The following is a 144,179-nucleotide window of genomic DNA, read 5'->3' as shown; positions in this document are numbered from 1 at the left end:
AGTCGCTCCCTCTCAGCCCTGTCGATTCAAACACTATAGGCACTTAAAGCAACATGATTTTACATGTAGTCCCCATCCTTTCAAACTCTTTCATTTTTTAGAAACAAATATAAGAAAAATAGCATGAAAATTTGATCTGAGTCAGTTTGTTAGTTTTAAAGCAACATTATGGTGAATGGTGTGTCTGTCCCTTGTTCCTGCAGGATCACAGTGTGTAGCACTCTACAGCAGTAAATAATAATAATAATACATTTTATTTGGAAGGCGCCTTTCTAGACACTCAAGGACACCGTACACAAATGAGATAAAAGAATACATCAAGAATAAACATCAATATCAATAAATGAAAAAAATAAAAATAAATAAAAAACACAAAATAAGAACAATTATAATAGATTAAGGGATGGGACAGGGCAAGTGGCATCAGAGGGAATAGGCAGTTTTAAACAGGTGTGTTTTGAGTTGTAATTTGAAGTGGGGGAGTGATTCAATGTTTCTGAGTTGGGGTGGAAGTGAGTTCCAGAGGCGGGGGGCAGAGCGGCTGAATGCTCTGCTCCCCATGGTGGTGAGACGGGCGGAGGGGACAGACAGGTGTATGGAGGAGGAGGATCTGAGGGAGTGGGAGGGAGTGGGGACATGGAGGAGGTCTGACAGATATGGGGGGGCGAGGTTGTGAATGGCCTTGAATGTTACGAGGAGGACTTTGTATTGGATACGGAAATGAACCGGGAGCCAGTGGAGCCGCTGAAGGACAGGGGTGATGTGGTGGATAGAGGGGGTTCTTGTTATGATGCGGGCAGCTGAATTCTGGACCAGTTGAAGTTTATGGAGTGATTTGTGAGGGAGGCCAAAGAGTAGAGAGTTGCAGTAGTCCAGGCGGGAGGTGACAAGGATGGCGGCAGTGTGGGGGGTGAGGGAGGGGCGGAGGCGGTTGATGTTTCGTAGGTGGAAGTAGGCAGACCGGGTAATGTTATTGATATGGGATTGAAAGGATAGTGTACTGTCAAGGATGACACCCAGACTCTTAACCTGGGGGGAGGGTGAAACGGAGGAGCTGTCAATAGTGAGTGAAAAGCTGTCGGTTTTGGATAGAGTGGATTTAGTGCCAATGAGGAGAACCTCTGTTTTGTTGCTGTTTAGTTTAAGGAAGTTTTGGGTGAACCAGGTATTTATTTCAGAGATGCAGTCGGTGAGGGAGGTGGGCGGGAGAGAGGATGAAGTACATCACACACAGCACCAACCATCAGTGATTTGGTTGAAGCTGGGTCATATTTTTTGATTATCTCTGGCTGCTTGGACTCAACTCTTTGATTTACAGTTTCCTGAAAGCAGCCTGTAACTGCTGCAGCTACATGTTGTTAACAGCTGTTAGCTGACTCTGCTCAGACCAGAGTGTTCACACTGCTGTCACAGCAGCTTTTCACCACTGAGAGGAGGCTTTCACGTCTGGGGGCGGGATGGGCACCACCATCCACAATCTGCTATCCAGTAAACTGTTTCAATCATTGTTTGAATGTCTTTAAAGCAGCATGCAGAACCCTCAGTTTCACCCCCGCTGTACTTGAGATTTTTTTATTTATTGGAATAAGCCTTCACTGCACACTAAATTATGGGTTTTTTATCCACACTCTGTTCCTGGGGTGAGGCAAGTACTCAACATCAAAACAAAAAAGGAGAAGTAACTCCACTTTCCTTTCCCTCTGTTGGCTGGCTTTCTTCCCAGTGAAGTCGCCGAAGAGGGAAGTGAACAAATTCCCACCCTTTCCACAAGCCACTCCTTCAGTCTTATCTGGGTGTAAACACATTCCTTCTGCTGCAGATCACACTGCTGGTAAGAACTAACTGCATGAATTTACTTTGCAAAGTGTTTCACGTGGCTTCCTTATTTATGACTGCTGTCTGTTTGTGTGTGTCAAAAATACAAGCTGGCACACTTTTGTGTATTTAAGTGAACGGCTCATCTGCAGGGTTGGCTGCATGTTTCTGTGGTGTGCAGTTGTCAGTGGAGTGGACCAGGATCCAGGTGCAAAGTTCAGTTTAGTTGTCTTTTTCTTTGTATGTTGGCATGAAGTTAAAGTCTCAGCCTGACTGACCGACTGATCTCAGTACATGTATGGAACGTATGGTATATTAGAATGAGAACTTATAATAATGCCGAGTGGCTGCTAGTTTAAGTTTGCTTTTGGTTTTACTTCTGCTTTTGTCTTTCAGCGAGCTGCAGGGACAGTATGTTCCAGCTGTTAAACATCAGACGTGTTTGTTGTTGATCCAGTCTGACCTGCATACGTGCTGCACTTGTCATTAGTTGTTACATTGTTTTTTTAATAGTTATAAAAAGAACCAATATTTTTAAAGAATTCGTCACAAATTCTACAGTAAAAGTCTGAATCTTTTATATATTTAAACTTTTTTAGAGCCTAAAGATGTAAAGATTTCTTTGTGGCTGGCAGCTCTTTGAGTGATCATGACTAAGAAAGTTCTGAAGAAAAATAGATCATGTGAGAAAAAGTTTCAAACTTCTGTTCTGTGGTCAGAGAGGAACCTTCATCGCATTAGAGCTGGAGGTCAACATGACCAAATGACGCGGAGAATAACTTGCACCTCTTCACCACCAGATGGCGCCATTGTTTCAACTTTATACTGAATCATGGCCCCTCACTTCTACAGATTAAATGATGTTCATATTTTAGTGGAAACTTGAGAATATCTATATGTTATGAATGATGGTCTGCACTCAGAAAATAAAACTAAAATAAACTGGCAGACATTTTTATTGTTTTAACTGCTATCATTAGACTCATTAGACTATAATGACACCATCAGCGTTTAGATCAGTTCCCTATAAACGTCACTTTCACTGTGAAACCAGACATGAAATCTCAAAAAAAATTAAGGCTGACTGGAGATTGAGTCAGGCTGGCAGCCTGCTTCATATTAATGAATGAATGAATGAATTGTTTCAAATGAATGAATGAGTTTTTGTTCTGAGATCTGGTTGTCAACAATAATGCCACTTGGAAACACTACGGGTGGAGGAAGTTGTCTGTTTCCACTTGAAATAAACACTGTCTTTTAATGTCAGTGAACATGTCTCTCAGCAAATAGCTGGTGCCATTGCTTTAAACCAAGTCTTGAGGTGCTTTCTCACCTGAACACTTCAGTTATATTAATTCTGGTGTTTGCTTGATTAGTTGTTGTTTATTCTGGTGTGAAAGCTTTCAATGGACCTCTGCTGGACTGTAAAGGAGGGTCTTGTTGCCTCCATGAGGACTCTAGTGCGGTTTGTTTGTAGTGTGAAAGGAAAGCAGACCAATCACAGGACTGTATGAGATGTGATTTGAGCTAATTTACTATTAAATCCATCTGCTGATCTGTGGCCTTCTGTGGCTCAGTTCGGTTTGGTGGCACCTGAAAGTTGCTTGATGTCCTCACAGATCCATATTCTTTATATATGTTGACAATCTATCATTCATTTTGTCATTCTGATTGTCCATACTTTAAACTTACAACGTTGGTCTACTCTGCACACACATCCTCTATTGCATGTCTGTCCTGGGAGAGGAATCCCTCTTCTGTTGCTCTTCCTCAGGTTTCCTCCATTTTCTCAACGAATCGAGGCTTTAGGGACAGAGGGTGTCATATGCTGTATGTTAGGTAATATAAATCAAATTGTTCTTGACTTGCTGATTATAAACAGTCCTGATCTTTACGAGCAATGCAGAGCCCTAAATTTAATACTGCTTTATGTCCATGGTAACACTGATGTGCATCACTGTGTGAGTGCTGGTGTTTTTCCCTGATGCATCAGAGAAGTCAAAGAGAGTGAAAACAGGAGTTTGTTGAGCTTGTGTCCAACTTTGTATTTTAACGGTTCCCCAATAAAAAGTGAATGAAACAAATGAATTGTAACAACCACACAGTAGTTGTCCCCATCAATATTATGGTACAACATGCATCTTTTTTTCGTCCCATTTCTGTTTGTCACAATTTGTGAGGTCCAGTTGTTCTGAACAGAGGATTTATTTCTCTGTCCTCTATTTGTGACACCAAACTGACTTTGAAACCCCCACATGGCTCCATGTAGCGCTTAAGATGCAGGATGAGATTACCAGAACTGAAAAAAGTAAAATATAAAGTGTAAATGAGGCTCAGCCTTTCAAAGCTGAAACAACATGCTAATCATCTTAAAGCAGGGCTCTCAAACTCAGATTAACTTGGGGCCACTGCTGGTATTGTCATCTCGTAGGAGGGCCACTACAGCTTTCAGGTACTACAAGAAATATCATTTTTATTTCTATTATTAACATAAAATACAAAAATGCAAACAGGAGTTTGTATATATTTTTATATGATTTGTTTGTAACAGGTAGTGCAAATCTTTTCTCCTACTCTTAAATAACTTATTGAAACTTTGAGCTGAACTAACAAATGAAATACAATTGTACTTAATTTCTTGCCGGACACCTGGCAGCATTTCTGCTCATATTTCTTCATATTTTAAAAAAAAACAAACAAAACAAAAAGAAAAAGAAAACAAAAAAACTGTTTTTTTTTCAGCCTCTGCAAACCCCTTTTCAGAACACATAAACGGCACATTAGGCCCAAAGCAAAGAAAAATACCACACACAAAGTCCAAATCAACACAGAGGACCTTTGAATGTTTGTACAGTGTACTGTGCCAACCTCTGCTCCTTTGGATAGTTTTTGTTGAGGGCAAAAGACGACCAATCACCTTGGCAAGTTCCTCTGCAAACTGCCTGCAGTCACAGTCTGCTCATTTAGAAATGGACAACAGAAACAGAACAATGAGAATCTGCAAATAATGTGTAAAAACAGAAAGCAAACTTAAATATCAGTAACAGCTTTAATTCTTTGGCATCAGATCCCCTTTTGCTGTAGGTAATACACTAAAAACCTATGCTCACCTACTATGATATATCCCTTTAAGGTTTAAAATGGCACAACAGCTTATATCGTCACCTTATATACAATGTACATACATACATACATACATACATACACACATATTTTGTACAACTAAAAATAAAAGCACTAAGGAAAGTACTCTGCCTGCATGTTTGTACAAACAGACAGATAAACAATACACATTTTGTTCTAATCTCATGAAAATACAGGCATTGGTAGGTAAATATAATTTTCAACATCTTATATATATCATTTTAATGAAAATGTTCATCTATTTTTCTTTGCCTGATGCAAGGTAGCTTAACTTTGTTTCAGGACAGTCACCCACCGTTATATAGTTACTATATATACTTTCTATCAAATTCAACATGGTCATAGTAAAGTTTATTGAAGTATATTGTTAAACAATTTTTTCCTATGAAATGTTACTTCCTGTTGCTTAATTTGTTTGATGTGTGTGTGCGCATTACCCATGATGCACTTCGACAACAGTCGAAAAAACGTACACGCACCCTCCTAACTGACAGCTGGACGTGGATTTTTAATATAATGTTTATTCTGTAGTTGACAACAAGTCACAAGTTCAGTATTTGTTTGTTATCCTGACAGAATAATATGCTAAAATAACAAACAGGCAAAATCCCATTTTACACTGTATGGTCTCTGTTTAATAAGTGATGAAATTATTAGGTACTTTTACTTTTTTGTAAACAACAGCAGTACTTGACTAGTACTTTGAGTATTTCCATTTTCTGCCACTCTATACTTCTATTCACTACACTATGGAGGCAAATATTGTAAATATTGTATGTACTGTACTTTTTACTTCATTAAATGTATTTGCAAACTTTAGTTACTACACTGAACAAAAATATAAGCGCAACATTTTTGTTTTTGCTCCCATTTTTCATGAGCTGAACTCAAAGATCTAAAACTTTTTCTATATACACAAAAGACCATTTCCCACAAATACTGTTCACAAATCTGTCTAAATCTGTGTTAGTGAGCACTTCTCCATCCCACCTCACAGGTGTGGCATATCAAGCTGCTGATTAGACAGCATGATTATTGCACAGGTGTGCCTTAGGCTGGCCACAATAAAAGGCCACTCTGGAATGTGCAGTTTTATCACACAGCATAATGCCACAGATGTCGCAAGTTTTGAGGGAGCGTGCAAAATGCACGCTGACTGCAGGAATGTCCACCAGCCGGCCTCACAATACAAACTATCGGAATCGGCGGAACTTGGCTCCGATAGTGGCCGATGGCTGCAGTTTTTTTCCACAGCGCCATAAACTGCTTCTTCCCTGCGTTGCTCTCTCTCTCTCTCTCTCTCTCTCTCTCTCTAAAAGAAAAAAAAAAAAAAAAGCTCCCTGTCGCTCTGATCCCTGAGGGGCGGGGCTGCTCTTCACACAGAGAGCATGGGAGAGAGAGAGATGGGCGTATGCAGCGGCAGCAGAGAGAGGAGAGAAGTGAACAAGATAACTCGAGACGACGACACCTGTTGTTGTAAGTGCAATAAAACCTTCAGGAGTTGAAAGTCAACAATCATAACTGAGGAGTACTCCTGGCCACTAGGGAGCAGTATCTTATTAGTGCTACACTGGCTCAGTTAGTAGTCGGCCATTTTGTGAGTATCTGTTTATTATGTTCCTGCTATGGTGGTTGGAGGTTCATCTCTGTTCATATTCCTGTAAGTCTTAGTATTTTATTTTCATTACTATCAAGCTTGGTTAAGCTCATACTGTTACCTTTGCTACACAGTATCACATATTAATTAGCTATTTGTTTTAGCTTATGTTGCTATTCTGTGTATTGCTGCAGGGCTCCTTCATCGTTGTCATTAAATACCTGACCTGACATCGAGGAGTGTGTTTCTTCATGAAGGAGCCATGGTGATCATTCAGTGCTCTGTTCCCAACTGCACGTTCAACACCGGTGACGTGTCTGAAGCACTCGCCATTGCTGTGTTGACAAATCATGGACTTGCCCATCAGAACCCACCGCCTGTCATGGCTGCGCTGGCCCAAGCCCCAGCTCCTCAAGGCCCGAAGCTCGATCGACCTAAAGTTGATGTTGGCGTATCGATAGAGGAATGGAACGTGTTCATCCGTCGCTGGGAGGTCTTTTGCACCGGCTCAGGCATAGGAGCGGCCCAGGCCCCTTTCCAGTTGTTTCAGTGCGCTGGGCCTACACTCGGAGATAACCTATTGAAAGCTAACCCCAACGCCACTTCTGGGACCTTGCCGGATTTGATCGCTGCCATGCGTTCACTAGCAGTCATTCCAGTCGCTACATGTGTCCTGCGCACCGAGCTGCTTCAGTTACACCAGGAACGCGACGAAGCATTCCGCGCCTTCACCGCCAGGGTGCGGGGTAAAGCAGAGACCTGCGCCTACAAGGCGGTATGCGAGTGTGGCAAGGATGTAGACTACACCGACCACATCATCCGTGACGTTTTGATCAACGGGATTTATGACTCGGACATACGCCGCGACATACTGGGGACGCCTGACATCCTGACAAAACCAGTGAACGAGGTGGTCGCACTCGTTGAAAACAAAGAAATGGCCCGCAATGCGCTCCCGTCGTCCACCCTATCAGCCATGTCGTCATTCCAGCGCCTGAAGAAAAATCCACAAACCAGCCCCGCCCCGACCCAAGCCCCTGCAGACAAGGCTAAGCGAGCCTCGTGCCCAGACTGCAAGAGCACCTTTAAGGTCTTCACGGAGGGGCCTCGTGGATGGAATACCAAGCCTCACCAAGTTTGTATCGACTGCTACAGAACCCGCAGACGAAAGAGGCGGGAACAGCCATCGACTGACAGTCAACAGGCCGCCATTGAGTCAGAGCCGATCTCCCAGATTTCTTCAGTCCAATCTGGAGCCCGCCCTGGCCCACACTACAGGAGTCATCGTCGATGCCGTACTCAAACGACACTCAGCAATGTCAACAAACCCACACCCGTCAGGCTCGAGCACCACATTTTCTCTAAGGGAGGATGGAGGCGGGCCAAGCTGAGGGACCACCCCCGTGTGTCGATCACCATCTCGATCGACGAGCCTGTTGGACCGGGAAGCCGACCCAACACCCGGGGCCCGGACCACGAGGCGAACATATCTGCCATTGCAGACACCGGGGCGCAGTCTGACCTTTGGTCTCTGGAGGAGTTCCTTGCCTGTGGGTTCTCGCACGATGACCTGTGTCCAGTGAAACTCAGCCTGTCAGCCGCCAACCGCTCCCCCATAGCAGTTGAAGGAGCGTTCTTTGCTAGGCTCTCTACAGCTCCCTGCAGCGGTGGCGTGAAATCCTGCCGCTCCATGGTCTACGTGAGCAGCTCGGTCCGTGCCATGTACCTTTCCTATGAGTCATTGCTCGACCTCGGCCTCTTGCCTAAGGACTTCCCGTCGAGTAACAGCGCAGGAGGACCCAGAGACGAGCACGGCCCTGGCGCTCCTGACTCAACAAACAAGCCCTCGTCTGTCAATGCTACAAGGTCCACCAACAGCGGCTGTAAGTACCCGAAGGATCTCCATGACGACCAGTGCTCATGTCCCCTGCGTGCAGTCCCCCCGCTTCGCCCAGTGACATTACCATTCCCTTGCACTCCAGAGAACAATGGCCAGATGAGGGATTGGCTACTTGAGAGATATGCTTCATCTACATTCAACACTTGCCCTCATCGAGCTTTGCCATGCATGGATGGGCCTCCCATTGAAATACATGTGGACTCTGGAGCCACACCCAAAGCATGCCACACCGCGGCCACCGTGCCTCTGCACTGGCAGCAGAGAGTCTATGACGACCTCCTCCGGGATGAAGCCCTTGGTGTCATCGAACGTGTCCCGTATGGTGAACCGGTGACATGGTGCCATCGTATGGTAGTCACTCGAAAGCACGATGGTTCCCCCCGTAGGACTGTGGACCTCTCACCTCTCAACAAGTTCTGCCTACGTGAGACTTTTGCCACCGAGTCCCCATTCCACCTCGCACGTCGCATCCCAAAGGACACCTGGAAAACCGTCACGGACGCCTGGAACGGCTATCACAGTGTGCCTCTCCGCGAATCGGATCGTCATCTGACCACCTTTATCACGCCCTTCGGCCGCTGGCGCTACACCAGGGCTCCGCAAGGTTTCCTATCGTCGGGTGATGGCTACAACCGCCGTTTTGATGCCATCCTCTCGGACTTTGAGTGTAAGGAACGTTGTGTGGATGACACTATCCACTATGACTCTGACCTGGAGCAACACTGGTGGAGGACCATCGACCTTCTGGCATGTGTTGGCCGGTCGGGCATCGTGTTAAACCCGGATAAGTTTCAGTTCGCGGAGAGGTGCGTCGATTTTGCTGGTTTCCGGGTATCAGACACTACCATCGAACCACTCCCGAAGTACTTGGACGCCATCCGTGACTTCCCCACCCCGGACTCTACGACGGATGTCAGAAGCTGGTTCGGCCTTGTCAACCAGGTGGCCAACTACGCCCAGTTGCGCGACACGATGGCACCATTCAAGCCGTTCCTGAGCCCACGCTGTAAATTCTCGTGGTCCCCTGACCTGGAGGAAGCCTTTCGGACGTCCAAACTAGCCATAGTTGAAGCCATCCGTGAGGGCGTGGAGATCTACGACATGCAGAGACGCACCTGCCTCCGCCCTGACTGGTCCAGGCGCGGCATTGGTTACTTCCTACTCCAACAACATTGTGGATGCACCTCTGGGGTGCCAGACTGCTGCACGGGTGGATGGAGGATCACCCTTGCAGGTTCACGTTTCCTGTCCTCGGCAGAGCAACGCTATGCGGCCATCGAGGGAGAGGCCCTGGCCGTGGCCTGGGGCCTGGAGCAGACTCGGTACTTCACACAGGGATGTGACAACCTCGTCATAGTCACTGACCATAAGCCTCTGGTGAAGATTTTCGGCGACCGTACGCTGGATGAGATAACAAACTCACGCCTGTTCAGACTTAAGCAGCGTACCCTCCCATGGCGCTTTGACATCGTGCACCTGCCCGGCAAGAGTAACCATGCCGCTGACGCGACTTCAAGACATCCCTCCCCCTCAGGCTCGGCGAATGGCCTCTCTCTGGGATCACCAAGCGTGCCCGACGCCGTAGAGTCAGCACTTATGGCTTCCATCCGTGATGATGCGCAGGACCTTGGGGCTATCTCGTGGTCCCTTCTCGCACAAGAGACGTCGGCTGATGCATGTCTTGGCCACCTTCTGCACCTGATTGAGCACGGGGGCGGGATCGACGCGAACGACCCTGCTCTGATGGGTCTGTCACCGGTATGCGAGTCCGTCTACGCGCAGGATGGCGTCCTACTATTCTGCGACCGTGTTGTGGTTCCGCCATCGCTGCGTGAAAGGGTCCTTCGCCACCTTCATGCCGCCCACCAAGGGATTTCTACGATGGAGCAGCAGGCTCGCGCCATAGTCTACTGGCCCGGGATGTCGAAGGACATCCAAGCCACCAGGCACGGATGTGCAGACTGTAACCGCAATGCTCCATCACAGGCAGCCACACCCCCCCTACCATCCTCGCCACCGTCGACCCCATTCGAGGCGGTGTTTGCTGACTTCTTCGACTACGGGGGCCGGCACTACCTGGTTGTTGGAGACCGACTCTCAGGCTGGGTAGAGGTCCTGAGCTCTACAGCGGGCACCGATCTGGGAGGCTCGGCTGGCCTGGTTCGCCACCTGCGCACGTTCTTCGCCACCTTTGGCGTACCGGAGGAACTTTCAAGCGACGGTGGCCCGGAGTTCAAGGCAAGCCATACAGAGGACTTCCTCCACCTGTGGCACATCAAGCATCGCATGTCCTCTGTTGGCTTCCCACAGTCGAATGGAAGGGCGGAAGTTGCAGTGAAGGCTGCTAAGCGCCTCCTGATGTCCAACACTGGCCCGACAGGCTGTCTTGATAATGACCGTTTCCTGCGTGCCATGTTGCGGTTGCGAAATACGCCTGACCCCGACTGCAACCTCTCACCAGCGCAGATCATCTTTGGTCGACCTCTTCGAGATTCATTATCCTTCATCAACAGACTCGAGAAGTTCTCAAACCCGCATGTCCGACCGCTCTGGCGCCAAGCATGGGCGGCGAAGGAAGATGCCCTTCGGACCCGGATGTCCCGCACCACGGAGTCTTTGAGAGGGTGAGAGGGTGTTCCTCCAGAATCAGCAAGGCCCGAGCCCTCGCAAGTGGGACAGGTCGGGCGTGGTGGTGGAGTCGCTGAGTCATGATCAGTATCGGATTAAGGTCGACGGGTCGGGGCGCCTGACTCTGCGCAACCGGCGATTCCTCCGCGGCTACACGCCAGCCTCCTCGTACACCCGACAGCAGCCAGCTGCGCCGTTGCCGCTGCCGCTGGCCCTGGAACACCAGTCCGTGCCTGTCCACCCTGGACCTGTTATGCCCCAGGGGGTCGTCCCACGGATATTGGATGGACCCTGCGACACCGCTTTGGACACCTCCCCGCTGGCGTCCCCTGATGAGACATCCCCTGGCCTCGGGACCCGAGGTGACCCCGTTCCTGCAGATGTCACCCCGCAGGCGTCTCCTACGGTGTCACAGTCCCCACCATCGCTGCCCCTGCTCGTGCAGCCGGGCCGCACGAGGAGGCCGCCCAGGCGCTACGAGCCTGAGACTGGTCATTGGATAAGTGACTGAGTCCGTTAACCTATTCCTGTTCATAGCTTTACGGACTGGGGGGGATGAGGAGTACTCCTGGCCACTAGGGAGCAGTATCTTATTAGTGCTACACTGGCTCAGTTAGTAGTCGGCCATTTTGTGAGTATCTGTTTATTATGTTCCTGCTATGGTGGTTGGAGGTTCATCTCTGTTCATATTCCTGTAAGTCTTAGTATTTTATTTTCATTACTATCAAGCTTGGTTAAGCTCATACTGTTACCTTTGCTACACAGTATCACATATTAATTAGCTATTTGTTTTAGCTTATGTTGCTATTCTGTGTATTGCTGCAGGGCTCCTTCATCGTTGTCATTAAATACCTGACCTGACATCGAGGAGTGTGTTTCTTCAATAACCTCCTTGGCAGAGGCAATAAGTACCACTTGTTCAACAAGCACAAACGTGCATCATATTTCAGCATAAACAGCAACATTTCCACCGGCATGTTTTAGCCTACATGACCGCAGTGCTTGTTTAAAAGCTAACAATTAACCGCTTGTTATGAACAGCTAAAATGAAAGCTGTCTGTGTGTAGTCTGTTCATCTTAGTTTGCCATGAATCCCCCCCCCCCCCCCCCCGATTTGTTTCCAGATATTACTGAGTTTATATAGTGACTTTGAGTGAGTGATATCGGCTGATTAATCGGCTATCGGCTTTTTCCTGCTTCAAACTATCGTTATTACATCGGCCTTTAAAAATCAATTATCGGTCGACCTCTACTCCACATCCAGCATGTTCACCTCCAAGATCGTCTGAGACCAGCCACCCGGACAGCTGCTGCAACAATTGGTTTGCATAACCAAAGAATTTCTGCACAAACTGTCAGAAACCGTCTCAGGGAAGCTCATCTGCATGCTCGTCGTCCTCATCGGGGGTCTGGACCTGACTGCAGTTCGTCGTCGTAACCGACTTGAGTGGACAAATGCTCACATTCGATGGTGTCTGGCACGTTGGAGAGGTGTTCTCTTCACGGATGAATCCCGGTTGTCACTGTTCAGGGCAGATGGCAGACAGCGTGTGTGGCGTCGTGTGGGTGAGCGGTTTGCTGATGTCAACGTTGTGGATCGAGCGTGGAGCGTGTTCCAGTTCCTGCCAATATCAAGCAACTTCTCACAGCCATTGAAGAGGAGTGGACCAACATTCCACAGGCCACAATCAACAACCTGATCAACTCTATGCAGCAAATGGTGGTGACACCAGATACTGACTGGTTTTCTGACCCCCCAATAAAGCAAAACTGCACATTTCAGAGTGGCCTTTGCTGATTCAGATTAAAATAGAATAAAAATCAACTCATGAATTGATGTACTATTATAGATTAAGGTATCCAGCAGTATAAAATAAATCAATATGAGCTCCCCGTAATATGCTGCAACATTAAAGCGATGAACACATGAATCCTTTTTATTACTAATTTTTTTATTGGTGAAATAGCATGTCAAAAAAGAGAGTGACATCGGGAGTTAACAAAAATAGACACAATAGACAGAGAAACAGACAATTACATAAAGCAGTTATAATGGTGTATGTAATGACATGATAAGAGTTCGAGAGTGAAGATTAGGGTGTGTGCGTGTGTGTGTGTCACAGCATGAGTAAGAGAAAAACAGTGTTGATGTTATAGTAGCCCCATTCACACTGCCGTTTGAGTGTATGAAGAGGGATAAAGTATTTGAGTATTGTGACCATACTTTCAATAATTAACTCTGAAATACAGGGCTAACATCAGAGTCATGGAGAATACATGACTTTTTTTTATTTTCAGTGGTGGATTGTATTGCTTACTCAGGTTTACTCAATGTTGGTAAGCACAGTGAGGCACTTCAGCTGCACACACACACGCACACACACACGCACACACAAAGGATCAGGTGATCAGGTTTCCTGTGTATAAGTGTGAGCATATCTGTTTGGAGCAGACAGGCTGTATTATTGTGCAATCCCCTGATACCTCACAGTGGTGAACACATTTATGTCATCGCAAACCCAAACCCAGGAAATGAAGAACGTTGGCTTCTTGCTGCTGCAATTTATCACACTTTTTTAAACTTACATGAGGAAGTTGTAAGTTACCACATCATTATTAACACTGACACTGTGGTCAGAACACAAGCCAGAAAGTTCAGCACAGTGTTTCAGTATGTGGCCCAGATAACATCTGTGGCCACATATCGAAACACTGATTAAACAGCTAGAATGGGTACTCAGTAACTATTCCAGCTCTTGAAAGCTGAAGGCACAGTCTGACAAAATATTTACTGTCACCCCCGAAAAGAGCAGCCCCAAGGTCCTGAATGACCTCAGACCTGTAGCCCTCACCTCCGTGGTTATAAAGGTCCTCAAGAGAATCATAAAAATTCAATTACCATTGTAACAGTAACACAGATGAACCCTCTCCAGTTTGCATATCATGCCAGAAGAGGGGTGGACTGGACGCCTAGAGGGCACAAATACATCTGCTCTGCTGCTGCTCATGAGCTTCTGCCTTTACCACCCTACAACCCCACATCATCTTGGCCGAAAAACATATAAACTGCCTCCACCTGGACCACCAGCTAATTCTGTGGATCACAGATTTCCTCACTCTTAGAGCACAGAAGGTGCTGCTGACAGAAGATGCACCGATAGCAATTTTCTTGACACATTCCAATTTCCGAATTTTTAAAAGTCTGGCCTTCATTTGCTCTGTTGGCGGATTGATCATTTTACACAAACAACATCCAACTTCATAACCTAATATACTGGAGATATACTGTTATTGTAGCCTTACTAAGTCTGCTATAGTGCATTCTGTACCACTTTGTTATTCACAGTGTATTTTTCTAAAAATAGCATAATTTCCAATTCATGCTGAATGGACTTGCATTTCTGTAGTGTTTATCCAGTCTACTGACTGCTCAAAGTGCTTTACAACACTTCACCCATTCACACACACATTCATACACTGATGGCAGACACCCACGCCCACCTGCTCAGCAGGAGCAATTTTGTGTTCAGTATCTTGTTCCAGGATACTTCAACATGCCAAATAAAGGACATAAGTAATAAGCAAATAAGTATACCTTCAAAACTATCATTTATTTTCACAAATATGAGGACATTGTCAAAGTGCACACCATGTGGCACTGCTTCTGACACTAAATCAGATCTAAAGTCAAGTCTTCTGTCCTTACAAAAGTCTTCTAATCATCTTTAAGTCAAGTCAGTTTTACTTATATAGCCCCAAACCATAGAGCTATCTCTGGGCACTTTCCTTATAGAGCAGGTCTAGACCTTACTCTTTATAATATTTACATTGACTGAGCAAACCTAACTGCCCGACCTGGAGCTATGGGCTCATGGCTGCTGCTGGGAACTGGCTCTTCTTCACTGTCACTGCCAGCAGCAGGCTGGTCTAGTGCTGCTGCTGCTGCTGAGGGGCGACAGGACAAATTGCCTTACACTTAGGTGGTGTCACAACATACCATTTGCCAAGCACTTTATCGTATTATATACGTTATATGCCATAATGCTGCAGAATTCATTGATTTGAGAACGGTGGTTTGCAGGCAGCGTTATATGTTACTATGTTGTTGCGCGCCTGGCATCTTGATGTTGCACTGCTAGCTTACCTGTCTCACCGTCTCCATCTGGCGCTTATTCTACGATGTTACTTTCACTCTCAAACTGCGAGCTTGTTTTAATTTCAAAGTTAATGAGTTTGGCATATTTACGCACATCAGCGTGTCGAGCTTTTCCTTTTGTTATTCAGGTCTTTTCAGCGCCCCCTTGCTCTCTCTATTATCCATCTTGTACTGTTTTATGTTCTAATTGCTTCTTTCACCACAATGCACCCCTCACACAGTGTGTAATTGAGGGTGGCGTGACTGACTGAAGACAAGAGTCAAACGAAATCGTGTCAACAATAAGGGGACCAATCGTAACCTCCTGGGCTCAAGTGCAGGCTGCATGATCTATTTCTCTTTACTGACCCTGTCACTGGACACAGGCCCTCACCGTCAAACAAAAAGCCTACTGCCCACTGGGAATCGTCCTGGTGCTCAGGGTTAGCCACTCCAGGCCTGAATTGCAGTATATCCCACTTTATTAAACGTGGTGTAAGCTATGCTATTCAGTGACCTGTGAATTTAAGTTAAGTTAAGCATTTATGCAGTGTATACTGGTATCTGGGACTCTCATTGTGAAAGGTAAAAACGGGAGGAGTCTGTCTCTGATGTGCTGCAGTAAAAGATTGGCCCTAGTTCAGACAACAGAGCCCCCATGTTGTTATTTGGCATTTATAACCCTCGACTACAATGTTTTACTTTCCCATAAGAAAACTGATGCAGCACAGATTCTCACTGAGCTGAAATGAGATCACATAAATGAGGTAAATAACACATATTCTCAATTAGTGAAATTAACTGTCTGATTCCGATCCCTGTCCAATTGATGTGCACATCTCTACAAAAGACTCTCCGACCTCTGGTACACATCCACTGGCTCCACCCAGGGTTATGTCCTCTCAGCCGTGCTGTTCATCCTGAGCACTAATGACAGCAGAAACATCCATCCAAATCACCATCAGCTGAAGTTTGCAAATAATTCTGTTCCCCCTTCTCCGTACTCCAACTGAAGATCACAGACCTGTCCTCAGTGAGTCTGTGGAATGATGTGACAGCTCTCACTTAGAGCCAGATGTTACCAAGACCAAAGAGATGTTTGTGGACTTCACCAAACACAATGTGTAGAGGACTCCAGCCTTAATTCATGGGGAATCTGTACATCAGTACAAATACCTGGGCATCATAGCTGGCTATGGCTCAGCACCAGGATGTAAAGTATTGGGAGCTGTTGTCCCAAATCCCTAATCCGGTCAGACAAACTAAACGAAAGCTGTCTGTATGCTGTGACTTGAGATTTAAAGGAAATAATGGAACTGGGAACTGCTGACTTGGTGACAGTAATATTGAACACATTGTGCATTTTGAAGTGGTACCAAGTTGTCATGAATGATGTTGCAATTAAAGGGGAATACTCTTTGATTCATTAATGGTGATTATCAATGTTCATTAATCATTACTGAAGCACCACCCTGGAATTAGGGATCAATAATCAAATAGTATGCTTCAGTCTCAAGAGCAAGAAATCCACCAAAAATTGTCAATATTCATAAAATACTTATATACAAAATACTTATTATTAAATGGGCAGAAGGCGTGAACCTGTGAATATTATTATAATATTGAATGTACAATAATCACAGAGGACTTTTCTGTTACAGTCAACAATGTTTATTTAAAGTAAACATTGATCGATAAATCAACCTGCTTGAATAAGCAAACAGCTTAACTAACAACACTACAAACAAAAGCAAACACGAGCAAGTACAGAAATGTTGTTTGTGTGGGCAAGATGGCCGATATGGACAAGATGGATGGTATGTGTGTGTGTGTGTGCGTGCGCATGTGCGTGCGTGCATGCATGCGTGTGTGCGTGTAGGCAGAGAGAGAGAGAAAGGGGAAGAGGGAGCAGGCATTCAAGGTAAAGCAACAAACAACAAACTACTAAACTAGCACACAATTTCCTGTCACTCAGAGGCCAGTGGGTGAACTTAGGCTTGTCTACCGGCAGCTGGTCTTTGTTTCAGATAGCAATACAATCAATAGCTTTTAAAGTCTCTGAACCTGTGAAAATATTCTGATCAAATCCCTTCTCTGGAAAATGGTTCATGTGTCTTGTAAACACACACAGGACACTGTGTCTATTCATCCGTCACAGATTATCAGTCTGATGTGTCTCTAAATTAACCTATACATTTTAAAATGAATCAACCTATTTGAGTCACATTGGTTCAGTTGGTTCAACATGAACATGTGTGTGACTGCCATAAAATTAAACTGAACTAGATATCATTTACATTGTGAGGTACGTGAGTCAACCGAATAAAACAGTAAGGGTGATCTGACGCGTCATGCTGTGGAATAAGTAAGATGAAGTGAATCTGATGTAACGGATAATGATTCACACACAAAGCACAGTCATTGTTTTTCTGCCTATAACCCTATATTAAAGTTTAGTGATTTGAATGTATGTGCTGATATTGTAAACAACCATAATAACATGAGTTCAAGTAAAATTAAATTATAATATATGACCAATCATTCTACCCTCCAGTAAGAATACAAGGTGGCTGTTATGGGGGGCTGGTTAAAATCATTGTGCCCAGCAGCCATGTCACCATCTTGATTCTGCTCAAGTCATTTTTTCCAGCACAGCCCCACATATTTTAGGTGTATGTTTGAGGACACTTTATAATGTAATCTATAATTATGTTAATAAATAAATAAATGAATAAATAAAGGGTTTGGATCCCCCCCACCATAGTTTCACAAAATAGGAGCCCCCAAGAAGAAAGAAACTTGACTGTCAGTGATGACAAGCTGTGTTTTGAAGCCAATACAGAGGTGATCATCAGTCAGTACGCCCGGGGGAAGCTAAACTCCTTTGGCGTAAGCAGAAATATCCTTATGATAATTCAGTGCATTATCAGCAAACGCTCCAGAAAACCCACTCCATCCTTCAGGACACCACCTGTATTCTCTGGCAAATTTGACATATAGGCACTTAAAGACTCTAAATTAAATGTTTATTACTGCTGCTGACTGACACTTGAGTCTACCTTTTGCTACATGGTCACTGTTTGTCATGTGTATTACTGTTTGTCTGTTAGCTATTGTCTTGTACAGTATGTACTGTGTGTATTTTCTTCCTTTTACTATGCATGCCTCAGGAATGACTTGGAGGTTAAATGTTGACAGGCTGACTATAGTTTAACAAACAAGGTGTGGGATTCATTTCCTGAATGTCACTGCCCTGCTTTGTTTCATACCACAGACACCAGATACCGTCCTTACCCTAATATTCAAGTTTGGAGTAGGCTTGCCACAAGTATGGTCTTAGTGACCTTGACACCATCTATATATAGTGACAGCCACTAAAGACACTGTGATCATGAAAGCAGTTTGTTTCAAAAAGACCTGGAAGTGGTAGATTTCATGTCAGAGGGTGTAATAACTGAAACACCTGCAAACACACACTGTGGTGTTATGACCATAAAAATGTTGGCAGTGTTCTGAATGAGTGTTGAGTCTAATTTAAATATTGAGGTAAATAGAAAAAGGAGACAAACATGTCAGGGTGTGGTCAGTGTGGGGAACTCCACAATGAAAGCTGCCTGTCAGAAAATCACTCACACTAGTGAACGAGAGTGTTTGATCTGTGTAACCCGTGAAACAATCAACTGATAACTCAGGTGAATGTTTAAGAAGTTTGAAAAGCCCAGCCTCTTTAGCCTGCAGTGTTCACCATAAATTGCTTTATTGCAGCTTTCATAAGTAAGTGCTTTTACTGAACTTTTTCTTTTTTTAAATTGAGTCGATCCTCTCATAGATCCTTGAATAGTTTGATCACAGAGGGTTTGCTTTCATAGGTTAGATGGTAAAAGCTCCATCTTGAGTCATTTAGTGTCATCTTCTGATTTAGGACTGAGGTGCTGATGTGATGAGAGTTCATTGAGTTTACACAAGGCAGAAAAAGACAGATTACTACAGTAGCAGCAAATAGTGTACTACACACACAATGCTACTGTGGCTGCAACCTGTGAATGACACTCAATCAACTGATGAGTTATCCTTCTCCAGAACCGCTGACACCCACAAGTGTCCTGAACACAGCAAAATACTGAGAGAAGAAGAAAATACAGGTAGAGGGCAGAGTCTGTGCAGATACAGACACAGCTGCACACTTTGAGTGGGCCATATGTGATGACCCAGAGGGATTACTTTGCATTAGTCACTGCATTGTTTTTGTTGTTATCGTTGTTTTTTTTAACCCTACATAGTATACCTTGAACTTAACCTCATAGTCCCTCTGAATCATTTGGGTTAAAACTGTGGTTCTAATTTAATTTGCTCCATTAAAGTCCTGTGATGGTGTAATCTGAACCTTTAGCACAGCAGTTTGGTGGAGCCGCACGACACTGGAATAAAATGACATTGCGATATTTTGGATTTAGTGCGTTATACTGTATACGCAGCTGCAGGAATGGTGTGTTTCTTGAGGCGAACCCAGAAGTTAGCATTGCCCTGGCTCCACCAAAAGCCTATTGGATTTTTTAACTGGATTTTGGATTATTGCAGAAAATAATCTCTGTGACAGCACAAATTTAAATTTTGTTTATCAAGATAATCTTCACAGATGAACGCCACTTTATGATTTTTGAAGTGTAAATTAAATGTGTAGCAGTAAAAAGCTAATGTTAGGCTACAGACAGGCTACATCACGGTCACATTAAACGACACCACCTCTAAGCGTCTTACTACACAACTACTATACAGGTTTTCTATAAAATGATCAATGTACAAATTGTAAAGTTAGAGTAAGAATAGTTTGTAACTAGAGTCGGCCTGTAAAGACGGAGATCTGGGTGATTTTGGGAGTGCTATCAAAGAACCGAATGAGGCCCTGCTTTGTTTGATTAACTGGCCAAGAATGATTATGATTGGTGGTTCACTGTGCATGCAGAGCATGAATGTCACAGTCCTACTGCATCATTTCAAAATAACACACTGCAAAACATCACATCAACCTAATGATTAATATAAAAAGTCTTATGCAGTCTTACAGCTTCAAGCATCATGTTATTCCTGTGCACTTTTCTTGTGTGGCCAACGTGTCTCCTCCATGGCTGAAAATGTCTCAGCCTGTCTGTACAACCCTGTCCACACAGACACATTCTCACTCACATAAGATCTGCAGATATGGCATGAGCTGAAAACAAATGATAAACCTACACAGTAGCCAATGTAACATCTCAGCTGATCAGCTGCTCCTGAGTGTGCCTAACACCAAGCGGAAGCTCAGAGGAGACCGGGCCTTTGCTGTGTCGGCTCCTAAACTATGGAACGATCTGCCTCAGCATGTTAAACAGGCCTCTTCTCTGTCTGTTTTTAAATCACTTCTTAAAACCCATCTCTTCTCCTTGGCCTTCGACACCCAGTAAGACGTCGATTTTATCTCCTTGTTTTTATTGCTTTGTATTGCGTGGCTTTTATTATTTTTTACTCATGTTTTTGTTGTCTTTTAATTTATTTTTGTATTTTATATGTAATTTTATTCTTCTGTACAGCACTTTGGTCAACTTTGGTTGTGTTAAAGTGCTTAACAAATAAAGTTGGATTGGATTGGATTGGATAATAACATCGTCGATCTATTATAGATTCATTTATTCCACTGAACTCCTTGGCATATTTTATTTTTATTTCAATTTCATTTACTTTATTGTTTTTGTATCTACATGTTACTGTATGATTTAATCTGTGTGCAAGGCAAGTTGTTGCCCCTGGTGGGACTGATAAGCTTGTCTGAATATGAATCTGAATGTAATGGAAACAGATTTTTCTTCCACCCAGAGGTGTTGTTTCTAAGGTCAGCTCCATGACTAACATGACTGCTTGAGCTATGATGTTTCTTCAAATCTATTTATATCATGGTGGATGACCTCAAGATAGATATGTCCATTATTTATCTGTAGTCTGACCTGACATATTGGAAAAGCCCTGGTGTTTTGTATGTCTGGGGTTCCTCTCAAGAGAGCTATGTATGTTGCACATACCAGTGTACACAGACACATCTTTTGTATCAAGTGTTGTACTTTGATACAGTCCAAGTTCAATCCAGTACAGAGTACAAACAAAAGTGAGATCAGACCAAATTACCAACAGTTGTTTAGTGACTAACATCTGGAACTGATGGTGTCACTTCTGTGACAGCCGAGGGAGACATATGATGAATAGACAGCTTCTGGATCTTCTGGATCTCACCAAAATTTCCTCATATTTTTTTTCCTGTCCAGCACAAATGTCACTGCATATAATCAGAAAATGATCATGTAAAAAACACTTAGGCACCATGAATTTATTCATTTTTTAAAAACTTCAACGGATGGCAAGCGCTTGACAATGTGCACTTTGATGTGTCAAACATGATATCTGAGGTAATACTGGCCATGTTTTCAGTCATCCTGCTGTACTTATCACACAACATAAAGGAGCCCACTTCCTCCCTGAAACCAGATATGTATGAAACAAACATTTGTGGTTTATTTCTTTTTCCACTCAGTCTGTCTTTTCTAATGTTTCTCACTAACAAACTAACAAACCTGTGTACCTTAAAAACTGAAGTTGATGATAATATAACTCAGTTTAATGTTTAAGAAGTTTGAATAGCCCACCTATTAACAGTCAGTATGACATTCAGTTCAAATCAGCTTTTTGACCAGACTAACAACCCGACAAGCTGAACTGCTGACCCAGAGCTCTGAAAACAGTGGTTACATACAGACATGATAACCTCCATGATGATAATAATTTATTAAGCCTTTTCAAGGCTTCTGGTTGGTCAAACCAGAAGAAACCTCAGAGCAGAGGAATATGCCTGTCCTGTATGTGTCATCTGCTGACTCCACCCACACCCCCACCCCCTCCACACACAAGCAGCACAGGCTGGCAGCAGCTCAGTCGCTTCTTTCTGTCAGTGAAGGAGCAGTCAGCCTCTTTGTCCTGCAGTGTTCACCATGAATTGCCTTATTGCAGCTTTCATATGTAAGTACTTTTACTGAACTTTTTCTTCTTTTAAATTGAGTTGATCCTCTTATAGTTTGATCACAGAGAGTCTGACAAACTCACACAGCTACTAAAGCCTGTTTCAGTCTTCACATTTTTTTTCAGTTTGCTTTCTTAGGTAAGATGGTCAAAGCTCCATCTTGAGTCATTTTGTGTCATCTTCTGATTTAGGACTGAGGAAAAAGCTCTGCTGATGTGATGAGAGTTCAGTGAGTTTACACAAGGCAGAAAAAGACAGATTACTACAGTAGCAGCAAGAAACTTGAATGTCAAACTTTATAGATATAAGTTGATTTGTATCGGAAATAGTGTACCACACACACACTGCTGCTGTGGCTGCAAGGTGTGTGAATAAGACTGTGTGTGTAAAACCTGTTATACACACAGTCTTATTCACACACCTTTCACTCTTTCATTCACTCTGACTGCCTTGGAAGACTATCGCGGCATCGACCTGGTAATAAGTTTTTCAAATAAGAGTTCATTCCATCTGAATGCCTTGTTATGGAACTCTTTCCACTTAGGATGCTCTGAGACCTTAACACATTTAATTTTACCATAAGTGCTGCAATGTCTTCATCCAGTTTGAGCTGCTCCTTTTTCCTTTTCAGGCATTCCTCCTGTTCCTCCAGCTCATGTTTGTCCTTTAACAGTTTCTGTCTTGCCATTAATGCTGCCAAGTCAGCCCGTTTTCAGACGTGCAGTAGAAACAGCAGACCTTCTTCCAGTAGCAGAGTTTTTGTTCCCACATTTGACGCACTGTCACTTGGTGTTATGTCATCTTGCATATCCTCTGTACAGAGTATTGATGCAGCTTTAGTTGAAACTTGAGGTTCATCTTCTGTTGGACATTGAAGCATTTCCTCATTTATTGCAGTTGGATCATATTGGGGCAAACTGAGGCTGTTATTTTGTTGTGATTCCTCCAATTCACTCAGCCACCTTTTAACATTCTCTTTAAATGTGTTGCTGTATTTATGATGCTGGAAAACCATTCATTTTGTCTATTTTGTTCATCCTCCACGAGTAAAGGAAACCTCATGTGACATAGTAGCATTTTCACAAAGTTGATTTAATTTCTCAAAATGAGATTGAACATGTGAAACATTTTCCTTTGTTTTCACGAGAGCTTTCATTTCTGGTATGAGTGCTTTCATTTTATCCACAGTGATTTTGCGTTCATGTTGAAGCTTTTGGATTGTATTTGCCCGTGCCTTGGCTGTGAGTGTGGTTTGTCTTTTCCCACGCTCCATATCAACGTCATTTCTTTCACTCATTTTCCTCCTTTAATTTCCTTTTGATTTTTTCCTCAACATAGTGTTTGTGCATTTGAAACACATCCACGGAAATAAACGAAATTCATCCAACAAATATCATCCATATTACAAACAGCAGCGGAGCAGCAGCAACTTCAGAGACAGAGCGTTGATTCATATTTCACAGCATGAAGTAAATTCAGCATCGGAATGCATTGCGCCGAGGAACCCAATCCTCAGTCGACCAGGCAATTGTTCCCAATGAACAAACAGCAGTCAATATGCAAGCCGCAATCCTTCCATTAATATACAGCTTCGATGCGCACATCCACAGGTGAGCTCACCTGGCTGTAGTTCGCGAACGAAGGAGTCCCTGAGAGACTGAGGTTGGGCCTGATTGTCTGACGCGCTTCCTAAAAGAAGTCACTGATATTCGAAAATGAGTTTAACTTTTTAACGATGATCAACTCATGATAAAGTGCATCAAAGTAATTACAGTGATCAACGAAAAATAGCGGTCAACAAAAAATACGGCAACCCAGCTCGCCCTCTCTCTCACTCTGACAATGAGAAATGAACAGGTGCCTATATTAACTAATAACCCCACCCACATCATGTGACCCGCTATCCCCCTACTCAATATAACCACATAATAAAATATCATAACCAAAGCAAACACCAAAAGATAACAATATCCCTCCACCTTATTACTAATAGAAAAAACACCTACTAATTCATTCATGGCTCCTACAGAAACTGATAAATGATGAGTTTGACTCACCAATTGCAGGGACAACGTACAGGAAGCCAGCCTGTCACAGCCCCCCCCCCCCACACACACACACACACACAAGCAGCACAGGCTCGCAGCAGCTCAGTCGGTTCTTTCTGTCAGTGAAGGAGCAGTCAGCCTCTTTAGCCTACAGTGTTCATCATGAATTGCCTTATTGCAGCTTTCATATGTAAGTACTTTTACTGAACTTTTTCTTCTTTTAAATTGAGTTGATCCTCTTATAGTTTGATCACAGAGAGTCTGACAAACTCACACAGCTACTAAAGCCTGTTTCAGTCTTCACATTTTTTTTCAGTTTGCTTTCTTAGGTTAGATGGTCAAAGCTCCATCTTGAGTCATTTAGTGTCATCTTCTGATTTAGGACTGAGGAAAAAGCTCTGCTGATGTGATGAGAGTTCAGTGAGTTTACACAAGGCAGAAAAAGACAGATTACTACAGTAGCAGCAGAAAATTGAATGTCAAACTTTATAGATATAAGTTGATTTGTATCAGAAATAGTGTACCACACACACACTGCTGCTGTGGCTGCAAGGTGTGTGAAAAAGACTGTGTGTGTAAATACACACACAGTCTTATTCACACACCTCTCATTCTTTCATTCACTCTGACTGTCTTGGAAGACTATCACGGCATCGAACTGATCCAGTACTGATGAGTTAGAAGTGTTAATGTGTGTCTGTGGTTCGTTGTATGAGGTAGTGCCTGTCTGTCCCCATGTCTGTCAAGGTCTGCTCTGGGTACTCTGGCTTTTCCCCCTTGACCTTGAGTGTGAATTCTACATTAGCATGCTGATGTTTAGCAGGTATAATGTTTTCCATGTTCCCCATCTTAGATTGGCACATTAGCATGATAACATATGTTAATAGCGCTAAAAAGAAAGTATAGCCGAGGCTGAGGGGCATGTTATTAGTTTAACAGGAATTTGGTCAGAAAAACTACGGAAACCAAGAACTCTTGTGCTTACAATAATTGTTCTTTAATGGCATTATTTTGAGTGAGTGAAATTGTCATGATAACGGGTCTCATTATCTTGAGAAAACAAAAGGCAGATTTCGAGATAACAGGATCATTTGTCACAAGGAAATGACTTAATGAATAAGATTCACAAGAGTGGACCATGAAACACACACTGCTCTGTGGTTTGGACTCAGACATTTCAAAGCAAATGATTATTAAAATGAAATGATGAACTTTTTGATGTCAGAATCTTTTTCCTGGTGATTTGATTTGAGAGTGTTCATGTAATAGCTAATTATTGTAGGGATAGGCTAGAGCCATGATGCTAATGGGTGCTAGTAACTCAGTGACTGTTACGAACAAGTTTGCACATGTTCTGATGTCTGGTGGGGGCAAATGACCCTGTGTTGCTTATGCTTTTTCTTTTGAGTTGGGCAGACTAATAATTCACAGCTCAACAAACAAAGTCTCATACCAGTCATGATTATAAGGTGACCATGAAATCTTAGAGGCTGCCTCAAAAGAAGAAGAGGAAACACACACATGTGCTTTCACCGTTGAAGGAGAGGAGAGTGCTGGAAAATTTTACTGAGATGAAGTAAGGATAGACAACATGGGTAGGGTTGGGTGTGTGTGTGTGTGTGTGTGTGTGTGTGTGTGTGTGTGTGTGTGTGTGTGTGTGTGTGTGCAAACGGGGCAAACTCTCACAGGAGTTGGTATTCCCTGAGAGCTACAATGTCACACTTCTGTGCTCTTTGAATCACTTAATGCCACATTGTAACAGATTGCTCTCATTGTAAATAGCCTTGAACAGTTAGAGTGTGTGTGTGTGTGTGAGACCATGTCTGATATGTAGCAGATGGTTTATTTGTATTTCACTGCTGTATGTAGAGCAGTCTGCTCCTTTATCATTGGAAAATTATAAAAATATGTCACTTAACTGGTTTCCCTACCACATGCTCATGATTTCAAAAGTCAAAAGTTAATAACTACAGATGCTGTTTCTCCTGTATGTTGGGGACAGAAGGGGACTGTGGGATATTTTGACCCTGTTCCAAACCTGTGTATAATACCCAGTGTGGTACAAGGAGGAAACTGATAAGTGATGACTCATCAATTGCAGAGGCAAGCGTACAGAAGGCCAGCCTGTCACACTGCAAGATAACACTAAATATAGCCACATGTAGTGAATGTGGGTATGGAATAGATTCCTCCTTGAGCAGAAAGCTTCACCTCTACTTCCGACTCTCAGACCCACCCACACCCACACACACGCAGCCCAGGCTGGCGGCAGTTCAAGTCGCTTTATTTTGAAGTGAGGGAGCCGTCAGCCTCTTTGTCCTGCAGTGTTCACCATGAATTGCCTTATTGCAGCTTTCATATGTAAGTACTTTTACTGAACTTTTTCTTCTTTTAAATTGAGTTGATCCTCTTATAGTTTGATCACAGAGAGTCTGACAAACTCACACAGCTACTAAAGCCTGTTTCAGTCTTCACAATTTTTTTTCAGTTTGCTTTCTTAGGTTAGATGGTCAAAGCTCCATCTTGAGTCATTTGTGTCATCTTCTGATTTAGGACTGAGGAAAATGCTCTGCTGATGTGATGAAAGTTCAGTGAGTTTACACAAGGCAGAAAAAGACAGATTACTACAGTAGCAGCAAGAAACTTGAATGTCAAACTTTATAGATATAAGTTGATTTGTATCAGAAATAGTGTACCACACACACACTGCTGCTTTGGCTGCAAACGGGGCAAAGTCTTGCAGGAATTGGTAATCCCTGAGAGCTACAACGTCACACTTCTGTGCTGTTTGAATCACTTAATGCGGTATTGTGGTTTCCCTACCACATGCTCATGATTTCAAAAGTCTAGTTAATAACTACGGATGCTGTTTCTCCTGTATGTTGGGGACAGAAGGGGACTGTGGCATACTTTGACCCTGTTCCCTGATGACTCATCACAGGCAGCAACAACCGGTTCTATCGTGTTTCTGTCCAAAGACATGAGTTTAAGATGTGGCCCCTCTGTAAGACATAGTGATTTAAACACACAGTCAAAGGTAGAATAACTTTAGCTGCATGACGAGTGAAATTGTGTTGCCTCAATACTAACTGAGATCAGACTTTGATCAAACAAACCATCTACTGCAGGCTTTTCTATTGCCCTGCTAATGTACCACAGCAGAATCTACAGTATGTCTCTTGCAGGTACTTGTGAGTGTTTGCTGGATGAGTAGAGAGTGTTGTAGACTGACAGGCCAGTCTGTTCTACTGCTGACCAAATTAATGACACTAAATATGGCCACAACAGGAGAATGTGGATTCAGAGCATTTTTGCTCAACAGAATTCCTCCTGTTGAGCAGAGAGGGTGAAGGTGTCTGTAATTGGAGAATTGGAGTAGCGGCAGAACGGCCCCACTCCCCCTTCAGAGTCTTTGGCTCGTGCCCCACCCAAGTACACAAACACACACACAGGCAGCAGCTCAGTCTTCCTTGCACTCTTCCTGAAGTGAGGGGGCATCCAGCCTCAGTGTCCTGCAGTGTTCACCATGAAATGCTTTATTCCAGTGTTCATATGTAAGTACTTTTACGGAACTTTTTCTTTTTTTAGATTGAGTTGATCCTCTCATAGTTTGATCACAGAGTGACAGACTCACACAGCGGCTGGGAAGACTTTTTTTTTTTTAATCAGATTTGGCATCAAACTGATCCAGTACTGATGAGTTAGAAGTGTTTCATTGTTAATTGTGTGTTTGTGGTTAGGTGTATGAGGTAGTGCCTGTTCTCGGCACCATTACTGTTACTGTTTCTATTTCTGTGTCTGGGACCCAGAGCTACAACTGTATTCATATCTCTGTTGTATCTCTGATCCTGTGTCATTACAATCACCAACTTCAAGGTCCACTCAGCCTTATGCAAACAGTACTTTCTCACCATTTGTGTGTGTGTATGATTCTGTTATCTTACACATCAAGATTCCTCAAATTATTTACTTTTTCATACTTTTTCAGATGAATAGAAGGAGGACAGGCTGCACGCTGGTGCAGTTGTTAGCTGCTGTGGTTGTATGTCTCTCCTCTAGGGTTTTCTCTGGGTGCTCTGGCTTCCTTCTTTGACCTTGAGCATGAATGCTAGCATGTTGATGATCAGCATGTATGGTGTTACTATGTTCACCATCTAAGGTTAGCACTTTAGCATGATAACTTTTGATAAATAGCCCTAAACAGAAAGTAAAGTGGAGGCCGATGGGAATCTTATTAGTTTTTAAAACTCCAGCAACATCTGTAGTTTATGGAACAACTTTAATGTTTGATCCTAATGTTTTCTGCTTGTGGCCTTCATCAGGATGACTCTGACAAACCTGACACTAGTGAGGGCCTTTTGTGTTTTTAAATGTAGTGGGTGGGTGAAGAAGAAAAGTGAGTGGATGCTGTGTCCAGCAAAACAATTAGTATAGTGGGAAGTTTGAAACCACAATCTGATAAGGCAGTGGTTCCCAAACTTTTTCTGCAGGGCCCCCCTTTTGTAGATAAAAAAAAAATTCAAGCCCCCCATACACACACACCTACATGCACCCACATAAACACACTCTCAGATACATCCTTTGCTTGCACACTCCTATAGAATTTATTTAAAACTATTAATACAGAACTGCAACTTCAGTCTTTGGAAAGGTGGGGTGTAACCATTTTGTCTTGATTAAGGCAACTGCAGAAAAACCTATCTCACACAAGTAGGATGTGTCAAAAGGAAGGAAGGAATGTGGCCAGAGCTCTCCTGCCTAGCAGTGGGTAGTCCTTTTTCCACTCCAATCCAAAATGCAGCCAATGTCTTGGACTTAAACTGCAGCCTCATTGTTGAATCAGATGTGACGTCAATGAACTGTTCCTCTTCTGTGGTGCTAAAGTCAGCAGCTGGTGTTGCACTGAAGGGGTCTCTGATCCAGTCATATTTTGTGGGATCCTGCACTGGGAAATACCTCTGGAAATGCTTTTGTAGGGCAGACATAAAATGAGTATTGAATATTCTCAAATGAGTCTATATTCCCCTCTTTCACTCGCTGCTCCCACAGTTTTCTAGTGAATGATGTGTTTTATCTGCCAGCTGTGGAAAGTGTGTGCTGCTGCCCTGCATCTGCAGATTTAGTTCATTGAGTTTCTGAAACATGTCACTGAGGTATGCAAGTTTCATGAGGAAATTGTTGTTGTTGTTAAACCTGTGGGCAAGTTCATCACCCTCTTCCTCACAGAAGATTCTGCTCTCAACCAGCAGTTCAAACACTCTGGATTAAACCTTCCCATGTGACAGCCTTCTGGACTCGCTGTGAAACAAAACAGCTGTGTAGGCAGATCCCATTTCCTCAAACAGCGCAGAAAAAATCCGGGATTTGACAGGTCTTGTTTAGATGTAGTTTACAGTGGCAATGATGTCTGTCATTACATCATTCAGCTCGGGGCTCAGCTGTTTAGATGCTAGCGCCTCTCGGTGTATCATACAGTGTGTCCACTTGTACATTGGGGGAGACGTGCTTGATTAGCGCTTGCAGCCCTCTTCGTTTCCCGGCCATTGCCTGAGCCCCATCTGTGCAGATCCCCACACAGTCCTCCCATTTCAGATCAGCCTCTGTCAAGTGAGTGTGAATGATTTTGAACAACTCGTCAGCAGTGGCTCTGGCAGTTACACGTTTGCAGAAAAGCAAATCCTCCCTCAAATCTTTGCCATCAATGAATCTGACATATGCCATTAATAAACAGTCTTTGTTACTGTCAGTCGCTTCATCCATCTGCAGAGTAAAACAGTTGTGTCGTATCTTCTCATTAAGCTGCTCCTCTACGTCTTCTGACATGTCATAAGTGCGCCTCGCGATAGTATTGTCTGACAGTGGAACAGCCTTTAGTTTGCTGGCTGTTGCTTCATCAGTCATAGTTGAAACCATATCAATAGCGGAAGGTAGTATTAATATCTGCTATTGTGTGCGGCTTTTCACACTGAGCAACTCTGTAGCTACTTTGTAGGAGGCGAGTTGAGCATTTGAAAGCACAGATGCTGCTTTAGTAAAGCAACTCTTTTCTTTTCTTTCTGAAGAAATCAATGGGCTTCTCTTTGTGCTCGGGATGTGAAGTCTCCAAGTGGCGTCTTAACTTGCTGGGCTTCATACTGTCAGAAGCTAACATTTTGAGACACACAACACACTGTGGTCTCTCCTCATTACCCACCGTTGTACTGATGAAGCTGAGGGCGAGATATGCCTCGTCATATTTTCTTCTCTTTGTTTTGGTAGTTGTGACATTTGGTGTAGATTCATCTTCTGCTTTACGTTTACCTGGCAGTCCTTTCACAAACTTGTCTATGATTTGCTAGCTAGCAGTGCAGAAGAACGATGCATCATCTATATTTAGCCTTGCCGCGCACCCCCTGTCATAACTCCCCCAGTTTGAAAACCACTGTGATAAGGGATGGATGATCATACTTATTTTGTACAAGAAAATCACAGGAAGGTGAAGAAAGAAAACTCCAAGACACTTAAAAGTGACAGCATTAATATGAATAAATATTGGAGTTCCCCCTTTCCAAGATGGAAACACAACCATGGGTGAAGTGCTGCCGGTTATCTCCCAGTGAGGAAATAAGTGTTCAGTTTGTATAATCTGGCTGAATGTTAAAAAAGTCAAAGTGATGAATTGATGAATCTACTTAGTTGTGTTGCATGTTTGAACAAAGGCTGCATCTTGTCATCATCAAAGCTGAACAGCTCTGTATGTTCAGCTTGTTACATGATGTGACCTGTAACACGTTTCTTTAACACGTTCAGTATCATCCTGTCAGTCACTCTGTGTGAGGGCCGAGGGGCTGAACTTCACGACCTACACACTCAACATAAGAAACTAAGAGTCACAGCACAGGAACAGAAGCAGCAGCTGTGTTTAGACCTGAGTCAACACATTATTAACATGTATTCATTTAAAACGTGACATGTCCTCTGATCACAGAGTCAGTCAGGAGTTTCTGCTCTGACATTTTCAGAGGTAAAAATATTCACTGTGTGAAAAACATGATGACAAAAGTTAGAGTGAACAGCAGCAGCTGTGAATAAAGTCTCAGCCTACCTGCTGCAGTCAGGCTGTCTGTTGTCAGCCACTCCTGGAGTGTCTGTGCCAGGCTTTACACCAGGTTCACAGTGATACATATGGAAGCCTGTTAGCGCCCATTAAAGAAAAGGATCAGGTGAAAACTAAGCTTGATGAATAAATAATCCCACGGTTAGTCATGTGTGTGTACGCATGCATGAGTGTGTCTTAGTTGCGCTCCAGTACTGAAACATATAGCTCCTCACCCCTGATTAAAACTGACTGTAGTATATATTTCCCCCTGCTGTTAATGGTACACAACCTTCATAATGCACCGTGTTTATTATCAGTATGTTAGTTTCACTGAAAAGATTATTATTAATTATTATCATTAATTTTTATCTGAATAAATGATGTATAAAAACTCACCCTCTTTGTCTCTCTCTCTCTCTCTCTCTCTCTCTCCCTCTCTCTCTCTCTCAGTGGGACTTGCTTTACAAGGTGTACTGAGTGAAACCAAAACAGTGACAGGCATAGTTGGTCAGAGCATCACTCTGAACACTAGAGTTACTGGACTACATGGTGACGATCAGATCCTCTGGTCTTATGGTCCAAAGCAACATGTCCTAGTCAACTACATGGATGGAGAACTGGTACGGATTGAATCAGAAAGATTCCAGCTGGACAGAGTTACTGTATGCCTCACCATTCTCTCTCTAAGCCCAGAAGACGCTGGTTCCTATAAGGGACAGATTATCAATGGGAATGGGTCTACGCACTACTTTCACCTGATTGTTGAGAGTGAGTAATTGGAGACATGTACGTGTGTGTGTGTGTGTGTGTGTCTCTGTTCTGTTCATCTTAGTTCCACAGCTGCTAAAGAAGTGTGTTGTCTCCTGTTGTTTCACAGAGCCTGCTGAACCGTCCACTGACACTGAAGGATCTTCCCCTGACAGTGCTGCTGACCAGAAGACTCACGTGGTGGCTGTCCTGGTTGTTGCTGTAGGCGTTGTGCTGTTTGCCTGAGCAGAAAAAGTTGAGGTCAGTTCTGGGCCAGTATGAATAAAGGCCTATATCTTATAGAAGCTTAATTCACAAGTGTAAAACATTTTTTAAAGAAAGCTTTATAATGTACATATTTATAACAGTAAAAATCTCTCTGAACTACTGTATGGCCTCTGTTTGATCATTATCAGGAAACTGGGCCTGAACTTTAAATCCAGCTATTGAAAGACCCTCACCACAATCTATCTGTTTGTTTTCCACATAATGCTTTCAACATGTGGTCCATAATGTGATCAGCAGTGAGAGTGTATGTTTTCTCTCTTCACAGGAAGTTGTTGCTTGTCTGCCTGCTTCGCAATCCTTTGACATGGAAGGTCATCTCCTCACCCCACCTCACCCAAGTGCTTCTGAGAACAGACAGACATATTTGAAAGAGTCCCCCTGTGTCTTATTGAAATATGACATTTGATGAGTTCACACGTTGGCACAACATTTGCACTACTTGAGGAGATTTGCCGTTCTGGTAAACTCCCTGTTTTACACTGTTCCTATGGTGCTTTCAGGGTCATTCCACTGCATTAATACTGGAATTAGTTGAAGCTGCTGTAAGTGTTATCTTTTTATTAAAATAAGTGTTAACAGCTCTACATTCCAACAGTAATCACTGTTACAGAGTGTTCATGTTTATACTGATACCATTGCTGATCAACATGCACTCCACTAGACCTTATAATGCAAATCATCAGAATGTTTCCAATTATTTCTTTACGGTACATTCATGTGGATATTATTTCAGAGGACCTCTGGGCTGAAATTTATACTAATGCACGATACTGAGTAACTGTTGGTCCAGAGGACTACAGCCTCTTTCTCTAAGAACTGAGCTCCTCAGAAATAAATCCACTGTGGGACACACTGAAATAAATCCTGAGAATATTCTGGGTTTTTCTCACTAATTCAGTCGTTTAGAGTTTAGGTTTGCACACCTGTGCTGGTGAAAACGTGCAGTATGGGACTTTTACATATAAATAAACATCATTATTCAAGTTACATTCAAGCCCTTGCCAAACTAATCCACACAATGCTAATAAAACTTAATACAGCCAGAAATCTGGAGTCACATGTAGTGATGTGCTTTATGAAAAGCTGAAACAGGTGTAGTGTCAGACTACGCTGCAGCAAATAAGAGTATGGTGTAATCTAGACTGTTAACGGCCCCTCCATAGTGTTTGTTTACTTACTCTCACTGCTGGGGAAGGATGGACTGAATCGTAAATGAATGTGTTTTTATGAAATTGTACAAATAGTTTTTTCCCCGATATTTGTCTCATCTTCATTAAATTTTTAGATTGACAAATAAATTGCTGCCTTCTTTACAACCCTTGAAGCCATGAAATGCTTTGTCCTCTTCCCTTTCTCTGATACCTTTCATTGTAACTTAAAACAATGACATTTTGAAATTTAAACTTTGACTGATAAAAAGTTATCATATGAAGTCAGAAATGAATAATAATAATAATAATAATAATAATAATAATAATTATTATTATTATTATTATTATTATTATTATTATTATTATTATTTATAGAAAGACTAAGAATAAGGATCTCGAACAAGTTACAATTGAGTTAAGGTTTAGCGTTTAGATGACCAAACATGAACCATGGCCCTGTTCATCATCTATTTCTCTCCTATAATGTTTTCAGAAACATAGCATAGTGGCCCGTTTAGCTGTAATACCATGTTGTTTGTCACCTGATGGGGAATAACACAGCCCCCTTTCTCTGTTTTCTCTGGTTATGTAGCAACAATTCAAAGATATTTGTGCCTTTTTACTGAATACAGGGTTAGAGTTATGTGGGAGCCAATGGGGGCTGAGATCCCATGATGTAGGATCTGAGCTTCAAAAGAAAGCAGTAAAATCACAAAGCTGTGGGGGTATTTTTACATTAATGATATAAATATGTTAAAAGAAACAGAGTAACTACGCAACATATTCTCTTGTGAATCACAGTGACAATGACCATGTCACTGTGATTCACTCTCTGTCTGGAGTGTGTGCTGTCATACCTTTTTTGCTGTGTGTGTGTGTGTTTGTGTGTTTGTGTTACATGCTCCCCCTCTGCTGGCCAGGATATGCAACTGTGGCTGACGCTCGGCCTCCTGCCATTCCAGGTGAAAGCGGTCTGGCTGATAATGAACCAATAAGAGGGGGGGCACCAGGCTCTGGCTCCCTCTCCATTCATCAGCCTGGAGGCTGTTGCAAAAAAGCCTTCATACTCAACACCAAGCCTTGTGTCTCTGCTTCTGGGTGTGCCCGCAACAAAAACTCCCTCACAAATTGCGTGATTTAAGACTTACAAGTTGCATTAGGGAAAATGTAACTTTTTTGAAACTGTTGCAGTAAATTCTAAGTCATTGGTGCCTTTTTGTGAATTTGGCATTAAATACAACACATTAAGATGTTTCTTTCCTTGTAAAACTGTCTGTTTTTCATGTTTAAAATGCATCCTGTCTGTTTTTCATGTTTAAAGTGCATCCTGTCTGCTTCCATATCTAAAGTATGTCCTACCTACCAGCAGCTGTTTGAACCCACTGTTACAACTGATTTAGCTATTTACACCAAATTTATGAAAAAATAGCATATTGACAATAAACAATGTCCAATTTTACAAATCCAGTAAACGGTAACTAATATAGGCTACTTACCTGGTCAAAGATGACTGTGGTGAGCATCAGCAGAAACCCTTACGAAAACGCTCAATTTTAAGACTTGTGTTAAGAGAAAATGTGTAAACTTTGTGAAACGTTGTACACAACACATTCTTAACTATTTGGGCCCACTTGTTAATTCTGCCAACGTTATACATGAATATATTTCTCTCTTTGAGTAATAAACGTATCCGTTTCTTCCAGTGATGTAGGTGTGTATTTGCATGTAGAGTGGGGAAGTCAGATCAGATCTCAAGTGGTCACGAGACGCATGTTGAGACGCGTTCAAGGTCAGGTGTGAATTTACCGGCATGAAGAAGTCCACATATGATCCGATCACTCAGGATGGATGGTAAAACCAAATGTGGCCAGTTTCCCTCTTTCAGGACGCACCTGTTCGGCTATCAACCTATTCTTAAGTCTCCGCCCTAAACATTAGTCAAGGTTAGGGGGTTAGTTAATTTAGAGACCCCCACAAAACTCAGAAGAGAACTCGAACTCTGACTGAATAGACAGCCCACTTATATGCAAGGACCATCTTTGTGGCGGTTAAGTACTTCTTTAAGTAGAAGTACCACAAAAGTAAAAGTGGGCCTACTCATTAAAAGAGCACTCTGTAGTTCTGAGGAAGACATTTTAATCAGAAGAGAAAGATCTTCATTGACTGATTTTCTATGCCTAAACAAATTATATAACCACACAGTTACTTTGTCTTCATGACTGAATAAACTGAATAAACAAATGGTCCATTTCAGAATAATAAATGTATAGTATATTCTCAAATTCTAACTATTGATGCATTAACGTGTTCATAACTTTAGGGCTGCAGCAGGTAAAGGATGAACTCATTTTCATAACTATATACTGCTGACAGCTCGACCTATAATAATATAACCTAGTTACAATTTAAGATTATTGATATAAATATAAATTAAGTAAGTAAAGTAATGAAACCAGTAGGTCTAATGCTAACTCACCTAACTAAAGCTTTAAAATAAATGAAGTGGAATAAAAGTGTAATATTTACCTCTGAGATGTAATGGAGTAGAAGAAAAAGGTTTAGGTTTCATGGGTATTTATCCTGTAGGCCTATATGTTTTTTGTGAGGGGGGCACCATCTCATGGTGACATCCCGCAATTGAATGAATGGTGTCTTCACAGTGGAATCTAGGCAAACCCCCAGGAGGTGGGGGAGGGGGTGTGGGGGGACTCCCGGTGGCTGGTAATTGAATGGGACCCTAAAGGTCTTTTGGTTGGGAGGTGAACATTGAGATGGCTGTAATTGTATGTGTACTCTTACCAATCACCAATCACTTTTTTCACTGGATTGGGTTGACATTTGTCCTGAACATCCAGGGACCCTTGGTTATTGCTGAATGGTTACAGGATTTTTTTTTTCTATTTATTTTCTATTTAACTTTATGTGTATTTGTCTGATTCTCCTGTACTTGTTGCATCTTGAGCTGTTGTAACAAGTGAATTTCCCTGTTGTGGGATAAATAAAGCCAATCTAATCTAATCTAATCTAATCTAATCTAATCTAATCTAATCTAATTAATAATCATAATCATACCTCCATTAGCTTTTACTTTCTTGCAACCACGTATTGGTTCTGTGTAGTTTTAACGTAGCTCTATCACATTTAGAAGTTATTTGCTCCTGCATAAAAAAGATAGAGTGACCCAGAGCTTGTTAAATATAGCTTCAGAGCTGAGGTTATTTTGACTGTTGATTTTCCTAAGAAGGATTATTTTGAATTTACTTGAAACTTTAGTGTGTGAAAGTGTGATATTCATTGCATATATGTCAAAACTTCAAAGATGTTATATCACTCGTTCATTGTTTATAACATTTTTTTAAATGAGCTAATTTTTAGTGCTTTTCACTGGCTGTAATATCACCTTCAGTGTATTCATTTCATCAGTAGATATTTGTACTGTGTTCATGTCAAGGTTTCTATCTGTCTGATATCTACTGAGCCTGTTTTTCATTGGGTTCTGGAAATTTGCAAGTTACAGTTTGTAATGGCTTGATTTGTTGAATAAAGGTGATGTGCTGTGTGTCAGGACAAAATAATAAAATTAGTTCCTTAGCTCAATACACATATATTATTTCACAATTTCAAACTCTGTGAGCTAAAAGTTAGGGTTAGGTTGAGGAAGTGGTTCTTAAATTGCCACATTTGTGGATCCAGTGCACTGGCAACAGAGGTCTGAATAAAGTCGCCATTACTCAAATGCCCCACCTGGGTATAGAGATCCTGCAAAGTATGTACGAGTGTAGCTGTGTAGTCAGATCCTGCAAGGCAGTTATCATAGTAACTGGCCAACAGTGACCCTTAAAGTCTGGAGTAAACAGCTGGGGGTAAACTATGACCCCTACAGGTCAGTGCTCCAGATGAGCGCTATTACATGCAAAATACAATAGTCATATAATCCACACACAATTTCCTCCTTTCACATACTGGAGAATGCACATATCTCCATATTTCATGCATATTATATATGGTTAATAGCACTCAAATGTAATACATAAAAATATCTGTAAATAATAGAATTAAATATTTGGATAAATGAATACATAATAAATAATTGAACAAACAAACAAAGATAATTTGTAGTTCTAACCCCATGTATATTACATGCAGACAATAAGGGGGTTGTATAAGTTAGAAGTGCTAAGGTTACAACCACAAGGGGGCACTGTTGAGTCGAAGTATTAAGTTTTAGTGTGTATAGTTCATCAGACTCAATAAATGACTTTGTAATGTTATTATAAACAATCATAAGAAACATTAACATTCTCAGCTGTCTGTCAGTTAATTTCATATAACTGCTTATAAATGTCAACAAACATGTTCAAACTGCTTTTATTAATACTTAAATAGTCTTATTAACGCATGGTAATGTTAATAGGCAACAAAGGACTTTAAGGGCCTAAATAAGACAGTATCTGTCATATTCTGACTGGTTTCTCATTGTGTTTTCAATAAATACCCTTCTAAATCACTCCCTGATCCGCTTCTGGGTCCTATAACAACCAACTACAAATCATCACAGTAAAATCAGAATTGTAGTGTGGAGGGGAGTGCATATTGACATGTGACATGCTTACTATGGACTCTGTATGGATTCATTGATTTACATTTGTAGAAATAGAAGGACGTGCTTTGTGAGGTTGGTAATTTTGACATAAAACAAAACAAACAAAAAACCCACTAATAAATGCTGGTAATGTGGTTTGACCTTCACTGTTAACATGGTCATCATACTGTATGATAAATGACTGTAATCTGTGTATTTCCTACCACTTGATATTGTGGATATTATTGATTTGTCAGAAGGTTTTAGGAGTACGTCAGGTACTATTAGTTGCTCATTAGTAGATTTTGGAGAGATGAAATGAAGAGTGGTAAAAGCTTATGACCGTATTAAATAAAATGACTCAATACAATTATTGATATTGCACATTTTCTCACAGCAAAGCCCCTATGTGTACAAAAGAATTACTCTGGTGAGTCCAAAAACTGGACAGCTGGGAAAGAGCAGTTGATGCGGCTTTTTTTCTTTTAAACAAAATAATTGTTAATTGCAGTAATCACATGGTATTTCTACACACATGGGTACAAATAACACAGTAGTAAAAAGCACTAATCAATGTCACACTTTGACACTTCAAATTTTCCATTCTGAAATGTACTTATGCTTCTCAAGTGCAATATTAAATACTATTTAAAGATGAAATAAAAACACCTCAGCATACTTTCTTTGCCCATGTCCTCTAAAATTCCCTCTGTGGAGTCAGCCTTGCATTGTGCTCCATCTGACTGACATGTAAAGGCAAAAAAAGAGAATACTTATGTAGTAACAAATCACTGGTCTTCATTGCTTCAACGCTCTCTTTTTTAGGGACGCCCTGATCACATTCACAGTTACACATTCACACCTGGAAGCCACTGGGCAGCTCCACTGGAGCAGTTGGGCTTATGGGCCTTGCTCAAGGGCACCTCAGTGGTGGCAGTGAGGGTGGAGCAAGCACTGGCTTTCTCTTTGACATTCACCTTGTAACCTTGTAATCCTGAGCTGAACTTTGACCTCTGAGAGAATGAACCTCAATGTCAGGAACCCAGATCTCTTCATAGGATACTCTAAGACATAGATTTAATCTATACCTTTGACTTTTAACTGGTTCAGTATGGGAATGAAGTGCTGTGGATGACGTGTGTTGGCCAGTGCCATTTCAAACCATAATTCCAGTGAGAATACAGTTCCAGTTCAGCCCCTGCTATAGATATTACACTGTATTATCATTTTTATTATATTCAGTAACCTGCAGCACCCAGTGGAAGAAAACAAACAGACAGTCTGAAGCTTTTAACTCTCTTTATGAAGTATTTCATACAGGTGTCATGTTATTCAGGCCACAATGAATGAGCGTTGTGCAAAGTAACACACATATATTGTAAGTACATAGTTCATTGTTACTCCCCTAAACCCTTTAATATAGCTGAAGCACTTATAGTTCCATTGAATCCCTGAATCAAAAGTAAATTTGACACCACAGATAGCTGAGATGCTGTAGACACAGAGCAGAGACTTACTGATCAACAGAATAAGACATCTGAGCTGAAAGGAACCTGGTGATCTGAAGGTAATCAGATTACTATGGTGAAAGAATTCACCAAGTGAAAGCATCTTAAGAAGATTCCTGTCATCCACACTGTGTGTGGATTTTATCAGTTCACTTTTCTCTTCATTCAGTCAACAGCTCAGAAACATCTCGAGCTTTATCCTGTAATATTTCCCATAATTACTTCCCTACAGTACATCATTTTGCAGAGTTAAATTATTCTCAGTTACAGATTTTCTACATTTTCTCTGCACCTTCTGTGATTTCTGTGAGCTTTTTCCACACACCAATAGAAAGGAAATTGAACTGGTAATACATAGAGATAAATAAATGATAAATGCAATCCAGTACTCTATTGACCATTCACCACAGATTGGAATTACAGTTAAAAATATACTATGGCAAGCACAGAAAGAGGTAAAGAATAAAGAAAAAATATTCACTCTATTATCTGATAATGATGGAATATTTTATCTTACATTTCATCCTGTTATATTTTATGACATCTAACAGCCTCTGCTTAATGTATGTGTATGAGAATAAAAGTGTTTCATATTAATGGATGTTGAATAAGGATACCAAACTCAGTTAAGTCGTGCACAGGAGAAATCTGTTGATAAAAACTAAATTAATGAAGCTGAATAAGCCTGGCTTTAAAAAGTGGTGCTTCAAATAAATTGGAAATCAATAATCAAAGATGACATGGAGAGACTTTTCCTAGTGATGCCTGAGTGATTAAAAGATTGCAATACACCATCCCCTCCATTGCCATTAAGAGTGAGAACACATCTGAATATCACTTATATATTATTTATATAATCACATTTCCATGTGAAGTTTCCTCATTTTGAATGTTGTCAATGAGTGTGTCCTCATCAAAAAACATCTTAAATCTGAAATCTCATTTAAGGTTAGACTGCATGTAGGACTTTTCTCATTACAGCTCAAGGTTTTCTAAATGCATTTACCTATTGGCATGGTTCAGATATTACTCCAGCATTCAAAATACTTCACATCCAAAATTTTCACATCTTAACTGTAAAACAGCACCAACCTGCATTAAATGCAAAGTTGAAATCAGCTGCCCAACTCTATCTATTTGGCATAATTGATAAAAGAGTGAAACATAAACATGCTGGGACAATTACTATGACTTTTCAAACATTACTTACAGCAATGGGTTTTTTTAAAAACATAATTTCCATTTAAAGTTACGTTCTATACTAACCATGTACCATTGAGAAATCAGCTATGTCATCACAAATGCACAGTCATGTAGTAGTACATTCCAACCACTCACAGAATGACATGGCCAATGGTCCAACTGTTATTATGTAAAAATAGGCACTTTAACAGTTATGTAGCTTATAAATAGTCTGCCAAGGACATAGCCCTTTTTTCAATATTAGAGTTCAAATGGGTGGAAAATGAGGATTTTCCCTGTCTATCACCTTTGTGATGAGATAGGACAAGCAGTTAGGATTTTGTTAACCAATAGGAAAAGTAATCTTCGTGATCCAGACAGTTTTCTTGATGATGATCAGGCAGGTGGAAGAAAATCACTGGTCAGTGTCGTCAATACACTGTAAAAAATCACAAATCCACTTTGATCAACTGCTCTCCATAATGCAAAGTGTACAGTGTAAAATGGTCTATTAATTTGTGTTCACTCAATATAAATATTCATATTATGTTTTGTTAAACTTAAACTAAAGTAGCTGCACACAACTGCACTGTGTCTATCAACATTTATGATTTTGGACAGTTCAAATAAGGCTCAGATCACATATTCCAATGATGTCAGAGATCATAAAACTGCAGGTGCCTGGCCAGCCAACAGTTTAACTATGCTAACACCATAAACACTCATATATGAATGATGTATACGTGCTTTGTTTTAAGGATCATATTAAATGTGATGTTACCTTTTCATTAGAGGAGGTTGGAGACTTGGTTCCTGAGTTGATCATTTTGATCATTGTAGCCCTTCTTATTGATCCATGCCGTAATAGTTTGAAGATCATTGTTTGTCATTACTCCTGGAAGCAGGTTGAACCATGTGTCTACCATCTTTTCACTGTGTAGCTGAAAACTGTTTTCAAAAGCTTGAAGCCTGGTTGGACTCATGTTGTCTGTCGGATTGGTCTGAAAGTCATAGAAGTTCTTGTTGCTGTTCAACCTGAATCTGGGCATTGCACCAATGATCGTCAGTTTGAAGGTGTCCACAACATTATTTTGGCTTATGGCTCCAGCTAATAATGATCTGAACCTTGGTGATATTGTACTTGGAAACTCACGATGTATTTCTTTAGGCACATAAACAATTGGAAGTTCACGGCCATGATATTTGTCCACTTTGCCAATCTTGTTCGGATCCAGAGGACGTGACTTTGTTGCCACTTCAAGCATGGCTTCTGCTAATCTGCTATTCTGGTTCAATTGTCTAGCCTCCAATATACTCTTCACTGGTGGCTGGTGATCTCCATTGATAAATTGTCCAAGTCGTCTTCTGTAGAAACTATCCTGCTTCCACTCTTTGTACAGTTTCATTGTCCCAACTTCTTGCCGAAGAACTTGCAGGTTTTCTGACATTTTTATTCTTTTTCTTCGTGCAGCTCCTTCTGCCATGTACCAGTCTCCTCCTCTGATTGATTCAGTCCACTCTTTGCGCTTGATGAAAGGCTCCCATTGGCCTGGGTTTCTGAGGAGAGTGTCGGCCTCCACAGATCGGAGACGTTGTGCTTCCAAAGTGATCTCTTCTTCACTGGCCTCAGGTTTCATGCCTCGTGCCAAAGCATGGAACAGGCAGTTCTTGTCCTCACTATTTATTTTCACTGTCTTGTTATTAATGTGCACATCATAATGTCCGTCTGGGTATTGGTCAGTCTTTGGTCTATAGATCAGTGTCACAGTTTGAATGGCAGGATCAGTGTTTGGGCTCAGCTCCTGCATTTTGGTAAGTCTACCATGGCTGTCTTGTGTTAGGAGGACAACCTTGGTGCCAGTGGCTTCTGAGAGGACTCTGATATCGAGGATGTTGCCTGCAGTCTCTGAATTCTTTATGTTTTCAGCATGTGACTGTGAGCGTTTACCTGCACCACTTGCATGTTTTGAGTCTGTGGGCATGTGTGTAATGTATCTGTTGTTCTGTCCAGCTCTGAGTTTTTCCTCTGTTCTGTCACTCTTTAAGCCACTTCTTACATGACGGCCAATGATGCCATTTACTCGGCCTTGAACATGTGAAACAAAGTGACTGGAGAACTTCTGGTGGAACACTTCTACTGAAGCATCAGCCACTAAAGCACTGATGGTGTTGGCTAAATCTTGCTTGAATTCCTTCAGCAACTCAATGTCTGAATCAGACAGCTCACTCACCTTCACTTTCTGTGAAGAAATTTTTTCTGTTTTAAATATATTTAGCTGTTCGTGAAGGTTTGAGAAAAACTTGCTGGATAGGGTGAGTGCTGCACTGATAGCGTCTGCTGCCAGCGCTCCCATGTGGACACCTTGGATCAGTGTCAGAATTAATTGTGCTCTTCCACTGGCCTCTGCTTTAGCTCTGTTAATCACTGCGGAGAAGGATGAGTTAAGCTTGTTCTGCCAGTCGAGGTCTTCATAGAAAGGTTGTACTGCAGTGCTGCTTAACTTTCTAAAGATGGCCAGAAGTTCACTCCTTCTCTTCTCATTCCTCAGGAGGTCATGAAGTTGTTTTTTATCTTCAAGATGTGAGAGGATGATGTCATCTACTAATGTAGACAAGGGCTCCTTTTCCATGTTGGACTTCACCTTCACAACAATTCCTCTTTCCACCTCATTTTTGATGCTGTTTAGTATTTGTTTCAGTATTTCCTTTTCTGCCTTCCCGAGTCCATAGGTAACGATTTCCTCGACCATTCTTTTAGCAGTGTGCTTCACTGCATTCTTCATATTTGTCTTTGTGACAACACTCAAACTGTCTTTAGCCTGTTTGGAGAGAAACTTTGGCATCAACTTTAGCTTTTTGCTGAATCCCTTAATTAACATTTTAGATGCTTTGAAGCCCTTTGCAATCAGCTTTCCAACTCCAAACCCAATGAGAGAAACACCTATGGAAATGGCTTTTTCTATAGCCCACTTCTTCCAGCTGAATTCTCCTGTCACCATGGACTCTATGCCATAGATACAGTCTGATATTCCCTCAGAGATAAGTCCCATGCCGACCTGAGCAAATGTACCAAACGTAAAAGCAGTGAGCAATGCTCCTCCAATAATCTGTAAAACTCCAAGAAAGAACACCAGCAGACCTTCCCATGAGAATCGAGGCTCCTCCTCTACAGAAAACACATATTTCAGACCTTGACTGTAGAGGTTGTAGGCTTCCACTTGGAGATCTTCATCAGCAGGTGATACCAGGGAGGAAATTGGTGATTTTTTGGCAATTGCATCTCTCCCTCTTTCTCTTATTTCATCGAGCCTTTGGATGGCCTCGCTAATGTTTTTGTCGAAGTAATTCAACATGCCGCACTTGGTTGTCAACTGTTTTTCGAGGCTGGTTGGGTCACTGTTGGCTGAGTTTGCAGAAGACATTTTTACAAACTGCAGGCAGACCATGGGTTCCTCACTGAGATACTTCAGAGACTCCTGTGCCTTCATTAGATCATCTCTGGCCTTAGCAAGGTAATCTGCCTTCTTCTGCTGTATAGTGCAGTATGCATGATTGTAAAAAGCTATGGCTGCCCAACTTTCATCTAGTTTCATGGCTTTTTCAAAGAGCCTGGTGCTGACGTCCCATTTTTTTTCACTCAGTGTGACATTTCCAAACTTGATGTAGTGATAAATGCTAGAACATGGTGAAGTCTGACTCTGAGACTGACTCGTTGCTAACGACAAATTATCTTTTAAACTCTTTTGCAAGTCATTTCTCTTCAGCTGGTCAATTTCCTCTGATTTTGTTTGCAACCAAATCCCCCAGAATTCATTCATGACGTCAACAACAACTCTTTTCTCATCTTCATCTGTCTCCTCATGAATGACTTGAAGAGTTTTGAGGTACTCTGAAAACAGATCCTCCAGCAGTTTCATCACAGTGACATCATTCATCATATAATTCATCTTCTCTGCTGCAAGTCTATCCCTTGTGCTCTTGGCTTCCTCCAGAGAAGACACCATCCTGAAGGACGGCTGCAGAGGTTCGGTGGACATGATTATCTGAGCAGATCCAGGTTTACCTTTGCGCCCGGTTCGACCAAAAGCCTGGAGCTCCACTCTTGTGTTCTCAGGAAGGAAAGAGATGATCACAAATAATCCTCCATTGTTGTTTACCTGTTTGGACACTTTTATGTCTGTGCCACGCCCGGCAAGGTTTGTGGCAACGATGACATCACCAGGAAGCAGTTCTTTATCTATTTTGCTCAAACTGTCTTTGTCACTGCGGCAGTAGAGAAGGATTTCACCTGGGATGCTGCTTTTCAGCTCTTCGTAGATCTCTTTGGCTTTGTTGATAGTTTCACAGATCACCAGGGCTGCTCTTCCATCTCTGTATGGATTTGGGGAAACCTGATCCAAAACCACATGTTTTATTTCTTTTTTCCACTCTTCAACTGAAGTCTTCAGAGTACCTTTTACCTCAAACAACTTCTTCCTGTTGAAAGTTGGCATTTTGCAGGCAGAAAGATTTGGATATAGGTCCTGCAAAAACTGAATGTCTCTTTTGCTCCCAAGTGTCCCAGTTGTTCCATATATTTTCCCATGGTACTTTTCAAAAAAGGAGATGTTAGAAACGTAGTTTGTCACTGTTGAAATTGTGCTCAGTTTGATTTGGTGTTTAATCTCAACAAATTGCTGCAGACCATCACCCCATTTCTTGTTCAGTTCTACAATACCAGTGGACCTGAAATCCACTGGACAGACATTGTCATTTTCAACAACATATTCCCGTCCTTCCCTCAGTTGCATAGCCAGAAAGGCATTCTGAACCCACACTGACACTTTCTTCTCCACCAGATTCTTCAGGAATCCAGGGATGCTGATTTTGTCTTTATTGTTTGGACATGGGGTGTACTGAATCTTCTCTGAGAGGAGCTGTGTAATAGGCATGATGAGAGTTTCTTCTGAATCATAGAGAGGACAACACAAGCCTTCCTCCAAGACAAGAAATGTAAGCTCTGGGATGTCCTGGTTGTTGTAGGGGCTGTGCTTTCTAGGACAGAGCATTCCCTTGTCGTCTAAAGTGTAAACAGTAAAGCCATAGGGGACATAGTCCTCAAGTTCTTGAAAAAAATCTATCACAGCATCCTGACTCACAGTTCTCAGTTTCATAAGAACTTCATCCTTTTCACTTTTGCAGATATCCTCTGTAAATCCTTTTGGCACAGTGTTGCATTCTTCAGCGATACGTAAAATATCTGTTGGATCTTTAATGTCAGTTTCTTCTGTGTTTATTGAGTCAAAGATGGCCTTGAAGAATGAAGCAAGAGGACTACGTACAAATGTCTGGTGCCCTGCAGACAGGAAGCCGTACTGGCTGACGTGACCCCAGATCATGGCCAGAATAATGTTCAGGTGCTGCATGGAGACCATGGGACTGGACAGGTACGTCATCTGCACACCTTGATCCAGCAGCAGTGAGTCCACTTCATCAATTATGATGCACTGATAGCTGCGATCGGGCCTCACATCCTTCATCTCAAATGTCTGTCGAAGGTGATCTGCAGCGAACGCTTCAATAGTTCCATAGATAATGTCCTTCTGGTAGCATTGTTTTCTACCTTCATCTGTGGTTTTATTTGTGTTTGTGTCAGCTGTTATGCCAAAGAACTTGTAGAAATTGTTCCATTCTTCTGCATCTCTTTGACATAACACAGAAGAACTGGACACCACATCCACTTTCTCACCTCTAAGCACTCGTAACGCTGCGAACATGGCTATAACACAAGATTTTCCTTCTCCAGTGCCCATCTCCAGGAGCTTCCCAGTGTCAGACAAGGCCAAGAGGCACCAGCTGATCATCTGAGTGGCTCTGGGCCACCACTTCCCTTCAGCCTTTTTCAGGTGTACAGCATTACATAGGACTGCCAGCAACTCCTGAAGGTCTTCTGTGCCCGTGCTGCGACTCAGTTTCCTTGCTAGGTGCACATCTGTGTGCTTCTTGATTTCATCTGTTTTGATCAGGTTTGTTACATGAGTGACTACACTGTATGATTTAGTCAGTGTTTGTTCATCAATGTCTTTCATCTGCCGGATTTCATCAAAAATAGTGTCAATGCTTTTTATGTTTTCATTGCTGAGACTCTTTTCTAAATGCATAATCAGATTCTCAGTTAAAAATGAATCTAAGAGCTTAAGGAGGGATTGGTTGTTCTCATCTGTCCAGTTGGAAGACACCTGATATGTTGCCAACAAAAGTAAAATCTTCATGATAGAAATACAGCCTTCATCGTGTTGGTGGTCAGTTAATGCTCCAAGGAGGTTTAAGGCCTCTACTGGTGACCAGAGTCTTTGTTCTCCAAGATTTGAAACCATCTGGAAGAGTTCTTTGGTTAGCTCATTTGAGGCTTGGAATTTCTCCACATAGGCAAATAAAACCTCCAAACACCATTTCCCTGCAGGGGATGTGTTTTTCTTACTTCCTGTTTCTTCAGTTACCACTCTCAAGAGAGTCTCAAGAAAGTTCAGCATGAAGACCTCATGAGAAGACAAAGCCTTTCCAGTGATTTTCGTTGAGATGGTGATGATTTTATTGTCAGTGTTTGTGTCTTTGTTTAGGTTGGTGTGGAGCACCTGAAAAAGAGCCTTAATAAACCTGTGTCTCAGTTCCCCTTCTTCACTGTAAAATTTACCTGTGAGGCTTTGCAGGACCTCTGCAGCAAACACCAGGGAGTCTTTGTCCTTGAGCCTTGAAAGTTCCAGACTATGGGAAGCACTGAGACATTGTTCTTCAATGATGAATCCGCGACTGAGCTGAGGGTTCCCTGTTTCCATCACCTCTACACCGTGTTGAATGTAATCAGACACAAAGTCGTCCATGGTACCATACACAATGTCTGCTTCATAGATGTTCCTGTATGATGCATCTGTTGTCTTCATGTTTGTGTTGACAGAAATTCCAAAGTGCTTGTAGAAGTTGGACCACTCCTTAGTTTGCTCCTCTGAGTGAATGTCAGAGCTCAGCACAATATCCAGTTTGTTTCCCATGCAGACTTGTCTGGCAGCAAACATAGCTGTGACACACGGATCTTCTTGCAGACCAACCAGCTGAGGCGCTTCACTCTTCTGAGTAAGCACCAACGCACACCATCGCAGCATCTGCTTCACTGTGGGCCACCAGCCTTTTGTGTCAAAAACTGCTTTGCATAGCTGAGACAGAGAGTTCTGCAAGTCAGCTGCATTCAATGTTTCACATTGAAAGGACTCATTCATTGATGGTGCATCTTTTGGTGCATTTTCTGAGTATTGTAGGACACCAGTGGTAATGTTCCTAATCACATCAATCACAGAATTATCAAAATTACGTGACAGTTTTAATTCTGTTAAAGCTGCAACTAGACTGCTCTCATCTTTCCTTCTGAGAGTCTTTTGGAGATCCTGATGGAATCTGTCAGGGCCAGCAGAGTCTAGAGCCTGGGAGAGAGAGCGTCCGGACTCATCCGTCCACTGTGGGGATATGTCATACACTTGTACCAATGTCAGGACTTCAGTTATTGAAACATCATCTGTATATTTCTGTGACAGAGCTTTGAGCAGAGTCACTGCCTCCATTGGGGTCCATTGTTTGGTTTGCACCAGTCTGAGGAGCATTTCAGTGGATTCTGAGTGGGTTGCATTTAGATGTGTGAGTGTGGATAAGAGAAGCTTCAAGCACTGAATCTCCATCTTTAAAATAAACACAGTGGCTCTTCCAACTGCACTCTGCAATGATGATGTTAGGGTGCCCAGGAAGACAATCAGAAAGAGTTGCTCAGTGGAAAGCTCGTCTTCAGCCCATTGCTTGGCGATGAGGACTGCATCAGTATCACTGCTGCCATAGTCAGTGAAAAAGTGCATTAGGTTCAGATACAGGGCTTGAGTCAGCAGGAAACTCTCAGAAACGTTACATGCTGATTCGCTGATGGACTCCACCAGGGACTGCACATGACTGGAGACGCTTTGTAGGGAAACTCCCTGAGATATCTGAGGACACAGAATACACAGCTCTGTGATGAACACCTGAGTGTGCTGCAGAGTGCTGAGGGATGGATGAGCACTAATCCATTCATCAAACAGAAGTTTGTCCAGGACGGACAGGATGTTCCCCAGCTGATCAGCTGTCAGTTGAGTCAGACTGAGATCTGGAACTGGGATACTGCATTTCACAGAGAGGATTTCTAGAAGTTCATCACTGTCACTACCTGGTTCATAGTCCGCCTCAAACTCCAGATGTGTTATCAGAACATCTCGTCTGGACTGTTCTTCTAAAACGTCGCTGCACTGTTGTTTCTCAAGCTGCTCCTCAGCTCGCTGATGGGATTCTGTCAGTCTTTGATTCAATTCTTCTCCTCTTCTCTCCTCCTCTCTCCTCTGTCTCTCCTCTTCTCTTCTCCTCTCCTCTTGTCTCCTCATTTCCTCTTGATCTCTGATTGGTTTATTAAAGCAGTATTCACACTCGTACAAATCATTGTGGCCAATTGGTCTGTAGTATTCACCTCCATTGAACACATGTACGCGCCGCCCATGAACAGTACTTTGGCGTAAGTCATTGAAAGATTTGCATGGAGGTAGGACCTTATTACACTTGCAGCATCTCAGGCTGTCGCCCATGTGACTTTCTTTCGGTACGTTGTTTCCCATTTTTGATGATTTATTCAGAAGCTAGCGATGATTTTCTTGTGCAAATTGTTTTCTGAAAGAAAAAAAAAGTTAAATTACCCACAAGATATACTACACATACTTCTTAAGCTACTAAAAAGTAAACATTTTACTTTTGTAACCAAATCTAGGACAGCAATTTTCTTCACTATTTAACCTTTTGGTGATTGAATTTGTCCTATGTGAAATGTCTTGTTTTGTAGTTAAAGATGCAGGGGACGTCCAGCAACGCTACGACATGTTGCTGAGGTACTTCAAAAAATGCAGAAGTTTGAAGTGGACTGCCAAGCACTACAACATTGACACAGCAACAATATCAAACACTGCAGTAATTGTTGAAGTAGCAATTGCTGCCCCAGATGTGATCCCACCACCACGGGGAGAGGAGCATACACTACTTGCCTATGCAAATACTATGAAGGCATTTATTAATGGACTGCCTGAGGTGGAGGACGCCATAAAATTTTTTTAAAAAGATAGACTGTTGCTCCATGTTTGAGGACTTCAAGTGTTGCTGTTGCAATATGTCATGTCAATATCACTGTTAAAGATATTGTGTGTGATTTGAGTTTATTTTATTTGTGTGACATGCTTGCAGTTTAGATGTGAAGTAAGAGTTAATAATAGTTGTATTTTACAGATTTTAAATGATAGTTTTCTGCCCTTCCTGTTTGTAGCATTTTTTGGGGGGTAAAATGGTTGTTTTTACAGTTTGTATGTGTGATTGCCCACACCAAAATAAAGTGCTGCAGGAGCTGTCGTGAAATGTTTGTTTTTTTATTTCAGAGGAAAATACATTTATTTGGTTTATTTTATTAAAATTGGTGATTAAGGCAGCTGTTGTGTTCACAGACTCTTGATATGGATGTTAATACTGCGCACTGTCAGTGTCGCTATGCTCCTCCACCAGTAGGTGTCTCCGTACTGTGTAGAGTAGAAAAGACTGCAGAATGATGTACAGAGAAGAAGAGTGTAACAGGTAGACCGCTAACGTTAGAGCTGAGCGAGTGCAGATGAAACCATGTAGCTATGCAATCAGCTAGCGGTTGCTGCGAGTAAATAAATTTCCACTGGAGGCCGTCCACAAGGGTCAGAAAAGCGACCCTCTAAGAAAGTCGAATAAGGGTCTAACAGTGAGAAGGAGTTCACTTTATTTTACAGTACAGTTCTGTTGTAATGTGCCACAAATTATCCTCTAAGTAAGTCTAATAAGGGTCTAACAGTGAGAAGGATCACTTTATTTTACAGTACAGTTCTGTTGTAATGTGTCACAAATTATCCTCTAAGTAAGTCTAATAAGACTGTAATAAGGGTCTAACAGTGAGAAGGACCACTTTATTTTACAGTACAGTTCTGTTGTAATGTGTCACAAATTATCCTCTAAGTAAGTTTAATAAGACTGTAATAAGGGTCTAACAGTGGGAAATAAAGATGCAATGTCCTGGCAGCTTCAATAGCTGGTCTAATGTTACTGGGGTTGAATAGTGACATGGCTTTAAATGGTCTGATGTCTTAACTATGGGAGTAGAGCGTCGAGGAAGCCACCTACAAACTCCACAAGACTCCAGAGAATCCATGTTACCAGGGACGTGTGTAGCGACCAGATGTGAACCGATGTGGTTTGACTTTAGTTAAGGTACCGTTTTCTTCTAATGATCAATAAATGACTCTGTAAGAAAGTGAAACTATGTTAAATAAAGCTCAAATAAATGTATTTTCCTCTGAACTCTGTGTGTTTTGTCTGACTATTATAAAGGCCATGCCCGATATAATATGGCAGTACATTCGTCTAATTAAGCTATAGGCTGATGTTGGTAGCATTAAATGCGTAATTTGGTAGTGAGGGTAGAATAGCGTCTAACTAGCATATTTTGGATCTGATATGGCATTGTGTGATTTCTAATTAGACTAAGATCTTGTAAAATGGTGTCTAATAGTGTATTAGGATCTCCGATTTGGTTTGTAATTACAGTATAATTTGGTATAATAGTGTCTCAGTATAGTAGCCTATATTTTAAGTAATAAGACTTTATATGCGGTTTCAGATTACAGCATAATTTGGGTAGGCTATATGGTGTCTAATTACAGTATAACTTTTCTTGTTTACTGTCTAATTAAGATTACATTATTTCTAGTTTTCTAATTTGATACAAAGTACGGTTTGTTACGTCTTATTAATGTACTGTAAAATGAAGTGCGACCGAAATATCTTTCTAGGGATTTCAAATAATTCACAACACCCATATACCAAGTTAAATAAAGTATTAACTATTTCAAGTCATTCTAAATCGATGCATGAATTGAATGGAAGTGTCATGTTCCGTCTATACTCATCATCAGGTTTTCCTCATCCTTTCAGTTCTGTTTCCTGTTTTATTTTGGGTTGTAACTCTCCTGTAATTTCAGATCTCCTTCCTACCCTTGTGTGTTTCCTGCCACTGTGATTGTCTACCCTTCCCTGATGTGTTTCACCTGTGTCCAATTATCCCCTCCTCCCTTGTGTATATAGTCGGTTTGCACCCTGCTCTTGCTGCCTGTTTGTTTCAGCCCTTCATTGCAAGTGTTGCAGAATTTGTCTCATGTTTGTTTCTTAGTGTTTTTTGACCCTGGTTTTGGACCTGAGTTTGCCTCTGCCAAAGTCCTTTTTGTGCATCAGATCTTTGTCAGCAATGGAATGTGTCAATATTTGATTGGCCAAATGCCATAGAAGATAAAGATAATCTCAAAATGTAACATAACGCCTACTGGGATGTTAGGATGGAATATAATAATTTAAAAAGATAACCAGCTATAAATGTTTTGCCTAAAACATTAACTTTCAGAACATGTTGGAACATTTTGCTAAACTCCTGGATGTCTATGGAATCATAATTATTTTATTTGGTCCCAGACACGGTCTAAAATTGAGCCTAATATTGTTGTTTCACATAACTTAAGGCAATAATATTAAATACATAAAAAAGGTCTGTCCAAAGTCCAGGGTCTGGGAAGTGTTGTTTTTTTTTTTCTTTTACTTCTATTTAGTCAACCTCCCCTAAAACTGTTCAGAGCCCCCTCAACAAGTGAATCTAAATCTATAGACCCTAAATCCACTTGTTTCATCACTATTAACTAGAGGGGATTTATATTTAGCACATTTTACTGCCTTTGCCATACTAAGAGGACACTGATGTGAATGATTTCTATTGTAATTTCTTAATATAAATACAGGTCAGATTGACGGACCCGTGGCTTATGAGTCAAGCCACACATCACTACAACTTTGATGTCATTTGTGCATTTTTACTATTTAAAGACACACACTTCTGAAAAATGTGGAAAGGCCTGAAAGGAATCGCCTCTTCAGAATGACCGATCGTAGCTACATCAATGTTGCTAACATATTGCACCGTCTAAGACTCGCCTGTAAACAAATACAAGCACATGAGGAGCAGTGGTTTGTCTGGATAAACAGCACTATAACCTTTGAATCTCTCAAGGGATTTCAATGAGTCTGTTAACTGTTATTAATATTATTTGTTGACGCCCTTACTCATTGTATTACGACACCGGCCATATTACTGTTTTGTTAAAGGCTTTAAGGCACATTCAGATGTGACGTTGTAAGGGTCGCCCAAGTCTACCGTGATGTGTGGTGATTGTAGTGATTAACATGTTTCGTGTTCAGTCTTGTGCCATAATTGTAGTTGCCATGATGGGTTCAAACTTATCAGGAGCCTATGGTCAGAACACGGATTATTAATACGGACTGGTATTATTATTATTATTTTTTACTCTGTTTATTTTGTGCCAAATGTGATAAATGGGGAAGAGGGGAACGGTTGCGAGAGAGGTGAGCGCGCGGCAGGTGGAGAACGTCGGAGTTTGGAGGACGTGGCCAGCAGGATTGTTTTGGTGAATCTCCACAGGAGAAATCCAACAGAAACCAAAAAAGAATTAAAAGACCAGCGGATTACTGCGTTCCCGCAATCCGGTTGCCAAACAGGCTGAGTGAGCTTTGCGTGGGTTCGCTTCTTTTTGCATTTTGCAAGAATTACGGCGGCTCGCCACGTTTCCACCTGTCAAAGGTAGTTTTATTTTGATACTTTTCTTTCAGGACTAATTCTCTCATGGACACTTTACGTTGGGATTTGGATGTTTGAACTGTGGGGATTTTCGGGGTTATTGTGGGGTTTTTTGGTGTGTGCGTCGGGTCAGACGTAGCCTAATTTAATTTATTTTCTGTTAATACATAGTGAGAAATCAAACCTTCTGTGTGTTTTCGTTTTCAATTTATTCCAACATTATCATAGGTGTAAGGGAGAGATTTGCTGTTTACTTTTGGGGGTTAAATTACTTTCGGTCAGCCGGCAGTGTCCTTTCGCGGCATTTATCAGGTCCGCCCGTTCCCTTAAAATTTGCGTTTGTACTTTTCCTTTGTTGAGTTAATAATTGAGGGAGATTGTTACAACGTCATCATGTTCTGTGTGTTATCTGTCTGTCTGAGCATATTGTAGAAAAGCAGAGTGCTGCAATGATGGTGATGAAACCTGCTGTAGGCTATTTGATTACATAAATATGCCTAAAGGCTAAAGAGAGAGCCAAGTCAAGCTTTGCTTATCCTCCATAAGCAAGAAGTTGGCGCAACTCAGCTTTACAGTGTCATTTATATTCAACACCCTACATGTTAGAAAAAGAGACAACCTTGTTTAATACAATGTATGCTGTATGTAAGCTGATAATACTTTTACTGATACTTTATCTACATGAAGCAACACACGTGTGTGTACTTTCATTACATGAAGCTGATAATACTTATGTGTTTTTTGTTGCTAATCCTTTAACTTCATGAAGATAATAATACTTGTGTACATTGATTGCTGTGACTTTGACAAGCAAAAATGTTTCCTTTAATTAAACAGCCATCCATCAGGTTTATAGAATGTCTCTAGCAGAAATATCAAAAAAAAATATAAACATGTATTACTGCAGTCAAAGTACTGGTATCATACTGGAAACACTTCACCACAAGTACAAGTGCTGAATTCAGTATGAAAAGTAAGAGTACTCATTCTGCATTACAATGATTGCTGTGAGGGTTTTATATGTGATGGTGTTGGATTAATGTGTTGCATTAATGTTTAACATTTTACAGCTGTAGATGTTTAAGATTGAGCTCACTGTGACTAAGTTATAAACTGTTGGGTAGTTGCTAGCAATGCATCATGTTGTATAACATCATCATTCAAAGGATTTTATTATTATTATTGCCTACCATTTGCATACCTGTGGTATCAGGCTACCATGCAAAGTGCTGGCCAAGCATGTGCAGCAGTTTTGCTCTTCAACATTGTGCACAGGGTGACTTCAGGAGCCAGGAGCTGCCAATACTGCAAAGAGTGGACAACTCTTTCAGTTAAATCCATCCCAAAAAGAAGACTAAAAGCTGAAGTTTATCCAAAAAAAAAAAAAAAAAAAGGCGAAGTAACTACTTTTTGAGATAATTAAAAAAAAATACATTATTTCCCTGTTAGATGTTATAGTGTCAAACTATAAGTATATGTTGTTACATTATATCAGTACTGTGGCAGTCAGGTGGTTTTTCTGTTTTCTGTGTTCTGTTCTCCCTATCTGCCTTTCCCCCTCCTTTCTCCCTCACCTGCTCTTTTCCCTGTGTGTGTGTCTGTGGCTGCAGTAGCAGCAGCAGCAGCGAGGCACACCTGTCTCTGATCAACTCATCATCCTCCGGCAGCCGGAGGATAGCCCTAAGTCTTTCTTGTTTCTGTGATTGCTTTGGTGCTAATGCTTATATCCTTGTCGGCTCGTCTGCAGAAACCTCCAGCGCCGTTCTGCTCCTCCACGCCGGCTCCAGTCAACTCTGCCTGCCTGCAAACCTGGTCTTCTCATCCACTTCACCCTCCGGAGAGCACCGTTTGTAAAATAAACCCATTACTCACTAACTTCCTGTCTCTGATCTCTGCATTTGGGTCCTAAAAATTAACCTCACCGTAACAAATACTTTTAAATGGTGAACACTGCAATTGTATGATGTACTGAAATAAATTTGCATTGCACAATGTAAATATAGTTTCACTTCTGTAAGATGTGCTGTGAAGAAATACTCTGAAGGTAATACACATGGGGAGATTATGGCACCAGTCAAATGTAATTGGCAACATGGGGAGAAGGATTTAAATGCATATTTATTACTTTAGTTGTTTGTCACTACAAGTATGACTGAACATCTCCAGCTCCACATACTGCACACTGACTTTATTTTGTTGTTGAAATGTACATAATTACCTATAGTTGATTTCTTTGATGTACCATATTAAGTGTTTGTATGGGTTACCTGCCTTTAACCCTAAGCCTCAGTAGCTGATAATAGTTGTGTACTTTTACTGATAATTCAACTACATGAAGCTTATAATGTTTGTGTACTTTTACTACTGATACTTTCATTACATGAAGCTGATGATACTTGTGTACTTTTACTACTAATCCTTGAACTACATGATGCTATTAATACTTGTGTGCTTTTGTTGCTGATAGTTGAACTACATGAAGCTGATCATACTTGTGTAAATTGATTGCTGAGACTCTGACAACCAAAAATGTTTAGTTAAATTAAACACTTGTCCCTCAGGTTTATATAAGGTTTACAGTAGAAATATTAAAAACAATAGAACATGACTTAATGGATGAAGAGGCTATTTGTTGAAAGAAAATAACATAAAATATACCTACAACAAAGTCCATTGTAGCACCAGTTCAGTTGTAGAGAAGAAGTCCAATGACCAGCCAGGATTCACGTTTTAGGTTGATTTATTTCCGGGTAAGAACAAACACACTTCCAGCATGCTGCCTCTCTCTAGCTCTGGTAAAAAACATTTCCCTTCCTTGGTACATCACTGACACACACTGTGTTTTATATGTGATGGCGTTGGATTAATATGTGTTGCATTAATGTTTTGCATTTTACAGCTGTAGATGTATAAGATTGAGCTCACTGTAACTAAGTTATAAACTGTTGGATAGTTGCTAGCAATGCATCATGTTGTATAACATCATCATCCAAAGGATTTTATTATTTTGTTGCCTACCATTTACATACCTGTGGTATCAGGCTACCATGCAAAGTGCTGGCCAAGCATGTGCAGCAGTTTTGCTCTTCAACATTGTGCACAGGGTGACTTCAACATCTACAGTAGATAAGAGGAGCCAGGACTTCAGCTGCCAATACTGCAAAGAGTGGATAACTCTTTCAGTGAAATACATCCCAAAAAGAAGACAAAGAAGACCTCACTCTATATCTATCTGTCTATCTATATATATATACAGTGTGTATGTGTGTGTATGTATATGTGTATATATATGTATATATATGTGTATGTATATATATATATATATATATATATGTATATGTATATATATACATACACACATACATATATTAGTTTTATATATATATGTTGACCCCGTCTGCTGTGAAGAGTGCACACTGCAGTTGCATAAAAGAGAAAACTAGATGGCAGGTACCCTCTATTCTCTTATTTTGTTTACAGTTAGTTTCCATTGACCAGTGAAACAAGCTATTGTTACATTTATATTGTTAATTATTTAAACTTGACAATAAGGCCTTAGTATGGTACATTGCAAACAAATAATGGAGATTATATCACTAATGACACCATGTCGACCATCTTTTGAAATAAGAATTAAAAAGTAAAATGAGTTCCCATGGCTTAAATCCAATGATCCTAGACTAAATTAGTCTAGAAATGGCGTAGCTACCTCTGCTAAAACACAAAAACAAAGAAAAGATCAAATCATGACCCTGAAATCGAAACATTTAATTCAAGTCGAGGATTTGGAGAATTGTGACATCCATATATATATATATATATATATATATAATTCCCCAGATAATTCCCCAGATCCCAATCTGATCGAGCATCTGTAAAACGTGCTGCAGGTCTGATCCATGGAGGCCCCAACCCCCAACATACAGGACCCAGAGGATCCACTATAAAACGCCCTGGTGCCAGACACCACAGGATGCCCTCAGAGGTATGAAGTCCATGTCTTGACAGGTCAGAGCTGTTTTGGCTGTCCAAGGGGAACCTTCGCAATATTAGGCAGGTGGTCATAATGTTATGCCTGATTGGTGTACACATGATAGCAATACAATAGTGATATACAATAAGTAGATGTTGTTATATTATATGTAATATTAATATTCAGCTCACTGTAACTAGGTTATAAACTGTTGGATATTTGCTAGCAATGCATCATGTTGTATAGCATTATCATCCAAAGGATTTTATTATTTTTTTGCCTACCATTTGCATACCTGTGGTATCAGGCTACCATGCAAAGTGCTGGCCAAGAATGTGCAGCAGTTTTGCTCTTCAACATTGTGCAAAGGGTGACGTCAACATCTAGACAAGAGGAGCCAAGACTTCAGCTGCCAATTCTGCAAAGAGTGGATAACTCTTTCAGTGAAATCCATCCCAAAAAGAAGACCAAAAGCTGAAGTTTCTCTCTCTCTCTCTCTCTCTCTCTACACACAGTACTGTGCAAAAGTTTAAGGCAGGTGTATAAAATGTTGTAAACTAACAATGCTTTGTTTTTTTGTTTTTTAACAATGCTTTGTTTTTTGTTTTTTTTATAAATTTAAAAAATGCAAAGTGAGTGAACAACAGAAAAATCTAAATCAAATCAATATTTGGTGTTACTACCCTTTGCCTTCAAACCAGCATCAACTTTCATAGGTACACTTGCACAAAGTCGGGGATTTTGTAGGATTGTAGTCAGGTGTATGATCAACCAATTATACCAAACAGGTGCTAATGATCATCAATGTCACATGTAGGTTGAAACACAGTCATTAACTTTAACAGAAACAGCTGTGTAGGAGGCTTAAAACTGGGTGAGGAACAGCCAAACTCTGCTACCAAGGTGAGTGTCAGGGACCAAACAGAAAAGGCTCAAGAACACAAGGTGTAACTGTCAAAAAAAAAATTAATTTATTTGCAACTCAATTCAAAAGGAACAATATCAAAAGGTATATTGGTACAAATACAAAAAAATAGGAAAATAACTCTAAACAAGGGCCCTAATTACTTAAACTGAGGTCAACCTAAACAAACGGCTACTTAACTCAACATACCTGACCTTCCAAATGAAACAATAGGTGTGGGTTATATAGACACAGGCTAGCCAACAAATGAGACAATAGGGGGGACAGACAAACCATTACTTCCACAATGCAGATTAAACATAATATGAACAGAGACTACAATGAAAACCTATACCTACTCAACATAAACACTCAAATCATGAAGCAAACTTAAAGATCTTAATAATCTCAAATTAAATAAATCTCAAAGAAAAGACAGCCTCCCCTCTGGCACCTCCAAGGTGGCCTCCTCCATTTCCTGTTCTGTTTCCAACAGAGGCCATCTTGGAAGGCGCCGCCTCCTTTCCAGAGCTGGGGAGAGCTGCAAACAATTAGAGACACAAGGTGAGTTTCAACTCAAACAAAAGGAAATGTTATTGAACAGCCTGTTAACCAAAATGCGTGCACTCAAATTAATCAACAACTGTCAATAAACGATGATAAATAAATGATGTATGAAAAGAAAAGACTGTGTGTCATCATGTAAAATAAAAGAATAACAAAAATACTCAACTTAAAGGTGGTCACTATGTGTGGCCACCACAGTGAGGTTGTGGAAGACAGTTTCATGTCACAGGTCATACGCCATGGCAAGACTGAGCACAGCAACAAGACACAAGGTAGTTATACTAGTACATCATTTCCCTCTTACACGTTATAGTGTAAAACTATAAGTATATGTTGTTACATTATATCAGTATGTTTAAGCAGTGAACACCAATTGTATGATGTACTGAAATAAATTTGCATTGCACAATGTAAATATAGTTTCACTTCTGTAAGATGTGCTGTGAAGAAATACTCTGAAGGTAATACACATGGGGAGATTATGGCACCAGTCAAATGTAATTGGCAACATGGGGAGAAGGATTTAAATGCATATTTATTACTTTAGTTGTTTGTCACTACAAGTATGACTGAACATCTCCCACTCCACATACTGCACACTGACTTTATTTTGTTGTTGAAATGTACATAATTACCTATTGTTGATTTCTTTGATGTTCCATATTAAGTGTGTTCATTTGGGTGACCTACCCAAGCCTTTTAGTTAAAAGTAATGATTTTGTCTTTGAGGCATCATCACAGAGATGACTTATGTTCTCACAGCCTAACTACACATTTTGGTTGTATCTTATGTAGGTTGAGTGGAGTAACTGAAGTGACATGCATAGTAATTTCTCAATTTACAGAGATTGTGGTACTCAATGGTAATGGACAAATTACCTGTTAGCCATCACTGTTTTGGAAAGGTGTACCTCTTTCAATAATTAACATTTTATCAATAAATTGAGAGGCAATGAAAACATTATTTTACTGGCATTTTTTTAGAGGCTTTTACATGTTAACTGGTCTTTCAGTACAACATTTTTAAGACAGTGTAGTGTAATATAACCATATAACCATAAATAAGTAGTTAATGGTTAATGACAACTGGTAACAAGTACTGAGATATTAAAGAATCTAATAAAAATGTGAATGAATCATAAATGAATGGTTAAAACATGTATTGCTCTGCACTAGTTGATTGAACATGCACCTATTGATTGAATTGATGATTAAACTACTGAATTGTGTTAAATTGGAGTGAAATATAACCACAAATGTAAGAGTGAAATCACGTGACTAAATATACCACACTTTTTATTATTGTTGTTAAAAGAGATGTAGTCGGTAGGTCAATAGAGCATATTATGGAGGATAGAAAAAGTGTTTCACAGTTGCTGCACAGGGGAGGCAAGGTCACGACGTAGATAAGACATGCTTAAGGGTTAGTGTTAACCATGCCCAGCCTCTCAAAGTACCTCTGAAAACACACAAGCACATAGCCTGTCCTCTGGCACCATTACTGTTACTGTTTCTATTTCTGTGTCTGGGACCCAGAGTTACAGCTGTACTCATATCTCTGTTGTATCTCCGATCCTGTGTCATTACAATTCACCAACTTCAAGGTCCACTAAGCCTTATGCAAACTGTACTTTCTCACCATTTTTGTATGTGTATGATTCTGTTATCTTACTTACTTCACAATGCCTCAAATTATTGATTACTTATTGATTGATCGATGAGACTGATTCAAACCTATAAGGGAAATTTGCCCCATCAACTTTATATTGGTAACGCTTCCTTTTACAGTACGGTAATAACCAGCTAATTACCTGGTAATAAGATGTATTTACTAGGTAATAACCAGGTAATTAAATGCAATTACCAAGTACTTACCAGGTAATTACCAAGTACTTACCAGGTTATTACCAGGTAATTACACAGTATTTACAAGATATTTTCCTGACTACTACCAGGCATTTACCCAATAATTACCTGGTAGATACACAGTAATTGTAGATTGTAGATTTTAAACCCGGTAGTTAAAAATATTTACCTGATATTTATCTGGTAAATACCAACAAGTTACCTGGTATTTACCCAATAATTACCAGGTAGATATCCTGCAATTGCATATTGTAGACTATAAACCCACTGAATGTGTCTATATGTGACTTTGTTAGGGTGATAATAACTTAGATATTTACCTGGTAATTACCAGGTATTTACTCAAAATGATCACATATTTACCTGGTAACTACCACTTATTTACGTGGTAGTTACCTGATACTTACCTGGTAAATACCAACTAGTTATCTAGTATTTACTAGAAATATACTGAAAACTACCAGGTATTTATCCGGGAGTTATAGATTATGTATTACCAGTCAACCTGTGTGGTGACTGTGAGGGTATAACTTGCAACTATTTACCAAGTAATTACTTTCTAATTACCCAGTAGTTACAATTTACATTATCAGGTAAAACCTTGTGAATTACCCTGTAAGGAAGGTGGAACTGTACTGTAAAAGGAAGCGTGGTTTGTTTCAATGATATTACCATGTACTTTCTTGGTAACTGTAGATTATAATCCTGTGTAGTTTTGAACATGCTACCTGGCAAAAACTCCCATATCTCCCTGATAATTATCAGGTAAATATCGGGGTGATATCAGAGTTTTACAGAGTAGTTACCCTGTAAGGAAGGTGGAATTGTACTGTAAAAGGAAGCGTGGTTTGTTTCAATGATATTACCATGTACTTTCCTGGTAACTGTAGATTATAATCCTGTGTAGTTTTGAACATGGTACTTGGCAAAAACTCCCATATCTCCCTGATAATTATCAGGTAAATATCGGGGTGATATCAGAGTTTTACAGAGTAGTTACCCTGTAAGGAAGGTGGAATTGTACTGTAAAAGGAAGCGTGGTTTGTTTCAATGATATTACCATGTACTTTCCTTTACATAAAGATACAATGCATTTTGTTACACTCCTTCACACAACCTGTGACAAAAAAAGAGTTTAATTTTAATCTTAATCTGCAAAAACACAAGACAAGAGTAACTTCAATACATAAAGTACAACACAGTGGCGTAGCTTTCAAGTGTATTTCAAAACAAGTAGGACATGTTATAAACAAGTGCAAAAAGTTCAAAGTGCAGTTGCATCTTGTATGAAATGTAAAATAAAATGAGTAAGGCTGACAACATCCTTGTGGAAATTATTGAACAATATCAATTTACTGCACTATAGAGCTTGACCCATCACTTGGGAATTTTGTATTTGATGGGGAGCAGCTCTGTGGCCTTCCTCATTTTTTCGATTTTTTCTTGCAGGGGTTTGTTGGCATCTACAAATTCCTTGCATAATTTTGCGTAGTTGGCTAATGTCTGTTTCTCTTTGAAGAGGGGCAGCTCCCCAAAGTCTTCGCCCTCTGTGGCCATGATGACATCTGCGATGACCGCAGTCCCCGCAATTGTGTTCCTGTCCACTCCGAGTTGTTCACAGGTGTTGGTCATGCTGCGGTTTCGCCTGAACACTTTCAGGACCGCTTTGTAGCGGTGGACAACGTCCTCTGGGCTCAGAACTACAAAACAGATCATCAAAACAAAATATAGATTAAGACTGTGTAATAATTCCAAATATATTTATAATCCTGACATGACATGAAGATCAGGGGTTAAACCAGTCATCTTGTGTCTGCAGTGCACTACTCTTCTTCACTCCATGGTTTAATTGATACAGCTGTGGATACTCTCTACATAGCTGTTTGGTAATAGGGCCAGCCTTGACTCTGGTAAATATAGCCTATATAAAATTGTGTTTGGGTGGAGGGGAGAGTGTTACCTTAGCATTATGCCACATCAAAAAAAATCAATACATGAGCATGCTACACTGAAATTATGATTTAAATGTGACTGCAGTGTCACAATAAAAGATGCTTCCACTAACATGAACATCTTCGGTAGACCTTGATAGGTCCATGTGACAGGAGTCTGAAAGCTCTATGCAAAAAGCCATTAGCATACCAGGTCATCTAGCTTCAATGTATAGTAATAAAAATAAAAAAAACAAATTAAACGTTTGCCTTCAATGTATAAAATGGGGTGCATTTACCAACTCTTGGGGGCATTTAAAAAAATTAATTAAGAAATAAATGGTTAATAATATTGCTGAAGTGTAATGTAAACAACAGTGTAGTCCAGAAGCAATAGAAATGTGAGCCATCTTTTTCCAGATGATGGGTTACCTCTCTTTCCAAAGGATGAGGGTTTTTTGGATTTGCTCTTCTTCCAGTCGTCATCAGAGGAGTCTGAAGACCCATGTTTTTTGTGTTTCTTCTTCTTCTTCCTCTTCCGATCCTTATAAGAGTCATCTGAGTCATCTGAGTCAGAAGAGTCAGAGGAATCCCCATTCCTCATTTTGCGTTGCCCTTAAATTTAGAAAAAATAAAATGTTAGAAGTAAAATGAAATTAAAATTGTGTGGGCGTGGGGTTGCACACAGACGTGTGTAGCTATGTTGTTGTGGCTATAGTGTTTTGATTATCCCTGTATACTGTTTTATCTGTCCTGTTATTGTGTTGTATTTTTAATGTGACCTGTAATTTGACCTGCAAATTAGCTTAAAGCTATAATCTGGTGTAGTGCATCAAATGGCAACATTTATGTTTGAACTGTACACTGTCCCTTTTAAATAAATTGAAATTGAAAAACATTTTGTGGTCAACCTTGGTCCCCACAGTCTAAAAAATGGTTCTCTCTCCTGTAGTGCTGCATGCAGGGCGGACGTATTACGGCAACCGGACCTCGTAGAGACTCGCGGATGGTGTGGTGGATTCGGGTGAAAAGATACAATGGTTGCAGTTGCAGAGATATGTCAGCCGTGCATCCAGGACTACAGAAGAGAGATAGCGGATAGCGAGGGTTTGGAGATTTCAAGTCACTGACTAAACACTCTTTCAGTGATTGCTGTCAGAATATAGAGCCATTTAAAACTTATTTTAACACAAAAACATTGTTCCATAGACTCCTTTAGATTGTATTTACAGCCTTCCATGTTGGTTTCGGGAGGAACAGTATAGATACCTTTTGAAGTTGTGTGGCCGACCTCTGTGTGGAGAGCCTTCTCTCGGTTGAAGTCACGCTGCTCTTTCAGGAATCGGTTCTCCTCTTTCAAGAGACGGATTTCTTCCTTCAGTAGATGGTTCTCCCCTTTTAATTTTTGAAAGTCACCCTTTAACTTTGCCATGGTTGGTGCCTTTGTTGGTGCTTTTGTTGGTGCATTTTGTTGAATCTCTTCAACTAAAAATAGTGCAAAAAGATGTATTAAATACTTATCATGTTAAGATAATCTTATTATTTCACCGTGTTCACTCCCAAATTTGTGTTCAGTCATAAGCTGTTCTATTTCATTTACACTTCTAAGCTTTGTAGGTCCCTGAATACCCAGGTATGTGAACTAAAATTAAGATAAAAATAATTTAGGTTGTTTAGCTCGTCTTTAAGAATAGAGTTCCTAACAGCCTGGCGCCATGCAAGACCACTGTATGTACAACAAAGATTGAATAAAAAGCCATTAGTTTATGGTTACGACTGGTTATGGGGAAAACTTAAAATGGTTTATCTTACCATCATTGTCAGACTGAATCACCTGGTCATTGTCAGACTGGATCGACATTGCAGGGTTCTCCTCTGGTGCAGTGTGCTGCTTTCTTTTGGTTTTACGTGTGTTCGGCATGACTATAAGGGGTAAAGGAAATATATTAAGATACATTTTTCAGAAAGTAAAAAGACATTTGTAAACATGGTCAAGAGAATTTCATCAAAAAACCTCCACTTTTAAGTAGTAGTGAAAACAGTCAATCTACAAGTTCACAACGCATATGTGTATTTAATCTCTCTTCTGTATGAATAGAAAATTCTCAGCTATGATTAAAAAAGTCTCTCTGACAAGTCCTAGGCTTAATGTATCTCTAGAATGTAATAATATACATAAATAATAGTGTTTTTATCATGGTAGTTCTCAAAGTGGGGCCCAGAGACCTCCAGGGGTCCTTGAGGGGGTTCTAGTCTGGGAAGTCCCTAGCAAAATTAGTTAATAATTAGGCTAGTTAATATAGCAACAAAAAATATTTTAAACACTAACCCAAATTGGAATATTCTCTAAACATTTTAACAACACAGATCTTGTATAGGGGTCACTGGCACAAACATTTTTCAGATAGGTAGGCTATGTATTGTAAATACTGTACTTAAAAAAAATTAAATTATTGTCTGTAAAATAATCAAATTAATGAATAAAGTGTAGAGGACAAATAGTCAAAGTGCTGTTATGTATTCTCCAATAAACTACATTCATCCTAATCTTTTAATAAGCAGGACATGAAGCCTATGTGTCAAAGCTGTTATTATCATACTGTTAATACTCAGTTATATTAAAGCTTTTCATCATGTTCTGTTTAGCGGATGCTATTATATTGTCGTTTGTTTTGTTCACAGAATTGAATCTCATTATAGTTACCTCAGGTAACATCACCTGGACATTTGATTTCGTGTCAATACTTAACTGATCATGTGGCTTGTAATGTAGCAATAAACCAGTGTGAATACAGACAGCTGATAAACGCAAGGAAGCTAAAGAGTAAAGACAGACCGACAGCTCAGGACAATACAAATGTGGATACATTTATGGACTCACACACGCAGTCGCACCAGACAAACTCGTGACAAACACGTGAAAACACGACACCTGACATGTAGCCTACTGAGAATATTATATGAGAGTGGAGTCTGTTTTTCCTCACCTTCAACCAACAAACCATCGGCCCTCTCCTCCACTTTGTGTCTGTCTACTTTTGCTACACGCGGTGCAGAGCGCGCGTAAACTCTCACTCTCTCTCTCTCTCTCTCTCTCTCTCTCTCTCTCTCTCTTCCTCACAAAGTTAATCAAGACTCTAAGAAGTACAATTTATCCAAAAAGTTCAAGTAAATGGAGAAAAGGGGGGTCGCATGTCTTCATAGCCGGTCTTAACATAGAGGCATAGGTAGGCGGTTGCTTGGGGCCCCTCCACCAGCGGTCGTAGGGGGGGGCCCCCACCAACCTCCAAAAAAAAAAAAAAAAAGGAGAAATAAGAAATGTATCAACATGAACAACTCAAACGTGGTAATCAATATCAATATGTAATTCATTCTTTAGAAAAACGTTTAAGTATTAGTTAAAATGTCAAATTCATGGGTATCTGTCTCACATACACCCCCTACTTTCACAATGAAATGGACTAGTCCGTGACGGACTCCAGTCCAATTTGTGGCGGTAATGCACCGTTTGCCAACCGCCAATAAACCACACAGAAGGAGAAGAAGAAGAAGAAGTAAACAAACAGACACGGAGTGAAAGCTAAAATGAAACGAAACTACCCGAGCGGTTCGAATAAACGGAAAAAGAAAAAAGACGCGGAGAAATATACAGCAAAGCTGCCAAAGCTGACAAATTACTTTACCACTGCCGTTACCGGGGATACAGTCAACAACGTCCAAAGTGTTGCTGCAACAGCAGCAGCAGCAGCTAACGTTAGCTGTGAAGTGTCTGACGTTGACACAGACAAGGTGGAGGAGTTGTCCAGTGATGGCCATTTTGACAGTGATGATGACGATGATGATGATATTGATTTAAACAAATAAATAAACAGTGCTGGTTAACCTGGAATTTTTGCAAGGACAGTTGTTTTCTTATTCTCCATCATGGGTGACTATTAGCTTGTGGAGTACACTTTGTGTTCTTCGTTCTCTGTCTTCATTTTGGAGTAAAGAAGTGTATACAGGGTTTAGGGCCCCCATACATACCTTCGCCTTGGGCCCCCAAATTGCTAAATCCGGCACTGCATGTCTTTCTTACCAAGGTGGAGGTATTGCAGAAGATCCGTGGGTGGTGGCCCGACTGCAATTTGCATCAAAACGTTATTGAATTATCTTCGCTTGCATCCAAGTTGCTTGTCCCCTCACGTTTCCGTGTGCGACGTATCATGCGTCATTGCGTCATTACGTGTACTTCGTTGAATGCCCGCGAAGAGACCCTCGGAAATGCGAGTCTGTGCAGTTTGAGACTCACTACTCTGCAAACCGTACGTAATATGACTTTGATAAGAAGATTACTTGAGAGGACAGCGCAAGGACGTAAACAGTTGATAGGATGGCTCCAGGAGGAGAGGCTATTGGCAAAGAAAAAAAGATGCCCTGTTTGCAACAACAAAATGAAATTCAAAAGAACAAACACGACCAAGGATGGCTATCGGTGGTAAGGGATCATTGCCACACATCCTTCTTCTTATTCTTTATTATTATTAGTATTATTATTATTATTATTATTATTATTATTATTATTATTATTATTATACATTGAAGTCAATGGCAAGTTGCATTTGTTTTCCTCCTAAAAATGACCATATTGACAATCTAATGTACTATCATTATGTAGGTGTTAACTCCTTCTAACTATCTTACAGTGCATACTTGCTATGTTGAATGAATTATTGAAATACTTTTTTTTTTTTTCTGCAAGAATAGTACAGCAAATACAGTTACCTCTTCAGCACTAGAGGCCCTGTATACGGGTCCTTTAGCATAAATAGCCTGGTGCTTGTTTCAATTGTGGTCATGTATGTTATGTTACAGGAGCTGCAGAAAATCAATTCACAGGGGCAGGAATATCACAAGGTCCATCAGAGATGGCTCAATATTCTCTTGGTCTCACATGTCATTATCATCATGGATGAAAATCATGCACAGGTTGGTTGCTCTCTCTCTCTGCCTCTCACTTCAGTTCAAATAGCTTTGTAGGCATGATGTAACACTACATATTTTGACAAGTTAAACATTTATCTCTTATGCTCTCTTGCAAGATGCATAAATGTGTTTTGTTACGCAATGTTAACGCCCAGTGAGAGCTGATTAAACAACATTGGCTTTTTCTTGCGTCTTAGTTAATTTAATTTTATCTTAAGACTATTCCAATCAGGCTGACCTGATACTGTACATGCAGATACCATGATGTACACAGTGTGTCTTAATATAAATAGCTAACTGCATACACATATTACATAGTCAATCCAAAAAAATCCAAGAAATCACACATGTTCATCCATCCCAACATGTACAACATGCACAATGGCTATCATAGGCACCAACCTAACTATAATTTCCCCTCCCTGACTCCAAAACTCTCCCATCCTTGTTGCTAATACATAGTTGTCCTCTTTTTTGGGTCAGTTTCTCACAGGGTTTGAGGCGCAGACATGTGGATATGCTAGAGGATGGAGTATGTGGGAGCAGCAAATCACTGACTAGGGTGACTACACTTCTACGTGAAATTTGCTGTGCAGCAGTCAGACGACTAGAGAGAAGAAGGGAAATGCAAATTGGAGGGAGAAGAGCTTTCGTAGCGATAGATGAGAGCAAGTTCAGACACAAAAGAAAGGTAAGCTTGTATTTTGTTAATAAAGTATCAATTTCTGTTTTGTGTTGTATGGTGCAGTATTTAGTAGCTGTTAAAACAAGGACAATAGGTTTTAAAGAAATGAAAGGGATAGTCCACTCAAAAACCATCTACAATCTATAAAGCACCAATGCGATTGCGACTTTAACATTCTCAAATGTTGCATTTAAGTTGGACTGCCTTTAAGCATGACATTTTGTTTATTTTCAGTATGGACGTGGACGATTTGGAAAGACCTGGCGACGTCGCTTGTGGGTCTTTGGGATGATGGAAGTCAGGCGGTCCCGCAGACGCCCTGTTTTAAAACTGGTTGAAAATCGATCCAGGAGGAGATTGCTCCCAATCATTAGAAAATATGTTAGACCTGGAAGTGAAATCATTAGTGATTGCTGGCGTTCCTACAACCAGTTGTCCCATGACGGCTACATACACTACCAGGTAAACCACCAAAGGTATTTTGTCCACCCTGGGACTGGTGCTCACACACAGCACGTTGAACGGGCATGGCGGACTTATAAGGAGGACATCTACAGGTACAGGGGGAACCTGACAGAGAAGGCCTTGAAGATGAACTTAAGGTTCATCGAGTGGAACCACTGGCTCGGGAAAGAGCATAGGAAGGGCATTCTTGGACGCCTATTTAAAGACATAAGAGCATTTTACAAAGTGTAACCAGTGATGAAGTACTGGACTGCGTTGTGTTCACCTCTGTTGTCATCGTTTTCCGATTGAATAAAACACTAGTACTATGCAAAATTATGCAAGGAATTTGTAGATGCCAACAAACCCCTGCAGGAAAAAATCGAAAAAATGAGGAAGGCCACAGAGCTGCTCCCCATCAAATACAAAATTCCCAAGTGATGGGTCAAGCTCTATAGTGCAGTAGTTTGATATTGTTCAATAATTTCCACAAGGATGTTGTCAGCCTTACTCATTTTATTTTACATTTCATACAAGATGCAACTGCACTTTGAACTTTTTGCACTTGTTTATAACATGTCCTACTTGTTTTGAAATACACTTGAAAGCTACGCCACTGTGTTGTACTTTATGTATTGAAGTTACTCTTGTCTTGTGTTTTTGCAGATTAAGATTAAAATTAAACTCTTTTTTTGTCACAGGTTGTGTGAAGGAGTGTAACAAAATGCATTGTATCTTTATGTAAAGGAAAGTACATGGTAATATCATTGAAACAAACCACGCTTCCTTTTACAGTACAATTCCACCTTCCTTACAGGGTAACTACTCTGTAAAACTCTGATATCACCCCGATATTTACCTGATAATTATCAGGGAGATATGGGAGTTTTTGCCAGGTACCATGTTCAAAACTACACAGGATTATAATCTACAGTTACCAGGAAAGTACATGGTAATATCATTGAAACAAACCACGCTTCCTTTTACAGTACAATTCCACCTTCCTTACAGAGTAACTACTCTGTAAAACTCTGATATCACCCCGATATTTACCTGATAATTATCAGGGAGATATGGGAGTTTTTGCCAGGTACCATGTTCAAAACTACACAGGATTATAATCTACAGTTACCAGGAAAGTACATGGTAATATCATTGAAACAAACCACGCTTCCTTTTACAGTACAATTCCACCTTCCTTACAGGGTAACTACTCTGTAAAACTCTGATATCACCCCGATATTTACCTGATAATTATCAGGGAGATATGGGAGTTTTTGCCAGGTACCATGTTCAAAACTACACAGGATTATAATCTACAGTTACCAGGAAAGTACATGGTAATATCATTGAAACAAACCACGCTTCCTTTTACAGTACAATTCCACCTTCCTTACAGGGTAACTACTCTGTAAAACTCTGATATCACCCCGATATTTACCTGATAATTATCAGGGAGATATGGGAGTTTTTGCCAGGTAGCATGTTCAAAACTACACAGGATTATAATCTACAGTTACCAAGAAAGTACATGGTAATATCATTGAAACAAACCACGCTTCCTTTTACAGTACAGTTCCACCTTCCTTACAGGGTAATTCACAAGGTTTTACCTGATAATGTAAATTGTAACTACTGGGTAATTAGAAAGTAATTACTTGGTAAATAGTTGCAAGTTATACCCTCACTGTCACCACACAGGTTGACTGGTAATACATAATCTATAACTCCCGGATAAATACCTGGTAGTTTTCAGTATATTTCTAGTAAATACTAGATAACTAGTTGGTATTTACCAGGTAAGTATCAGGTAACTACCACGTAAATAACTGGTAGTTACCAGGTAAATATGTGATCATTTTGAGTAAATACCTGGTAATTACCAGGTAAATATCTAAGTTATTATCACCCTAACAAAGTCACATATAGACACATTCAGTGGGTTTATAGTCTACAATATGCAATTGCAGGATATCTACCTGGTAATTATTGGGTAAATACCAGGTAACTTGTTGGTATTTACCAGATAAATATCAGGTAAATATTTTTAACTACCGGGTTTAAAATCTACAATCTACAATTACTGTGTATCTACCAGGTAATTATTGGGTAAATGCCTGGTAGTAGTCAGGAAAATATCTTGTAAATACTGTGTAATTACCTGGTAATAACCTGGTAAGTACTTGGTAATTGCATTTAATTACCTGGTTATTACCTAGTAAATACATCTTATTACCAGGTAATTAGCTGGTTATTACCGTACTGTAAAAGGAAGCGTTACCTATTTGGGTCATTTCTGTGTTGGTCTGAGAGGCTGGAAGATGAATAGAAGGAGGACAGGCTGCACACTGGTGCAGTTGTTAGTTGCTGTGGCTGTATGTCTCTCCTCTGGTCTGACAGGGTTTCTCTGGGTGCTCTGGCTTCCTTCTTTGACCTTGAGCATGAATGCTAGCATGTTGATGATCAGCATGTATGATGCTACTATGTACACCATCTAAGGTTAGCACTTTAGCATGATAACTTTTGATAAATAGCCCTAAACAGAAAGTAAAGTGGAGGCTGATGGGAATCTTATTAGTTTTTAAAACTCCAGCAACATCTGTAGTTTATGGAACAACTTTAATGTTTGACCCTAATGTTTTCTGCTTGTGGCCTTCATCAGGATGACTCTGACAAACCTGGCACTAGTGAGGGCCTTTTGTGTTTTTAAATGTAGTGGGTGGGTGAAGAAGAAGAGTGAGTGGATGCTGTGTCCAGCAAAACAATTAGTATAGTGGGAAGTTTGAAACCACAATCTGATAAGAGATGGATGATCATACTTATCTTGTACAAGAAAATCACAGGAGCGTGAAAAAACGAAAACACACGGGTGAAGTGCTGCCGGTTATCTTAAGTGAGGAAATAAGTGTTCAGTTTGTATAATCTGGTTGAATGTTGTGAACAGCTCTGTATGTCCAGCTTGTTACATGATGTGACCTGTAACACGTTTCTTTAACACGTTCAGTATCATCCTGTCAGTCACTCTGTGTGAGGGCCGAGGGGCTGAACTTCACCAACCTTCATACTCACCACAAGAAACTAAGAGTCACAGCACAGGAACAGAAGCAGCAGCTGTGTTTAGACCTGAGTCAACACATTATTAACATGTATTCATTTAAAACGTGACATGTCCTCTGATCACAGAGTCAGTCAGGAGTTTCTGCTCTGACATTTTCAGAGGTAAAAATATTCACTGTGTGAAAAACATGATGACAAAAGTTAGAGTGAACAGCAGCAGCTGTGAATAAAGTCTCAGCCTACCTGCTGCAGTCAGGCTGTCTGTTGTCAGCCACTCCTGGAGTGTCTGTGCCAGGCTTTACACCAGGTTCACAGTGATACATATGGAAGCCTGTTAGCGCCCATTAAAGAAAAGGATCAGGTGAAAACTAAGCTTGATGAATAAATAATCCCACGGTTGGTCATCTGTGTGCACGCATGCATGAGTGCGTCTCAGGTGAGCTTCAGTACTGAAACATATAGCTCTTCACCCCTGATTAAAACTGACTGTAGTATATATTTCCCCCCGCTGTTAATGGTACACAACCTACATAATGCACAGTGTTTATTAGCAGTACATTAGTTTCACTGAAAAGAAATGCTGCCTCGTATCACGTTAAATGTTAGCACACCGTAGCCTCAGTTTGTGCCTCTCAGAGAGCTGGTGGTAACGTAGCGTTAGCAAGCTTTATTTAGGTTTATTTCTTGTCTGTCACAGTGAGACAACACATGGAGCGATAACTAAGATATTCAGGGCTTGGAGTGAGCCAAAGGCAGTCAAAGTAATGACAAGTCCATCTTTAGAAAATGAGTTTCTTGTCTGTGAGGGCCACCGTAGCTTCTGGAGCTTCTCCTACGTTCGGTAAGGGAGGGTGAGTGAGGGAGTGTTGCAATCTAGAACCTCACTGCTAGATGCCACCAAATACTCCATATATTACACACTGTACCTTTAAGTTCTGAAAAAAAGCAGCTCTAAATAAAATGTCATCCTAATTCACACTTTTCTTCTCCTTTTATGCCAACAACACTAATCAAACTGAACAAACTGTGTGCATGGTACGCATGGCGATAAAGATGTGCACCAGTACAGACATTCTCACCCTCTGTGGATTCTATACAATCAGAAATCTGCATGGAAATTGGCGTAAATATATTTTTCTTGTGTACGCATGGTTTATACATTTGGCCACAAGTGTGTGAAGATTGAGGGAAGAGCAGTAGATATGAAATCTTCTGTGGATTTGTTGGTTCTGAAAGCATACTGGTCCTCACCAGTATGCTGGACCCTCGTCCAGGCTGGCAGGGATGTTGTCTTTGATGTGCTGGAGAACCAGTTTCTCGAAACACTCCATCAGGATGTGGTGAGAGCCACAGGACAGTAGTCTTTAAGACTAGACACAGCAGACATTTTAGGTACATGATGATGGCTGTCTCCTGTGTCTCACATCTCCTGTGATAGTGAGATGTTCAAAATGTCAGTAATAACATCAGCTAGATGTGATAAAATAAGGAATCCTGCAGCCAGGACAGCACTGACTGGTAATGTTTTCAGTCTGTGTGTGTAATGTCATGGTTAAATGTGTTCCTGGAGACACCTTTTGTTGCAAAAACTTCCACAAAGGCAGTTTTGAGTATTTCTCCAGGTGTGTTTATGTCAGTCTGTATAATATAGGCTACTTCCCCGGTCAAAGATGACTGTGGTGAGCATCAGCAGAAACCCTTAAGAAAACGCTCAATTTTGAGACTTGTTGCGTTAAGAGAAAATGTGTAAACTTTGTGAAACGTTGTACACAACACATTCTTAACTATTTGGGCCCACTTGTTAATTCTGCCAACGTCATACATGAATATATTTCTCTCTTTGAGTAATAAACGTATCCGTTTCTTCCACTGATGTCGGTGTGTATTTGCATATACAGTGGGGAAGTCAGATCAGATCTCAAGTGGTCACAAGACGCATGTCAAGACGCGTTTAAGGTCAGTTGTGAATTGACCAGCTTGAAGATGTCCACATATGATCCGATCACTCAGGATGGATGGTAAAACCAAATGTGGCCAGTTTCCCTCTTTCAGGACTATGCTAGGACTTTGTTTCTATGCCGAAACAAATTATATAACCACACAGTCACTTTGTCTTCATGACTGAATAAACTGAATAAACAAATGGTCCATTTCAGAATAATAAATGTATAGTATATTCTCAAATTCTAACTATTGATGCATTAATGTGTTCATAACTTTAGGGCTGTAGCAGGTAAAGGATGAACTCATTTTAATAACTATATACTGCTGGGCGGCTTGACCTATAATAATATAACCTAGTTACAATTTAAGATTATTGATATAAATATAAATTAAGTAAGTAAAGTAATGAAACCAGTAGGTCTAATGCTAACTCAACTAGCTAAAGCTTTAAAATAAATGAAGTGGAATAAAAGTGTAATATTTGCCTCTGAGATGTAACAGAGTAGAAGAAAAAGGTTTAGGTTTCATGGGTATTTATCCTGTATATGTTTTTTTGTGAGGGGGGCGCCATCTCATGGTGACACCCCGCAATTGAATGAATGGCGTCTTCACAGTGGAATCTAGGCACACCCCCAGGAGCAGTGTTGGGGAGACTTAAACTACATGTAGTTGAACTACATAGCTTAACTACAATTTGCTGTAACTTGCTGGTAGTTAAACTACTTTCATATTTTGTGCTGCGTCAAGTATTTCAACTACTTTTTGGGTCATTTTTTGTAGTTTAACTACTCAATTTACAAACTACAATTTTGGCCAATAACATGACATTTCTCATATTTTTTTTATATAATATACATTTTATTTTATTTTTCTTTGAAAAAAGGCGTGAAACATGTCATGAAATGCTAAGCCAACGCTGCCTCTGATTGGCTTGCCCTGGCAGCACTCAAATGCTTCACAGAGTGGGTATCCAACTATATGTTGGATATAGATGGCTTTACTCTGGTGAGTCCAAAAACTGGACAGCTGGGAAAGAGCAGTCGATGCAGCTTTTTTCCTTTTAAACAAAATAATTGTTAATTGCAGTAATCACATGGTATTTCTACACACATGGGTAAAAATAACACAGTAGTAAAAAGCACTAATCAATGTCACACTTTGACACTTCAAATTTTCCATTCTGAAATGTACTTATGCTTCTCAAGTGTAATATTAAATACTATTTAAAGATGAAATAAAAACACCTCAGCATACTTTCTTTGCCCATGTCCTCTAAAATTCCCTCTGTGGAGTCAGCCTTGCATTGTGCTCCATCTGACTGACATGTAAAGGCAAAAAAAAGGAATACGTATGTAGTAACAAATCACTGGTCTTCATTGCTGGAGAAAAAAATTAGGCCGGGGCCATTACTCTCTTTTTTAGGGACGCCCTGAACACATTCACAGTTACACATTCACACTTAGAAGCCACTGGGCAGCTCCACTGGAGCAGTTGGACTTGCTCAAAGGCACCTCAGTGGTGGCAGTGAGGGTGGAGCAAGCACTGGCTTTCTCTTTCCCCACCCAGAATGATCCTGCTGGCCCGGGGGCTTGAGCCAGCAACCCTCTGGTAACAGCTCACTTCTCTAACCTTTAGGCCACCACTGCCCCTCTACCTCCACCTATCTTTGCACTGTTATGAGCCTGGCTCCATTTGTGTGGGTTTTCATATAATCCATATCTTGATTTTCTTTGAAATGCAGGGAAAAATGGGACAAAGTGACTGTTTGCAGACAGAGAGCCTCCAGTTTATGGAAGAACAATAAGTACATCATTTAAAAATACATAAATGAATTGATAAATAAACAATCCAATTTAAAAGTCTATTTGAAAATGCAGTTTAAAAAGACAAAGAAATAGCTGGATTCACAAATTGAATTAAGAATACAGATTTAATCAGTTTTCCTTTTCTATCTGCATTTCCGTTTAAACGCTGCTAGCTATTCAATATGCTGAGTCATTAAGCTTCTCCATTTAGCCTTTCCGTGACACTTTGGTCCTTGAGCTGGTAAAACGAGGTAAAACAATTAGACATGGGATGTAACAAGCTCTCCGATTGGTTGTTGTCATCTGCATGTCTGAAGCGAGTGCACTAGAGACTTTCGCCGACTGAGCCGACTAACTTCTGGTTTAGCTTAGGCTAAAATAATTTAATCATGCGACTCTTCTGGACTTTCCAAATGTTACTGGACCGATGGCTCCAGTCATTTCTTGGGGGTTGTGACGCTCAAAAAAATGTATCGAACCATTAGTCCAACACACTGGTTCACACTCTGGTTGTGAACAACATGCTAAGTAAATTACCTGCTTTCTTTTCAGCAGACACAGCAGTCTTACATTGACAAATACATCCTACAAAAAAGACTATATGGTGACAGCTCCTGTGTGTGAAGCTTCCACTTTGGGGGCGAGGTCTCACATGAAGTTTTAAAAGACATTCAGCAGTTTCCAATCCACTTCTGAGAGAAATAAAATAATGAAATTGTATTCTGCAAGTTACACTGGAGTTTAACAAAAATGCTTGTTCCATTTTGTAACTTGTTCCAGCAGAATGATCTATTTTCATCCATCCATTATTTATAACTGCGCATCCTTTGTAGGGCTGTGGGCGCGGCTAGAGCCTATCCCAGTTAGCATTTGGCGAGAGGTGGGTTAACTCTTGACACATGGACAGGTTGCCAGTTCATCACAGGGCTGACACAGAGACAAACAACCATTCACACACACTTTATGGGCAGTACGTCACCAATTAACCTGCATGTCTTTGGACTACAGGAGGAGGCTGAAACTTGCAGAGGAAACCCATGCAGACACAGGGAGAACATGCAAACTCCACATAGACACCAGGCCCTGGGTTCAAACCCTAAATTTTTTTGCTAGGCGGCGATAGTGCTGACATCTTCACTGTTAGCACGGCATTAGAGTGACCCTCACTTCATCTCATTCTTTCTTTAAATCACTGTGAACAGATCCAATCCCATTTAATAACCTCTCCCAATACCCCTGTCATTCTATATTCTATACTATTTATGTTCCAGTATGGTTATGTTTTGTGAAGATATAAAGTTAATAACTGAGTGGCAAGTTCAGGCTAACCACGAGAAGAAACAATTAGCCATGCTAACTGCATTGCTGCCAGTAGTGATACGCGTGTAGCCGTGGGAAACAGTGTGGACAAGCAAAATCCGTTTAGTACTTGTGTTGTTAAACTGTTTGTGCTATTTGGTTATTGTATTGTAAGTATTGAATGACACATATTGTTGCATGTTCACAACGTAATACTGATATGATGCAGGCTACAGTATAATTAGGGTTTAAACCTGAAGGGCAGAACGCTATTTTTTGGCTCAGATCTAAACCCAAAGGGCTACAATCCTATTGTTTTTGTGTTGGTTTATTATATAGGTTCAAGCCCAATGGTCAGAACCCTATTGTCTTTGCTCTATTGAGTTTGTGCCAATTTACAATTAGGGTTCAAGCATGAAGAGCAGAACCTTGTTGTTTTTGTGCTTGTTTATTATTGTTTTATGTCATGTGCCGTGGCTTAAATTGCCGTGAGCTGGAATGAGCTAGAAACGTTAAACTTGGCCCAATAAGTGGAAATGGACAAAATTCAATTTAGGATAGTTAACATCCCAAAAACAATAAGTCTGAGTGACTTGAAATTGAACACATCAGTCCAGCTCAATGTGCTCTCTAAAAAAGGTAAGTCAAGATCAGTCTCAAAACATGGCTGCTATCAAGCAAATTATTCTTTCCAGCACAACCCATAGGGGCTGCCACAAATACCAAAATCACATATCTTAAAATCTGTGCACTTACTTTAACCATTCTTGGTTTGCCTAGTCTGAGGGGGATTATTAACCAACATCTGAAGTGACATATTGATTTGTGAAATTGGGCATGGCCTATCACTTCATTAATTATAAATTGGCCATAGATCAATAACCATTGGTCCAGTCATAATGAAACTTGGTAGATATCTTCAGGACCCCAATGGGTATAGGTCTACTAAAGCATTTTGGTGTGATTGGTGCCAGGGGGTGTGGCCTATCACCTAATGAACAATACATTGGTTATACCATCATAAAATTTGAAACATATCAGCACAAAATTTGGAACGAGTCTGCAAAATTTGACACACATCTTCAGGCTGAGTTTGGGACTACGTCTACCAAAGGATTTTGTGCCCCAACCATAGAGGGTGCCAAAAGGGGTAGACAAACCCAAATGGCAAATTTCACCGAAACCCACTCAATGCCTGCCGAATAGTCACCTGCGGCCATATTAAATATCATTTGTCTTGTTCCGCGTCTCAAATTGTTGGGAGCTGGAATGAGCTGGAAACATGAGACTTGGCACATAACTGGAAATTGTATGCAAATGCAAAACACAGTCAGGCCAATTGACTTCAAATTTAATGCATGTCCAGGTCGTACTCTACAAAAAAATCCTCTTGGAGCATGTAGGTCCGCCATATTGGACTTTTGTTAATTAGCATAAAGTGAAAAACAGTAAAGTGACATCTACTTTTTCAAATTTGACTCAATCAACACCAAATTTGGGACGGAGATACACACTTTATAAAGAGCAGATTCAGCTGAAAAACATAGCAGTTAGCAATTAAAATATTGTCACAAAAGGCATGGCTTAGACTAAATTGGCCATAACTCATAAAGCAATGGTCATCTCTGGCACAACCCATAGGTGGTGCCAAAAATACCAAAATTGCATATGTCAAAATCTGCGGCACTTAATTTCACCATTTTTGGTTTGCATACTCTGGGGGTGAGTATTAACCAAAATCTGAAGTTTCACTTAAAACTTGAAAAATTGGTTTCACCCACATAAAATCTGAAACATATCAGCATAAAATTTGGAACATGTCTTCAGGCAGAGGTTGGTAATTGGTTTTCCCTAGCATTGTGAGGATGACTGGTGGGGGTTGGCACAAATGCCACAATCAGGTATCAGAAAATACACTGGACATAATTTCACCATTCTAAGTGTGCACTGCTCCTAGTAGACCTCACTGTGCACTGTGCAATAGAAACTCTATACATAACCCATTTCTCATTTTGGTTTGCACTAACTGGGCAATTTACATACTCATAGTTATTTATTAATAACAATACACTGCTGACACTTTATAATTACACTGTTTATATCTGTACATATTATTTACATACAATTCTATTTCTGCTCTAGCTCTTCTTCTTACCTTTTAAGTATATTATTTATGTTTTACTATTATTATTGTTTATTGTAATATTACTGTCCTTTGGCTGCTGTGATACACAAATTTCCCCCGTTTGCGGGACTAATAAAGGAATTTCTGATTTCTCATACTTTTGGGGCAGTTATTAACTAAAAGTGCCATACTGATTGGTGAAAGTGGAAGCATGGCCTATCACTTAGTGGCTCATAAGTGAAGATGGCTTTGATTAATTGTGATTAAACTCGCTGGAGACACCCCAAGCTATCTCCTGATCACACACACACACACACACACACACACACACACATTTAAGTGTACACTTGTGTACAATGAAAGGAGGAGCAAAACGATAACAATTAATGCTTGCGATTGTGTGTATCTGGGCACGGTCTATTACTTTTTGGTTCATATCTCAACTTAGTTGTCTTTTGATAGACTGTTATAATATGTAGCAAAGAGGAGCTTGGGTGGAAAAAGCTCCCGAGGGGACTGTTGTTGGGTCATCATTCAGTGTTGCAGATAAAAAGAATGTCTGTTTTTATTGTTATTTTTATAAAAACTATTTTCTACTGATTAATGAGACCATTTTTTTGCTTAATAATGGTGAAAATATTCTGAGTGCACTTTAACCTTCATACAAATTAAACTAAAATTTTAAAATTACATTCCAAAGTGCAGAATAGTAATTGAAATATGCATTAATTAAATGTTGAAAACAAATATTGCCAGCATGAGTTAACCTATATGAGCATTTAAGATGTTAAGGAATGCCAGTCAGCATTAAAGACAGACATATTCATAATTGTACACGGATTGTCATTGAAATGCTTGATTACACTTCATTTATAAATAATGATGTTATCCTTTGTCTTTATTTCTTTAAAGTGTTGAATTCAATTGAGGATTCTTTCATATTCAAACCTCAGAAACATTTGGTGTGGTGTCATTTTTCTGTAATGCAGTTGGAATATTTATATATTTATATATTACATTAACAGCTGCGTTTCCTTCTAAAGTTATCCAACAACCTTTATTCTATCTCAAAAGGCATGAGGTAGGGTTTTCTGGTATTGGTTTGTTTTAATGTATTTTGGTAACAGAGTTATTTACTTAATTGATTATCAAGGTGAACAATAGCCTTCAGTGACCTTCAAAGACTTTATGTTTCAAAATGTATGCCATGAAAGCTTAACCACTGGCTTTTAGGAGATGTTTCCATATTTGGTACAATCCTGCTGTTTATGTCGGAGGGGATTTCATGTTTAAAGCAATCTTGCAGTATGTAATGATCTTACATAATTTTTATTTAATAATAATAAATAATATCTTTCTAGGGATTTCAAGTAATTTACAACATCCAGTTAAATAGTTAAATAAAGTATTAACTATTTCAAGCCATTCTAAATCGATACATGAATTGAATGGAAGTGTCATGTTCCGTCTATACTCATCATCAGCTTTTCCTCATCCTTTCAGTTCTTTTTCCTGTTTTATTTTGGGTTGTAACTCTGTAATTTCAGATCTCCTTCCTACCCTTGTGTGTTTCCACTGTGATTGTCTACCCTTCCCTGATGTGTTTCACCTGTGTCCAATTATCCCCTCCTCCCTCGTGTATATAGTCAGTTTGCACCCTGCTCTTGCTGCCTGTTTGTTTTAGCCCTTCATTGCAAGTGTTGCAGAATTTGTCTCATGTTTGTTTCTTAGTGTTTTTTGACCCTGGTTTTGGACCTGAGTTTGCCTCTGCCAAAGTCCTTTTTGTGCATGTTTGCCATGCTGACTAATCTGCTGTACACTGAACTGCCTTCAGTAAAGCTTACCCTTTCTGGAAAAACTGCCCTGTGAACATGTTGTGCATTTGGATACACATCTAGTGTGTCAGATCTTTGTCAGCAATGGAATGTGTCAGTATTTGATTGGCCAAATGCCATAGAAGATAAAGATAATCTCAAAATGTAACATAACGCCTACTGGGATGTTAGGATGGAATATAATAATTTAAAAAGATAACCAGCTATAAATGTTTTGCCTAAAACATTAACTTTGTAGGAACCTCTGTCCATCGCCTCTGCATTAAATTGGGGCCCTGTTGTTTCTTGTTAACCCTTTCATCTGGATGAAGACGATTTACAGGCTACAGGGGTGCCATCTTATCTCCTGGCAGAGAGGATAGTGTTTCCTGGACCATAAAGACTTCAAATGAGGACAGTTTTAATTAATTTACAACTAAACTCCCATTTCTGAACTCTCTTTTCCCTTTGACCAGAACCTCCTCACACAGGTCATGAAGTTACCTGTGTCAGTTCACCAGGAGGGACGAACGAGCTATTTTGGTCATCAGAATGTGTTAATACAATGTCTTTACATTTGGAAATTAAGTAACATGTCTGATCTCTCCCTCTTTCTCTCTCTTCCTCTATGACTTCTGATCCACAAACATTCACAGAGTGGACATCGGACACCTTCTGATGTGTTTTTCTATGCTGTTACTCTGCCTTCTTTAAATTTATGACACATCTGGATGCTATCTGCTCACATTCCATTCAAATGGCCTCTGTATTCTTCCAGATTTCAGACCATGTCTAATTAACCATTAAGTCAGTATCTCACAATCTTATTTCTAACATATTAAGAAACAGTAAGAGAAGCTCATAAAACTGATCTTTCTCCCGTTTCTCTACGATTAAGATTGACTGAGATCAAATTTTAATGTTTAATCTGTACTGTGTTCGGTGGAACCACAGCACCTCCTGATGGTGAGTCCTGATACAGTTGGACGAGAAATATTCTGTTTAATATGGTCATGGTTATAACCAGTAAATGACTCTGATATGTCTTTGTTTTAACAAGTATTAAGCTGAATATGTATAATTAATGTTTAATCACGTCATAATCCTTGTCATGATAGACAAAGTACATCTATTGAGCCATGGTGAGAAACTGAGAAGGTGAAGCACGGTTTAGTTCAGTGAGTTTCTGTGAATCTTAACACCTCCACTAAATCTTGGAGATAAAAGCCGGTAAGCCCCGCCTAGACACGCCTCGATTTGCAAGTAATAAAACGGAGAGATCACGTCTCTCGGTTCAGTTTTTGTTTTGTTTAGTTTTTAAAAGTTTTTGTTTTTAGTTCAGTTTTAATTTTTGTTTAAGTTTTTCTTTTGTAACTTATTTTGAAGCTCTTTACTTTACTTTGAAACACGCTCCAAGACAGCGATCTCATCAGAAGTGCTCACGCGTTGATTTTTCTCATTTTATATTTTCGCAGTATTGATTAGCTTCTTTTATTAAGTTTGTACCAGAACAAAGTTCTGTTTTAATTTGTTTTATACCGTTAAGTATCGTAACCCGCTTTTGAAGAAGTGAACTTAATTTAGATTACCTTGCATTAACTAACAACGGACGATCCGCCTGATCAAGTATCATCCTCAGTTATTTTATTCAAGAAGTTAAATTTAGTTTACAAAGTCAGAGCCTGAAAACCACTCGAAGAAACGAAGAAGAACATCTTTATCACAATCATCATCACGACTACAGCAACTTGCTGTGTCCGAGACCGTGCAAGCGGTTTCCAACGAAAGACAGACTCTTTGACAAGCCCCCAGCGCTCGCTAGCGGTATCATCCCGCTGGGCATTGAGCCAAGATCTGCACCGGATCGGTACGGGACCAGCTGCCCTCTTCCTAAGACAAAGGACCGAGGTGCCCAACCGACTGATACCGGACGAGCTGACCCCGGCCATCGGACCGCCAGCTAGAGTCGCAAATCACCCGAGGGAATCCGCTGCCGCGGCCCCGCAACTCGGCTGAGAAAGTAGGCTCTCCATCACTCACAACAGCTGGATTCACACATGATACATGAGATGGTATATGGCTCTGGTTCTAATCTTTTAGCTTAGGAGAAATTCGGTTAGGGTCTCGTTAGTATTAAAAATTACTACCGTAATATTTAAATGCTTCAACCTAACCCATGATCTCACCATCAGCCTATATTCCACTAATAACCCATTACTTAGTTATTTCACATTTCCTGTTACCTGTGTTATTCATTTAAATTGCCATTTCATTTATTTAACCTGAATTATTTAGTCAATAAACATATTTAACCGCATGTCGTTGTCTGTGCAGGTTTGTTTTTAATGTGGAGAACCGATGGATATGTGTAGAATCTCACTGCTTCATATATGAGATGAATAAATTGATCTGAAATTGATTAAAATTGATACAAGTTAAACTTGTCCAGTCGAATTTGATTAATTACCTCCGGATTATTCAAATAGACAAAATAACGGAGGTGGTGCCCCATTAACGAGTGTTTATTATTAGTGTATCTCCTACAACTTTCACAACATTCAGTTCAGTTCAGTTCAGTTCACGAACTGAACTGAACTTTCACAACATGTTGGAACATTTTGCTATATTCCTGGATGTCTATGGAATCATAGTTATTTTATTTGGTCCCAGACACGGTCTAAAATTGAGCCCAATATTGTTGTTTCACATAACTTAAGGCAATATTAAATACATAAAAAAGGTCTGTTCAAAGTCCAGAGTCTGGGAAGTGTTTTTTTTTACTACTATTTACTCAGCCTCCCCTAAAACTGTTCAGAGCCCCCTAAACAAGTGAATCTAAATCTATAGCCCCTAAACCGACTTGTTTCATCACTGTTAACTAGAGGGGATTTACAAATATAATAGGATTCCTCTGTCCAGATTCAATTTAAAAAAATGTATGTTTAGCACATTTTACTGCCTTTGCCATACCCGTGGCTTGAGTCAAGCCATGTAACACTACAACTTTGATGTTATTCGTGCATTTTTACCATTTAGAGCCGCATTGCCACACACTTTTGAAAAATGTGGAAAGGTTGGCAAGAGACGCTACGTCAGAATGACTAATTGTACATCAAGGTCACTGCCATATTGGACTAGGCAAGACTCGCCTGTGAACAAATACAAGTACATAAGGAGCAGTGGTTTGTCTGGATAAACAGCACTATAACCTTTGAAGGACCTCTCAAGGGATTTCAATGAGTCTGTTAATGTTATGGTTTTGGCAAACAAGATGAGGACCCAAATGCAGACAACTCACGGGAGGCAGGATTAAGATACTAAGGGCAAGCTTTATTAAACAAAAGCTGATATACACACGAAAAACCAAAAAAAGGTCCAGGCAAACCAAAAGTGAGTCGAAAGGACAAAGTATCAACAAACGAGCTTAAACAAAATCAAAGTGCAAACAAAAGCAAAGTACAAGTCAATGAAAACTGAAGGAACAAAAATTAGAAACATACCAACAGAGAGACACTGGTGTGGACCACAGGGTGGCATCACGGGGGATTTGTTGACGCCCTTACTCATTGTATTACAACACCAGCCATATTATTGTTTTGTTTAAGGCTTTAAGGCACGTTCAGATGTGACGTCATCATGTTCTGTGTCATCTGTCTGTCTGAGCATATTGTAGAAAAGCAGAGTGCTGCTTGTATCGGACAGAGCAATGACGGTGATGAAACCTGCTGTATTTGTTTACATAAATATGCCTAAAGGCTAAAGAGAGAGTCAAGTCAAGCTTTGCTTATCCTCCATACGCAAGAAGTTGGCGCAGCTCAACTTTAGAGAGTGATTTATATTCAACAGCCTTTAGTTAGGAAAAGGGACATACCTGTTTAATGTATTTTAATGTACATATATAAATGATACTTTAATAACATGAAGCTGATAATACTTGTGTACTTTTATTACATGAAGCTGATAATGTTTGTGTGTTTTTGTTGCTAATCCTTTAACTGCAGTCAAAGTACTGGTATCACACTGGAAACACTCCACCAAAAGTACAAGTGCTGAATTCAGTATGAAAAGTAAGAGTACTCATTCTGCATTACAATGATTGCTGTCAGTGTTTTATATGTGATGGTGTTGGATTAATATGTGTTGCATTAATGTTTTGCATTTTACAGCTGTAGATGTTTAAGATTGAGCTCACTGTGCCTAAGTTATAAACTGTTGGATAGTTGCTAGCAATGCATCATGTTGTATAACATCATCATCCAAAGGATTTTTTTTTTTTTTTGCCCACCATTTGCATACCTGTGGTATCAGGCTACCATGCAAAGTGCTGGCCAAACGTGCAGAAGTGTTGCTCTTCAACATTGTGCACAGGGTGACTTCAACATCTAGACAAGAGGAGCCAGGACTTCAGCTGCCAATACTGCAAAGAGTTGATAACTCTTTCAGTGAAATACATCCCAAAAAGAAGACCAAAAGCTGAAGTTTATCAAAATAAAAAGTACTACTTTTTGAGATAATTAAAAAATGAATTACATTATTTCCCTCTTGCACATTATAGTGTAAAACTATAAGTATATTTTGTTACATTATATCATTAAGTATAAATGGTGAACACTGCAATTGTATGATGTGCTGAAATAAATTTGCATTGCACAATGTAAATATAGTTTCACTTCTGTAGGATGTGCTGTGAAGAAATACTCTATAAGGTAATACACATGGGGAGATTATGGCACCAGTCAAATGTAATTGGCAACATGGGGGAGAAGGATTTCTATGCATATTTATTAGATTAGATTAGATTAGATAGACTTTATTTATCCCACAAATGGGCAATTCACTTTTTACAACAGCTTAAGATGCAACAAGTAAAGGAAAAAGAGTCAGACAAATACGCATAAAGTTAAATAGAAAATAAATAGAAAAAAATAAGATATTTACAAAAAACAAAGTGAGTAGAAAGTGATTGTTCAGGTAGTGCTTGAGTTAAACAGTCTGATGGCTGTGGGGATAAATGATCTGTGGTAGCACTGGGGGGGAGAGGTGTTGTCCATGATGCCATTACTGTAGTTGTTTGTCACTACAAGTATGACTGAACATCTCCCACTCCACATACTGCACACTGACTTTATTTTGTTGTTGTATCGTTTGTATTTGTGACCTGCCCAAGCCTTTTAGGTAAAAGTAATGATTTTGTCTTCGAGGCATCATCACAGAGATGACTTATTTTCTCACAGCCTAACTACATATTTGGTGGTATCTTTGGTAGGTTGAGTGGAGTAACTGAAGTGACAGGCATAGTGATTTCTCAGTTTACAGAGATTGTGGTACTTATTGGTAATGGACAAATTGCTGTTAGCCATCACTGTTTTGGAAAGGTATTATTAGTATTTGATAATTAACGTTTTGACTATAAATTAAGAGGCAGTGAAAACATATTATAATTTCACTGGCAATATTTTTTAGAGGCTTTTACATGTTAACTGGTTGTTCAGTACAAACATTTTTAAGACAGTATTGTATGTCACGCTGAGCAAGATCTGCATAGTGGCATTACCACTCATTTGGTTTGATGATATTGTCTCTTAAAGAATATTCAGATGTCACATTGTTGTCTATCCTGTCTAATCTTTTATTGTATATGAGTTTGCAAATGAGTCTGGCCTTGAAAGCTAATATATGCAACACATGTATCATGTTGTAGCCTGTTCCAATGTGTCTTGGATTGTTTCTGACAAACTCATACAATAAATATTCATGCAATGCACAATATTCCATTGGCTTTTAGAATTGCAATAAATGCAAAAAAAGAAAATTTGCACAATTATTACAAGTAGAAAATACTATACTGTACATGCAAATTTAGTGTAAATAATTGGTTGCCTTGTGCGTTCTTGTCTTTCAGATGCCATGTAAGGTGGACCACTGTGCGGATCACATGCGGGGGAACTGGGCTGCTCGGCGACCCAATGTCCAGCTTCCTCCTGATGACCCTTGCTGTCAGGGCTCTGGAGAAATCCAACCCCTACAAACCTCTTGCCCCCACAAAATGCAAAAAATCCCCACTGAAAAAATGCGTAAAGCATGCAGAAACGCCCAAACTGTGGAAAAACTCAGAACAAAGTCTGAAAAGCTCTTCTGAAACTCTGCCTGCCTCTGATCTAACTCTAATTAGCTCTGAGAGTCCTTCTCTAACTTGTTATAAGCCGTGCTCCATCTTTTTTAATGCTCCTGGACACATGTCTGAATATCTTGTGTCCACACAATGTGTTACTGAAATGCAGGTCCCTGCCACAATGAATAAAGCTGTTGATAAACCTACAACTGGACCCAGTCTTGCAGATACCCACCCTGATGAAACTGCACTTACTGGTAATAGTACTGCAAAACTACCCGTAAAACATGATGTTTGATGAGGCAGCTGATTGAGACATGAGAAATACTAACGTACCACTGGATATGGCCATTCAACAGTCTGGGTCATGTGTATGCAGAGACAGGTACTGCTGTGGTCATTTATCACACTGAGAACAAAACAGTGTATGACCAATTGGAGAAACTCACCAGACAACTGCTTCCTGTTCAACAGTTTCAATGCCAGGTGAGAGGATTCAAGGTGACAATCACAGGTTATAGCAGACAACATTGTGAAGTGGCAACTACCCGGAAAGAAAAGATGTGCCTTGGATGTAACTAACTGTGAGGTAAACAAAACCACAACTAACCCAGCAAGTACACTTGGTGGGTTAGTTGTCACTAGGGGCTCAGACAAAAGAGCGACTATGTTTACAGATGGGTGTGAGAAATGAGAATACAAAGCAACCACATTCTGTGGAAATCTCCACTATGGGAAGAGTCTGTGAAACAAAGTCAATTCAAGGCGCTGGCAATTGTTTGTTTGTTTTCTAGCTTTATCATATGCCATTTCTAGAAGTGAGCATGGACACATGAAACTGTGACGGGGAATTGTTGATCATCTTGCAATACATGCAGCAGGATTTCACAAGTACTTGAGAGCAGGGCAGTCCTGTATTGCAGTACATTTAAACATCTCAAACATGAAAAGCTGTGGTTCATTTGCAATTGAGATAGAAATCTGGGCAGCTGCTGACCTACTACAGGTTGACAACCAAGTGACAAAAGTGGAGAGGGGGTGCAAATATAAGTGCTGCATTTGCAGCCAGATGGGGGCACCGCTGAGTGCAAATGATTGCTGTTTTTTTTGTTGTTTTTTTGTGGTGAAAACAACTTATAAGAGTGAATGCAACACACAAGCATACACATTTGTTACATAAACAATAAGCAGCGTGATCATGTAATGAACAATTTACTCCTTCTGATTTAGGTTAAGTTGAGGCCTGAAGGCACCTCGGTCCTCAATTTATTAATCCACAGGCTCTCCTGTCTTCTGCGCTGTCCTCCCGTCCATGTTGCACAGGTCTGTAGATCTCTGATAGAAAAGTGCTGGATGGGGTGAGTTTGGAAGTGTTGTACCAGAGGGGTGTTCAGTCTGCCTTCCCATATTATATAGGTGTTGTTTTAACCTTGTTAGCAGGGTTTTGCTTGTTTCACCTATATATATGAGATTGCAGGATTGACATATTATGCAGTAAACTCGATTTTTGGTTTCCAGGGTGAAGTTGGTAGTGATTGGAGCCTCTCCGTCCCTGTGTGGATTGAATAGAAACTTCCTAGATGTAAAGGCCCGATGATTGATTGGCTCCTTGTCAGCCATCTGTCTAATAAACGATGTTTTAAGGAGTGCATTTGCTAGGTTTTTGTTTTTCCTAAACACTGAAATTACTCTGTATTTGCCCAGCTGGTGGTGATTGATTAGGTGGATTTCAATGCTATTTTTTTACTCTCTCTGTAAATGCATATATTGTTTGGAGTAGGTGTTGACTAGTGGGATGCACAGTTCTTATTTGGCGTTTCTGTCTCCCTCGTGGTACCACTGCTCACCAACTTCAAAGGAGCGATGGCGAGAGGCTTCAGTGGGAGAGAGAGAGGCCAGGGTGTTGCTATTAATGGACCTAAGGAGGCGTTTGCAGTGTCCTCCGCGTAAAGCTGTGAAGGAAAATGGAAATTGAGTTGTGTAAGTCTGTTTGGCAGGATGAGATTATGTAGAAACGGATAATTTGGGATTTGACTTTAACTTTGAAGGTGTGTTTGGGGTGATAACTGGCTTTATGTAGGAGAGTGTGAGTGTCTGTGGATTTAAACACAGGTGAGTAGTTTTTTGCTATGTGTGTTGTGGTGAGCCTTATCAATGAAAACTGTGGTGTCTACAAAGTTGACTGAAAGTGGGTCTAGGTGGTATTTTATCTGGATGGACGGGTGGTGTTTATTTAATATATAGCCAAATTCTTTGAAATTATTTTATCCATATTCCTATCCTCCAATTATATAATCTAGAAACCTAAAATAGAATGTGGTTTTTGTTGTGGAATTTCAGCTCACTTGACCATTCAGGAGAGATGAAGAAGACTCAGGGACACCGATGACTTACGTTGAAATAGTTTATAAAACAAGATCTTGGAGGAGCAATGATCATGACCATGATAATCCTAACAAGTCTTCCCAAATGCTCAAATTATATCTACAGCTTCAGGAAGCCTCCCTCCCATACATGGTTATCTGTTTAACAAAATAGCAAGGGGGGTGAGTTTTCCCACTTCTATCCAGAGGAGTAGGAGGTAAATAGGTCACAGACACAAAGTCTGCTAACATAGATAGATCGGCCTCCTTATGAGTTTAAACAGTCAGCTTTGCCTTGGCTTAGTTCGTCAGACATCTGTTCTGTAGACATATCTACAGTAGCTTTGAATAAAGAGGTTGCAGAGACCATGAGATATAACCTCATAGGGCAGTCTTCACTATCCTTATCCAGACTTTAACGGCTGTACAGGATACGTATGACGTCCTATCGTCCTATCGACAGAATGTCCTGGGAGAATCATATTTTTCTCCCACAGATCCCCCCCTTTTTGATCATGAGCTCAACACTAATCTTACCAAATTTCAATTTAGGTTAGGGAAGGCTTGGCAGGAATAAACACATGCACTTTCATGCATTCATATTAAGCACAAAATCAATTACATTTTAACACCTTCACACAGTTCAGCATACAGAAATTGTGGTATATTTAAAAAAAAACATTGAGACACTCTTTTGGAAAAGTATCACCCATGTAATCTACTAGTATATTCCAGGAGTTCTGCCTCAGAGCCCAACTGGACCTTCGTAAGAGGAAATGCATTTAAATAAAGTCCTTGCAACACTAAGTATATTGAAGAGTATTGAAGGAATAACGGGCAGAGGTCCTGAGACATACAGGCCTCCTGACAAGAAGCCAAAAATCCCACTTCCGATTTGAAGAGAAATGGAGCAAAAAGACCTCTTGTGGTAACTAATCTATCTGGACAGAACATTAGGTAAACTTCAGATGACAATGAGGGAAACCCTAATCTGTTTCATGTTTCTGGTTCTGTTCTTAGACAAATGTTGTTGATGGTGACACGTAAAAACTACTCCTTGAATACACATCATTCTTGGCAAGTATGAAATTACTGATCATGTCACGTGATTATTTCCAACACTCATATAGAGCACTGCACATATTTTGATTCTTAAGCAAACACCAATTAATACAGTAGATTAACACATCATAATCATCTACGTTTCTGATGCTTATGATTAGTGCACTGATTAATAAATATCAAAACATTTTAATGAGATTGGATTAAAATCATTCTAACAAAAAAATAGAAATCGTCATAGTAATATAAACTTGAGAAAATTAGAGACTGATATCACACAGTAACTTTATTAGTCTCTGTGTGTCATTTCAACTAACCATGTCTTCGTCAACAGTTAACCCCACATCAGTTGGATAACCTGGGGGAATCCATACCTCAGGGGATCACGATCATGAGCATATCTCACATGCATCACATGTGTATCATTTTTTACTATGGAGTTACAATGACTCTGTCCTAATTCTTTCTTAACGTTACTACCTATACCCTGAAAGCAGAGATATTGTTTAGATTTTGTGTCAAGACTGGTGGAAGATAAGCTGAGCAGTTGTTTTTTCATCCGAGATTGTTGTGGAGCAATTATGTATTTGTGTTTTAACCATAACAAAGGATCTTGTACCGAACCATGGTTGGGCTTCTATTAGTGCTTCTGTTGACAAGGAAGGAGAGTTAGGTTGTGGCACACAGTTTGAATTTGAATTATCTGATTGTTCTGTGCAATTAGTCTGTGCTAACGTTAAATAAAGCCTGTAATGAAATTCCATTGGAACATATGATTGTACATGATTTATGCGTAGTAACATTGTGTGATTTACCTCTGGTGGCAGGTTGTGTCTGTTTACCTCCTCCACCGTCTCCTTCGCCATTTGTAGATACCTGGAATGTTTAAATCTATCGAGAGGATAAGCAGGTGAATAACAATCGTCAGCTTCCTCCTCCATTCTTGCAGCTTATATATTCCAATTAAAAAACGATAATCAGCTTTAGAGAAAGGGATTGGGGTGAACATAGGAGAATGCATGGATTTTGGCATGTTTTGACGGATCCAACAGTTACTAAGATTTCTTTCTCGTGTATAGTCAAACATTAACTCAACAGCAGCATTGATTTTCTCTAACCTGGGTGCTGTTTGTCCTACTTGTTTGGGTCTTACAGTAGGATGTGTTTTCTGTGCTGTACCCCTGAGTAGGTTAACTAATAAGAAAAACGTGCAGCTTTGTGGGTTTCAAGGGTCTCTTAGATAGCTTGCTGACCATTCAGTGCAATCTGGTTTTCTAGTCAGCTGCTGTTTGGTGAAGCACCATAGATCAGGTACCTCCTCTATCGAACATCTGGGAGTGTAAATGACTCGTGTGGATTCTGCGGATGCATGTCTCAGTTCTACTAGATTTGGATCAATAATATTCCTTGTCCTTCCTCCCCATGTTATGATTAGGGGATTCTAAGAAACAGCTATTCATTTTGCATCTGTTAATAGGACAGTCAATGACTCCCCCCAGCTCTCTTATCTCTATGAAGGGATGAGACCAAAACATGTTTAACAGTCATTTCTGTATCTGTTTCAGTGTGTGTGTGTTCTCCTTGCCTCTCTCTGTGTCTTTTGTGTTGTCAACTGGTGTCGGTACCATTTGTTTTCACATGCTGGATTGGCACCCAGCTCACTGGATTATATATACATTCTCGAGCCCAGTGGCCATGTCTGCCACAGTTTTGACACACGCCTTTTTTCCTGTTGTTGTAATTCCGGCGCTGGTAGTTATTACCAGTTTCAGATCAAGGTTGATTACTTATATTATATTATATTTTAATATCAAAGATTTGATTTCTGCCGAGATTGTTCAAGCCATGATGGCACTGACGCGATGTGTGGATTGAGATTTATGTTACGAGTTATGTGTTCTGGGAGAGGTATTTCAGTCGCTAAGAGCAGTGTGCAGAGGGTGTTTGGGGACGCATTACTTCCTTTATTCTTAGACCATTTGTAACACATCGCTTTTGCACAGGCCTCTGTATCTTTAGGATGGGACTGCTGAATCTTTTCAAAGTCAGCCTTACCTACATCCAACCTTTTCTCCAATCTATGTAAATGTTGAGATGCTATATAGCCAACACTTTCTTCAATCATGCATTTCAGCTCAGCCGACAACCACTCACATTTCTTCTCATCATCTTTTTCTTGCTCTACACACAGTCCATATCAAAGCGTATGTCGAAGTGCATTAATTAGCAATTTACTGTGTGTCAGAATCAAAATCCTGGCTGGATAATTTTTACTATCTAAAGTTAGGGTTAGTTTATTCCACATAATGTAAGTGAATAGCATTCACTGCATGCAGACTTTCTGCTTGTAAAGCATGGAGAACCATTTATAGGTACATTATTTGCATTAAAGCACCATTTTATACACAGCACATTTATCACTGTGTTGTAATCCATCAGCAATATTTGAGGACATTATCAGTTCACAAAGGTTAACTTACTGTGAAGAGGAATGTTTACTTTGGCCCTAGTGGTTAAGAGCTGTTGCAATGATAAAATCAAACATCACATGCTGGGTAAAGGGCAGCGTGGGATGTTTAATGTTTGTAGCAGAGTCAGGAAAATAGTTGACTACAAGCCTGATATCTTGGCATTGTCATCATTGAAGGAATGTGCAGAAGAAAATGCTTATAAATTGCGGTATAAGATTTAAAACACAACAATATGAATAGCTCCACAATATCTTAAAATGACTGTACAAAAACTCCTATGTAAAGCTTTTAACGTTCCATTTTTTATATACAGTGATGTTACAACATCAGCAATGCATTGGCGAATGCATCAATACTGTAAAAAACAGATGTATAAAACGTATGTCTATATTACAACTGACTTGAAATAAATTGGATTTTGTCCTTTTGTTAGTTTTTATACTCTGGTTTTGTAGGAAAATAGTCATTTCATTTTTTTAAAAAGGAGCCTTTCAATTGCAGTCAGCATGAAAAACTACATTAAGAACAACTTCAAATCTGTAACTGATTAACTTCCCTGACAATCAGATAGAGTGGTTGCATGATGAGTTGCATCATGTGTGTGTGGAGCGGGGGTGGATTTCTGTATTGAAGGCTATTTAACAGATGCTGACTCTGAGTCTCTTGTCAGTCAGCCATGGGTCCTCCTGGGATTCAGATGTGGACATGGACAGCGTGTGTCTTCTTAAGTTGGTTGTGTGTTGGCCAAGCAGCAGCAGGACCGTAAGTTGACCTGTCCTATCCGACAGAATAATAATTGGATGCGTATGGGGGTTTACATGAATTTGAGTAATGCTTTATTGCTGCATAATCTTCTGGGTTGGAGTGTCCTCCATGTCAAATCCAGTGAGGTATCTATGTTTCTGACTGTAGGCACTACATGGTCACCATTCCTGCAGTTCTCGAAGCTGGAGCTAACGCCAAATTCTGTGCGAGTCTCCTGCAGCCCAATGAGACTCTGGCCATGACTGTCACTTTGACGTCACAAGACAATACACCTATAATCCTTCTCCAGAAGACATCCAGTAAAGAGTTTCACGACTGCATTCAATTTGAGGTCAGCTCTCGAAATGGACTATAAGACACAGATTTGTTGCACAAAATATTTTTAAAAAGTCACAATGGTGTTTATTGACAAATGCTTTTGTTATACAGCAAACACTTGTGATTTTAAGAGAAAACTGATCTTAATGGCACTTTTGCTGTCTATTAAATATTTGTCTGTAACAGGTTCCTTTAGTGGTGAATGAATTGGTGCAGAAGTTGGAAGTGGAGGTACGAGGCAACACGTTTTACTCAAAAGAAGTCAGGAGTGTCAAAATCAAATTCTATCAACCAAGGACATTTGTCCAAACAGATAAACCAATCTACCTCCCTGGACAAACAGGTAACCTTCAGATGATTATCTATGATGTTGTACACCACATAGATTAGTCTTGGGATAGTGAAAATTTTCATTATCCTAAATTAAAAATGTTGCCCTCCAGTTTGTGTTTTTATCCCTCACTGGGAAACCCATCATACTCTCCCAGATCTTAGTCCACTGCATGCTAAAATTGGCTTCAGATGCCCTGTGACAATTAGCTGTAGTAAATAGAAGGAGAGAACAACTGAATGACAATAGTATAGTTGAAGGGTCACAAGCTCTGCTCTAATGTTAAAGATTGCAAAACAGATAACAGAGGGAACAAGCCAATAGTAAATTAACTGTTATTCTAATCTATTCTAACTAAATTTGGTCGTAATGATGTAATTTCTGAGTTGACTGTTGAACTTTGCTGTAGATGAGCTGAAAATGCTTCATATAATCTCTGTACATTTCTCTCAGTGCATTTCAGAGTCATCACACTAGACTCCAAGTTGAGACCTGCCAATCAGCTGGTGAGTTTTTGGAGTCCATTCTTTTAGATCTTATTTAGAGGTGTCCTGAGCTTTAAAGGTGTCCTGAGCTAATCCTAAAGATAGGCATGAAGGCTATTTGGGCATATTCTAATGGATTTTATACATGAGCACCATTGTTTATTTTGTGAGTAACCTGTAATGTAATAGCAGTCCAAAATAAAATTTGCTTGTTGTTGGATTTTGTGCTCTCTTCAGCTGCTGTGTGTACTCCTGAGACTTAAAGCTACATCTGTTTGTTCAATGTGTCATTTATATTTAATCATCATTTAGTTATTGGATCGTGCTCAAAATGGTCAGATTCACAATATAAAAGAAGTCAGTATGTAATACGTTGACTGACATGGTTGATGTTACGTGACACAGTCAGCTCCTGCTGAAGCTCTGGGTCAATAGTACAACCAGGGCCTCTTTCGGTAACCTTGTCTGTGCTGCGTTTGAACATTTTTGCTGATGCTGTAATAAATCAATTATATATAACATATCTCTCATGTTTTTCTTGCAGTACAATATCATTGAAATCGAGGTAAGACAATGTCCACATACCCTTTTTTCTCATGTAATAACATAGACACACCAAGAGACTAAGCTTTCTGTTAAGTTAACAATTCTGTCACCTCAAAACCTAACCCCCAAGAACAATAGCATGCCAAGCTAACGTAACCTGAACCAGATACAACAACACATGGCTATAACATTCTGTCGGTTTAACCTCTGTCGAAACGGACTGACTTGGCTAATGATCAATAACTAGTTGGTACTTTTATATTATATTAAATGACAGTGTTGAGGCAGAGCAGCTGGAGGACATCAGAGGGAAAACCAGAAAACATTTTCTCCATAAAATATGATCCACAAAATTACTGATAGTGACGTGTGACTGTTCCGTAGAGCTTCATGCCCCATCACTGAAGTTACATAGTCCAGAAACAAGCAAGAGCAGGGCAGAGTAGCTAAGATAGGGACAATATGCAACATATTACGAGTCACTGTAACATCAAAATGATTTTGAAGCTTTTGATTTCAGGTTAAGTAATGTTGCTTTCACTGTAAAATCATGTTTTATAGGCTAGTTTAACTTACCCAGTATATCTGTAATGGGATACTACTACTGCCATTAGTTGGGATCTGTTGGAGGTAGTTAATTTAAAAAAAAACTTTTTTGTCCCATGTATTTTATTACACAGGATGTTAACAGCAACAGGATTGGACAGTGGCTGAGCAAAACATCTGGTGGTAAAATACTGCAGCTTTCTTACTCCTTGAACTCTGAAGCCCGTGAAGGAACCTACAACGTTATTGTATCAGTTGGTGAAGAAAAAATATATCATGGCTTCAAGGTTGAGAAATATGGTATGTCATACTTGTTTTTTATTACCTTTCATTTCAGTCCATTTGAAAAATAACATAAAAATCAAGCAAGAATGCTAACAATCCTATTTTGTCCCCAGTTTTGCCTAAATTTGATGTAAAAATAAAATCATGTGACGAGGCAAGTATTGATCAGGAAGAAATCGAAGCTGAAGTATGTGCAAAGTAAGTCAAAGGCCTTTCACTCATTACACTACAATGGATCCAGCATGGTGCTGAATGACTCCTTTTAACAACACAAGTTTCTATAACCATCATAAAAAGGTATACATATGGCCAGCCTGTACCAGGCAGTGTTCATGTTGAGATGTGCCGACCTCTTCAACGCTACGGGTATCGTGTTCCTATAATTGACCTTGATAATCCGGAGGGTTTCCCTGAGATAACAGCCCCATGCTACAAGGAGACAAAGCAGGTACAGTTTCATCTGTGCTGAAACAATGTGAATATAAAGGTAGATCTTATATGCGCTTCAGTCTCTGTGTGTGCATTATTCCATAAATAACAATGAAATACTGCAGCAACTTCTGAACTGTTTGGGTAATCTGTTTAATCATGTTGGGGGAAATTCAATCATGCTTTCATTGTAACAACCATTCAATACTGGGCTCGAGTACATTCCCCCTACAGCTTCAGTCTGCAGTCGAGATTACATAACATAAGCACCCAACAATGGAGGTCACTTCAACTGATCGCTGCTGCGGTCAGGTTGATAAATGGAAGTAAAGATAAATCCATAAATCCTTAATGTAAAATATGTTATCTCAGAGCTCTCCTTTTGTTGGTAAATGGTTCCAGATCAGAGCAGAATCTAATGTGACTCTGGGTGTTTATTGCTCCGCTTTATCTGGGTCTGCACCCAACTCTCTCCTCCAGAGCTGGCTGACCCTGAGCAGCTGCAGTGGCTATGCCCCCCTCCTCCACTTTTTTGTTTGTCCATTCATTCATGTTTTCATTTATTCCAATTTTATCTTGTTTTATTGTACTTCACAGACAGACAAGGCGGGTTGTGCCACTTTTACCTTGAAGATGTCCACTTTCACAAAACTTGACCAAAAGGTGTTGAGGGATGAGCTGGACCTCAAGGCCACAGTGGAAGAGGAGGGGACAGGCAAGTTATATATTATATCTTATCATATATTTCGATTTCACAAAGAGAATAAGTATCGAGAAAATTACAGTGTCATGAATTTAAACAATACGGCTTACTGATGTAACATGAAAGCTTCTTGTGCAGATATTTCACACGCAGCACAGGAGCAAATAAGGATTTCATATGTTGTTGGAAAGCTGTCCTTCATTGACACACCCAAGATTTATGAGCAAGGATCAAATGTGGAGGGAAAAGTAAGTGAATGTGGTCTTCACCTCTTCAGTATGATTCTCTGCAAATCAAGCCATGGGCAATGACAGTGATACCACTTTGTGCTTCCAACAGGTTAAAGCAGTTTATTACAATAATACACCCATTCCTGACATGCCGGTATACCTGTTTGAGGGTGAGAGATGGTCAGCAAATCGACTACAGAATCTCACAACGGACAACAATGGTGTTGCTGCTTTCTCTTTGAGCACAGCTAACTTTAAAAGCGACTTCCACCTCCATGTAAGTAAGATAAGACACAGAAACCACAATCTGTTAGCTAACATTCATAAGTCACATCATAACACTTTTTTGAAGGTGATAACGCAGCCCAAAAACTGATATCTTTAATGGTGTCTCAAAATGCTACAACTGATCAAGGCGCCAGCGTAGTAGCTAGTGGCCATATTGGAACTGTTTACTATTTCTACCTAAATATTTGCTTGGCTGTGAAGAATGAACTCACTTTCCAAAGTGTTCTTTTATCCCAACCACCTCACTTATTTATGTTTTTTTCTGCAATCTAGGTTAGCAACAAACCAGTACTGGGGTATGATCCTTATAGAGTTCCACACTATGAGAATGGAAATCATATGGTGTCTTTGGTCCAACCTACTTCTCCTGATACTAAAACTACGAGCTCCCTGGAGGTGAAGAAGAAGGATGCACCACTTCTCTGTGACAGAGAAGAAGACATCTCCATTAAATACACTGTAGTTGGAGAGGCGCAGGGCTCTGTGGATGTGATGTATCTGGTGAGTGGTGCGTGAACTGATTGTCGGCTCGACACCAGTTCTCTTCCAGAGACATGGACAGCAGAGATGTTTTTAAACTGACCTTTAAACTAGATTACTGGCATCTGGCAAGATCCACTGTGTACGATTTACGAGGATCCATCAGTGTGAAGGGAATATAATATTCATAATTAGGCTTTTGATCAGTGTATAATCACCTGAAACTAATAATCATTGTGTTTTCATTACCTTTGAACAAGCCTGTTAAATCTACAGAGGGAGCAGATCCTCCTTCAAAGATGTTGCACCAGCATCTAACACAAAAAAGCAACATCTGTTATGTAATTTTTAAAAAATTGGTAGATTTATAATAATCCAAAATTACCGGATACACTGTAAAACACAGCTTCAATCTCAAAGAAAGTAATACATAAAATGTACAATTGAATATTATGAGGCTACTTTGTGAAGAAATAAAATGTTTTGATAGACCCAGTTATCTGCCATAGAGATAAAATGTACACTGATCCCCATTGGTGACTGGCCAGTCTTTTACATTGCACACTGCAAACTTCAAACATTTGCACACTTCCAAATGTTGTGCAAATTTTAATCACCTTTCCAAAAAAACAGCTAAATAAAATATGGATTGTTGTGTGTTTGTACCTTGTACCTTGTTTCCGTCCACTGCTTTTATCTAAATAATAGGAGCTGAGCGACACTTGTTGAACTTGCTTTGTAAGACAGGCCCCAGATCTGGTTTTAGCGCAACTTCCCTTTAGCTGAACAACCACATATTGATGTCTTACACACTGAACCTGTACAGAAAACTTTTTGACCTGAATCATATACACAAATTCCCCTCAGTACTTAATAAAATGACAAATAATCACACACCAGAACACCAGGCAGTGTTGTAACCTGATGTTAAAGGATATCGAGTTTTTAGTGTAACATTACTCATTTTTTATGTCCCTTTCTCTGAAATGCTTCAGGTTTTATCCAGAGGAGCCATTGTCATGCAAGGACTTAAACAGATCGAGGTGCAAGATAAATCAGGTGGGCAAAGGATGATGTCTTAATAACCCTTTATTCGAGACCGAATGTTTTTTGAGCTGCATTGTTATTGATCTATTGTTTCATGTGTATGATGATTGTTGTTAATAACAGCTGGTTTGTTGTTTCAGTGACTGAGGGCGAGGTGTCCTTCAAGTTGAAAGTGTCTGCAGAGATAGCACCAGACGTCCAGATTGTGGTTTACGCCGTCCTCCCCAGTGAGACTGTGATCGCCAACAGTGCTGACTTCTCCACTGAGAAATGCTTTAGTCACAAGGTCAGTATAAGAAGAAGACTGCTGGTGATTTACAGCAGCTGCTTAGTGAGAGACAAATGTATCCAAGACTGTGAATGACTTGTATTTTGTTTCTGGTGAGTTTTAATGAACTGTGTTTTTAGATGAGTTAACAAGGCAAGTAAACTCCTCTTTGTTCAGTGAAAGAGAGAAATGTTACTACAGACGGCATATGGTTATATTTTACTATTTGGTAAGGAAAATAGATGGAAAAGTATTTACTTTCTTGACTTTTGTCATTTGTTTTGTTCATTTATAACACTAAAAGCTAAGGGAACTTGTGAAATTCTCAGACAGGACAGGGTTAGCTGATTAGCATGACGACTTACATCAACACTGTTGTTTCCTCAAACTGATGATAATGTGAGGTTTTTTTCCTCTAATGTTTAAAACTAAAATTCTGGCCATGTCTTACAAATTGCTCCTTTAATATTTCACAGGTATGGTTGTGCAATCCCTTTGCAGTAGTTATACTTACTAACATAAACTAAAGCATATCAGCAATATGTCATGCGTGCAAATTAAAGTTAAGTACCATGAGGCCATTCCTCTGTCAAGCACCTCTGACCATGAAAAAAAGGACATTCTAGTGAGTGACGTCTATGTGGCCTCTCCCCTGCGAGGTACTTTACACATAAAGGTGTTAGCGCGATGAAAAGGATAGTGATTTAATTTGATAGGCCTCCTGATTAAAAATCAATCAAGGAGTCATTTACGCATTTGAAGAGATCAGAGATTGTCATCTGAAACCACTAAAATCCAGATGGTGCGTTTTGTGTTTTCTGTATGTGTCAGGTGTCCTTGGAGTTTTCTCCCTCCTCAGCTGTCCCAGGAGAGGAGACCAACCTGCAGGTGACGGCCCAGCCGGACTCTCTGTGTGGTGTGAGTGCTGTCGACCAGAGTGTCCTCATCAAGGAGCCAGGGAAGACCCTGCAGGCAGAGCAGGTAACTGCTGGAATCACCACAGATAGATGCAAACATCATCTGTGTGCCTTCTGAATAATCTTTTTCTTATATAAGGTTATAATTTTAGTTATTTCCTTTCTCCTTTTTCCTTTCTCCCTCTGCCAGTTGTAGATTTTTAACCAACTGTACAGATTTTTGTTGATAATTTCTCCCACTTGTGAAGAATGCTGAAAATACTGTACACAAAAGTTATGTTCACATATGTGAGGTGTACCCCTCTGTAAGAGGATATCTGAGTACAGTTTTGACAGCTATACTCTACATCCACGTTTAAAGAGCACGTCTTAAATCCCAAGAATTATTTTTTTGTCAGATCTTCATACAACACAAACATTTGGTCATTTATAGCCTTGAGCCATACCTTTCTTTTCAGATATTTGGGTTGTTGCCTGTCAGAAAAGCATCCTATATTCCATATGACATTCAAGATCCTGACGAATGTCTGCATGTGAGACCTAGAAGACACATTTTGCCACATCCTGACCGTGATGATAGAGAGGATGCTCATACAATTTTCCAGGTACTGCACAAAAAATTACACCCCAAATAAAAAATATATTGATACATTATGTTGATGTACAATTGATTAACTTTTCAATGATGACTGTATTGTGTTGGATTATCTAGAATGTAGGGCTGAAGATGGCAACAAACCTGTTTATCCGAGTACCTTCATGCCTCAAATACATGGGAAGACAATACCACCAAGGCTATGGTCACTATGGTGACTTTGTTTTTCTTATCTATGTAATGACACATGCTGAATATTTACCAGATTTCAAACAGCTCACTGTGTCATTGCTGTGCTCTGCTTCTGATGAAATATTTTCTGATTTCGTTTCAGGTATTTCTATGAGGTATGACAGTGTTCCATCGGTGAGCAGAGTGCAGGTGGGAATGGCAGGTATGCCTGGTCCTAGTGGGGGAGCTGGAGTTGGAGGTGTAGGATATGTTGAGGAAAGTTCACCAATAGAGACAGTCCGCACTTTCTTCCCCGAAACCTGGATATGGGACCTGGTGGAAGTTGGGTGAGTTCCTCACATGAAATTAGGAAAAATGTATTATTATGATTATGATTATGATGATTATTATTATGATTATGATTATGATGATTATTATTATTATTATTATTATTATTATTATTATCATTATGTGTTCTCTTTTAATTCCTGCATGCACACATGTAAGGCAGATTGTGATTACAAATCATTTACGTTATTTTATGTGTCGCTTATTAATCAATTTACACATGTTGTGTTTTGACAAAAGTATTCAGAAATATAGCATCATATTTAGAGTTATGCTCTTTATAATGAGAAATATTGTCTGTTTTTCCACTGAATTGCATCAAACTATGTAACTCTCATTCAGTGTCTGAATTTCTGAATTCTCAAGAACACAATATAGAAATAGATTCACATTTGCACAGGATATTTGAGTTAAGAGTTACTTTTTTGTAGAGCTATTTACAATAGTTCAATTAATCCTACACATTAACTCGTCGTTTCAAGTTGTTTTTATTTAAATGGAATGGTAAATGGGCTAGCATTTCTATAGCGCTTTTCCAATCTACAGACCACTCAAAGCGCTTTACAACACTTGTCACATTAACCCATTCACACACACATTCATACACTGATGGCAGAGGCTGCCATGCAAGGTGCCAACTGCTCATCAGGAGCAGTTACTAGACGACCCACTCTACCTCCTGAATTACAGCCATCACATTTTATGAATGTGACTTATGTAAGCATGTTTTTCTAGCTCACGGAATGTGTTTGTGTGTATCCTTTCATCCAGAGAGTCTGGAACGAAGGACGTGCCCTTCACTGTCCCGGACACAATCACCACTTGGGAGACAGAGGCTTTCTGTTTGTCCCCTCAGGGTTTTGGCTTGGCTCCTCGTAAAGAGATCAGAGTGTTCCAGCCTTTCTTCCTTGAGCTCAGCCTGCCTTACTCCATCATTCGGGGGGAGCAATTTGAACTGAAGGCAACTACCTTCAACTACCTGTCCAGCTGCATCATGGTAATCAATGCTTTTACATTAATTAAAGATACAATATGGAAGATTTCTGCATTAAAATGTCGAAACAAGACTAGCCCTTTGTTCTATATTTTGTTGAGTTGTGTACCTACATTATCCCAAATGTTCACAAGTTTCGAGGTAATGGTGCATCTCAGCAGCTGCAGCAGCTATGCCCCCACTCTGCCCAGACCTCCCTCCCATAAGTCTTTTGTTTTGTTTTCTGATGAAGAGACCCCATAAATGCAGAAACCAGATATTGTGCATTTAAATGCTAATGTCAGCATGTGAACATGACAACACTAACATGCTTACCATACTTATGTTTACCATATTCTCACAACTCAATCATGACAACAGGTTGTGGTAAACATTTGGAATTATCCTTATTTTCTTAACTAGTTTAGTTTACAGTAAGTTGCGTTATGTAAGTAACTTCAGTTATGTAATGTACGTGATGTAACTTAACTTTATTAGTAAGTTAAAGTTACTCACCGTCGACTTTCACACGAGACACGAACAGCGGTCTCTTGGGTGAGAGTCCTGTGCTTGTTTGACCTGACCATCCATCCCTAACCTCTCTATATGTGGATTTTTCAGCCTTTATACTGCTTAATCTGACTTCCTCTTTTGCTGTCGTAATAACATACAGCAAATAAAGGTCACCAGGTAACAAGAAATATGAATATGGGTTGTAATAAACTGCTTTCACAGTTGACCTACTGTAGCTGTTTTTCTGATGAGGACAGCCTGAAAATATATATCAATGTCTCCATTTAACAGGTCAATGTGGCTCCAGCAGCCTCCTTAGATTACACCCTCACCCCCCTTTCTGGTGACCGGTACACATCCTGTCTGTGTGGCAATGAGCGCAACACCCTCAGCTGGACCATGGCTCCCTCAGCCTTGGGTAAGGGTCAAGCTTTCATCCACACTGGGGTAAAATGTTGAAAAGTGCTGAGGTGAAATAACTGCTGTCCCTCTTTCCCCAGCACTTCTGTTTTTCATCTCTGTGAAATCAGTGACAAAATGTTTTGACTCTGTAATATTTAATGTTTTAATGCTGTTTCATGCTGTGTTGGTTGATCTTTTTTAGGAACTGTGAATGTATCTGTGACTGCTGAGGCTGTACCATCCCACACTTCATGTGACAATGAGATTGTGAGCGTGCCAGACAGAGGTCGTATTGACGTGGTCACACGATCTCTCATTGTAAAGGTTGGTACCTTAACAAAAGATGACAAAGAAACCATTTCTGCACTGTATTTAATACAAAATAGAAACTAAGAGAAGTCATTATTTCCTTCCCTCTAAGGCTGAGGGTATTGAAATGACGAAGAACTACAACTGGCTGCTCTGTCCAAAAGGTCAGGATGGATGGATGGATGGATGGATGGATGGATGGATAGCATGTCTAAATTTGGCACTTGTGCCTTGTCCAAAGCTCTTCTTTTAAATGTTATTACTTGAATACATTTCATTAAAGTAATGTCAGAGCTGATCATGACCCAAGGACCCTTCACTTTGTGACACTGATCTTATTTTCAGTCTGACCTGTTTCAGTGTACTAACTAAAGTGTTAATTAAATCTCAATGACGCCTTTGTTTTAGTCTTGAGTTCTACTTGAGGCTTCTCTCTATATTATGTTTGTTCTCTTTCTCTGCACACAGATGAGGCTTTGACAGAGGAAATAGACATACGACTCCCTGAGGTCATGATTGATGGATCTGCCCGAGCTACACTATCAGTCCTAGGTAAACTAATAAATGAATTAAATGGAGTGTTGTTTTAACCAGTGGTGGAAAGAGAACTGAAAACCTGAACTCAATTACAAGTACAGTAACATTACTGAAATATTTCTCAATTACAAGTAAAGCTACTGGTATTAAAATAATACTTTAGAGTATTAGTTACTTTTTTAACCCTTGATGTTTAATGCATTATCAATAGCAGGCATTCAATCAAAGAGGTTTCTGTTTCTCCAAATCTTCAGTCTAAATTACTTCCAACTCCTGCATTGTTCTTGTCAGAACACACAGGATAGTGTCAAGTATCAAATCAAAAAGGCAATAGTACAAACCAGGAATAACTTGGGGAATAAAAGCCAGAAAGACACGATGGCAAGATGAAACCCGGAGACACAGGAGTGGAGCAGAACTTTTGAAAGTTCGCAAAAAAATAAAAACGCGAATCTGGCATGCTTCCATAAACTGTTTTGAGCAAAGAACTGGGCTACATAAAGCGTAATTTCGTCAGGGGATGACGTGGTGTAGGCTACATGGCTCGAAACGCGTGGATTTGGAAGTAAACAGAGGCTAGAGGTGAACAAACAAGGAGACAAAATGGAGAGAGGACATGTTTTCGCAGACAGCTGAAACAGCTGATCAGTCATGTGAGTTGAATGTTCGCTACATCAGAGTTTATTCAGCAAATCTGTGTCCTTCAAACATTGTTTCCTAACAAACTCAAACTGTGACAGTTCTGCGCAGCCTTCATGGTCACCTCTCCAAACGTGGGCCCGCTGCAGAGTTTTGTTCTTCATTATGTCTTTTCTGGTGGCTAACAGCTGTCTGCTCTGTCACTCTCCTCACACTCACTACAAACCGCCTTGTTCTTAAAAAGGAGCCACAGCACTCTTATGACACCAGAAGCGTGGATGACATTAAAGATTCTGCTATAGTCCATTCCATTTTAGCAACACACAAAAGCACAAAATTAAGTTATCTGTCAAAAATTATAAAACATTGTCAGGAAAGATCATAAAAATACCACACACACACTGGAGTGGGACTTCAAACCATCAGAGTGCTTAAACTTAAAATATCACCTCCTTTAAAAGTTTAGAATGTCCATTTATTCATTGATTAAATGCTTACAGTAAATATTGGCATAGTTGATTCATTTTGATTAATTAATCACAAAGCTTGTAATGATCAGCCCCATGTTATGACAGCCCCAGTAATTGGTTACTTCCTGGCTTTAACCATACACAATCTGGCAAGTTAACAGCATTACCTCCCTTGAAGCCTTTGTATGAAGGGCATGTTGTATGACGGTATGAAAAAACAAACTTTGAATAATAATTTTTTAATTTTGAATAATATAGTTTTCCCACAAAGAAACTCACATTTAAAAAGGAGACATATATGCTAATTTTCAGGTTCATACTTTTAGTTTAGTTTACTTTTATCAGTTTACATGTTCTAATGCTCAAAACACACAGTTTTCTCATACTGTCCAGTGCAGTCTGAAAACCTCTGTTTTAGCTCCTCTATTCTTTAAGGTCCCCCTCCTAATACCCAGTCTGCAATTGGTCAGCTCATACAGGCTTCCAGTTAACTTCACTTCTACCATGAAATCACCGCAAGAACTGCTTCTAAACCAAAACCTTCATTAGAGAAGGAATATGATCCTCATTAACCTCAGCCTCACTGTCCAGTGGGCCAGTAACATTCCAACTTTGTAACAATCTTTGTACAGTGTGAGGAACCTAACTGCTGGGTGCTAATCAAAGTTACACACAGTTGCCAAGCAAATAAACATTATGTTCAGGGCATGCCTGAGGGACATATGAGGGAAGAGCTTCAAAATAAAGTAGGAATAACAAAACCAAAAACACAAACTATGACAAATCCAATTTAAAAAAAAATATTTAAATCTGCTGGATCTGAATTTTTAGTTGGATCCACATCACATTGTCATCACTCATAGATACTAGCTATCTAAATATGTTACGTTATCTGAATAAAACAAAGTTATAACACAAAACTTGTTATAATAATAAACAGCATTCAGTATTAAATCTGATTCTGGCAGGGTTAACAGAAGGTTTTTGGGTGGTGTAGCAACATAACACACACTTTTATTATCTGTGTCAGGTTAGTTACATGTTCTTGCTTAGTGAGTCAGTGTTTTTGTGCAGGTGACATTCTGGGCCGAGCCCTGAAAAACCTGGACGGGCTGCTGAGGATGCCATACGGATGTGGTGAACAGAACATGGCACTCCTGGCCCCAAACATTTACATCCTCCAGTACCTGAGAAATACACAGCAGCTGACCCCAGCTATCACAGAAAAGTCTACCAACTACCTGACCAGTGGTGAGTCTCTGTTTGTTTAGAAACATATAAGACCCTTAAGATGTGCAAAATATACCATCTGTAAGCATCGGATTATTTTAGCAAAATATATTAACAGGAGACCTGGTGTGTGTAATCACTTGACAGCGTCCAAAACATAATCCCGAGGTCACTTGGGTGACCTTTGTTGCATGCTCTTCTCTCATTTCCTGTCATCTCTTTACTACCAGCTGTCCAATAAAGGCAGAATATTCCCCAAAATGTTGTTTTTCTTTGTCTGTACATTTAAACTGACGGAGACATCATAAACAATTTTCTCTCTGTGTCAATATGTGAATCGTTAATGGCCTAATGATTGGTTTCTATTCTTATTCAGGCTACCAGAGACAGCTGAACTACAAACATTCCGACGGTGCTTATAGCACATTTGGAGCAGGATCGGGGAACACTTGGTAAGGACACTACTGATCAATCATCCATATAGAATAGTATTTGTACAGGTGCAACAATGACCATCTCTTATCAATGAAATACAGACCTCAAGAAAAAGAAACTATACTAAAAGCACAGAGTTGATGATGTGAATCATGTATGTAAGCCATCAGGGGCAATTAAATTTTCCAGATTCTAAGTCTGATCTAAATTGCTTTCTCTGTGTTAATGACTTGAGAACTGGTGGAAAATCTGCCTGAATAATCTTTCTAAATTCCTTAATTTTTTTTTCCATTGATGAAAAGACGTGAAAAAAAATCCTATTTGTTTTTTTGAATGTTTAGTGTTTTCTGATGACTATCATGAGACATTACACAGATCAAGTCCGTCTTGGTGTTGTATCCTGTCAGTTAATGTCTAACCTTGTTGTAATATGCTCAGGCTGACAGCTTTCGTGCTGAGATCTTTCGCCAAAGCCCAGTCTTTCATCTACATCGAACCAGCAAAGATTGAGGAGTCAAAGAACTGGCTGGTGAGCAAACAACGTGAAAATGGCTGTTTTGAACAGTCAGGAAGACTCTTCAACAACAGAATGAAGGTAAGGTGAAAATCTCTGTAGTGTTTCATATTCTAAAAGGACTATCAGTTATCACCATCAGCTGCTGATAACTGAAACTGGTGAAGGTAAGACATGTACACTTCCACTGCACCATCAGCGCCCCTTTTATTCATGGCTCAGTGGTAACTTTGAAACACTGCCACCATTTGCATCTGAATGTAAGCAGTGCTCTAAATAACTTAAATAACTTCTGAGTGTTGGAGATACAGTGGTAATAATATCTGTACGATGCTCAATCTCTACAGGGTGGTGTGTCTGATGAAGTGACTCTCAGTGCCTACATAACTGCTGCCTTCCTGGAGATGAATACGTCTGTAAATGTAAGTAGAGTCTCGGCCGTACAAACAGCTAATGTTGTTTGAAATGTACATTTTGACATAGGCAATAATGAATAAAACATGGTATACTTTTTGATACATTTAACTTTTGTTAATAAAGTCAATTATTTTTTCCCCTTTTGTTCAGTATCCATTCATTGAAGTCTTTGTCCGAAGTTTACTTGAATACAAGAATTTGTTCACACAGCATTCTAATACAAAACAATCATAAAACAGAATAAACATGCTGTGTTTTGATCAATAAATTCAGTTGATGATACATTTATTTATTATGATGGGTTGTGTTGTTTTTTTTTAATCTTTTGTAGGATGAGGTGGTAAAAAAGAGTCTGTCATGCCTCAGGGAGTCCATAAATGACCACAGCAATACCTACACCACTGCTTTGCTAGCATACGTCTTCACCCTGGCAGGAGACATGGAGGCCCGTGCTGAGCTTCTGAAGTACCTAGACACTGTTGCCTTAAGACAAGGTGAGTCATCCTCCTAAGGGAAATCATTGAGGCACCATTATTGTAAATGTATCTCACCTTGTGCCCATTGTCTGTTTGTAGGCGGTTTCCTCCACTGGTCTCAGACAGCAACAGAAACGTCAGCCTCTCTGTCTGTGGAGATCGGTTCCTATGTGCTGCTGGCCAGACTCAGTGCCTCTCCTACTGCTGAAGACCTGGGTTATGCCACACCGATTGTCAGATGGCTCACAGGGAAGCAGAACTACTATGGAGGCTTCTCCTCTACACAGGTACAGATTAAATAGTGTAATGCTGGATTCTGAGTTAAAGATATAATATGTAAGACATCTTCATTAAAATGTCAAGAAACAGCTAGACCTTTGTGAAACTTTGGACAAACATCGATGTTTCTGAAATCATGGGGTGTTTCAGGTCTTTCTACATCATACACCCTCCCCAGTGTGACCTAGCCAGGGCTGATCAGACACTAGCTTATGTCCAGATGGCTAGCTACTTATGACACCATGGGCTCTATCGTATGCTCGGTGCAAAGCAGCGCACGCAGTGCAAGTGTCTTTGCTAGTTTCAGACCAACGCAGTTGTCATTGTCACATCCAGCGCCCACGTTGTGTAAATAGCAAATGGACAGCCTCCACCTGTGCGCCCCTGGGCGTGTTGGTCTTAAAGTGAGGTGTGGTCAGGCGCACTGATGGCGGATTGCTATCTTGAGGCAGCAGAAAGCGACGGCGCCATAGACCAAATAAATCTGGTCTAACGTCAAGGGCGCAGTCTTTTTCCTGCTATTTAAAGGATGCACTATTCAGATAGTGAATATGAGTGTATTTTTTCATATGGAGTCAAAAGTTGTTGATGGGACAGATGATGTGAAATGGGGCAGAGGGTCCAACAGCCAAGGATCACATCCCTTTCCCTCAGCGAAGATGAGTGCCACTGGTTAATAGGTGTCAGGTCCTGGCGCACCTGGCTCTTAAAGGGAATGAGAGATGACACTTGAATTGGTTTGATTTATGTTGCACCTAAAACACACCCTTGACTAATTCAGAGTACCACCCCTTTGTACCGTGCGCATCACTTTGCACCCAGATTATCTACCCTTCAACTAGCATAATGGACTTCTTTGTCTTAAGTAGCTTTTAAGCCACAGCCATCTAATTGCCCTCTCTTCTGCATCAATGGTAATATGGATGGCTCTCCTCTTCCCCTCTCTCTTAATTCACCAAAGTATGAAGGCTCTGGCAATAGAACAGACTGCGAATGCCCTGCATCTATCCTCCACTGGGAAACACTTTGCTCTCCATCTAGCCTGCTGACAGTTGCTGAGCAGTCCTTTGTACTTGTCAAGCTTCCTTTCAAAGATCTCTCCGAAGTGATCTCCCCCTGGGACTGTCAGGTCCTGCAGCACAACCTGCTTGGTGGACTCAAATACCAGGACAATGTCTGATGGAAGGGTGGTAGCTATAATATGGTTAGGAAGCTTCAGTTGCCTGTCGAGGTCCACAAACAGCTGCCAGTCCCTTGGAGAAGTCAGGATGCCTGCGGCTGTTCTTTTGGTGGGTCTTAGCTGCTCACAAGCTTTGAAAAAATTGGTACTGGTCTGGTACCAAGTGCCTTTGAAGAGCCACTGAGGATGTGCTCCAGGGTTCCCCCGTTGTAGCACAACAAGCATGCTAGTGACTTTGCTTTGCCCAACGTGTACAGATTTGGAATTGCCTGGATGAGAAATTGGATGGATGATTGGATGAAGTGTGGTTTGGTTTTTCAAAGCTCAGCCCAGGTCACTTTCCTCTCAACTGCATTCTCCCATCTTGTCCAAGCTTGCTGTAGCTTCATTCCCACCGCCCTGCCGGTTCTAGTCAGCGCCAATGCTGCTCTCACCTCCTCCCGAACAAAGTCCCGCCTTTTTTCCCTCTGATGATCCTTCCAACCAGGAAGTTGGAAAGGATCCTAGCCCCACTCAGGCCCATGTGACCAATCCCAACAGCCTTTTGTGATGCAGCTTTGCCTAAACTAAACCACTTTTCTGGCTGTTGTTACCTGATTTAGATTAGATTTGTTATCACATTTCAAATGAAGTGTTTCTCAAACTACCTGTGACTTTGAGGGACTCCAAAGCAGGGGTCTCAAACTCAAATGAGCTGGGGGCAACTGCTGGTATTGTTATCTCGTAGTAGGGCCACTTCAGCATTCCGGTACTGCAAGAAAGCGCAATATTTCTGAAAATTTTGTGTTATTTCTATAATTAACAGAATAATGCTAAAATGCAAATACCATTTTGTATTGTTTTTACATTTAACAGTTAGTGCAAAACTTTTGTCCATATTAATAACTAATTAATAACTTAATAAGTTAAAGTAAACCTTGCACTGAACTGACAAATGCAATACCTGAATACATTTTCATATTTTCTTCACGCATAACAAAAAAATGCAAACAGCAGTTTCTATCCATTTTTTAAACTGTGAGGGCAAATCTTTTTTCCTTATATCTTAAATAACGTATTTAAACCTTGCACTGAACTAACAAATGAAATCCCTGAATAGATTTGTATTTTATTTCTTGCAAGACACTTTGCAGCGCCTCTGCTCACCCAGCTGAGCTACATTTGCAATGATGGAGGTCACAGTTGAAGCAAAGTTGAAGTACAGCTTCAAGATGAGCATCAGTAAGCCTGGACCTGTACTCGCATTTATTTAGGTTTAGCACACAATCTCAGAAACTCTTCTGTCACCTGGAATTTGTCATTAATACCCCTGAAGAAAATAGCTAGCTGTGCGTTTTCGGTCCAGTCAGTGCTTTCAACAAGTGCCACAGAGTATGCAGTAAAACTTCATGTCCCGTCACTGTTTATAAATGTCAGTTGATAACTCGTAAATCCGCTCTGCCAATTTACCCTTGTTTTCCAATCAAGAGATATTGTTGAACAAGCGTTTTTTTTCACTCACAACATAACTTGCTTCAATAGCAGCATCAGTGTCCTTCTTCACTTAATGGCAAAGACCTTGTTGAGACGATAGTCCTCAATGTAGCTGTGTGGCTCGTTGTTTCCTCTCGTCTCCCTGGTACTTCTCATAATGTCCTCTGTGTTTAGTCAAGTAATGATGCTTGACATTATATTCCTTTACATTGACAAGTTTTTCCTTGCATATCAGGCAGATTGCATTTTCACAAAAATATACTGTACTGTACTTTATACTCCGCCGGGCCAGGAGTTTGAGAGCCCTGATCCAAAGCCTTGTAGTGAGAAGAATAGATTTGTTGTTTTTAATATTAAATTAACTCAAATGTAAACTTAACCATTACTTTTTGAATTGACTGTTTTGATGTGTTGTCAGGCTTCAGGAACACAGGCTAGCCACCATAGTTCATTGCTGCAGTCAGCTTGATAAACGTGAGTGAAGATAAATCTGCTTTTTAATCCCAAAAGTTAATAAGAAATCTCTGAGCTCTCCTCCTTTAAAATAAATGGCTCTGGATCAGAGCAGAATCCAATTGTTAATTCCTCCAAACAGGGGCGGTTCCTCATATGGGCATTATGGGCAGCCACCCAGGGCGACACATGTGGAGGAGCACCATGAGCGCCCGCAAAAAAAAAAGAGAGAGCGGACAGTTGCCCACAGTAACCGGCTATGTAGCAGCCGCCTCTGGGCGTATCTCGGCGGATCGACCCACTATCATCTAATAGTGCACAACTAATGCAATTAGTAGGCTAAAGTCAATCACATCACAAATTGCTTCCAAATAAGTTAGTTAAGATTCTTCATGGGGGTAGAAGCCAGAGGTGCTCCTTGTTCATATGTGGAGCAAGAATTTCTGGATTTACTAACTGTACACATAATCCTTGTAATGTCCCCAAAAGCGAAGTTATATAACCTCAAATCTTGCCTCATCTCATAACCATAATGCCAAGTCCTTACAATAACAACAAGGATGATAGTCTGTCTACTACTGTGTCCATACAATCACAATTTACAGTGTCATAAATAAAGGCAACTAATAACTGACAGTAGAGCAAGAATACAGCTGGTCAAATTAAGACTGCTATCTTATGATCTTCACGTGTGGCGTGTGTGTATACAGTACCTTTACAGCTCACTTAGCTCTGCTTTAGCCATGTCAAAGTAACAAGAAAACAGTGACTTACTATCACCCCTCAGGCCAGGAGGACTTATTAGAGAAGGTATTACAAGAAGAGACAACCAGTACCTGGCTGCTTAGCAGTTGATATCTCTCCTCCGACATAACGCCAGATCTGTTACTTCTTCACACTCTGTTGATAGGGTTAGTTCATTTTTTGAATGTCTTAAATTTAAATTGTGTCCAGATCTTTCAAAATGCACATTTAACCACAACTTACAAATATTAAGGATCTGAGCATTTAATTGTCTTTGTTTTAACTTAAAAGCAGTGATGGCTGTCATTAGATTTCTGATTTATTTTTATATATGTGTATCTCGTAGGACACAGTGGTGGCTCTTCAGGCTCTGGCTCTCTACGGAACTCTGGTGTTCAGTCCGGAGGGTTCGAGCACAGTGACAGTCCAGTCTCCCAGTGAACAGCTCATATTTGATGTCAATCAGGGCAACAAACTGCTCTACCAGGAAGTGGTGCTGAAGGATGTGACAGGAAAGCACAGCCTGGAGGTGAAGGGCACTGCATGTGCTTCGATGCAGGTCAGTCATCACTGCAGCTCTACCTATTTCTCGTTGATATACAGCACATACATTACCACAAACACAACAATGCACCAATCTTAAATATGCATTTGTTGCCATACCTCTATTATAATGGGTCCTTGTAGCATGCTTTGTTTAATTGAAGGCTGTTTCCTTTCCAAATTAGGGGTGAAATCTGACTATTTCAGTTATTACGAAAGTATTATGTTAAGAAGATTATGTGATCTGACAATAAGTATAACAATTTAGGAATCACATGTCTTCAGTGTGTTAATTATTCCACCAAGGAAGATAGGCAGCAGATGCCAGCACTCAACATCTTCCTTCATGTTTTGGTGTGTAAATGATACTTACAATACAATCACTGTAACAAGACCACACGTCTCGTTTAATAAGTCTCACTCTGAAATCTTGCGAGGTGGGTTGTTACAGTTGTTGCCTCATCTAGATCATCAAAATCAGTCAGCCATGACTTTGTATAAATTCTTGATGGCAGTCTTTGAGCTACACTCCAAACTCCTCTCTCCAACTCTGACTCACTTTTACACCATGGTCTTCCTGCAGCAACTCACCTCTGGTTACAAAACAGATCTCATCATTTAACAAAAAGCTCTATCTCCATACATTTTTTTTTCTGTAATGTTTTCAGATTAACAACCTCACCCTTTCAGTGACAAAAACAAGCAATTAAAGTGGACTTACCTTTGACAGTTGGAATTGCCCTAAAAGGGTTGTGTTGCAACCAATAGCCGAATTTCAGCTGCCAGCTGAGGTGATTTGCTGAACCGATTCTCAAACATTTGGTAACAATGAATGATTTACACACCAAAATATGTAAATATAGGGCACATATTTAAAAATACAAGAATTCCCCTTTAGCAGGTTCAGATGTTTGTGAAGGTTAAGGAAAAGATATAGAAATGTCATCAGCATAAAGTGAAACACTATGCTCCGTGCTATGGTAAATATCTGCAGATATAGCAATAGTAAATGGCTTGATTACCAGGGGAAATTAAAGGGTTACTTAAACCACATTTGCCCACTTTTATGAGTATTAAACCTTCCTTGTGCACCTCTTTCCCAGATTTCTCTCCACTACAACATCCCAACTCCTACTGATGTCACCATCCTCAGTGTGGAGGTTAAACCAGAGGCTGACTGCACCCGCAAATCTCAAAGACCCAAACTCACTCTGAAGTTGAAGTCCCTGTAAGTAATCATCAACAACTGGATCTACATTACAGCAATGACAGAAGAATGCTAAAACACTGAACAATCCTCTGCAGGTGAACATGTGGGAAATGGTTATAAATGTGTAGTTAATACTTTGCTCATGCATATCTTAACTGTGGATAAAGCCCATCCAAAGCCCCATATTAAAAGATTTGTCTGCATGCAACTAGTAGATCTTTGAAAAAATGGATAAAATGTAACTAAGTAAACATCACATTTTTATGCTTGCATTACAGATATAGAGGAAAGGAGAGCACTACTAACATGGTGATCCTGGATATCAAAATGCTCTCAGGATTTGTCCCAGACCCACAGTCTTTGAAGAGGGTAAGCTATTTTAGTAGTTATTTAAACTTTAACTTTGCATTATTTGTGCGATCATTCGTGTCTATTGTTGATGTCATGACAATGGGATAACCCAGCTGAATATCAACTCCTCACAGCTCAAAGGTGCCCTGCTGGTGGATCGTGTTGAACAAAAGGAAGATCACGTTCTCGTGTACTTTAAGGGGGTAAGAGGAATTCACAGTGAGTAACAATTAATGATGTTCTACACATTTGTTACTGATTGCGTTGTCTGTTTTTCTTCCAACAGCTAACGAAGGACATACCTATCAACCACATCCTTGAGATTGTACAGGAGCACCCAGTGCAGAACCTGAAGCCAGCTGTGGTCAAGATCTATGACTACTACCAAACAAGTAAATCAGATACTCTACTACAGTCTTCTCTAATACTCAATCAATCAATCTTTATTTTTATGGCATCAATTTACAACAAAAGTCATCTCATGACACTTTCCAAATTGAGCAGGTCTAGACCATATTCATTATAGAGACTACACCACACACTGATACACTATGCTCTTTACTAAAGCTGTACAAAAACCTGAGCATTTGTCAGAATAGCAATCCCTGAACCCATTGGCTATCGTCTGATGACAGTTTAGCCTATGAGGGCAATGGCCAATGTTTTGAGGTTTCCATTGTAGCCATCAGATATCCGGATAACGAATATCAGAGAATATGAGATTGTATTTTGGCCAATCCCTTCAATCTCTTTTGCTCTACACATTGGCTGTTTACCTGCACACAACAAAAGCCCACCTGTTTAAAGGGAGTATCAAGAGAGTATCATATTAGTAAATTTGAGTATTGTATGTTCTTAATGAGTTAGACTGTGGAGCACTTGAAGAAAGTTCACTCTTATTTGATTTTTTTCTCTCTTCCATCTCTCTTCTGCTAGGTGACCAGGCTGAGACAGAATACAACTACCCTTGTGTTGCAGGTAACAATCTGTAATAACATACAGAGGCATATCTGAAAGTAATTCAATGGTTGATAAACCTAAAACATTTCAACCACAAAAAGCTAACACTTTGAATTTTCTTTTCTTTCTTTCACAGCTTGAAGAGTGACGTGTATTCCATCCTCAGGTGGTCGCTGATTCCAGTAATATTTAATAAAAGCCTAAAAATGCTTGTTAGCGAAAGACATGCACAATGGACAATGAAATAAAGTGATCTAAAGCTCCACCTTACAACCACTCTTGTGTTTCACTGTTTTTCCTCTGAAGTGTCTCTGGGCTAGAGAGAGCAGACAGGCTGGGTGTCCGAAGTTAGGGCTGCCCCTCCATGAGCAGCCCTGTGGCAAAACCCGCCTTGTCAATACCAAGTAACGTTTCCTGCATCCAAGCTCGGTGTGTGTGGAGGGACAGTCCGCCATGTGTACACCTGGCCTTTCCACTCTGCCTTGTCCAGAGACACTGCTGCGAGCTTGCTCGACAAGCCGAAGAGGGTGCTGTGTTTACTGGGAAAAGTACAGCTGGCTTCGCTACGTTCAACAAGCTTTCATAGCTTTTTTAGGCTAATAAATACATAAGTGAATGCCACGATCATATAAACACAAGCTAAAAAGCTTGTCGGAATAGGCTATTGGCAAGTTTTGGCTGTACTTTGTCTTCTATTCTTGTACAACAAGTTACTTTGCTTTTGCAATATGTCCACACAACAGATATTCTGGTCATGTGCAATGCATGGGCATAGTGCACAAGAGTAGGCAGGTACGCAGGTAGACAAGCAGGCAGACTATCCAATCATTTCGTTCAATCCCAATGAAATGAATGGCTGGGCTTATAGAGAGGCAAAGACACACTCCTATCAATGGAGCACAATGGGACCTTATTTCAGAAAAAAAAATATGTAAGGGAGAACGGGGTAAGTCTTGCCTGTGAGAGCAGTGGGTGGTAAAATGAGCCACACCCTGTATCTAGGTAACCATGAAGAAAAATAGTCATGTGATCACAAATTAAGGAATTACACTTCACATAATTCAGTTCATGTTGGACATGGAGAGAGAAGTGAGCAAATCAGAGGAAAATAATGTTTACTGTTATGCCAAGATTTTTTATCATGTTTTTAAAGATATCAATTCTGTACCTGAAATAAGATAGACATGTTTTTACATGTCAGTTCAAGTCAGTGTCAGCTACAAAACAAGGTCATAAACATTCAATTAAGTCTTACAATACTTACGTAATAAATACCTAATTGTTGAATTATGTTAAGTTTAAGCCATATTTTCGACAAATATACAAAAAAGCACAATTAGACATACATTCTCTCTGTAGCTAACACACAAAGATTACAGTTTAATCTTTACTGAAAAGTTAGCATGCAACCAAGTAAAGCATATGGTTTTACTCAAAAGTATGAGCTTTTGCCTTTGTTAAATTGATGGCATCAATATAATTCAAAATTGATTGTTTTTGTGCCGTTTATATCTCATTATTAAATCGTGCGATTAATCGCTCCCCTATAAAGCTCAAAAAAAATATTGTAAGAAAGCTATAAACATCAGATGTAATTAAATGTATGTTAAATCTTGCATCCTTACAATACAGTATTCTTAAAAAGCATCTATGCATCAGACCACATATATTACAAGGAATTTTACTGTGCTGCTTTCTGTTGGGGCCAGGGGTGGACTGGCGATCTAGCATGCCAGGACAGATCTCAGTGGGCTTCCGCATTGTTGGGCCAGACAGACACTTTCGTTTCCACTTACCCAACTTTCCTCTTCCACCCCCACCCTTCTACCGCTCATTATCATCAATCAACTGGGCTGAAAGTTCCAAACAAATATACCTTTGTGGTAAAAGCCAAGATAGCAGCTATATATACCATTTTCCCTGGTTGTACTTCACTATTACGGTTGGTTTTGAGGTACAACCTACTTTATACCTATTTATATTTTGCCTTCGGCTATGGGAATGTCTGAAAAACTGAGTGAGCATACGGGCATTCACTTGATAGAGAGAGCGCTGGTGTTGTGTCAAAGACAGTTTCCCCATTGATATGTGTTTCCTCTTACCACCGGGACTTGAGACAGTTGAAAACCGGGATTCTTTCTACTATTTGTGTTCATGTGAGTAATAATGAGTAAATAATTATTTCATAGTTTAGTTGGTTGCATCTGCATTTACAATACAGTTTTGTATTTGTGTTCTATCTATGTTTTGTTTCTGGGTTTAGCTCAGGCTAATACATGTGGTCTGGGATAATTATAATATTCTGAGAGCATAACCAATTTCAACTGCAGTCTCTCATGTAAAATTGTAAAAAAAAAAATTAAATAACTATAACCTGTGTCTGTATAGTTCTCAGTAGTCCTGATGTTAGTTTGCTTTGTTTGGGAGATTCATTGTTTAATTGATGATGGGTCAATTTAAAGTTGTAAAGTTTGTCTTGGACAGTGGCAGCAACATAGAATTGTGCCAAATAATGCCACTGGGTGGTGCCATTATGGTGCCTTTATGTATTCAGGACTGTAGGCATTAAGAATTTGATTTACCTCACTCTGATGGATGATGGCGGCCTTTGTAAATGTACAAGTCAATGACATTAAGTTGAATAGAGTATATCAGTTAATTTGTTTGGTTATGAATTGTGTATAAGTGCCCTGTGCCTTGCTGTGCTTTCAACTTGAGTTAATGAAGTGCAGTGAACAAATGCTCGGGTTCTATCAAATGCATGGTGAATATCCACCCTAAGAATCAGCTACAGTTCAACACCTTTCTTATACTTTAAATACTAAACATAAAATGTGTTATATAAATAAATATATGCTTACAAGGGTTGGCTTTGAGGGGGGAAACCAGCCTTTGTACAGTGTTGGTCAGGCTTTTCTGGTTAGGCAAGTGCTTCCTAACCAAGAGGGAGCAGAGAGACGAGGTGAAGCACAGAGAGGTGGGTGGTGCTTGCAGGCCTGAGTGGTGGCAGCACGCTGGGTGGTGGCAGGAGGCTGGGCAGTTTTCCCAGCATACTGCTCTTGCTTTATGACAACAGCAATTCTGCCAGAAGGATAAAGCTCAGTATTCTCTCTGAAACACTTCTTGTTGTGGGCATGGTCTTGGGAGTCTTTGCTTCTTCCTGTGGGATCCCTCTTCATAGCTGCCACCAGGTAACCAGCATACCCCAGAGAATTTTCTGTCACCCACCTGAATGTTTGCCAGCGAAAAACTACCAAACTGGATTTCAAAGAAACACAACAGGTGTTTTCTATTTGTTAGCCCTAATTAGCACTGCTTCTGGGGACATTGGCCGCATACATGGCTTGCCTTTGTTTATAACCTTGACATTTGTCTCTTCAGCTGTGTCCGTAAAGTTAAGACTGCCATCAGCCCGTCTCCTGAAGCAAGACAGGCTATACACATCACACAATACACATTATTTAAGGCAGCTGTGTATATTTTATTACTCCCACGTATATGCAGTCATGATCCCCTTGTGATGTTCATTTTATATTATGCTCTGTCCGTGTATATTTTTCCAACAGGCTCAAAATCTCAGACAACATTCCAGAATCACTGAGAGTCAGAGTTCAAGCATTAGGGATATGGGAGTGAAACATGTTACTATAAGTGTTATAACATAAAACCTTGGGTCCCACCAAGAAGCATGCTGAACTGAAGTAAATTTAGCAATAACACACTGCACAAGTACTCTGTTAGAAGTAAAAGTCCTGCATTTAAATTACTACACAGGGTTGCAGCACCTGGTTTGGTGTGATGGTTATCATACCATCTACATTTACTTACCGTATTGAATTCTAAGTTATAAATAATATGAAAAAAGATTTCAAGTTCATAAAAAGTTTCATGTCTGTCAGGATATAGTATTTTTTTAAATTATGATAATTTTTTTTTTCAAACAATAAAACCATTCGTTTTTATTTCTTTATGACTCATTGTAACCGATAAAGGGAATGGGAGATGACACTATGGATTAGTTTGATTTATTCAGAGTCCCAGAGACAATTATTACTATTAAGAGCCAGGTGCGCCAGGGCCTGGCACATATTTAACAGTGGCACTCGTCGTCACTGGAGGATATGTATGTGGTATCTATACAAAATCCTGAAAAATAATGATTTTTCATTCAAATATTAATATAAAATATGACGAGGACAAAAAACAAGAAAGAAAGAGGTGTGTCTCATTCAACCAGTATAGGAAGACATTTTGGCATTGATTTTGAGTCAATGGATCACATGACCTGGACACAATTGAAAAAGAACGGCTGACTATAAATGGAACCTACTGACAAAAATAATGATATTCATTTTTTTCTTGCTGGTTTATTTTTATGGTTTTCCTGGAATAACAAAAACCACAATACAAACTATAATGTTCTACTTTTCTACCTAGTTGTGCTGTGGGGGAGGTGACACCAGAAGTATTTAAAGCATTGTATGTAATTTATCCATTTCAAACTGGACAGTTTGAAGGTGAGTCAGTCAGGTCAACAAGTTCCTTTGTGGGAGTAAATTTAGTGATGGAATACTCTGTGGACACAACATTTTGTAACAACATAGCAAAGTGAGGTGGTGACATGATGTAAACGGTTGTTTTTTTCCCCATTAGGCAAAAAGAGCCACCCGTCAGAGCTCATGAGTAAATATATGAGCATGATGGATCCAATGATAGCATCAGTAAAGAAGACATCATCTGACTTTTCACCACTGGAGGTATTTCTGGAGAACATCGATGGTTTAATGGAGGAGAACAATGAGCAAAATGAGGAGACAGATGAAGTAATAGAGAGGACATTGAACAAGAACTGGAAAAATGAAAGAAATTAGTCTGAACTGTAACCTCCATGTCAATTAGTTCCTCTATCGCTAAACAAAGTGCTTTACAGTAACATCATCATTGCATCTATTGCACCTGTTGAGTTTCTCTTTAGAAAGTTCAGATGTTGAAATCATCAGTTTCATTTACTTGTTTAGTACAAAATGAGAGTCACAGAAGGACTCACCATTGACTGAGAGCTGAGATGTGTAACAGCTATTTAACTAAAAGTGTGGAATTTACACTTGTATCTTCATCTAGTTATAATAACTGTCAGCTCACATAGTCATAGTCATTGAACATAAAATAGGCTGTGCTTGTTGCAGTGTCGCTGCTGTTCATTGGAGTGATGCTTCAACATGGCTGCCATATTGGTCTGGGGAAGCTGTGCCTCTTTATCATGAATGTGTTATACCACTTTTACAGAAAAAAATTAACTAAATATGCGATAAGTACGCTAAAATGTGATGATTGACTCCTTTCCCATTGCCAGTGGATGATGAGAAGGTCAAGAAGGCTTTCATAGTAGGTCTGTGCTGCATTACCTCACAGTAATAATGCAATAATAATAATAATTGCTTATCTCGTGTTTTGTGTGTGTGTGTTGTAGGACATAGTGGTGGCTCCTCAGGCTCTGGCTCTCTACTCCACTCTGGTGTTCTGTGCGGAGGTTTCGAGCACAGTGACGGTTCAGTCTCCCAGCAGCAAGCTGACATTTGATGTGAATCAGGACAACAAACTGCTCTACCAGGAGCAGGTGCTGAAGGATGAAAGCAAAGGTCTGTTCTGGCCATATTGATGCTCCATGCAACAAATTCACTGGCACCATCAAGGGGATTGATCTTCTATTGTCAATTAACTTAATAATAGTTCATACATTCAATTCAATATTTCCCAAACTGCAATACCCCTACTTAACTAGCAGGAAACCCAGTTACGTCCCAGTTAAGTCTAGACTTTGCATAGAGATAAGATCATTTCCATGTAAGAGTAAGGCTTTATAAACTACTTATATGTGGTTTTCTGCTTAAATCATTCTTAAGATCAAAACTGATTGTAAGTCTGTTTTATAAATGAGGCCCCTGGTCTGTTTTATGTTATCACATAGCATAGTCTGCCTCTAAGTATATTTATATTCATACTCCTTGTATCCCTTTGCCATGATGTCATTGTCATTCATTTTCTCTTTTGATCCATGTATATTTCTGACCAAAGCCTCATTTGTGTCAGCCTCATATGAGGGCCAATCACAAGGTTGACGTCGTCAATTTAAGTTGATTCGAGATTTATTGATCACAGTTGTGTAAGTTACAAATGGGATTCGTAGAACCTGCTTAAGCAATGTTTTTTTTTAATGCTATGCATCTTTTATGAATCCAACGTAAGCACACCACCAGAACTGATCCTAAGACTAACTTCTAGTACAAATCTTAGAGCCCCCGGTTACTAACTGAGTGTTTTTGGCTCCCAGTGGACATTTTGAGCGCTTTAGGACCCACTGTTTATAGCATTGTGCGATTAAACATGGGGTTAACATTGATTACACAGGGGAGCCTGAGAATGTTTTAAAAAAACAACGATAATAATCCAAATGATGAATCATTTCCTAAAATTTCGCATTTTCTAATCTCAGTTTATTAAACAACAAACAAAAAAGTAATAACCTTTCAAAACATTATGGAACTTTTCCCCCTCTAAAACCTCTGAATGAATATGTTTCTACTTGTGTTTATGTGTTATCCTGGTTATTGTTTTTATTATTATATATTTTATGTTTTTTCAGTGAGAAGTCCCAAATCCCATTGTGTTTTAAACTGGGGCATGCAACAAAGTGCAACGAGTGATCACAAGTGGAGGAGGATTGGGACAGAGAGATGTGACACCTGATTAGGTTCTGTTGCTCACTCTCTGTCAGAGTAATAGTTAACCAGATAATGCAACAGAAAACTACAGTCACCAGCATGTGACAAGATCTTCTTGTTCACTTTAATATTAAACCTGTTTTCCAGATTTCTGTCCTTTATAACATCCCACCGTCTACTGATGTCACAACTCTCAGTGTGGAGGTCAAACCCGAGGCTAACTGCACCAGCAAATCTCACTGACCCAAACCTGCTCTGAAGCTTGAGTCCCTGGATGTAATTTTTATTCAATTAAAGAGAAAATACTGCAATTCTTGACAATTGACTTTCCTTATCCACAGCATTCAAGTGTGACCATCCACAGTTCTTAAGCCAATGGACATGTACTTATCTCAAACATATCATGAACTATGAAGTGAATGCCCGGCAAAGCTTTAGATAAAATGTTCATTTTCCCCCACTGATGCTCAACTGTCTCTCACTCCTCTGACAATTCACATCTCTTCTGTCACCGGCCATGTCTTCTCGTCCTAGGAGTCATAGAACTGTTGCATATCACCTACAATACGTACTGTGTCCCCTGTCTTCAAACTGACCTCCACTGGTCTTGGGGGCTGTGTTCAGTCGCAGTCTGGTGTTCAGGAGGCCACTATCTCCAAAGCTTACTGAGCAGCTATTCACTACACCAAAGAGTAAAAAGAGCAGCAGTTAGCGGTTATTTGGAGTTACCTTAGAATTCTGGCCACTTCCTACAAACTACACCTCTGCTGCTACTTGTTATGATGACAAAGTATATTAATAAACTTGTGTAGACATAAAATGAAGTCTTCTGATGAGACGGTACCGCTTACAGTGACTTATTTATATTTTTCCTTTCATTTGCAGCTTGAAGACTGATGTGTTTTTTTTGATCCCAACAAAATTTAAAATAACTTCAATAATTATATTGAAAGATTTGCTGTATGTGTCTTGTGTAGCATGTCTGCATGTGCATGTTTATGTTGGTCTCCACAGAGAATCCAGCTTTTTACCTCCCCAATGTTCAGTAGCCGTTCAAATTTCACGTCTGAGAGAACAGCTATTAGCCAGGCCACATTCATGGATACACTCTGTGACATCATGTTTGAGAATATTGCGACCACTGCTATGAAAGCATTCATCTTCAGTTGAGCAGTCCATCTCTTACTGGACAAAGTAGCCTTTTGTGTCCAAATTACAAAAGAAGACATCTACAAGCTCATCTTCTCCTCTACTGACACCCTGAAGATCAATCATTGGCTCACTGCTATTAGTACATATCTACATTTAGTTTTAGTTTCACAGGAGTTTACGCCAAGACCCAGGCAACAGGACAGAAACTGGACAGTAAGGATAACCGTCACATTTAAAAATATGTCTCAGCCAACAAGAGAATAAATAACTGTACACTTAGGAGACAATGGTATTATTAGATGCAGCCACTAGAGGGCCCTAGTGGACAGAGTAATGGAATCCTAGCCGAGAGCCTGAGAGTGGCTGAAGGGCCAGGTTTATAAGAGCTGGCTCAGGCTAAATGTGACACAAACTGAGCCACTGTCCGTCAGAATGCCCTGGCATTCTGTATGTTGATTTTCGTTCTCTTACTTCATCCTACTTCATAAAATACAAAGTTACATTTAAAATGAAAAACTTTACTGTGCCATCTTCTAGATTTACTGTTGATGAATTTCGATTTTCCGAAGGTGGTGCTGTTGTCTTGCTTCTTTGTTATCACTCCAGTTTTGCATGCCATACATGCATAAAAGTAAAGATATGTTAAAATATTGCTTTGGTAAAAGTGAAAGTCATATGAATACTACTTGACCCTAACCAAGTTATTGGTATTATATGTACTTGCATATCAAAAGTAGAAGAAAAACTAAATAAGACATGTATTTACATTTATGTAGTGTATATTTTGTGATTACTGGAATCAGTACTTTTTTTTTTATCTAATTGCAGATAAAAGAAATGATTTTTAAAAATGCCCTACTTTTACTGTGATGCAGCACGCAATCGGCAAAGTGACTAGAAAACTTAATGCATCAAATGTATTGGAGTAAAAAATACAGATTTGCTTTAAAAAATGAAGTGGAGTGCAAGTATGAATTTACAGAAAATGGAAATAATCAAGTCAAGTCCAATAACCCATTATACAATGTACAATTGGGCTATATGCAGTAATTACACTGACCTTAAGTAGATAAACTTCATCAACACTGCCTTTACTCCAAACAGTCAATACATCATTCACAAATTCAGCTATTATTTCAAGTCACCTATAGACGAACATAAAACTTGTTTTAATGCAGATGTTAAAGTGATGGTGCTTTCAAGTGCCAGTTCTTATTTTACATTTTTGTGGTCCACACAGTTTTCATTCTGCACAAATTACAGTGTAAAGGTCAACAGTGTTAAGTCAGGAGAAGTCTTACATACCCTCATTGGCATAGGTTCACCTCTGGACCTCAGCTCTCCCTACTGGTGCAGGGGAGCGGTGAAGCAGGGGATTCATCTAATAGTGCAAAACTATTGCAATTAGCAGGGTAAAGTCAATCACATCATTCATTCAGTCATAATAGTTATTTTATTTGTGTGATGAAGGATTTGTGCAATTCAGAAATCTGATTCTCTGTTTTATTTATATTTTATTCTATTATACTAGTTCTTTCTATTGTTGTTACTTATTTGTATATTATTTGTTATTTTTTTATTATAACTGTTACTGTGTGTGTGGTTCTGAAGTTCCAACAATTACTTATACAATTACTTATTAATAAAGTGAGGTTCGCCCAGGGTGTCGTGCAAGCTAGGACTGCCACTGCTGATCAGTGTATTTTTTTAGCAATACTTCTATTTAATCACCTTTCCTAATGCATTCACTCCCCTTTGGTGATCTTTTCCAGATATTACAGTTACTCAAAGAAACAGAAATACAAGTTTCAAAATGAGATATCCTAAGTAGTCATTTGTTTGGTAGCGCATTAGGCTATTTAGATGAGGCATTTGCCTCAGCAGACATTTTGACTCATGTATTACGATTACAATTACTCTCTTTTATTAATAGTGTAAGTAAGTAAGCCATTTCAGTTAGGCAGCATGCAAAGTGCCAGAGCCCTGAACCTTATCACCTAAACTGAATGCAACCATCTTTAGTGATATTAGTGATCCACCTGTTCTTTACCTGCCATGACGTGTCAAAATGTAGCAAGGTCTGTCAGCACAATAACAATCACCATATCTACAGTGTCAGACCAGCTACATGATACCAGAGAACACAATGACATCATAGTTCCTCTTATAAGAGATAACTCACTTTTATTTTTAATTGTTTTTGTACATTAGCATCTCGTAGGCATAGGCTCAGAAACTACAAATAAAAATGTGATACTTTAAAAGGAATTAATGAATTGAAAGAAAAAAAATCGTTCTCAGCTAAGAAGCTACGTCACTTCCGGGATGTAAGGGAGAGCAAAATGACAGCTGGTTTGTTTTTATCAACAAGGAAAATTCAAAATAGACATTAAAGGTATGTAGAACGACGACCTCCTACTTTATCAGTATTTGAGCCGTTCTCTTAGCATATTGTCATCAGCCAGTGGTCCTTGAAAATGTGTTTACATCGTTGCCATCTGTAATCCATGTCAGACTCCATCGAGCTGCTGCTGGGGGTCAGGCTCACTGAGTCTGGACTGGACACTGTCTGATGCTCGGCTGCCAACAACGCGCAATTGCGCTTGTTATTTACCGGTTAAATGCTAAATAGGAGTATTTAGGATAGAATGGTTTGGAATGTGTTGTTATTGACCGTTCAGGGTTAGCCATACGCTTTTAATCAAAAACCAAACTAGGTTCACAAATCTGTCGATTTTTAGCTGTCTGTGACTTATCGGCCTAACTGTAACGTAACAAGCCCAAAGTAAGACCATTATTAATCACCTCGAGTTATACATAAATTCGGTATGACTCTCATTAAGGAAGTGTCACTCACAACAATGAAATATCAACTTTTGTAATCAGTCTGCCTGTTGTTGCCAGGACCGCTTTCAACCAAATTGATGCTGCCTAGTACGGGACTGTAGCTAGTAAAGCACCAATGAAAGTTGATATTTTGTCCAATTGATTGTTACTTTGTCAAAGCGGTATATGCCGAATTCACAAGAATTTGGTGTTGAATAGCAAGCTGTCTCGTTTCAGTTGTCAGATGTCTACATTTACTGATAAGCAAAGAAGTATAAAAATTACGATACGTTTAAATGGCATTTGGCGTAGCAAGCTTACCATGGAACAGAACAAGCCATATTTCATTGGAAAATCTGTCACCTCCTACAGTAGGTGCCAGTGCCGTATCAGTGTAACCTTACAACACCTCTGTGAGCTCTTTAACGAATCACAAGGTTAAATATGAGGTCGTCGTACATGTAATCGAATTAGTAGCACAACATTGCAATAAAATATCAACTTTTCATAACCAGTGTGACTGTTGTTGCCACACCGAACAGATGTTCCTCTGTGAGAGGCTCTGGCTGGTGGCTTTGTTAAACGTATCCCGAACTGTTGGGTGCGTTCATGTACTCAAGCACAGATAAGTAAAATTGTCAGAGTTCTCAAGGGGGTTCGGCATAGTGGACTTGCAACAACAAAACGTCAGAACCCCTTTATCTTTATCAAATTAGTGTCTTCACTATTCAAGTGACATACTTACTGTACAATCATAAGTCACTGAGTGTGTTTATATTGTCACTCACAGATAAGTGTTTGGTTTTGGTAGCCCTTATAGTTATTCCTGTCTGCTATGTGTCTGCACTGTTAAGAAAGCTTGGCTGCTTACAGTAGCACTCTACTATGGAAATGTGCTTTCATGGTCTTTCATGTTTTATTGATATTGTCAAATGATTACTAAAGCAGAAGCTGATCTTTGACTTTGTTTGTTCTCCAGTGTCATGTGGTGAATGCCCTCCAAGTCTTCCATTTTCTGGCCTGTCCAGAGCAAATCCTGACAACTGATCAAAGAGGGAAAGGATTTCTTCTGGAGACATATGTCAGCCCTGCCAGGCACTCTGGAGTAAGACACTTCTGACTTAGACTATTGGCCTTGTGTTTCATCTTCCAAATAGACAGCTTTGTCTTGTGTTAAAGTTAATTGTGTTTGGTTCCAGTTGCACTTCAAGTGAATGAAAGAATACATCTGTCAGTGGATACGAAATGAATCAGGATACTGCTGATTTCTTTAACAGGCCATCAGTACAAACACAGAAGAAGACAGTGAGCAGTGATAGTGGTCAAATTAAGGGAAACATCCCTTCAGGTAAGACACTTTCTGCCATATCATTATATCAACTATATCCATATTCAGTTGGAGATGACAGAAACAGTTTAGAAATCTCACATGTGAGTTGTTTGGGATCTGTGTTTTTCTTGTGTTATGTCTGTAGAAATAACCATGGCATTACAGCAAATATCTGGATTTATATGCTCACCAATAACAAAGTGCTTTCGTACATAACCACAATTTACTGCAGCCCATTTTCGTCAACTAAGATATTGTAACAGGATCCTTTTATTTTTTATTTCAGCAAAAACCACTACATAATTTATGCCTGCTTGCAGCAGATTCCACATCAAGGCCGAGCATTTTAAAACACGAAAAGCTACTTGTCATTTTAATTATAGAAAGTGAAGTGATAAGGTAGGTTAAAAGGGCTTTCTTACTCCCTGCTCCCATTATCATCCGTACCTCTCCTCAATAGAAACACAGGCATTGATCAGACCTAGCCATCTTTGTGTTTCTGTTTATATGCCTGATCTATACAGGCTACAAATGAGAGTAGTGAAATGGTTTATCTACAAAATGTGGTGAATGTGTTATTAATGGCTGTATTGTGGAATGAGGAGGTTGTATCATTATGATCAACAGGACACTAATGTTTTGAAATTTTAGACCAGTATGTGAAACCAGCTGATAAACTGGAACAGGACTGGACCTACTAGTCATGGAATTTCTCCAATACTACATAACTTTGACAGTTAAGTTTATCAACAATTTACTAATATAGATAGAGCTTAAAGGATCAGTGGATTAATCAGATGATCAGATGATTGACAGAAAAAAGGTGGACAACAGTTTTGATAGTTGATTATTTGTCTAATTGTTAAGCAAAACTGCCAAATAGTCTTTCAATTTGATTATTTGCTGCATTTCACAAATGTTGGCTATAAAGAAAAGAAGCAATTTCAAGAGGTCTTCAACCACCAATTATATTCATTATTGATTCATTTGCAAATTAATTTCAAGATTAATCAATGGGGCGGCTGTGGCTCAGGAGGTAGCGCAGTCGCCCACTAATTGGAAGGTCAGTGGTTTGATTCCAGGCCAGTGTCATTTCATACAGCAAGCCGACGCTGTGGAACCAAAAGAGGCTTGGCAGTACACATCATGATGTTGACATCTGTGTGTTTTTTTTACCATGTTTCCTCCAGTGTCCACCTGTTAATCCAAACATGTATCCGCCAACTGTTTATAATCATATGGATGCTGTTAACGTGTCGTGGTTGAGATCCTGACCCACCATGCATCGTGGAAAGTTACAAAGTTGTGTTTTTTGCTCTAAATAACATAATTACATAATCCCCATCAGTAAACAGGACCCTGTCCGACTGTCATTCGCAGGGAGGGATGCTGTTTTCTGGGGGAAAGTTCACTGAAGTTTCTGTGTGTTTTAAAAAAGTGCTATACAAATAAAGTTGTTGTTATTATTATTATTATCATATTCACGGTAGAAGTGAAGATAACTGGAATCTGAAAACATTACAGAGCAGACCGGAAACACGGTGAGCGCTGCTGGCTCAGATTGGGTATTCAGGAGGGGGGCCTTAAAGAGACAAGAGCTAAGATGTTTTTTGAGCATTAGAGCATGTAAACCTATTCTTGTCACACATGCAAAAACAGAACCCAAATGCAGACACAGGAGCAGGCAGATTCTACACAAAAAGCTAGCTTTAATGAAAGCTCATTATCAATCCAAATAATCCAAAATCCAAAAGAAGATAAGGAAACAGACAGGCAACAAAAAGCTGGCAAATGAAGGGAATCCAGTAAACCGTAAAACAAAAACAGAGAACAAACCATAAATCCAAGGTGAACACAGGGAGCACCTGAGGACCGAGGAAAAGAAACAGGAGCGCAGGATAACAGGAGATACGTGAGGATGAGAACTGAACTGATGGGTCAGCAAAGAGTGAGGGAGCAACACAGGCTTAAATACAGACAAACCTAATGAGGGGATGAGGTACAGGTAGAGTGAGGCGAAGAAACACAGGTGAAGGAAATGAATGGGAAAACACTAGAAACAGGAAGGGGCTGATAAATCAGATTCAACACAGGTGTGGAGGGGAAATCAGGCTGGTGAGGAACACAAGAAAACAGGAGGGAAGACAGAACAATGGAAAGGGGCAAAAGACAACATGAAACCAGCAAAACACACACACAATGAAACCAAATTGACAGGGCCATGACAATCCAAGTAGTAACCAAAAACCTCAAAATTAGTATGATATGTCTTCTTTCAGTCATTTTTCGTGCAAAAGTCTGAGTAGTGCAAAATGTATTTAGTAGCAAATGGGTGAGGACTAGAAAATGAAAACAGGACTGTGTATTAGCTGACAGCTCTGTCTCTTTTTGACAGCTGAGAGGGAGGCTGTTCAGTGGGACATAGCCATGGAGCCACCAGAGGACATGGAGGGTCGTACCTTTGTGCAGGTGATGAGTGAAAAGTACAGTCCAGAGAACTTCCCTTACCGCAGAGGGCCTGGTATGGGGGTGGTGGTGGTGCCAACCGTAGGTCCTCAAGGCTCTCCTATGAAAGGTGAGCTGGAGGTGAATAATGGCTTGCTTTGTGAAATTAACAGATACGTAGATGTGGGCATCATTTATTCCTTACTTACCTCACTACAGCCCTGTAAAATGGGAAAAGGCTTGTTTTATATGTGGCTAGAGAGGGCAGTTGTTAGTGATTCCCAGACAGACAGAGAGAGATTCTAGCCAGCTGCACCCGTAGAAGAAAAATAATTCTGTGGCTGGTTCAGATGAGTTGTATTCACTGATCAGTGGAGACGGAAGTTCATAACAGGGATGCAAAGTTCTTTCTGACCAGAATGACACTGGGAGATCCTGCTCTAAAGTGTGGGTTGATTTGTATAGGGTCAGTACACAACTGTCTAAAAGCAAAAGGCTATTGAACACTGGGCTTCTGAGGTAAAACATCATACTTTAGTGTTAGATTACTACTGTATTGTGGAAAGGATTTCAATTGTGATGTGGAAGCCATTTTAAAAAATGTATGTCAATGTTTTCTGAAGTTTTTTCAAGGTACGAGTATTATTAAGTAATGCTATACAAATACTTCTATGTGAGTAAACTAGGACTACATAAAAAATGATAAACAGATGTTTTTACAAGTACACAAGTTGTAGAGAAGTTAGGACATTTGGATTCAGTACATGCCATGTGGCTGCATTGCATTCTGGTCTTTTGAGGCATTTTAGTGTTGAAAAATTGGACCCATGAATACAAGATGTATCCGTTCTTTTATTTGAGGTAGAAGAAACAGACACTGTAAGGAACCAGGGCTTTCGCCAGAGAAACTGTATTAAACTTTGTGAAATGTGCTTTCTTTCATTAGCTAAAACTCCACAAAAGTTGTTGCTCTTTATTTTGGGAACTTGCATCATTGTCCCATAGCAATTAATGGTTTTCATTTCCCTGTTGTTTGTAAAGCACCATCAGCTCATTACTGTATTAATTTATTTTTGTGAATTGCAATAATAACTAAATTCTCTGGCTCTCACAAACTGCTTTTGTACAACAGTGTAATAGTTTTCTATTCAAAGGTACAATTCACCCAACAATGAAAATACAGTCATTATCTACTCAACCTGAGGCTGACGGAAAGTTGGTGAAGTTTTCCAGGGGGGAGTTTGTTGATGAAGGTTCTCAGTCATCCAGGTCATGGTAAATCTAGGTGCTGTATCGTAGGTAACTGGACTTGTTTCAGTTTATTGAAGATGTTTCACCTCTCATTTAAGAGGCTTCTTCAGTTCTAACTTACTGGAGGGGAGCTGCAGGCTGTTAAACTACACTACCAGTCAAAAGTTTGGACACCTTCTTATTCAATGGTTTTTCTTTATTTTTAATTAATTTCTACATTGTAGATCAATACTGAAGACATCCAAACTATGAAGGAACACATATGGAATTATGTAATAAACAAACAAGTGTTAAACAAACCAGAATATGTTTTATATTTTATAGTCTTCAGTCTGCTGAGGCTAGGTGAACCCAGGTGTGAATGGTTGTTAAGCTGTCTGGGGCGAGAACTCAGTACAGCATTGTAGGTGGGTGATAGGTAGTGTCGTAGGCCACCTCCTCTGTTCAAAGACAGTCGTTCCAGTTTGACATAGATGGATTCCTTTACTCCTCTTTCAAACCATCTCAATGTAGAGGCTTCTATCTTCTTCAATGTGTACTGCATAGTCCAAGAAGGGCACACTGTCTCCTCTGATGTTTCCAGGGGGAAGTTTACTGAACACTTGGCCGGGAGGGCTGACTGCCGCGGTGACTTCCTCATTAAATTTGGTGATTTTTTTTTTTCTTCTACACTGCTCAAAAAAATTAAGGAATCACTTTAGGGTGCCTTCACACTAGGCAATCCATACCGTGCTCAGGCACATTTGACCCCCAAAGTCCAGTTTGTTTGACTAGTGTGAGTGCTCCATACCGTGCTTAAGCACGGTACACTTTCTAGGCCCTGGCACGTTTGGAAGAGGGAAGACACACCCGTGTCAAGGGTGTAAATAATTCCTTTTCAAATTGATTTGGATCTCAGGGCTTCTGGAGACTTATTACGTCGGAACTGCTGTATGGAGCTATTTTATTTTTGACTCAGCAGATTTGGTCATATTTTCAGAAGACCTATAATAAATTCATTTTTGAATCAAACTTCATGAATGTTTTTTTCTGACAAAGTAGGTTGTGTTCCACTCATTCAATCAGACAAACGAGAGCTGTAGAAATCATTGGAACTCTCGACTGACATGAAATACATGTTCTTTACTCGTGTATGTAAACTACAACTATACAACAGCATGGGGGTCAGTAGATAATGACTGAATTTTCATTTGTTTGTGAACTTTTCCTTTACTCTTCCAGCATTCTGCTGAATTATTTGCTAGTATGGTAGTTTTTGTTTTAACAAATCACAGCTTCCTGTGACAGATCACATTAAATCTCAAGGCCATTTTACCCAAATAAACAACCCTTAACAACCCTCCTATTTTGGTGTGAACCTTCTCTTCTGTCTGACTTCTCATTAATTCTCCCCCCATCATCCTTCACATCACCTCCAGACCGTCTGAACCTGCCCAGTATGTTGGTGTTGAATAGCTGTGGGATCAGCAGGGCGGGAGACCAGGCTGAGATTGCTGCCTTCTGTGCTCATGTCGTGGAGCTGGACCTGTCTCATAACAAGCTGCAGGACTGGCGTGAGGTGCTGTTAGTCACTACCCGATCTGTACTGGCTACCTGATCACAACCTCTCAACAGTTTCAGATGTTGAAGTAATATTTCCGTTCAATTGCAGCACACAATATAACCAACTTCAAGTTACCTTAACTAAAATGCACATTGAACTCAGTGGGCCCACACTCATCAATTACACACCTAAGCCGGCATATAATAACATCAAATATAGAAATCACCTGTTGCAGGCGTGATTGGGAGTGATGAGGCCCTAAATGCATGGCCGGTTCACTCAAATGAACAAAAATAAAAGTGTCCAGTCTGCAGGTTTACCAGTCTCTCGGTCTCTGATGAACAAAAGGGCGGGCGGGTGTCCTCAGCGGCCGTAGTCTCTCTTTAACCAGTCTCTGTGATGAACAAGATGGCACACAGGTGTCCAGCGACAGTGTTGTCTTCTCCAGAGAAGTGCCGTGAACACTAAATGCTAAGTTGCTGGCTAAGAGTCCATTCACTTTGCTAATGAATGCTAACAACATACACACGGTATGCTAATAAGCTAACAAACACATGAAGCTAGAGCTTTTTATGCATATCTCTATGGCAGTGTTGCTATCCCCTTTGCTGCTGTAATTTAGGAAATGTCCCAATTGTGGGACTAATAAAGGATTATCTTATCTTTGCCATACTGTCGTCCAAAAAGTGAAATCAGTCTTCTAGTTTTCTGTTTAAATTTGTGCGGTTTTGGACTATACAGCAGATATAAACTCACATCCTTGTCTAATTTTCAGATCAGCAAAATTGTGTCCAACATCCCAAATTTGGAGTTTCTGAACCTGAGCTCCAACCCCCTGGGAGGAATGCACCTTGAGCCACAGTGGGCTGAAGCCTTTTCTCGGGTCCGACGCCTCGTCCTCAACAACACTCAAGTGTCCTGGGACACCGTGGTGTTGCTCACTAGAGAGATACCTGAGTAAGAAGAATAGTTAATCACTGCTTCTCCTTTTCTACACAGGCTTTTTTCCAAAGCAATCCTGTGCTTTTGAGAATGAGAATAAACACTGACTAGTAGTTTTCTGACTTGAAATGGTCAATTTAAGTCATCTAGTGTTATCTATCCATCCTTGATGGAGTTTGGGGAAAAAAATACTTATCTGTTTTATATTGTAATCTATGTTACATATCAATCAATCAATCAATCAGTCAATCGATCTTTTTTTGTATAGTGCCAATTCACAACAAAGTCATCACATGACACTTTGAGCAGGTCTAGACCAAACTTCCTGATTCATTTATTTATAGAGAGCCAACATTTCCCCCATGAGCAAGTGAGGGAGGGGAGGGCGAGAGGGGGGAGAAGCTGTGGGAGAGACTGGAGGAGGTGTGGATACAGCAGCCACAGCTGTAATAAAAGCTTTACTAATTGAGATATGAATATTAATAATACTAAAAGTAAATATAATAATAATGGTGATAATAATGATGATGATGATGATGATAATAGAAGTCAAGCAGGACCACAGCAGCAGGGCCAACCACCATCTATGGGAACCTGTGAGACAAGAGAGCACAGAGACTCTGGGGAAGAAGCCAAGTCAGTAACATGCATTAATGAGACATGAATGTGTACAGATAGAGAGAAAGAGAGAGGAGCTCAGTGCATCATAGGAAGTCCCCCAGCAGTCTAAACCTATGCCAGCATAGCTAAGAGCCTGTGCAGGCCCTAACTATAGGCTATATCAGTAAGGAAAGTTTTAAGTCTACTCTTAAACATAGAGAGGGTGTCTACCTCCTGAACCGACACTAGAAGATGGTTCCACATATTTGTGGAATTTTATACTATGTTGTATACTAGACACCATAATTAGTTTAAGGAAGGATTACGTATGTGATATAATACATCTACTATATGACCTACAGTATATACACATATATAATGAATAGTATAGTTTAGTTTAGTATACTGCATATATATATGTAAAAAAAAAAGCAAGCTTTATTAAGGTAAAGCTGAATTCCAAGCCAAAAAGACTCAAAAATTGAAGACAAAGTGGAAAGCAGCTCTGCTGCGGTTTTGCTCCGTGCTCCGTCCCAGCATGGCACAGCACTGCTGGACAGCTGGAGTGCCGAGACGGGGGAGTTCCCGCAGTAATTACAGAATCGAGCGCAATCACAATTATACATGTATTAATATAAACACAACAACAAACAGACAAAAGGTTAGTGTTCCCAACCGAAGGGTTAGAAGGGTGGACTTGGTTGGATTTGTCTCTTTTTTGAAATTTTTGTGCTGGCATCAACACGGAGTCTTTTATTCTGAAAATTAACCAGATGTTTTAATGTTATTTCAGTGTCTGACTTCCTGTCTCACTCGATCTGCTCTGTGCCGAATTCGGCCATGTTCCGGCAGAAATGGAAGTCTTGTGTATCTGCTGCGGAAAGGTCTGGACTGAGAGCCAGTGGAAGTATACATATAGACTAGAGTGAATCCTATCATCTATGCTGCCGTCATAGATGCCGGGAGCTGCCACTACTCTCGAAATTCTTTATAGAAATCAGCATGTCAGTGTGTTGATCTTCTTCCTTTGCTAAATTTAGTGTGTTAGCACTTTTTCATGAATATATCTGAGGCCTGTCCTTGTTAAATTGCCTCGAATGTGAAGTATTTCCAAACAGCACTGCTGCTGTTTTCTTTGTCCAACAAAACCAGTTATAAAGGGTCTGCTCTTGTCATCTTCAATGAGCTAACACCATAACAAAAAAAAGAGAGAGCGATGTACACTAAAGAAATAATCCCTGTATTGTCGTCAGAAGGGCCAGATCACTCTCTTCCTGTCTTCTTCATCCTGTTTTCTCCTGTGTTGTCCTGCAGGCTGGAGGAGTTGTTCCTGTGCCTTAATGAGTACAGTTGTGTGAGTGCCTCCAGTGTGGCCTGCCCCAACTTGCGCCTGCTTCATATCACCGACAACAGCCTCAAGGATTGGGCCGAAGTCCGCAAGTTTGGCTCCATGTTCCCCAGCCTAGACACTCTGGTCATGTCCAACAACAACTTGGCCTCTATTCAGGACAACAAGGATATCCTGCCGCGGCTCTTTCCCAACCTACGCAGCATCAACCTGCACAACTCAGGTCAGTGGAACAGTGGAGTGTTGGCTCATTGTGTGTGTGTTCTTGTGAAGGACATGTTCAATAATTTAAATGTGTGTTTCAGTGTCCCATGATGGTTTAATTTAACGCTGATTTACTTAAGGCTTTTAGTTTACAGATTTTTCCCCAGAATGACAGTATCAGGGTCTGTGTGCAATGACTTTGTAACAGATGATAAAATTAGCACAAGCAAACATGTGACTGCATCTTAAAAGCTTTGATTTATTTGGAGAGTATTACATTAGATTCTTCTCCATGTTATTCAATCGGAGGAACTGTTTCTATTTCGGGGAATATCAGTGGTGAATCTATTTTTAGAGTTCTGTTGAGAATAGATGGGACAAAGACAATAACCAAAGACATCTACAAATCGACTTCAATGCATCACTTTGTCAAATCACCAGAGGCACAGGAAAACATCCTTTTTGCAAGTCATTTTGTCTCAGATGAAGTCCTCAAGACTTATTTTTCTTAAAACGAAATTGAATTCTGCTCACAGGCTGAGATAACTACACTGGTTACCAGTGTAGTTTGTTTGAGGGATTTTTAGACTTGTGTGTCAAAGTATTGAAACAAGAGATAATTAGGCAGCAAAGATTGTGGAATAGGAGTAAGATGTTGACTAAATACTTTTAGTAGTTAGGTCTGGCTGTTAAAATGATAGCAATATGGATCAGCGATAGACATGTCATCAATAGCAATAATAAAATTGTTAGAGGAAATATTTGATAATGCCACACGTATGCATCAAGGACATTGCATAGCAAATACGCCCTGGCTCATAAACAGTGTTGTCATATCCCTTGATAATGGAGCACACTACAAATGATACGCGAACAGCCAGTCATTTTATGTTTGGTTGCACCATTGCCACGTGACAGACAACAACAGGAGAGCGTGCCAGAGGTGTTATTATGGATCCAACCGAAAGTTATCACAAGGCCAGCCATGCTCCACCTGTAAAACAGGTAACTCACACAGTAGCTTGGGTCATCTCTGCTTTTCTACGGGCCGCAGCCCTGCCGGCAAACACATCAACCCCTTTGGTCTCCCTCCCGGTCTTCTGCTGCTCCTGGTGTCACTCATCCTTCAGAGACGCTCTTTGCTGCAGCACTGTTTCCGAGCTTGTTAGGTAGAGCTGACAGTCCGGCTCTGCCAGCAGCTGCTCCGCCACCCGGCCTGTTTGCTCTACCTACGAGCCCAGATACACTGCAGCTACCACAGCCAAAGTGGTCTGCACGACCACTAGGGCAACTAGGGCTCACAATCCACTGCACAAGCTAACTACGGCTTACAAACCAACCGCAAGAAAAACACAAGTACAACCAACTAACTCCAGAGTGAGAAAATGAGGGGTGAAGGAGAGGAAATTGGAAATTCAACCTCATCTGGTCTTTAAAAATGAAAAAAAATAGATAACTGTTATAGATAAATAGATAAAAATGATGTATAACTATCGGCCCCAAAATCTATTATTATACTATATCTATATCTATACTATTCGTCGTATTTTTAGCAAACGTTACTCAGACAGGTGGAAATAATGCATTTATAGGGGACTGTTTTAAACAGCAGGACGGTGTACTGTATGTGGGATTTCAGTCAAAATGCTGATATGCTGATACTGACATGCACTGACCATGCCAGTTTGCGATGTTTCAGTTCAGGATGCTTTCTTTTGCTCCTCTGTAAAAGGTGACCAGAATCTGGCTCCGTAATTTAGCTTTCCTACTTAGTACTTCCCTAAATAGAGCCTTTTCTGTGTTTTTTGGAGATGTGTGATGACCAAGATAGGTTCCTCGTGGTAATTTGAAGGAACCTATAACTGTTCACATGCTCCACCTCAGCTCCCCTGATGTAGACAGGGGTGTGTGTCTTTGCCTCCTTTTCTTCTAAAATCAACAATCAGCTCCTTGGTTTGATGTTGAGCAGTAGAACAGTGCTCTGTGCATCACTCCTCTGGGTATGAACTTGTATTGTTTTTTTTAATTTAGTCGATGTTGGTGGTGTCGTCTGCATACAACAGAGTTCTCTTGATGTCTGGGAGTGCAGTTATTGGTTTTCCAGTGTTAATAGGAGGGGGCTGAGCACACAGCCTTGGGGGGCTCTGGTGTTGAGCACTAACATAGGAGTGCTATGACTACCAATCCTTAATCTGTGGGGTCTGTTTGTGAGGAAGTCCAATATCTAGTTGCAGTGTGTGTACTCAAGCCCAGAGTGTTTAGTTTTCCAATCAGCTTCACGGTTGAGACTGTGTTGAATGCTGAGCTGAAGTCACCAAATAACAACAGCTAGCTGATCGGCACATGTTTTTAGTACAAGGCCAGGTATATTATCTGGACCAGCAGCCTTATTTATATTCACTCTCAGCAGGACTTTGCTCACATCCGCTCTGGTAACCGGCCTGGCTTGTCCTCTGGAGGCGGAGTAGACTTCACAGCTGAGTCTTTGTTGAGGAGATCAAAGTGAGCATAAAATGTGTTCAGCTCGTGGCCTCACACATGATGAGGGCGCTCATGCTTTTGTAGCCTGTGACATTTTGAATCACCTGCCAGTTATCTTTACTGCTGTTGGTGTGTAAGTCTTGCTCTGGTGCATGTATCAATCTATGTGTGCGTCCTTGTTACCTTTTAAGGGCCTCGCTGCCATATGTTCTAATTTTCTTCTTTCGGGATAATGCTCGCTTGCTATTATTTAACACACCATACACCTTCCAGTACTTATCTACTGTCTCCATTTTTTTTGCCCAACTATCTGAAACATGACGTGTGTGTTTTATCAGGTCTCAACCAATGGGCCGACATTGAGAAGCTGAACTTCTTCCCCAAGTTAGAGGAAGTGCGGCTGCAGGGCATTCCCTTATTGCAGGCCTACACCAACGCAGAGCGACGCAGCCTCATGATAGCACAGTGAGTTCCATCAATGATATCAGTGAGAATAGAGTAGATATAGAGGATATTTTGTTTTCTCCTAACACTGAGGAGTGTTGCATTTGAAGGCAATAATACAGAATGTCCGTGCTTCCTGTTAGGCTTCCTTCAATATCACTGCTAAATGGCAGTGTTGTGACTGACAGTGAGAGAGAAGACGCAGAACGGTTCTTCATCCGTTACTACTTTGACTACCCGGAGGAAGAGGTGCCTTACAGGTATGCTGTACCCACTATCTGTACACACTAACGGCAGTGGTGTGTGTGTGCTATTAAGACTGACAGCACAACCTGCTCTCTACATCCTCAGATACCATTCCCTGGTAACCAAGTATGGGAGGCTGGAACCGCTTGCTGAGATTGATCTTCGACCTCGGTGCCGTGCCCAGGTGGAGGTTCACTGTGAGGAAAAAGTGGAGCAGGTAATTGAAATAGTTCACAAATGTAAAAAGACAGGGCTTAAAGTGATATTATGTAACCTTACTTCCTCCTTGCAATCCTGTTGAGGGTCTTTTTGTTAAGCCTGGAAGGGATCATGAGTTGTGTTTGTGGTTGTGTGTGTCCGTGTGTGTATCTATCCTCAGCTAATCTCAAATATTACTGGACCGTCAGCCTAATATTTTTTGAGCAGACACACTCTATGAATGTATGACCTCCTGTGGTTTTGGTGATTCGCAATTTTTGAAAAAACCTATTTTACTGACTGCTGACTTTTCTCTCCTCTTAACCGCCCAGTAGGGGCAGCAAGTGATCAACAACTGTATCAGCCCAGACATATCTGGCAATAGTGATGTTATCCAAAATCCACATGTACACATAAATCAATCACCTCCCACCCACCTGAGTGAACTATTTTCTCAGATTTAGAGACCTGCACCCACATGGAATTTTCACTGCACCTCTACCAGTTCCTGTAGGCTCGAGCATTGCAAGGTTGTGCAGACAGTTTGATCAGGCTGTTGCCACATTTAGATACATTTTCCCCATGGTTTCACTCAAACAACATGACAGTATATGATTAAGCAATTCTCAAAAACATTTACTTGTCCTGGACAAGTTATAAAGTTAATTGTAAAAGACTTGCATGTTTTGCACTCACATTTCAACATTACGAACTGGGTAACAAACTGAGTAAAAAACTGAAAACTTCTTTTTACAAGACAAACTGGCTTGCAGCCAGGCTGAGCCAGAGTGGTTTGTGAGCAAATTTGCCACAAGTTGACACAGCCGACTGCTCAGTAACACTTAAAGTTCGCAAATATGCTGAGTTAACATTTGGACAATTTAGTACAGTTAAGTTAGCTAACTCAACGTGGCATAAAAGACAGGGTGATGTGCTTTCAACCTTCAGCTTGTTTGTATTGTTTCCACATAATCTTAAGCCACAGGTCGTGTCTCAGTCTCCGTTTACTGCATTGTATTTTCTTTTTTTGCCAAATTATACATAAAGAGTGTCCATAGATATATTCCGTTTTGTGTTTACATCTCGTCGTATTAAGATGAGATAAGATAAAACCTTTGCCCTCAAACGACCATAAAACAAAGGAATGCAAACTTAACTATACATTTGGCCTAAAAGTCTGGTGGATATTCTGATTTATGTTGGCTTTTTTAACTGGCTAAAAGTCCAATCTAGTCTCTTGTACAATAGCTTATACGTGATCAGCCAAAACATTAAAAGGACAAACAGGTGGAGTGAAAAACATTGATAATTTCTTTACAATCCAGTGTTCTGCTGGGAAACCTTGGGTCCTGTCCTTCATGTGGATGCCACTTGACACAGAAAACCCACTCACACATTGTTGCAGACCAATTGCACCCTGTCATAGCAACAGCACTATCTGATGGCATTGGCCCCACCAGCAGGACAATATGCAAAAACTGCTCAGGAATATTTGATAACAAATAAATGTACATTTAGATGAACAAGACTAAGAATGGCATGTGATTTAAAATGAAATGGTGTGTGAGTACACTTAAGTTGATGGCCAGGGTTATGTGAAGGTTTTAACATTAGGAAAAGCATAGGTATCAGCCATTCTTCTCAAAGCCACTATGTACAGAATTTAAAACGTTGAGACTTTGGCTTATTGTACTTACTCTGAGTGATAGGGGTGTCCATTTAACACCTAAATGTAGAAACTGTTTGTCTTTGTCTCAGCTGAATATCCGCTTGGACCAGACAGTAGCTGAACTGAAGAAGCAGCTGACAACAGTGGTCCAGCTGTCCACCAATAGCATGAGGATCTATTATATTGACAAGTGCAGCGCCTTTGGTCCGGAGGAAATGAAGTACAACACCCGGGTTCTCCATTCCTACAGCATTCAAGACGGTGATGAAATACTGGTGGTGCCCAAGACCAAGTGAACCGCTGGTGTCCAACTGGCTGATATAGAGTGACTCAATGATTGATTGATTAATTGGATTATTTGTTGATTGGTTAACTGATTATCACAAAATAACTGGGAAATGCATATGGAACAGCATCAGCAGCCCACATGGAATGTGGGTAGAGTAAAAGAAGAAAATGATGAACCCCGTCATGACAACTGCACAGTGGGCTGCTGGGGGGCTCTAGCTGGAAATGCAGCCAGTCTGGAGTGGATTTTAAGAACTTTATTTATTTCATCTTTGTTTAAGGGCATCCACTGGAGTTAATGGACAAATCTGTCACACTGGAGAACAGGCCTAGAGAGCAACTTGCAATTAGCTAACAGCTTAAACAGAGGGGAGGGCACTGCTGTGCCAGCAAAGCAGCTCTATCTCTTAGTACACAGTATGTACCATAGCACCTGCTTAGGTAAGTATCCAACACCATTGACTTGCCCACTTCTTGCAAAAGCCACCCTGATTAGTAGTGAGGCCGTGCTTCGGGGTGGAGAGGGAGTGTTGTGCTCATCTGCACTTTTTAAGTGGGCACTATATCAGGAGGAGCAGCAGTAGCTGAAGGAAAAATCATGCCATAAACAATGTTAAATGCAGGGGGTCACAATGAAACTAGCATTTTTGGAGTTCATTTTGTTGTTCAGTGGTGGATTTTTTTTTTAATCTGTGTGTAATTGCCAAAGTTACAAGATGTTACATCTCATTCAGATTGTCTGACAAAAGAGTCAAAAAGCAAAGAATCTTTTCAGAGCCAGAATGACAATCAACAATCAGTTTGGATTTAATAACAGAAAACACAGATTTTAAACCCTTCAGGTCCTCCCAGATGTTTTAAGATGTGTAAAAATACTTTTCTTTGGATAATAATTTGTGTCTACGTTTCTTTAGTTAGAAATGTATTGACTCCTTCTCCCTCATTCTAAAATCCAGAATCTAGGAATACACAAATGTTGGAATTAGCCATAAAAGTTCAACTACATGACTTCCTACTTCACTGATTGTCAGTGCATGTGCCATCTAGGCTTCTTGTTTCCACATCACACGTTTTGCATACGGCATCAGGATTGGCTTCCAAACTAGTTGTCACTGTGTTTGTACATACACACGTTAAACTAAGATTTAAGGGAGGGATGCACAATAATATTGGCACATAATTGGTATAGGGTCATTCTATGTCAACTCAATGGGCCTCCCAGTTCATGTCATGGATTTTCTTGAAGAAAATCATGTTCAAATTTCTATTAAATTCATGGGACCTTTTAAAATCCTATAGCTGTACTCCAAATACTTTGTAAGTTATGCATTTTTGAAGCTTGGCCTTCAAAGCTAAATTGCAGTATTTTTGTGATTCCTTGTATGTGTATTCTCAGCCTTACCAATCGCTTATTTTTTACTGGTTTGGGTTGAAATTTGTCCTGAACATTCAAGAGACTAAGGAAACTTGGTGACATTTTTAATGGTTGTTGCTGGATGGTTAAAGTAATCAGATTAATAACCAGAAGTGATTTTTTACCAGAACAACGAATCTGTCATTTTCAAAAATTCATATCTCCAATAGTTTTGACTTTCTTGCAACCAAATTTTGGTTCTGTGTAGTAATAATACAGTTCAGTGCACTTCAGGTCTCTTGGATGTTCAGGACAAATTTCAACTCAATCCAGTGAAAAATGGTCAAGGTACAAGGTACCACAAAATGCTGAAATTTAGCTCAGAGGGTCAAACCTAAAAAATTCATAACTTAAGTAAAGTTAAGTAAAGTATTTTGAGTACAGCTATACAATTTTGGAAGGTCGCATGAATTAAATGGAAGTTTCAACATTAATTATTTCGAGAAAATCCTTGAGATGAACTGGGAAAAGTGAGTTGGCATGGAATGACCCTATCGGCTTTGAAATTAATTTAGCAAGCAGCGTGGAACTGTTGCACCCCCTGTGCGCCGGGGCATGTGGCAGCCATGGACATTGACTGGTCAGAAAGGCTCTGAATTTTAATGTGTTTTGGATTCTGCAGAGGGTTCAATGTCACTTTCTATGTCCGCTGTGGGACACCAGAAAACACCCACTAATTACACGTTATGTTATATCTAGTATATCAAGTGTAGACCACACCATAAATATATGCAAATCAAATTATTGTGACACAACACGTACTTCCTGTTGTCAGTAGGTGGCACAGTGACTATTGAATATTGGCATGTAGATGTCCTTAGGTTGGAAGTCTTATTGAACACATGCTCATGTGTTTAGGGCAGATTGGACAATGTGCAATCATTGCGAACAATGGAAATGCTGTTTAATGAAAATTTGTAAGCTTCATTATTTGCCATAATGAAGGTCTTAAGCCTTTGCTTACCCCATATGAGGTGGATCTGGTTAACCTGCCAGAAGTCATTTGTAAGCATATAGGGCCTCTACTTTCCTGTTGCCGTAAGTTGGCGCAATTACTGTAACTGATTATTGGCATGTCCCCAGACCGAGACTTTTATCAAACACGTGAAGTTTGGGGCAGTCAAGTGGCAAAACACTTCCTGTTTCATGACAGAATACTTAAATTCAACACCATGGTCACTCAAGGGTTTTGCAGCTGAGCATTGTTATGGTCTTTTATATATGTTGACCAAGATTAAGGTG

General features: G+C 40.1%; 4 protein-coding genes across 4 annotated transcripts; 3 read left to right on the top strand and 1 right to left on the bottom strand.

Moving 5' to 3' along the window:
• The first annotated feature begins 23,462 nt into the window (after positions 1-23,462).
• LOC141020364 (uncharacterized) lies at positions 23,463-33,738 on the top strand. The gene is made up of 6 exons (XM_073495416.1): positions 23,463-23,481; positions 27,469-27,655; positions 31,099-31,220; positions 31,838-32,155; positions 32,265-32,395; positions 32,688-33,738. The coding sequence occupies exons 1-5, from the start codon at positions 23,463-23,465 to the stop codon at positions 32,378-32,380; spliced, it is 762 nt and encodes a 253-aa protein (XP_073351517.1). The 3' UTR covers positions 32,381-32,395; positions 32,688-33,738.
• A 28,489-nt stretch (positions 33,739-62,227) lies between these two features.
• Positions 62,228-66,997, bottom strand: LOC141018300 (uncharacterized). Its single transcript, XM_073493238.1, has 5 exons — positions 66,907-66,997; positions 64,641-64,751; positions 64,098-64,313; positions 63,261-63,443; positions 62,228-62,597 (listed from the first exon to the last, which is right to left on the bottom strand). The coding sequence occupies exons 1-5, from the start codon at positions 66,959-66,961 to the stop codon at positions 62,275-62,277; spliced, it is 888 nt and encodes a 295-aa protein (XP_073349339.1). The 5' UTR covers positions 66,962-66,997; the 3' UTR covers positions 62,228-62,274.
• Positions 66,998-93,627: 26,630 nt separating this feature from the next.
• On the top strand, positions 93,628-116,107 carry LOC141009509 (alpha-2-macroglobulin-like). The gene is made up of 36 exons (XM_073482159.1): positions 93,628-93,736; positions 93,887-94,070; positions 94,244-94,400; positions 94,842-94,894; positions 95,418-95,438; positions 96,100-96,265; positions 96,364-96,448; positions 96,548-96,698; positions 97,277-97,394; positions 97,521-97,630; positions 97,722-97,889; positions 98,174-98,401; positions 99,376-99,439; positions 99,568-99,713; positions 100,527-100,676; positions 101,071-101,217; positions 101,325-101,421; positions 101,542-101,725; positions 102,498-102,723; positions 103,504-103,630; positions 103,817-103,938; positions 104,036-104,087; positions 104,392-104,475; positions 106,644-106,820; positions 107,176-107,251; positions 107,673-107,829; positions 108,096-108,170; positions 108,497-108,659; positions 108,741-108,928; positions 113,117-113,329; positions 114,417-114,541; positions 114,802-114,892; positions 115,009-115,077; positions 115,161-115,266; positions 115,811-115,852; positions 115,971-116,107. Exons 1-36 carry the CDS (start codon positions 93,651-93,653, stop codon positions 115,973-115,975), a joined length of 4,413 nt encoding a protein of 1,470 aa, XP_073338260.1. The 5' UTR covers positions 93,628-93,650; the 3' UTR covers positions 115,976-116,107.
• Positions 116,108-126,087: 9,980 nt separating this feature from the next.
• On the top strand, positions 126,088-142,531 carry tbcela (tubulin folding cofactor E-like a). Its single transcript, XM_073481877.1, has 11 exons — positions 126,088-126,103; positions 127,514-127,639; positions 127,812-127,882; positions 130,260-130,439; positions 132,979-133,118; positions 133,879-134,060; positions 135,960-136,216; positions 139,017-139,143; positions 139,266-139,382; positions 139,474-139,585; positions 141,325-142,531. Exons 2-11 carry the CDS (start codon positions 127,614-127,616, stop codon positions 141,529-141,531), a joined length of 1,419 nt encoding a protein of 472 aa, XP_073337978.1. The 5' UTR covers positions 126,088-126,103; positions 127,514-127,613; the 3' UTR covers positions 141,532-142,531.
• The last annotated feature ends 1,648 nt before the right edge of the window (positions 142,532-144,179 follow it).

The sequence above is a fragment of the Pagrus major genome, chromosome 2 (assembly GCF_040436345.1).
Source record: "Pagrus major chromosome 2, Pma_NU_1.0".
NCBI lineage: Eukaryota > Metazoa > Chordata > Actinopteri > Spariformes > Sparidae > Pagrus > Pagrus major.
This window is presented reverse-complemented; position numbering and strand designations above follow the sequence as displayed.

Excerpts from the sequence above, each read along its gene's own strand:
- LOC141020364 (XM_073495416.1), top strand. Across the intron at positions 31,221-31,837 it reads GCAGCTGTGTTTAGACCTGA|TGGGACTTGCTTTACAAGGT; the intron begins GTCAACACATTA and ends TCTCTCTCTCAG. Across the intron at positions 32,156-32,264 it reads CTTTCACCTGATTGTTGAGA|AGCCTGCTGAACCGTCCACT; the intron begins GTGAGTAATTGG and ends GTTGTTTCACAG.
- LOC141018300 (XM_073493238.1), bottom strand. The coding sequence starts at position 66,961 with ATGCAAATTGCAGTCGGGCCACCACCCACGGATCTTCTGCAATACCTC. Across the intron at positions 63,444-64,097 it reads CGGCCACACAACTTCAAAAG|GGCAACGCAAAATGAGGAAT; the intron begins GTATCTATACTG and ends TCTAAATTTAAG. Across the intron at positions 62,598-63,260 it reads CTCATCCTTTGGAAAGAGAG|TTCTGAGCCCAGAGGACGTT; the intron begins GTAACCCATCAT and ends TCTGTTTTGTAG.
- LOC141009509 (XM_073482159.1), top strand. The coding sequence starts at position 93,651 with ATGGGTCCTCCTGGGATTCAGATGTGGACATGGACAGCGTGTGTCTTC. Across the intron at positions 94,401-94,841 it reads CTACCTCCCTGGACAAACAG|TGCATTTCAGAGTCATCACA; the intron begins GTAACCTTCAGA and ends CATTTCTCTCAG. Across the intron at positions 98,402-99,375 it reads CTGTGGATGTGATGTATCTG|GTTTTATCCAGAGGAGCCAT; the intron begins GTGAGTGGTGCG and ends GAAATGCTTCAG.
- tbcela (XM_073481877.1), top strand. The coding sequence starts at position 127,614 with ATGTCAGCCCTGCCAGGCACTCTGGA. Across the intron at positions 139,144-139,265 it reads CGCAGCCTCATGATAGCACA|GCTTCCTTCAATATCACTGC; the intron begins GTGAGTTCCATC and ends GCTTCCTGTTAG. Across the intron at positions 139,586-141,324 it reads GTGAGGAAAAAGTGGAGCAG|CTGAATATCCGCTTGGACCA; the intron begins GTAATTGAAATA and ends TCTTTGTCTCAG.